We start from the raw sequence: 144,179 nt of genomic DNA, 5'->3' as shown, positions 1-144,179 counted from the left end.
GTTTTTATTGTTGGCATTATTATTATTGCTCCACTGTTTTGATGTTATTATTGTTGTTCTTAGCAAGGCAAAGACGTAAAACCTGGTAAATATAAATGGGGCTTCAGGTGATAGGGAGTTTGCTTTATTGTCAGAAACCCTGTCAGGATCTCATATCCTATTTGTGTGCCTCGGTGGGTGGCTCAGTAAGCTGAGGCTTGATTTCAGCTTGAGTCATGATCTTGGGGTTGTGAGATCAGCAGGCATCAGGCTCCTTGCTCGGTGAAGAGTCGGCTGGAGATGCTCCCTCTCCCTCTGCCCCTCCCCTGCTCTCTCTCAGAAATGAATAAATTGCTTTTTTTTAAAGCCATTATCCTACTTTTTTTTTAATCTATTTTTCCTATGATGAAATTCCAAGGTGCTACAAAGGAATATGTAGGAAAATCTATGTCCCCCAAAGGTAGTCCTTAACCCTGTGGGGGTTGTTAAGAGTTGTTAAGAGATTATCTAAAAAGACAAACTCAGGATTAAGTGATGCTCTTAGCATAATGCATTGTGCATGGTGGCCACTCAATAGAAAGTAGTTATTATCAGTTATTTTGAGGCAACTGAATGTTGGAGAGGCTCACTTAGAGTCAATCACCGTTTTTTTTTTTTAAGTTTACTTACTTCTTTTAGTAATCTCTATACCCAATGTTGGGCTCAAACTCACAACCCCAAGATCAAGAGTCGCATGCTCTACCTACTGAGTCAGCCATGTGCCCCTCCATCAGCTTTTTTTTTTTTTAAAGATTTTATTTATTTATTTGACAGAGAGAGATCACAAGTAGATGGAGAGGCAGGCAGAGAGAGAGAGAGAGAGAGAGAGAAGCAGGCCCCCCGCTGAGCAGAGAGCCCGATGCGGGACTCGATCCCAGGACCCTAAGATCATGACCTGAGCTGAAGGCAGCAGCTCAACCCACTGAGCCACCCAGGCGCCCCAATCCATCAGCTTTTATATCAAGGTTAGAAGACAGATCTCCATGTCCTCTGCTATCCACTGAAATAAACTGATTTATCAGATAGGATCTTAGTCCTTGAGGAACTCACAATGAAATATGGGAAAGAGATACTAACAAATAACGAACACATAGTATAGTAGATGAAATGGCAGAATTGTGTGCAAAGTATTGAGACAACAAAGAGACAGCAATTAATTCTGCCTAGACAAATAACAGACATTTCATACCTCCAACACAGTGACTAGACTTTGCTTGCATGGGTATCTGAAAGCTGTTGAGATTTTAGAAGTGAATTTTTATTATTATTTTTTTTAAATAGAAAAAAAAAAAGTCTGTTGAGATCCTAGTTTGTGTCAGGTCAGATCCTTTCAGGTATAGAATTTCATTCAAACCTCCCCAATAACTGTGTGAAGTTGAGAATCACTCATTTCATAGATGAGGAACAGAGGCTGGAAGAAGTTACCTAGTTAACATAAGCCACACTGCAAATGATGACCTGTCTGATTACAGTGCCTGTGCTCCATCTGTTGCACAGAACTGCAACAATAGGTTTCCAAAAGGGCAGACTGGCTAGGCCAGGGAGTTTCCTTCCTTGCCTAGTCCAGGTAAATGCAACCTATGCAACCAGGTAAATGCAACCTGTAATGTAAGATACAAACCTATCTTTGTGTTGTTTATACGCTCTAAAGAGGGAGAAATCTGAGGAAAAGAGGGGTAAGAAGGAAGAAAAGGACAATTAGCAAAGCACAAGGATTCTCAAGCAACTAGAATACTTTAAAAGGTCAGGAATCTAGGACCCAAAAGGGAGGTGAAATCAGCATATGTAGATGTAAAGACACCATAGCAATATCCTTTAATGTGTCATAATGGATATTATTGTTGCCAAGCTCTGCCAATGATGTCATGTGTTATAAAGGAAGATGAGCTTACTGAGCTTCCCAGAAAGACACTTTCTTACAGATGTGGCCAGAAATCCTTGTATATCCATTATTCCGTAGTTTCTCTGGCATATTTTATCTCCAGCCATTAAAAACTAAGCCTTCCATGAAGAAATCAAAACAGCTCAACAAGGCCACCTTCCAGGTACCAAGGCCCCTGTTTTCTTGCTTTATCCTTTTTTATGGGCTTCCCAAGAGGAAGCCTATTCGTCTTTTTATCTCTAAGATCAAATTGAGGCCCATGGTAATATGCATCTGGTGAACTGAACTGAAAGCTTCCTATTCTTTCTCTTTTGTCTCCTACCTCTACGATGGCATTGTCTCACATCCATTAGTGGCACAGTAGACATATAAGGATGGGAGAATGTGTAGAGAATATGGGCTCAGAGCCAACCCTGCTTCTGCCATTTACTCACTGCGTGATACTGAGAAAGAGAGACTAGTGAATGTTTGAGGGACTTCAAGTTTGACTGAAATGTGTATATATATAGAAAAAAAAAAAAGTGGTGAGAAAAGAGACCAGAGAGGCAGAATAGAGTCAAAGTGTTAAATTCCAGACCATAGGGTTGGGGAAGTTTTGATCAGTGAGGAACCTGTAAGGAGTAGAATAGTGGAGGAGAGAATGGAGCCCGGGAGTCTACGTAGACGACCAGGGGACTCATTTAAGTGAGAAAGAGGAAGGCCCAAGTTAAGGGCCTGATAGAGATAAAGAAGAATCAATGTTAAGGAGGTATAATAGGCAAGATTTGGTTAAATGATTAGGACTGATTAGATGTGCATAGTAAAGAACATTTTGAGTTATAATATGAGAGGGGTCCTATAAATAGGTGGCAGATATGCCGGTTTCCCATTCTCCAAGCCAGGTTGCTGGAAGCTGCCCCTCTCTTTACTTCCTGGAAGGCCCTTGGGCCATCATCCTAGAAATAGACTGAGGCTGCCCCAAATCCCTCCTGACCTCCCCAGTGGGAGAAATAGAAGAAAAAGTGCAGAGCATTTGAATGCCACCTGTAAAGGCTGCCTGAAGCAAATCCTTTGTGTTTACATTCTGTGTAGTTTTGCCTTCATGATGAGTGGATATTAGAAGAGAGGGCTAAGGAAAAGAGAACTGAATAGTAAATTGTAAATAGTAAATTGTGATCATTTCACTTTAAAAATGGTTGACAAAGGGGCGCCTGGGTGGCTCAGTGGGTTAAAGCCTCTGCTTTCGGCTCAGGTCATGATCCCAGGGGTCCTGGGATCGAGCCCCGCATCGGGCTCTCTGTTCTGCAGGGAGCCTGCTTCCTCCTCTCTCTCTCTCTGCGTGCCTCTCTGCCTACTTGTGGTCTCTGTCTGTCAAATAAATAAAATCTTTTTTAAAAAAAAGGTTGACAAATCCCTCTCTCCCTCCCTCCAAAACATTCTTAATGCTGCCATGAGAGTAATATTTCTAAATACAAATATAACCATGTCACTTCCCTGCCCAAGAACATTTAATGCTCCCCCCACACTGACTATAGTGATAGTGTCCAACAGAACTTTCTACAAATACGGAAATGTTCTATATCTGCTCTGTCCAATATGGTAGCTACTAACAGCGTGTGATGTTTGAGCACTTGAACTGAAATGAGACTAGCACAATCTAGGAACTGGATTTTAATTTAATTTTAATTTAAATTTTATTTTAAATAGCCATATGTGGCTAGTGGCTCCCTATAGTAGCCTATAGGATCAAGTCCAAACTCCTGAATAAAACCACTGAGGGGCACCTGGCTGGCTGTCAGAGGAGCATGAAACTCTTTTTTTTTTTTTTTTTTGGAGCATGAAACTCTTGATCGCAGGGTTGTGGGCTTGAGCCCCATTGGGTGTTGAGATTACTTAAAATAAATAAACACAACAACAACAACAAAAGACTAACAATGAGAAAAATCTTTAAAAAAATATACTGAGATATTTACTCTCTACTCCTACCTACCTATCCAGCTTCATTTCCCACTCTTTTCAATACAAATATTAGTCCCAGTCAAAACAAACTTCTATAATTCTTTAATCATGACATAGTCCATCATATCTTCATTTCTCCCTGCCTTTGTACCTCATTTCTTTCTGCTGAAATGACCTTTCTTTACTTACTCACCTGGAAAATCCCAACTTCTCTTTCAAGACACAAGTCAAATATTACCTTTTATATTTAGCTCCTTGCATCCACTTCACAGAAATAGTGTGGTCTCTGTGGTCCCTCCACTGTGCTTACACAGCCCCCTTTTCATGCCCTCAATACAGGGTATCATAACTATTTGCTCACTTGTATATCTTGCCCACTAGATTGTGAGCATTTTTAAAGGAGTAATTTCTTTCACTTCAAAGATGGACCACAGATATTACTGTGTTTATTGTTTTGTACTTCTCAGACGACTTACATGAACATTATGCAATTTTAACAAAGTTACATTAGGTAAGTTTTCTCACTTTATAGATAAAACCAAAGGGAAGAAGATAGGTGGCTTGCCTAAGCTTAAACAACTTGCACAGGGCAAAAAACGGTAATGTATATTTCTAGCTCTGGATGTTCCGTCTGATAGTCAACAACACTAAAGCAAATTAGAGGCTCTGAGATCCTCCTATGGCCAATCCTAAATCTCAAACTAACACCTGGTGATCTGGCATTTACACAGTACACATGAATTTCGGCCACAAGCAACTTTACAGAGAAACTAACAGTGAAGTCAGTCTTTTTCCAGATAAGAATGGAAACTAAAGGCACTCAAACCTTGTAATTTTCCCCTCCCTGCTTCAGACAGATGTTTTTCAATATTCTCTTCATTATTTTTTAAGGTTTTAAAACTTTTTAAAGTTTTTTTTTAAAGTATTTTATTTATTTATTTGACAGAGAGATCACAAGTAGGCAGAGAGGCAGGCAAAGAGAGAGGGAGGAAGCAGGCTTGCCACCGAGCAGAGAGCCCAATGCGGGGCTCGATCCCAGGACCCTGAGATCATGATCCGAGCTGAAGGCAGAGGCTTTAACCCACTGAGTCACCCAGGCACCTCAAAATTTTATTTTTTTATTTGACAGATCACAAGTAGGCAGAGAGGCAGGCAGAGAGATTGGGGAGAAGCAGGCTCTCTGCAAAGCAGAGAGCCTGATGCTGGGCTCATTCCAGGACCCTGAGCTCATGACCTTAGCCAAAAGAAGACACTTAACCAACTGATCCAACCAGGCACCCCGTAAGATTTTTTTTTTTTTTAATTTTTAAGTAGTCTCTATACACAACCCTGAGATCAAGAGTTATGTGCTCTACCTACTGAGCCAGCTAAGTGCCCCAACTTCATCTTATACATAGTCCTGAGCAGCGTATGCTTACAGGAATATTCTTTATTTTTCTTTGTATTCCAAAAAATTGGCACAGGTCATAGAACACGAGGCTCCAATAAATATAGAATGAAATAATTAATGAAAGAGTATTTAAAAGTTCTTAGAGGTAATTATGAAGTTTAGATTTCTCCAAGATCTTGCACCATCAAAAAAAGCCTGGAGGAACTTTACCTTTCTGGCTGTATTTTTACAAGTCAACCTTCTATAAAAGCTTTCAAAAAAAAAAAACAACCAAAAAACTGATCCAGTCCACAGCACAACCACATCAGAGAAAGCCTTAGGGAAGAAGTGAGAACAAAGGGAGGTCCTTTTGAAGAATATGTTTGATCTCAGATTAAACTTCCCTTAAAGTAATAATTCTATGGTATCCTGTCATAAAAAGTTTCCCAAAGGTGCCAAATAGTTCTGGTTTATCGCTAAGGTAAAAATATATGCACTAAGTTACCTTCAATTGAAAACTATTTTAGCTTCAGTAGAACTTTTCTGCTTCTATTTTATGGTATCGTTTTGGTACAAAGAAAATCATACTTACAAGAAAAAAAAGATAAAAGGCCAGAGGTGAAAGAGAGCTGGCTACCAAAAGAAAGCCAGAAAGGGATGATACTGACTCCACAGTCCATACTTTACCAGGAATTTCTGCTTGTGCAGGGTTGGGCCCAGAGAGTAGGGATTGCCTAACCCTGGAGAAAGGGAGAAAGAATGATGAAAGAGGCTGCAAGAGGGAAGCTCAAGTGGTTAGTGAGATCACAGAAGGCTGTTAGAAGGGAGGTTACAAAGAACCACTTACCAGGCAGCTAGGTGTGCAACTCAGTCAATCTTTCCATAAGCCCAGAACCTGTGTTCAGATTGCTCCACCCAGCCTCTAGCACAGGGGTATTGGGAAAGTACCTGCTCTACAAAGCTCCTCCAACACAGGGACACTGGGATACTTGGACACCTGGGAGGCTATCCTCCGCCACTCCCTTCTACAGCTTGCACCATTACTTGACATTAGAAAAACTTTTCTTATGGTGTAGGAAGAATCCTTTGTGTTGCTGCTATCCAAGACCCAGATATCAAATGTATACTGGGGGAAAAAAGACAGAAAAAACATAATTTCATAATTTCACTCTACCAAGCTACTCATAGCCTCTAATGTAATGTTCCTGCTTGGCATCTTGGGATTAGGAGACACAAGTGCAGACTTTATAAGATCATGATGTGGAGGCAGATTTTGAAATAAATTCCCCAGAAGAGAGTACTACCTTCTTGACCTACTGAAATAGGAATTTCTAACTTTCATCTTCTCCAACTAACCTCTCAATGTCTTTTTAAAAAAAGATTTTATTTATTTATTTGAGAAAGAGAGTATATATGAGTATAGGGGGTGAAGGAGTGTAGGCAGAGGGACAAGCAAAATCCCCGCTGAGCAGGAGGCTCCATATCAGGACAAGGGATCATGACCTTATGCTTAACCAACTGAGCCACCCGGTACCCCACCTCTCTATGTCTTTATTTGAATGCCTTATCATTTTTACCTCAACTTTCACAGTCTTCTACCTGAACTACTGTGCTGGCCTTCTAATCAAACCTTTAGCCTAATCCCCATTCTAGTTAATTTCCAAAAGCAGTCTTCCTGAAGCACATATTATGGGGATTATGATTTAAAAAATAAAATAAATCAAATAAAGTAAAACCTTCCTTAACTACTTATGGCTCTCTAATTTGACAACACATTGCTTACCTTGGCATTCATTGCTCTCATGATCCATCTCCAATTTGCCATTCTAACCACTTTTCTCATATACCCATTGCTCGTACTGCACTGATAACTCTGTTCAATATATTTTTTTAAGATTTTATTTATTTTATTTGACAGAGAGAGAGAGATCACAAGTAGGCAGAGAGGCAGGCAGAGACAGAGGGGGAAGCAGGCTCCCCGCTTAGCAGAGAGCCCGATACGGGGCTTGATCCCAGGACCCTGAGATCATGACCTGAGCCAAAGGCAGCGGCTTAATCCACTGAGCCACCCAGGCGCCCCTCAATATATTTTTCTATACTGCAGACTAAATGTTCATTATTTAAGATTACTTTTCTTTTTTTTTTTTTTTAAAGATTTTACTTATTTATTTGACAGAGAGAGATCACAAGTAGGCAGAAAGGCAGGCAGAGAGAGAGGGAGAAGCAGGCTCCCTGCTAAGCAGAGAGCCCAATGTGGGGCTTGATCCCAGGACCCTGAGAAGATGACCTGAGCCCGAGGTAGAGGATTAACCCACTGAGCCACCCAGGCGCCCCTAAGATTACTTTTCTATAGCAGCTATCATGAAAAGCAGAATTAGTTCTAGAGAGATTTGTTTCGAGACTTTTGATGCATTTTGCCAAACTTCATTTCAGAGGTACCAAAACCTGTTTTTGTCACATCTTCACAAGCATTGAATATTAATATATATGAAAACTAATTATAATTGAAGAAATTGTATATAGGGGCGCCTGGGTGGCTAAGTGGGTTAAGGCTCTGCCTTCAGCTCATGTCAGGATCTCAGGGTCCTGCGATTGAGCCCCACATCGGGCTCTCTGCTCAGCAGGGAGCCTGCTTCCTTCTCTCTCTCTCTGCCTGCCTCTCTGCCTACTTGTGATCTCTCTCGCTCTCTGTGTCAAATAAATAAATAAAATCTTTTAAAAAATTGTATATAAAAAAACTTTGTGAATAAAGAAAATGTGACATATATGTGTGTGTTACATATAATTATAATATTATTCAGCCATTAAAAAAGCAAATCTTATCATTTGTGGTAACAGATTGACTATTCAGTGAAATCAGAGAAAGACAAATACTACATGATCTCACTTATACAGAGATCTTTTTTTTTTTTTTAAAACAAAGAATCTTAAAAAACAAAACATCTCCCCCAAAACCTCATAAATACAGAGAACAGTTTGGTAGTTGCCAGATGCCGGGGTGGGTAGGGGAATGGAAGAAACGGGTAAAGGTGGTCAAAAGGTACAAACTTCTAGTTACAAAATAAATAAGTCCTGGGGATGTAATATATAACCCAGTAACTATAGTGAATAATACTGTTTGTATATTTGGAAGTTGCTAAGAGAGTGTATCTTAAAAGTTCTAATCATAAGGAAAAACATTTATAATTATGTGTGGTGATGGATGTTAACTAAACTTATTGTGCTGATCATTTCACAATATATACATATATACTGAATCATTGTTATATACCTGAAACTAACATAATGTTATATAGCAGTTATATCTCAATAAAAATAAATCTTTTGTGAATTAGTAGTTCATAAATTCTGTTTTCTTTTTAGTATGGTTGAACCTTTCCCCTATCTTTTGTTATCCAATTATATTTCCTTGGTGAATGACCAGTTCATGTCTGTTACCTCTTTATCCTTTGGGGTCTTAATACTTCTATTCCTGCAATCTCACCCTTTTATACACACTCCTACATTTCAGGAAGCAGCTTATGTTCAGGGAAAGAGCACCATTCTAAAGATCATGAAAAACTACTATTATGTAACATGGAGCAAGTAATTTCTTTTTTTTTTTTTTTTTAAAAGATTTCATTTATTTATTTGACAGAGATTACAAGTAGGTAGAGAGGCAGGCAGAGAGAGAGTGGGAAGCTGGCTCCCTGCTGAGCAGAGGGCCCAGGACTCTGGGATCATGACCTGAGCCAAAAGCAGAGGCCTTAATCCACTGAGCCACCCAGATGCCCCTCATTTCTATTTTAGACACCTCAAATTTGTATGCAAAACCATGTACCCAAATCTATAAAATGAGGGTGATGCAATAGAAGCTTCAAGATCAATGAAAAGTTCAAGTGAATGGGGCTACCCTCCCAAACTCCTAATTTCTGCTTTATCTAGAAGAGCTTCCTTTTACCCAGTCATATATGTATTATATACATGAAATATTTATATGAAATATAATATTCATATGAAACACACATATTTACATGAAATTGAAATATAATGTAGGGGCACCAGGTGGCTCAGTGGGTTAAAGCCTCTGCCTTCAGCTCAGGTAGTGATCCCAAGGTCCTGGGATCAAGCCCTGCACCAAGCCCTGCATCGAGCTCTCTGCTCGGCAGGAAGCCTGCTTCCCTTCCTCTCTCTGCCTGCCTCTCTGCCTACTTGTGATCTCTGTCAAGTAAATAAATAAAATCTTTAAAACATTAAAAAAAGAAATATAATGTAATAAATACACAAATTATATAAATATGTAATCTATATATGTCTAAGTTACACATATAAATTCCTAAAGCCTTTCCATCTCTAATGGCCATGGATTCCTTTATTCTGCCACTAGATAGACTGTAACCAGTTAAAGAACAATTCTGTGGTTGTTATTTCTGTTCTATAGATGAAGAAACTAAGGCACAGTCAAGTGAATAAATTATTCAAGTCTGGCTAAGAGGACCTTCCAACTCTGGATACTTCTATCTTCCCTGAAAGTTTGGATTTGTTTCTTCAGAATCCTTACCACTCCAAGATAAAATGATTCTGAGTTTCTCAAGACTATAATATTCTAGAAACTTAGGGCTGTAGAGTCTCTGAAAGCTCTAAAATCTTCTAACTCCTGTGTTACAACTCAAAAGGGAGGCTAAGGTTGTGGAAGAGCCAGCTCTTAGCTAGCTCCCCTCTACCTGCCCCATCTCTAACTGGCTATTCACTTCAAATTCCAAATGTTTAAATGACCATGGGGGAAATACGAAAATTATAGTTCATTCATTCATGGAATAGTTTATACTATGCATATAATTAAAATGACAAAGAAAAATACTTAGTATGTAACAAACAACAGATAACTTTATGCAGCATTGTCTCAATTGTGTAAAAATACACAGTGAAAATAAATAATGACAAATAGTGAGTAATCTTGATTGATTCTAGTTGGTGGAATACGTCATTTTTAAAAATTTTTTATCCCAATCTTTTATATTATGTTTTATTTTTATAATAAGGAAAAAAAATGTTTTAAGTTCAAACGTGTGAGCCCACACCTGGAGCCGTCAATTTGTCTCAGAGCTGGGATGAGGAGATGAGTCATCTTAAAAGGAGAGGGAGGGGACAGCTGGGCTTTGACTAGGGCTGCTTTTGAAGGGGAGGGACAAGCACTAGATAGGGTGAGGACAGATGAGCTCTGCTGGAGTTCAAACCGGAAGCGCTGACGATGGCAACCTACCGGGCAAAATCCAGCCGCAAAAGCCGGGAATAACGTGGCAGCCGCAAATCGCCTTCAAGGCCAGCCAGATCCAAGCCACCCCCTCCGCCCTCTAGCCAACGCCCCGGCTAGTTCCCGCCTCCTGCCACTCCCCATTGGTCCGCTGAAGCTCATTGGTTTTCCTGGGGCCCGCCCCTTTGGGGGCCTGCGAGAGGTAGCTCGCTCCCTCCCCCACTTCCGCAGGGGCAGCCATGCTGAGAGTGGCAGGCGGGGAAGGGTGGGGCCGTTGGCTCTTTATTACAGCCACCGCCGTATTCTTCCAGTGTTTCTTCGCCGCGCTGTATAGGGACGCAGTGGGAAGAGTGATTTACCACTTGGGAGCTGGGCCTTGTATGAAGTGCGGAGGTTTCTTGCACTGTCTCCAGTTCCCTGGAGGCCGGTGGACTTTTTTTCTAGAGGTGATGTCATCACAAAACCTTTCCGAGGTCCTAATGCCCGTGGTTAGATCTCAGAGCCATTGAAAATCAGAGATCCTTAGAAATAAAATGACCGTCATATTGTCCAAACTAAATAGCTCTGAGACCCTAAGAGGATGCTATTAATAATTACGATTGGCACAACAGTCATAACTGTGGGCTGTTGTGTAACTTAAATAGCCACCGTACTTGGAGATCACCTGGTCCCAGGCCCAGCTCTTTTTTTTTAATTGTGATAAAAGGTGGATAACAAAATTTTCCATTTTAACCACTTTCAGTGTACAATACATTTCATTCACAATGTTGTTCAACCTTCACCATTATTTCCAAAAATATTCATCACCCTAAATGGAAATTACCCATTAAGTGATAACTTCCCATTACCCACTCCTATTAGCGCCGACACTGTTTATTCTGTTTTCTCTTTCTTTGAGTTTGCCTATTCTTGGTATTTCACATGTCCTAAGTGGAGCTACACATTTTTGTCTTTTTCTGTTTACCTTATCTTAGCATGATGTTTTCAAGTTTCATCTATGTCATACCTTATATCGTACTCCATTCTGTTTTATGGCTGAACACATACATTGTATGGCTATACCACATTTGTTTATTCATCAATTGATGGATGCTTGGGTTGTTTCCGCCTTTTGACTGTTGCAAATGCAACTATAAACACTTGCATTCAGTTATTTGACTCTGTGCTTTTTTTTTTTTTTAAGATTTTATTTATTTATTTGACAGAGATCACAAGTAGGCAGAGAGGCAGGCAGAGAGAGGGGGAAGCAGGCTCCCTGCTGAGCAGAGAGCCTGATGCTAGTCTTGATCCCAGGACGCTGGGTTCATGACCTGAGCCAAAGGCAGAGGCTTTAACCCACTGAGCCACCCAGGCATCCCATATCTCTGTGCTTTTAATTTTTTTTGTACATATATTTAGGAGTGGAATTCCTGGATCTTATGGTAATTCCGTGTTTTAACCTTTTGAGGAACTGCTGTGCTGTTTTCCAAGGTACCTGGACTATGTTATACTACCACCAGCAATGTATGAGGGTTCTAGTCTCCACATCTTCACAAACACTTGTTACTTTCCGTTTTTTGTCTTTAGTTTTTATGGCTATCCTGGTAGGTGTAAAATGGTATCTCATTGCAAGTTTTGGGTTGCATTTATCTATGACTAATGATGTTGAGCACATTTCCTTATGCTTGTTGGCTATTTTTGTACCTTTTCTGGAGAAATTTTCATTCAAGTCCTTTGCCCATTTCTTGAACTGTTGAATTGTAGGAGTTTTTTATTTTTTAAAATTTTTAAAAATGTATTTATTATTGTTGTTATTGTTATTGAAATGTATGTAAGACTTCTTTTTTTTTTTTAAGAATTTATTTATTTATTTGATAGAGAGAGATCACAAGTAGGCAGAGAGCCAGGCAGAGAGAGAGAGAGAGGAGGAAGCAGGCTCCCCACAGAGCAGAGAGCCTGATGCGTGACTCGATCCCAGGACACTGGGATCATGACCTGAGCTGAAGGCAGTGGCTTAATCCACTGACCCACCCAGGCACCCGTATGTAAGAGTTCTTTATAAATTCTGGATATTAAACCCTTATTGGTTATATGGTTAACAAATATTTTCTCTCATTTTATGGATTGTCTTTTCACTCATTTTATAGTGTCCTTTGATGCACAATAGTTTTTAATTTTAGTCCAATCCAATTTATCTGTTTTTTTTCTTTTTTTGTCTGTGCTTTTGGTGTCATATTTAGGAAACTATTGCCAAATGCAAAGTCATATGGCCCATCTCATTTTACAGATGGCGAAATTGAAGTGTACAGGGGGAAAAGGCTGAGCACTCAAGGTCACTGTAAGTTAGTAACACCTGGGACTAAAATCTAAGTTCTTTTTTTTTTTTTAAAGATTTTTTATTTATTTGACAGACAGAGATCACAAGTAGGCAGAGAGGCAGTCAGAGAGAGAGAGAGAGAGAGGGAAGCAGGCTCCCTGCGGAGCAGAGAGCCCGATGCGGCGCTCGATCCCAGATCCCTGAGATCATGACCCGAGCCGAAGGTAGCGGCTTAAGCCACTGAGCCACCCAGGCGCCCCTAAAATCTAAGTTCTATTCACAATCAGTGATAAGAGAAAACACACACTTTTTAAAATTTTTTTTTCAAAATTATTTGACAGAGAGAGACACAGCAAGAGAAGGAACACAAGCAGGGGAGGTGGGAGAGGGAGAAGCAAGGTTTCCCGCCAAGCAGGGAGCCAATATGGGGCTTGGATCCCCAGGACCTTAGGATCAAGACCTGAGCCGAAGGCAGATGCTTAATGACTGAGCCACCCAGACACCCCAAGAAAACACACACTTCAAAAAAATCATAGAGTTTTACCTTCAATAGTAAAATAATGTAATAGAATCTTTAGAATAACTTTGCTCCCAAACAGAAAAGGCTGTGTACATAGTTCAAACTATTATGCTAGGAGACAACTCTGATTGGATAATTTAGGGGTCAGTATTAAACAAAGGAAAGTTGATGTCTTTGATAAAGACAGACAGGATCCTGGCCTACTTGAGGATATAAGATCTATAGAATGACACTTTAATTCATAGCCTGGGAAACTAGGATTTAGAAATCTAAATCTGGGGCTCCTGGGTGGCTCAGTGGGTTAAATGTCAGCCTTTGGTTCAGGTCATGAGCTCAGGGTCCTGGGATGGAGCCCCACATCAGGGTCTCTGTTCAGTTGGGAGTCTTTTTACCTCTACCTTTGCCCCCCATCCCTCTTGTGCTTGCTCTCTCTCTCTCAAATAAATAAATAAAATCTTAAAAAAAAAAAAAAAAAGGAAAGAAAGAAATCTAAATCTTTCCAGCTGAGTTACATTCTATTGAAGCCAAGAGTCAAATGTCAATTTCTCTTTAATTTTAATAGAAATTCCCCTCCAAAAGTTGGGTTTTTAAAAATATTGGCACACATATCTGAAGTTTTAAATCCTCTTATTCAACAAATATCTGTAGAGAACTTTAAGTCTTTTAGGGTCTTTATTCTTATATTATACACTGATATGTAAATACTGGAATTTCTCTTTCTCTGACATTTACATGGTATACTCTTTAGGACTTAAATAAGGCTAGTCTTTCATAATGTATCCAACTCAGGATGAATGTGGTGTATACGTAATGGCAATGCTTCCTCATCACATTCATTTCTGGACATTTAAAAAGAAATATATTTATTTAAATAATCTGTACACCTAACGTGGGACTCAAACTCATTAGGCTGAGATCAAAAGTCACATGCTCTTCTGACAGCCAGCCACCTCCCCCCATTTCTGGACATTTTTAAGGAGCATCATTTTTTCCCCTTCAGGACAATAAGGTTTGGGAGTGAGAAAACTTCATTAGAAATCATAAGGTAGGAGAGAGGAATTCTCAGACTTTGTCCTAATCAAAATAAGTGGTAATGGTGGTGGGGTCATTGATATATTATGCTGTGCTTTTAAAAAGAATATGGACGCTTTTACTTTTGGAAATTTTAAAAAAATTTCTGTCCAAAACAGAAGCTGCATTCACTCAGCATTTAATTTTTTAATTGGAGAAATTGCCAATAATATCTTCCTTTTTTAAATCTTTCCACCCCTTGAGCCAATCTTCTATCAGAATCAGCTTTAAAAATAAACAAATCTGAAGAAAAGTGGGTAGAAATATAATTTTTCTATCTGTAGAGCATAGCTCTTCTCAGGAACATGAAAAAGCATAATATTTATCTCCTTTGCTCCTTCCCAAAATTTCTGCAAATAATAATAGTATTTTACTCTATCCTCCCCATAAAATGAGACCATTATAGCACAACACATTTTCTAGTTCAATCTCCCTGATGAGCATGTGAGATCCTTTGGTTTTTAGTCTAGAACAGTCTCACTCCCAAGAAGCCCTTAGCCAATCTGTGGGGCTACGAGATCTGTTTTCTTACCAAAGGTTTGTTAAAAACAAGGTAACAGGCCCCAGTGGAGTCACTTATGCTAAGACCCATGCCACCAAATTTAAGTGTTGGCTCTCCCAGCAATTGAATCTTTTATCAGTCAATCAGACATTGCCTAATAGCAATAGTTAAGTAACTACCTGATAGAACCTTACCATTCCCTAAAGAAAAGAGATCGTGCCATAACCAATCTTCTTTTTTGTCTAGTGTAACTTCCTTGTTTCCACTCCAATAAAAGTCTTTCACTTTGTACAGCTCCTCAGAGCTATTCTCTGTCTTGGATGCTGCCTGATTCATGAATCATTGAATAAAGCCAGTAAGATCTTTAAAATTTACTCAGTGGAATTTTGTTCCTTAACAAGTTACTCATATTTAGAGGTGCCAGAATTAGTAAATAATAATAAGGATGCTTGGTTAGATTTGAATATAAAATTTTAAAGTTTCTTTTCTTTTTTTTTTTTTAAGATTTTATTTATTTATTTGACAGAGAGAAATCACAAGTAGATGGAGAGGCAGGCAGAGAGAGAGAGAGAGGGAAGCAGGCTCCCTGCTAAGTAGAGAACCCAATGCGGGACTCGATCCCAGGACCCTGAGATCATGACCCGAGCCGAAGGCAGCGGCTTAACCCACTGAGCCACCCAGGCACCCCTTGAATATAAAATTTTAAATGAAATTTAATTTAGCATCCTAAATATTTTTTATGGATTTTATTTATTTATTTGAGAGAAAGAGAGAGAGCTCACATGTGTGCATGCAAGCAGTGTGGGGGAGGGGTTCGGGTGAGAACAGAGGGAGAGAAGGAGAGGGACAAGCAGACTCCACACTGAGCATGGAGCCTTACACAAGGCTCAACCCAAGCTCAATCCCCTGACGCTGAGATCACACCAAAATCAAGAATTGGAGGCCCAGCTGATTGAGCCACCCCTGGCATGCTATATTTTGTCTGCAACCCAATCCATAATACAACAATATTTTACGTTTATTATTTCAATGTCTTGGTGTGAATACAACTAGAGTAAAATACTGGGGTAGGCTTTGCAGGTCAAATGAAGGTAAAATCTGTGTCCTCAAAAATGTATAATTATTGGCAGATACAAGGCAGGACACTGAAATTATATATAAGCAAACAAAAACTACAGTATAATAATATTTCTGCAAAGTGCTGTCAATCTGTGTGTCGCTGGTTTCCTTGAATTTTGAATATTGATCCCTTTCAGTATTTGTATTCGTAAGAGCAAGAGTACTCCCTCTGTAGTAAAGCTCAGTCTTGGAATCAGCATGGCTTTTGCCTGTTCCTTGCTACCAAAGCATAAATACCTGGTATTGAACAGGACTGTCCAATATTTTAACTGCTTGTATGGTAAAATGAAAAATTGGAGAATTAGACACTCGTGTTCTTTTTTCATTAACATTTTAAATGTGCTTCATCTTAATTTGTGATTGATATTTAATCAATAGTAGTTTGTTATACCTGAGCTTTTGGTTTTGCCTTCTGTTAGGAATTTAATGTAATTTTTTAAAAAGATTTTATTTATTTATTTGACAGAGAGAGGGAGAGAGATCACAAGTAGACAGAGAGGCAGGCAGAGAGAGGAGGAAGCCGACTCACTGCTGAGCTGAGAGCCCGATGTGGGGCTCAATCCCGGGACCCTGAGATCATGACCTGAGCTGAAGACAGAGGCTTAACCCACTGAGCCACCCAGGTGCCCCTAATGTAATTTTTTAAAAGATCTTATTTATTTATTTGACAGACAGAGATCACAAGTAGGCAGAGAGGGGGAAGCAGGCGCCCTGCTGAGCAGAGAGCCCGATGTGGGGCTCAATCCCAGGACCCTGGGATCATGACCTGAGCCAAAGGCAGAGGCTTTAACCCACTTAGCCACCCAGGCGCCCCTAAAACATCTTTTAAAAAGGTGGAGGAGGGGTGCTTCTGGCTGGCGCAGTTAGTGGAGCATGTGACTTGATCTCAGGTTTGTGAGTTTGAGCACCATGTTGAGTGTAGAGATTACTTAAAAGGAAAATTCTTTAGGGGTACCTGAGTGGCTCGGTTGAGGGTCTGCCTTTAGCTCAGTTCTTGATTCCAAGATCCTGGAATCAAGCCCCATTTCTGCCTTTCTGCTCAGTGGGAAGTCTGCTTCTTCCTCTCCCTCTGCCCACTGCTCCCCTTACTTGTGCTCTCTCTGTCAAATAAATAAAATCTTAAAAAAAAAAAAAAGTCTTTAAAAAAAAAGAAGAAAGAAATGTTGTAACCCTTTGGCAACTGATGAATTGTTTTGCAATGGGAGTAATTTCATTCTCTATGCATTTGTAAGGAAAATGGGTTAGTAGTTCAGATACTAATGTTAAGTTGTACATAAAATACTATAAAAAGGATGGTATTCTAAGGGGGAAGAGAGAAACATCTCTAAAAAATATTTTTCCACCATCTTTTCATCTCTCTCCTTCCAAATGATAGTAACTATTGAGTTTTTTCTCTATATAGGTAATGTGCAAAATGCTCTACCGGCATTACTTAATTTCATTCTTACAGATAAACCAAGATTAGAGATGTGATTAGAGATGTGATTCATTACTTTTGGAGGACAACTGGTGACCCTGTAAACAGTGACAACAGAAAGCACAACAACATACTTTTTTTTCCCCCCAGATGAAGAATTTTAAAGCACTCAGTTATAAAAGGAGACATTTGGGCTCAATATTAGGAACAACTTCCAGATATTGAGGAACTGGAGAGTGGAGAGATTGTCTTCAGTATATATACTGAAGAATCATTTGATACCTATATGTCTGGAAGCTGATAGAGATGAAAAAGCCCTACAGATACTCTCTTGGCTCAGTAATTTTGGGAAAAGGAATTTGCATATAGACCAAAGATGGGAACTTTTTCTGCTTTGTGTTTTCTTTATAGCTTCAGCCCCACCTACACGTATTGTGGATCCCTGTACTATCTTGCAATCTGTTGCAATGCCTACTTCTAAAACAAATGGTGATCATTATTTACCTGTAGTTACTTGGGTTCTTACTTAAAATGGAACATGTCTAAAACTAAACTATTGTCCTCTTTTTCTTGACCCCTGTCTGCCTCTTTAGTTGTTACCTTCTTATTTTCTTTCATTCTCTTAAAAAACTTAAAATTCCTTAAATGCATCTTCACTTCTTGCTTCTATTACTTAATCTCCCATTTCCTCCTAAATCCAAATCTGGCTTTTGTCTTCCTCATTCCATTGAAACTTCTCTGACTCAGGCCACCAATGACCCCTTTACTGAAGAATGCCTGGGTTACTCAGTTGGTTAAGCATCTGCCTTCGGCTTGGGTCATGATCTCAGGGTCTGAGGATGGAGCCCTAACAGGGAGCCTGCTTCTCCCTCTGTTTGCTGCTTCCCCTGCTTGTGCTCTCTCTCTCTTTCTGACAAATATTAAAATCTGTAAAGATAAGTAAATAAGTAAACACTTTTAATGAGATATAATTTACATATGATAAAAATCACCCGTATTAAGTGTATAGTAATTCACTGATTTTTAATGAATTTACAGAGTTGTACAATCATCACCATGACCCAGTTTTAGAAATTTCTCTTACCTGAAAAAGATCCCTATGTCCATTTGCAGCCTCTCACCTTTTGAGAGTAGATTCAAAGGGTAATTTTCGATCTACAAGGCATGTTTTTCCCCTGATGCATTTGGTACTGCTGACCACACCTTTCCTTTTGAAACTTTTCTCTTCCCTTCTTTCTGATCACCACTCTCTCCTGGTTTTCCTCCTAACTTTCTGATATTTCTTACCAGATTAGTTCCTCTAATTTTATTTTATTTTACCTTCTCTAACTTTAAATATTGCTATTCCAGAGAGTTCTGTCTTGACCTCTCGGCCTACCCTCTCCTCAGGTGATCACATCCATCCTCATGACACTAATTGCCACCTGTAAGGTGACAACTCCAAAATCTGTTTCTAGGGTGCCTGGGTGGCTCAGTGGGTTAAGCTGCTGCCTTCGGCTTGGGTCATGATCTCAGGGTCCTGGGATCAAGTCCCGCATCGGGCTCTCTGCTCAGCAGGGAGCCTGCTTCTCTCTCTCTCTCTCTCTCTCTCTCTCTCTGCCTGCCTCTCCGTCTGCTTGTGATTTCTCTCTGTCAAATAAATAAAAATAAATGAAATCTTTAAAAAAAAAAAAATCTGTTTCTAACTCAGACTTGGGTTCTGAACTCCCGACTAGTATAGTATAGTGGTGAAAGACTTATCACCAACAGTGGGTCATCTCTTCAGCTCTGGTTATAAAAAAGTGTAAATAAAAACTCACTGGGGCACCTGGGTGGTGCAGTCAGTTAAGCCCCGGATTCTTGGTTTGGGCTCAGGTTGTGATCTCAGGATCATGAGATTGAGCCCCAAGTCAGGCTCATGTTCAGCTTGGAGTCTGGTTGAGTTTCTCTCTCCCTCTCCCTCTCCCCCCTACCCCAACCCCCTTAAAATAAATGAGTAAATATTAAAAAAGAAAACTCATTAAAATAGGACATAAATCCTGTTCTTCTTGAAGGAGGAAATTATGATTTACCCATATCTAATTAAATTTCAAAGTAGTAGGTGAAATAAATATATATATGATTTTTTTTTAATATTTTATTTATTTATTTGACAGAGAGAGATCACAAGCAGGCAGAGAAGCAGGCAGAGAGAGAGGAGGAAGCAGGCTCCCTGCTGAGCAGAGAGCCCGATGCGGGCCTTGATCCCAGGACCCTGAGATCACGACCTGAGCCGAAGGCAGCGGCTTAACCCACTGAGCCACCCAGGCGCCCTATATATATGATCTTTGAAGTCTATAAACCATAATATACCCTTCTTAGCAGATCTTGTTAGAGTTTGAATGTATCTGAATCTCCGTTAGTTACTTTATTCTAATTTATTTTGTATTTATTTATTTTTTTCACAGCTGTCTCACCAGGAGATTGATGTAAACCCAAGAACAGGGACGAAATCTTTTTCCACTTTGTCCTTTCATAAAGAAAGCACAGACCTTGGTACCTAATAGGCAAAAGTGTTTGTAGAATGAATAAATGAACAAATGAATGCATCAGGCAGAGCATACTTGAATCTGAACTGATGTGTTAATGTAGTGAACACTGGTGGTGGGCTGCCAAATGTCATTTTCAATCTTTTCCTCCTTATAACAAAATTACAGTTTTATTACAATAATCCATCTCCCTCCACAAAGCCATATACTTTTGTATTTGTTATAGTAATCCCATTTCTCTTTCCAGTGACAGATTTAGGATGGGTATGTAAAGAAATTCTGGACAGAGAGGTGGAATAGGAAGTCTGCTGGGGGGGCATTCCACGGAGAGTTTTTTACTTATAAATAGAGCTACATAGAGCTATCTTCTCTCTTTGGACTTCATAGTATCTAAATGTGTCAACCTGAACTATTACAGCCATCTTATCATTACTGGGGAAGCTGGTATCTAAAGGAAAAGTCAATATGCTGAGGAAAGGAGGGTAAAGGCAGAGGAACAAGGTCCTTGCAGACACTGCTAGGTGGAAATTAACCAACTTTGAAGGTGCCATAGCTAGGAACCTCTTAATGTGATTTTCCCTATTGTTTAAGCTATTTAGTGTTGGGCTTTCTGTTTCCCCTTAAGGATTCCTACTGGATAATGTGAGTAAATGAATAACACAGCAAACAACCTCTATCTTTTTTTTCTCTCTCTCTTTCTCATCTGACTACATTGGAGTGTGGACAAAGGGCACATGTTGGCCCTGTTTTATTGGGATACAGCTGTAATGTAGATGTTCTTGCAAACCTCCTCTGGAAAGACTGTACACTAAACTTGATAATCTTAGATCTGGGCAACAAAAGAACAATTTAGGATCTTGTTTCTGCTGATGAAAATAATGAGACTTTCTAGCCTGGCTCTAATACACAATGCTGGCATTTTTAGCACAGGGGGACAGTCCTAATAGTAATTATTTTTCAGGAGACTTGAAGATAGGTATTGACATTGGTTCTTTGTAATTATTATTATATTTTTATACAATTTTCAGAACTTTTACCTTTTTCTTCTCTTCCGTTTACTCAAATTCTACTAATATGTCAAGATGCAGCTGAGATTTCATCCTTATCATAAATATAATATAACCTCTCCTCTAATCTCTTAATTGCCTTAGTACTTTATTTGGCAGTTGGTCATGCAATGCTTTGTGAGATCTCAATGTATGGTTTTAAAATGTTGTTCAAATATTTGTTAAACTTTTACTTAAGAATTTTTTTAATTTAAAAACTATTTCATTTTATTTTTACTTTAATTCCAGTATAGTTAACATTTAAGCTTTTCATATGTCTTTCCTTTTCAGCTACATTTTAAGTTCCACCGTGGCTGAATAGGTATCAAGATATCCTCACACAAGCACCTGATCTACTGGATAATAAATTGTCAATTTATTAAATTATCAAATAAAGAAATGATTATTGGGACGCTTGGATGGCTCAGCTGGTTAAGCATCTGCCTCCCACTCAGGTCATGATCCTGGAGTCCCAGGATCGAGCCCCATGTCAAGCTCTACACTCTGAGGGGAGCCTGCTTCTCCCTCTGCCCCTCTCCACTCATGCTCTCTCTCTCTCACTCTCTCAAATAAATGAATAAAATCTTCCAAAAATAAATAAACAAATGGTTATTTATGTTTTATTGTAAATTTTTAAAAAGATTTTATTTATTTATTTGACAGACAGATCACAAGTAGGCAGAGAGAGAGGGGGAAGCAGGTGCCCCGCCGAGCAGAGAGACTGATGTGGGGCTCAATCCCAGGACCCTGGGATCATGACCTGAGCCGAAGGCAGAGACTTTAACCCACTGAGCCACCCAGGCGCCCCTATTGAAAATTTTTAATTTAAAATGTTAAGAATGTGTAGAAGGAAGAGATTAAGCAAAGGAGTTAGAAATCTCATTTTCTTTGTATTTTGTTGCTGAGAGCTAAACAGATGTTTTGGATTACAAAAATATCCTTCCTTTACCTCTTAAAGCATGTAATAATTCAGTGGTAATAGGTATGGAGAATCAAATAAGATAGAATCTGTTTTAGTGTTTATATGAAGTTGACCCTCATGCTTTGTTTTCTCTCCCATCTCCTCAGCACAAAGCACATTGCCTTGTGTTTCACTTGTACATAATAAATGTTGGAACACATTAAACAAATGTGTAGAGACTTGGGAATAGCTTCTTGGGTATTTATTGTACTGTTTTTTTTTAGAGATTTTTATTTATTTATTTATTTGACAGAGAGAGAGATCACAAGTAGGCTGAGAGGCAGACAGAGAGAGGGAAGCAGGCTCCCGCTGAGCAGAGAGCCTGATGCGGAGCTCGATCCCAGGACCCCGAGATCACGACCCGAGCCGAAGGCAGTGGCTTAATCCACTGAGCCACCCAGGCGCCCCTGTACTGTTGTTTTTTTTAACAGACTTTATTTTTTAGAGCATTTTATGTTCATAGCAAAACTGAGAGGAAGATACAAAGGTTTCTTAAATATCTCCTATCAGGACACTTGCATGCTTCCCCCGTTATCAATATCCTTGACTAGAATGGCACATATGTTAGTAATGATGAACCCACATTGACCCATTATTGTCACCCAAAGGCCATAGTTTACATTTTGTGGATTTGGGCAAATGTATAATGGCATGTATCCACCATTATAATATCCTCCTGAGTAGTTTCACTGCCCTAAAAATCACCTATTCAACCCTCCCTCCTCTTAACTCTTGACAACCACTGAATCTTTTGCTGTCTCCATAATTTTGATTTTTCCAGAAATATGAGCATTTAACATAAACATCCAGTTAACACGAAAATTGAAAGCTCATTTTTGGGGCACCCAGATGGCGTAGTTGGTTGGGCGTCCAACTCTTGGTTTCAGTTCTGGTTGTGATAGCAGGGTCATGGGGTTGAGGCCCAGGTTGGGCTCTGCACTCAGCTTGGAGTCTGTTTGGGACTCTCTCTACCTGTACCTTTACCTCTACCTGTCCTCTCTCTCTCTCTCAAATAAATGAATAAATATTGAAAAAAAAAGCCACAAAAACAAAATCTTTTTCATCCCACCTTCAATCAGGATAAAAAAGAGATGCTTGGCTGGCTCAGCTAGTGGAGCATGCGATTCTTGATCTTGGGGTTGTGAGTTCAAGTCCCACACTGGATACAGAGATTACTTAAAAAATAAAAAAATTAAGAAGAAACCATACCTGTGACAATGCTTCTACGTAACATAAACTATAGGTATGTATGTTTACTTTTTTTTTTTTAAGATCGTGTTTATTTAATAGAGTGAGAGAGCATGAGCAGAGGGGAGGGGCAGAGGGAGAAGGAGAAACAGACTCCTCGTGGAGCAGGGATCCCAATGCAGGACCTGATCCCTGGGTCCTGGGGTCATGACCTGCGCTGAAGGCAGACACTCAACAGACTGAGCCACCTAGGTTCCCTAAGTTTTTTTTTAATTGAAATATAATTCACGTATCATAACATTCATGCTTTTTTAAGGTGTATAGTTCAGTGATTTGTATTGAATTCACAATGCGGTGCAACCATCACCGATATCTAAATCCAGATCATTTCATCAGCCCAAAAATGAAAGGGTAATATGTTGCCCTTTGTGTCCAGTCTCTTAGCATAATGTTTTCCAGTTTCATCCATGTTATTCCATGTATCAGCCCTTCATTCTTTTTTATGGCTAAATAATACTCAATTCATTATATTGGTATACCTGATTTTGTTTACCCATTTATCAGTTGAGAGAAATTTGAGTTGCGGCACCTGGGTGACTCAGTTGGTTAAGCGCCTGCCTTCAGTGCAGGTCATGATCTCAGGGCCCTGGGATCAAGTCCGACACTGGGATCCCTGTTCTGTGGGGAGTCTGCTTCTTCCTCCACCCCCTCCCCTGCTCATGATCTCTCTCTCTCAAATAAACAAATAAAATCTTTAAAAAAGAAGAAATTTGAGTTGTTTTTATTTTTTGGATAATAGGAATAATGCTCCTGTGAACACACAGGAGTTCCTTGTACATACAAGTTTTTGCGGACATATATTTTCAATTCTCTTAAATTATACCTAGAAGTAGACTTTATTTATTTAGGGGCACAGGGTGGCTCAGTCAGTTAAGTGTCTGTCTTCCATCCAGGTCATGATCTCAGGGTCCTGGGATTGAGCCCCACATCAGTCTCCCTGTTCAGCGGGAGCCTGCATCTCCTTCTCGCTGTGCAGCTCCCCCCCCTGCTTATGCTTTCTCACTCTCTGTCAAATTAATAAATAAAACCTTTAAAAATTTATTTATTTATTTGTTTATTTGAGAGAGAGAGAGCAAGTGAACAAGCACATGTGGAGGCGGGCTGAGGAAGTGAATCTTCAAGCAGACCCTAATGTGGGGCTTGACAAAGGGCTTGATCTCATGATCCATGAGACTATGACCCATGAGATCATGACCTGAGCAGAAAAAAGGGTTGGTAGCTTAACCAACTGAGCCACCCAGGTGCCCCCATCCACACATCTTCTTTGAAGAAATGCCTCCTCAAGTCCTTTGCCATTCAAAATTTGCCTAGGTGCCCCTCTTTTCTTTTCAATTTTTATTTTTATTTAGTAATCTCTGTACTCCACATGGGGCTCGAACTCACAACTCTGAGATCAAGAGTTGCATGCTCTTCTGAGTCAGCCAGGAAAACCCCTCTTTTATCATCTTTTATAAATTTGATTGTAGGGCTCCTGGGTGGTTCAGTGTGTTAAGCTGCTGCCTTCGGCTCAGGTCATGATCTCAGAGTTCTGGGATCGAGTCCCGCATCGGGCTTTCTGCTCAGCAGGGAGCCTGCTTCCCTTCCTCTCTCTCTGCCTGCCTCTCTGCCTACTTGTGATCTCTCTCTGTCAAATAAATAAATAAAATCTTAAAAAAAATTTGATTGTAATCATTTAATTTCCAAGAAAGGTTGTTTTTGTTTCAGTGTTCCTTTTTAAAAAATATGACCTTGTTCTTTCTTCATAATTATGCAGTTCTTTTCTCTCATCATAGACTTTCCTAATTCTTTCTTGCTGGTTTATTTGTTTTATTTTCTTTATTTCATATTGGAGGTTTTTATCAAATATGTGGGAAATCTTTAATTTTGTTCCTATTTAATAGAAGACACCAAATTAATTGGGAATTCAGTGTGAGTGGGTGGCATGTTCTGATTAGAAGGGTTCACTACAGGATGATGTGGCGAACTGGCTTCTTTTTTTTCTTTTTTTAAAAAAGATCTTATTGGGGCACCTGGGTGGCTCAGTGGGTTAAGCCTCTGCCTTTGGCTCAGGTCATGATCTCAGGGTCCTGGGATGGAGCCCCCCATGGGACTCTCTGCTTGGGGGGGAGCCTGCTTCCCCCCACTCCCTCTGCCTGCCTCTCTGCCTACTTGTGATCTCTCTGTCAAATAAATAAATAAAATATTTTAAAAGATAAATAAAATAAATAAAATATTTTAAAATAAATGAAAAGATTTTATTTATTTATTTGAGACAGTGAGAGAGAGAGCATGAGAGGGGAGAAGGTCAGAGGGAGAAGCCGACTTTCCGTTGAGCTGGGAGCCCTTTGTGGGACTCGATCCCCGGACCCCAGAATCATGAGCAGAGTGAAGTCAGGTGCCCAACCAACTGAGGCACCCAGGTGCCCTGAACTGGCTTTTTTATTGAAGTTACCGTTACATTAAAAATGTACAGGTCCTGGGAAACCTGGGTGGCTCAGTGGGTTAAAGCCTCTGCCTTTGGCTCAGGTCATGATCCCAGGGTTCTGGCATTGAGCCCCGCATCAGACTCTCTGCTCAGCAGGGAGCCTGCTTCTCCCTCTCTCTCTGCCTGCCTCTCAGCCTACTTGTGATCTCTGACTCTCAAATAAATAAAATCTTTAAAAAATTTTTACAGGTCCTTTCTCTGGGGTGTTTCAACTTACCTTGGGGCAGGGAAGGATATAAGACACTGCTAGTGGTGGGCGCCTGGGTGGCTCAGTGGGTTAAGCCGCTGCCTTCGGCTCAGGTCATGATCTCAGAGTCCTGGGATTGAGTCCCACATCGGGCTCTCTGCTCAGCGGGGAGCCTGCTTCCTCCTCTCTCTCTCTGCCTGCCTCTCTGCCTACTTGTGATCTCTCTCTGTCAAATAAATAAATAAAATCTTAAAAAAAAAAAAAAGACACTGCTAGTGTTATGTAAGGTGCTTGGGGGAGAGACCACTGGTTATCAATGCCCCTATCTTCTGACAGCACCTCCCCCTATTATTCCACTATGCCTGGTTCTTGAGCCTGGAGCCTCTTGTGTTTAATTCCTCTGTAGAGATGGAAAGGTTTATAACTACTATTTATATAGTCATTGATACAATTCCCTTGTTATGAGCCCCTTTCCTTACCTCTACCTTCTGTAGTACCCTTTACTTCACATTCCTGAGCCTTTCTGGGATCCTATTTGACTTGCTTCTTGTTACTCTCCCCTTCAGTGAACACTTTCTGGGCTCTGTTTAGTCACCACTGCTCTATCTTCATCTCCCAACTTAAAATATGACAGTTCTGGGTTTGAGTTGTCAAAGCCAGAGCCTGCATTTTTATTTTTTATTTGGAAAATTTCAGAAAAGGAAGGAAGCAGAAAAATCTTTAGTCTATCATCCTATAACTGGAAATTTGTTTAATTTTCCCAAATGGTGTGGCTTATTATCTCACAGGATAGTCTCGGTTACACACTACTGTAATGACTATCTTCTGATTTTTAAATAAAAAAGTCCTGGTCCCTTTGTGTTATTCAAAAATCTGGAGAAATTTTTACAAAAAGATTGTTTCTCCTGGCATCTTAGGCAAGTTACAATTTGGCTGTACAGTCTGTTGGCATTTCAGTGCAAACAGTATTGGTCCCACTTTTCTGTCCTAAGATGCTCTATTCTTTATATAAAGAGCAGGAGAAGCAGTTGTTCTCTTCTACTCTGAGGGTGATTATCTCTTAGCGGCAAGTGGAGTGATTCATTCTCCTGTACCTTTTGGAGGAGACTTTATTACTTGTGGGGGATACAGTGTCGGGGAGAGGAGAGCTCCAGCAATATGTTAGGTATTACACATTCCGGACTAGCATAAAAAGAAGCAACCTCTTCCCCCACTGGAATTTCAAAGCCTGAAAGGAACACCCCACATCTAAGGCTCTGAGAAATTACATTATTCATAACGAGGACCATGATTCATATGAACGGAACAAAATGGAATTATCAAAAATAGATTCTGTAGATTAATTGGTAGCAAAAATATCTTCTGACTTAGCTTATGAATTGGCTATAATCACAGGAAGGATGATTCCATTGAGGTTTTACCATCTTCTCCTCCACCTTGATTGAATAACCTTTATACTTTTCCCATGGCACATCTTTGTAGGTCAAGGTATTTGGAAAACTGGCTTTGACATGATGCCTCCCTCTTTTTTTTTTTTCTCTTTTTATCTTTTAAAAGTGATTCTTGCTTAAACATACCTTGTGTTAATTGTGTTCATTTAATTGGTCACCTTGAATTATTGAGCATTTGTCATTTTTATGCTTTCTATATTGACCCACTATTATTTTTAGCAGTGATGATTATAATAACCTGCAGAGTGGGTTAGAAGGGCTTCACATTTGATGGAACTTGAATTCCTGCCAGAGCTATTATTTGCTTCAAATATGAGCAATGTGATTCCAGTCCTTTTACCTGGGCAATTTTCTCCTTCTATTGATTTCCTGCCTCTATAAGAGTAATAAATCCTTTTTAGGGAGTAGTAAACAGAAAAGGCAGTTCCAATTTGATAACTATTACTGTATTATGTATACACACACAGTATTGAGTAACCAGCGTTCAGGGAATTGTGTGAGATGTTTTGTTTTTTTCATTATTATTTTTTATTTGAGAGAGGGAGAATGGGGGGGAGGGAGAACAAGAGAGGGGAAAGAGTCAGTGGGAGAAGCAGATTCCCTGCTGAGCAGGGAGCCTGATGCGGGACTTGATCCTGGGATTCCAGGATCATGACCCGAGCTGAAGGCAGTCCCTTAACTGACTGAGCCACCCAGGCGCCCCTGTATGAGATGTTTTAAGAGATCTAAAGATGAGAATGTCAAATGCTCTCAGCTGCGTGTAACAATGACAGAAACATATAAAGACAATATTAAGTACAAAGATGTTTATTATTTTGTTAAAAAGAAATCCAGAAGAAAGACAGTGCCAGGATTGGTACAATGGCTCAAAGATGCCTTGTAGCTTAACCATCATCAATGGCTTGGCTTTTTCTTTTATTTTCTTTTTCCTTTTATTAAAAGATTTTATTTATTTATTTGACAGAGAGAGATCACAAGTAGGCAGAGCAGCAGGCAGAGAGAGAGAGGGGGAAGCAGGCTCCCCGCTGAGCAGAGAGCCCTATGTGGGGCTCGAGCCCAGGACCCCACGACCATGATCCGAACTGAAGGCAGAGGCCTAACCCACTGAGCCACCCAGGTGCCTCAGGTTGGCTTTTTCTTAAGGATTATATGTCAATGTTCATAAGATACCTTTGCTCTAGATATCATGTCATTATATAACCATATATAATGGCAGAAGAATGGCGGTGTGCCCTCATCTACCTCTTTACATCAGGAAAGCAAATTTATCTCAGAAGTCTCTGGCACATTTTCTTCTGGTTCAGATCAAGTTAGGTGTCTTTAGCTTAGTGAAGGGAAGCTAGAAAATTATCTGTCGTTTCCAATATATATTGTGGAGATGTATGTATGTTTCATGTGTGTGTGTTGTTAGACAGGCAACCAACAGTGTCTGACACAAGGAATAAGATGGAATCTCAGTCCTCCCGAAAGAAGCTTGTTTCTCTCTGGGTGAAACAACAAGCTGTAACTATAATACAGTTTATGTGTGGTAGCTTCCTGGGAACACTCCTGGGCTTCAAATTAACAATCCCTTTTAAATTGGTTAAAGAAAACCATTCTAGATACTTTTGATTTGGAGTTGCCAAAGCTGTCCTCTCTGAATTTTTAGTCACATGTCTTTTCTGACCATCTTTTTAATAAGTGGTGTTAAGAAATGTAGTATCAAGTTTACATAATGTGATTTTAAGTGATGTACTCTTTCTCCAAAATGCTCTTGCCCTTACACCTTCACATGCCCACATCTCATTCATCCTTTGAAGGAAGCTAAAAAATAATGCCTCCCATTTATTTCATTTGTTCAGCAAGTATCTGCTGCATGCTTACAACGTCAAGCATGCTGAAACTGTTGAGGATACAAAACATGAGTTCTGACCTCATGGAACTTAGTCAGGAGGGGAATACTGACAACTAGCAGTAACAAGGGATGAGGATGAATAAGGTACAAGCAGAGGACAGGCAGAGATACGTATTTACACTATTGGTGGGGTTAGAAGCAGACAGAGAAGTCTACCTGAAGACTTTTTAAAGATGATACCTATGGATGAGTAGGAATTGGAGAGAGAAAGGGAGGCGAGAGTGTTCAAGGTAAAGAGAATCGTGTATAGAAAACCATGGAATTGAAAGTGTCCTTGATAAAGGCCTCTTTAACTCCTCCTTCCCCTAAGTAATTTCTCCATTTGATGACCCCCGTAGCACTTGATATACAATTTTTAGGTCATAAGATCTCTGAAGGCAAAACATGACTTATACAATGAGTACTGGGTAAATGTGATTGCCGCTTCAGAAGGAGAGTGAGGCTGTATCTATATCCATGAAAAATGCTAACTTAAAACATTAAAATATCTGAGGTAAGAGGTGGATTATACCATACTTCTCTTCAATATGATAGGAAAAGCATCATCTGTCTAGGTGACTACAGAGCCCAAAGCAACAGGGAGGAATTGATTCATAAAGTTCTGGAGGAAGTACAAAGTTATTATAGCTCCAGTCCTCAAATGTTACTTTAAAAGCTATTTCAGGGGGGCACCTGGGTGGCTCAGTGGGTTAAAGCCTCTGCCTTCAGCTCAGGTCATGATGCCAGGGTTCTGGAATTGAGCCCCACATCGGGCTCTCTGCTCAGCAGGGAGCCTGCTTCCCCCCCTCTCTCTGCCTGCCTCTCTGCTTACTTGTGATCTCCGTCTGTCAAATAAGTAAATAAAATCTTAAAAAAAAAAAAAGCTATTTCAGGAAATATAATGAAAACCTGGTATACATCAGAAAGAAAAAATACCCACTCACTTATGTTTACAAGAGGTTTTCTTTTTAAATGTTGTCTTGGTATGGGCTGCTCTTTGTGTGTGGCGGGGTTTTGGGTTACTGGTGGGGAGGGCCTAACCAGACCTGACAAGCTACTTTTAAAATGAAATATATTTTTTTAAGATTTTATTGATTTATTTGAGAGAGAGAGATCACAAGTAGGCAGAGAGGCAGGCAGAGAGAGAGAGGGGGAAGCAGGCTCCCCACCGAGCAGAGAGTCTGATGCGGGACTCGACCTGAGCAGAAGGCAGCGGCTCAACCCACTGAGCCACCCAGGCACCCATTAAAATCAAATCATAATGGACCCCCAAGCAGCTCAGTCTGTTAAGCAAGTGCCTTTGGCTTGGGTCATGATCCCAGGGTCCTGGGATTGATTCGCACATGGACTCCTTGCTCAGTGGGGAGGCTGCTTCTCTCTCTGCCTGTTGCTCCCCCTGCTTGTGCTCCCTCTCTCTGTCAAATAAATAAAATTATACATTAAAAAAATACATGTACACACAAATGTCTATGTCGTGACTTAGGTTTTTACCATTTCATTTCTTGTTTATTTTTTCTTTTTGTTTTTTCATTTTAGATACATGTTCCAAAATCCTTTTGCCTTTTGGTTGAGAGGAACCAAAATGAGTAAATTTTGATAGAGAAGGAGATTGGGGGATATAGCTATTGTCTTGATTGGCCAGAATAGATAGTATTTTAAGCTTTCCTGAGAAAGCTCCCTTTAATTTATTCTTCTCCTTAATTCTAGTTTAGCTATTCATCCCCAGGTTTGAGAAGGCACTTGTTTGATCCTGCCATTTCTGTAGCTAAGTAAATAATAACTCCCAGATAATGAGCAAATATATACAGATGTGTTATGCGAATGGTAAGACACTATACAAAAACGTAAGGTCTTATTTTATACTAACTTGGGAAGTTTTTTTGTTTTTTGGGTTTTTTAGAGACAGAGAAAGAGAGAGCTCAGGCTCATTAGCAGGGGGGAGGGGCAGAAGGAGAGGGAGAAAGAATCCCAAGCAGGTCCCATGCCTAGAGCAGAGCCTGAAGCTGGCTGACGTAAGATCATGAACAGAACTAAAATCAAGAGTCAGATGTCTAACTGACTGAGCCCTCTAGACACCCCAGAAGTATTTCTTTTTTTTTAAAGATTTATTTACTTGAGAGAATGAGAGTGAGAGAGAGAGAACATGAGAGGGGAGAGGGTTAGAGGGAGAAGCAGACCCCGTGCTGAATAGGGAGCCCAATGCAGGACTCAATCCTGGGACTCCAGGATCATGACCTGAGCAGAAGCCAGTTGCTTAACCAACTGAGCCACCCAGGCACCTCATCCCCAGAAATATTTTTGACAGGTTTTTTTTTTTTTTTTAAGTAATCTCTACTCCCAACATGGCCCTTGAATTCACAACTCCGAGATCAAGAGTCACATGCTCTACCAACTGAGACAGCCAGGTTGTCACCCCCTACTTTTTTTTGATACTAATTTTTTGAAGTGTCCTCCTCAAGGACAGAGATTACTTTTTTGGATGCTGTCCCATAGTATGGTGAGGTGTAGATGCCGGATTCTCTAATTTGGTGATTCTTAATCTTTTATCTTTTTAAAATATACTGTATTTTTTAAAGAAGTTTTAAATTTACAGAAAAATTGAGCAGATAGTACAGAAAGTCCCCATATAACCTCTCCTTCCCCAGTTACCTTTATTATTGTTAGTATGTATGACACCTTTGCTATAATTAATGAACCAATATTGATACACACTGTAATTACTAAAAATCCATATTCTTTTTTTTTAAGTTTTTGCCTAAAGTCTTTTCTCTTTTAGAATACCAATCAGCTTAAAACCCACGTTGAGCTGTCATCTTATATCTACATTACACTTAATTGCCACGTCTCCTTAGGTTCTTCTTGGCTGTGGCATTACCTTCATTTTTTGGGTCATAAACTGGGTTGAAAATCTGATGAAAGTTATGGATCCTCTCCACAGAAAAATGCACGTGCTTCAGATGTCTTATTGAAGGGAGGTCCACCCATAAGATATTCAGAAGCACCGGTGTAGGAGGAAAAGGTGATCTTGAAAATATCCCCTCCCCCACATTTGGGCTCAAAGTCAGGTTCTACTTTGACCTTTTTGCGTAGCTGTTTTCCTACATTGGCCTTGGTTTCACCATCTGTGAAATGAAGGGTTTGGTTTACATGATGTCTAAATCCTTTTCTAGCACTTTGGAAGGTGCGCGTCACCTACAATTGTCTACATCAGAGTAACAAAGGCTGATAACAGACCAAGGCAGGTCAGGTCAGGAAAGTAGACGCGCTTATCGATAAAGAGGTTGCAGAGGTTCAGTTCACAAAATCTAGGTTCCACTTTATGTCTTTGTGGATTTTCTAAGTCATTTCCTTCCCCTGAGCTTCAATTTCCTCATCTGCAGAAATGTGAAGGCTCTGTTTCTGGTAGTTATGAACTCCTGGGAACAACAGCGGACAATGTACCTAGGAAGATACGTGTAAGGAATTACGAGAAGAAAAAAGATGGAGTTGATGGCTTAGTGCACTGGTGAAGGGCGGGCTTAAGGAAAAGGAGACCGAGCTGAAGGCTCTGGAAAAAGGAATATAGTACACACCTTAGGGCTATCGGACCACACCCTCACAGCGCTGGGATCAATTCTACCTACGTGCCAGCCCCGCCCCCCCCATTCCCCTTAGGCTGAAACTAGCCACACTTCTCATGGCAGTCACAGTGCGACGCTTTCCACCGCTCAAGGACCGCGCGCGCTCTCGCGCCGCCACCTCACTGCCACCTCTGCCCGCCCTTAGCTTCCTCCGATTGGTTCTCGCTAAGTGACGCAAGTGGTTCTTATTCCACCCACATCACTTCCCAGGGTTCCGCCCCACCTCCTCTTTGCTTCTCCCGACTCGCGTGGCAACCTAACCTGCCCTCGTTTCTGCTGCGCCGGGGGAGCCGGGAGAGCAAGTTAAACCAGGAAGGCGCTGGCTTGTGGCGCGCACGCGCACGCACGCACGTACGCCGGCGGCCGGCGGGGCGGCACGCTCGCGCCCGGGCTCGCCGCGCGCCGCGCCAGAGGCTCGTGCACTCGGCAGGTTGGGCTGCGGCGGCGGCAGCTGTGGGAGCTGAGGCACTGCGCGTGAGAGGTCCCAGTCGCGTCTGTGGCTCCAGTTCCGCCACCCTCCGCTTCTCTCACCCCAGTCTCGGTGCCGGGTGCGGAGAAGGGAACGGCGCTAGTGTTGGGAACCTCGAGCCCACCCCTGGCTGCTTCCGACACCGCCATCCTTCCTTTCCCAGCCGCGGGCCTCGCTCGGTGCTAGGCGACTCTGCGGGGAGGCGGCGGCGACCGCTGCCAGTCTTTGGGGAGGAGTCCTGCCCTGCAGCCTTACTCCGCAGCGGGGCCCTAAAGGGTCCGAAAGAGCTCGGCTTCGGTCTTTCCTCCCTCCTATTTCGTCAACCGATTGGAGCAGCGTCAGTCCGAGAGGTCTCTGGGCTGAGGCGGCGGCAGCTCCTCCGGCTCCATCATGTCCGCGGGCGGAGACTTCGGGAATCCGCTGAGGAAATTCAAGCTGGTGTTCCTGGGGGAGCAGAGCGGTGAGTGTGCGGCTCCCCCACTCCTGGCAGCTGGCCGTGGCTTCCCCGCACCGCCCCCAGTGCGGCCCTTCTGTCGGCGAAGGCTGTCTCCCCGCCTCGCGTTCGCGCTCGGTGCTAGCCCGCAGCGCTGCCTGTGTTTGCCGACCCCTCTTAGCCACCAGTTCCTCTTCGTCTTGATCCTTCGGTCAGATTTTGATCCTTCCGTCCCCCGCTCCGATGCCTCCTTTCCCCGCAGCCCGGGCCTCTCCTGTCGATCTACGCCCCCCCCCCCCCCACCGCCCCAGGCCTCACCCGGCCCAGCCCCAGCCTGCTGTCCATCCCTTTCTTTCTCCCGTCCCAGTCGTCTCACCAACCGTAGCCCCCTTCCTTGAGCCCCACCCTTATTCTTGGCTTTTATCCCAGTTCGCCAGCTCTACGAAGGCCCACCCCGGGAAGCCCCACTCCGGGGATCCGACCCTCTTCAACCTTGGACAAGGAGGGTGGGGGGATTAGGGCGTTGTTTTCCCTAGAGACTTGGCCTTGGGAAGTGCAGATCTGGTGGGAGGTGGGAAGTGGGGGTCGTAGAAATTCTTGGATTGTTTTCAGTTGGGTGGGGAATTAGTTTGGGATATGGAGGGTGCATGTTTGAATTGGAGGCGACTTGAGGATGGAGTGGTTGGGGAATAAGAGGGGTGGTGGTGGCAGTGGCAGTGGCGATTTTTGCTTCTTGGGTTAGGCTGCGCGTTATTGGAAAACCTCATTTTCTTCTCATGACTTTGATCCCTGACAATTCTTTTGGCACTGTTGATGCTTTCCCGGTCTCTGCCAGATGCTATGTCATGATCGTTTTACTTGGAATTTTTCACATCTAACCTCTCCATTTTCTCCTTTCAACATGAAGCAGTGTCTGTTTCTCTTTATGGTGGTGCAAACAGGAATTACCGGAGAAATGTTAATTATTCCACTTCTTTTGAGTGTTTTCCAGTTTATATTTAGGATTCCTGTGAGAGGCCTGAGAATAACAAACATCTTTGTTTTGTAGGATTTCCTTTTGGGCTAGAGAGTAATGGAGTAGAGTAGAATAGATTCATCATCTACTTATCTAAATTAGATTTCAGTATGTAATACCGTTTCGTCTAAATGACCCTTTTTGCTTAATATTTCATAGTATGTGGTGAGTGGAATGATCTTACCTGATCAGGCTTCTGCTGTTGCTTACTTTGTATTATATACAAGATCCTAGTTTTGTGATGGTTTTCTCTAAAATTGTTTCTGGTGATTCCAATTTCATGCTGAATTATGAAAGTTGGCACTGGACAGTGTAGAGATTATCGTCTTCCTTTGTTTTTCTCACATATTTCATGATGGTCTTTAAAATTCAGACATTGAGAGGTTAGTCCTCCCAAGTCATCCTCAGACATTGAGTTAACAGCTAAGTACCTTAGGTTAGGCTGTAGAGAAGCCAATTTCTTTTGATTGGAAAGCAGATAACTTACAAATTCAGAGGTTTTCCTACTACCTTGAACTGTTTATAGTAATATATATGACATTAAAATAGGTTAACATTAGTTGCAAAATTGCTTCCTGTTGGAGCTGAGAAATCATTTTTTTATTTTCAGTATGTAATCTTTACCTCCTTCCTTCTTACCAAGGAAAAATATAGTTTCCTCTTTGCTTATGAATTTTCCTGAAGCAAGTATACGCTTGTTTCTTGATGTAACTTGGTAAGATCCATGAGGGTGATCCCAGTCTAGGTATTTTATAGCAATTTCAGGACAATGCCATGCATAAAATACAGTGTATTGGTCATTATTGATAAATAGGATCTAAAGTGCTTATTGTGGACTCTGGGGATGTTATTGCTGGCCTTATGTTGTGATGCAGAGCTATTTAGATTGCATGAAAAATCCATTAATCTCTGTCTTAGGAAGATTGTGAGTAGTGATCATAACTTCAGTATCTGCAGGTTTCTTTTGAATTCCTTAAGTAATTATTTTCTAATTCACATTGCAGAGTTTGGTGGCTTTTCATTTTTTACTTTATGTCTTGACAGCATCCCCCTCCACACACACATAGTTCCTGAAGTCATGTTAGATTTTTTTTAATGGACATTATTTTTTTGGAATGGTTTTAGGTTTACAGAAAAGTGAGATCGTGCCAAGGGTTCCCGCATAGCCCCACCCAGTTTCCCCAGTATTCCTCAGTATTCTTGTATATTACATTTGTTATAATGAGTGAGCCAATGTTGATATGTTATTTTTAACTGAAGTCCATAGTTTATTCAGATTTCCTTACTTTTTATCTTTTTTGTTTGTTTTAAGCATTCAGTTCAGGATACCACATTACATTTAGTTGGCTGTGTCTCTTTAGGCTCCTCTTCGGTGTTTTTTAAAGGACTGTGTTTACATGATTTTTAATTCTGTGGAACTGTGAGGTCAGTTATCTTTTAAGGCCAGGTAATGCCATTTGATAGCTTTGACAATGGAAGATTGATCTTTGTTTTCATGGGCAGTGTCTGTAGTTTCCTTATGCATTAGTAAAGATCTGTAGAACCCATGTCATCTTGATGTAACTCTTCATGAATTATTTATTTTTAGGTTTTAGAATTCCACAATTCAGCTTTCAAAAATGAATCTGTGGCAAAGCATTTACCACATTTATAAATGGTGTGTGTGTGTGTGTGTGTGTGTCTTACCCACAACAGAATGCAAGTCCCATGAAGATTAAAACTTACTTTTTGTTCATTATATTCCCCAGTGCCTAGCGTACCAGGCTCATAGTAGGTACTCAGAAATATTTGGTAAATGAGTGGTGGTTGAATCTACTAGGAACCAAAGCTGTATCAATCTTTGCTATGGTGGAATCTATGTTTTTACCTTATGCTGTTAATAGTTTAACAATAGCATTTTATACCTCCATTATTTGATTGTATGCAGGGGTACTCTAGATGCTGGAGGGGACAGGGAACCCAATAATAAACGCTCTCTCCCTTTTGCTTAAAAAAAATAGGACCAGAATTTTGCACTTTTGTGTTGAGCAAAATTAGTTTTGTTTAAAGATACTGTTAAATTATTTTCTATTAGCATAGCACCTAAAAATAAGTCAAATGACATTAAAGATGTGTTCAAGGAATTGCTTTGGGGTTTAGTAGACTTCTATTTAGCTTATTAAAAATTAAAAATTAGGGTTCTGTCTCTGTAAACAAAGATGAATTGTTTCAGCATATGAAGCTTCAGACTGAGTTAATGGCAAACACATCAGTGTTGGCAGTCTTTTTACAAACTCTTAGGGTCTCTTTATATTTCAGTAGTATATCTGATTTAATAAAGGGATGTGGAAGTACACAGTTTAAATCTGAGGTTTCCTTGAGAAATCTTTTTTGTTGCTACCTCTGGCTCCTCTTGTAAAATGCAGAGGCATTTTTAGGGTTGCCATTCATGTTTTATATTAGAAGATTACTACAAACAAATGTTACAAAATAGGGTTACAAATTAGAAAGCATAATCTCAGGTAGAAGCACATACCTGACCTCCTACTGCTTAGGTTTTCACTTTATGTTACCCTTTTTACATCAGTTCTTCTGAATTAAAATATGGTAGGTAGGGAAAATGTGTCTTACCATCAGAGACCAGGAGTACTGAACAGTTTAGATTGGTTAGATCAGTGATCTTAAACTTTTTCTTCTCAAGATCCTGTTACCTGTTATGCTTTTACAAATTGTTGAGACCCCTAAAGAACACTGTTTATATGGTTTATATAAATATTTACTGTATTGAAAGTGAACAACATTTAAAAATACTTAATTCAGTGGCGCCTGGGTGGCTCAGTCGTTAAGCCTCTGCCTTCAGCTCAGGTCATGATCCTGGGATCCCGGGATCCTGGGATCAAACCCAGCATTGGGCTCCCTGCTCAGCGGGAAGCCTGCTTCTCCCTCTCCCACTCCCCCTGCTTGTGTTCCTTCTCTCTCCCTGTGTCTTTCTGTCAAATAGATAAAATCTTTAAAAAATATATTTAATTCATTAAAAAATATTAGTTTTATTTATTTATTTTTTTGGGGAAAGATTTTATTTGGCAGAGAAAGAGCACAAGTAAGCCCAGTGGCAGGCAGTGGGAGAAAGAGAAGCAGGCTCTCTGCTGAGCAGGGACCCTGATGCAGGGCTTGATCCCAGGACCCTGGAATCATGCGCCAAAGGCATCTGCTTAACCAACTGAGCAACTCAGGCCCCCCCAAAATATTAGTTTTAAGTCCATTATATGAAAGAACCATTCTCCAAACAAAGATTTAGTGAGAGTGGCATTGCTTTACATATTTGCAAATCTTACTTTTTAAGTTTTTTCTTCTTCTTTTTTAAGATTTTATTTATTTATTTGACAGAGAGTATAAGCAAGGGGGAATAGCAGGGAGAGGGAGAAGCAGGCTCCCGCTGACCAGAGAGTCCCATGTGGGGCTCCATCCTAGGACCCCGGGCTGAAGGCAGGCAGTTAACTCACTGAGCCACCAGGTGTCCCTACAAATGTCTTTGACTTATTAGAAGACATCCGGATTCTCATAGATCCTTCTGCATTCAGTCTACTGTAATAACACATGTATAGATTCTGCGAAGCTCCACTATTTACTCATGAGAGAATGAGAATGAAAAATCAAATAACATCAAATGTAATGAAAATGATTTGACTCCCAAAGGGTAGTGGACCCCCCACTAAAGGGTCCTGGGAATCCTGGCAGTCCGTGGGCCACACTTTAAGAACTGTTGTTAGATGATATTAAGCCTTTTGTACTATGGAGCTTCATATTGCAAGTTAGGGCAATCAAGAAGAATGTTTTCCATACCTGGTTTTGGAGCCTTAAAACTAAACAGTAGAACTAGTGATTAAGAGCACATGGTCTGGGTTTTATATTTTAGCACTGGCCACTGACTTTGGACAAATTAGTTGACCTCTCTATGCTTCAGTTTCCTTATTTATAAAATAAAGGTAATAGGAACTTTTGTGTGGAGTTACTTTGAAGATTAAATTAGTTAGTAAATGTGAAGCATTTAGAAGAGTGCCTGGCACATGGGAAGTTCTCGGTAATTAGTTAAACAAATTTTATTTTTTTAAAAAGATTTTATTTATTTGACAGAGAGAGAGATCACAAGTAGGTAGAGAGGCAGGCAGAGAGAGAGTGAAGCAGGCTTCCTGCCGAGTAGAGAGCCCAGTGCGGGGCTCGATCCGAGGGCCCCGGGATCCTGACCTGAGCTGAAGGCAGAGGCTTTAACCTACTGAGCCACCCAGGTGCCCCTAATAAAATTTTTTTTAAAATATTTATTTATTTGAGAGAGAGAAAGTGAGACAGAGCATGAGTGAGGAGAAGGTCAGAGAGAAGCAGACTCCCCGTGTTGCTGAGAGCCCGATGCAGGACTCGATCCTGGATCTCCAGGATCATGACCTGAGCTGAAGGTAGTCGTCCAACCAACTGAGCCACCCAGGCGTCCCCCCTAATAAAATTTTTAAAATAAAATATTTATTCTTTTTTTTTCCCCTTAGATTTTATTTATTTGTCAGACAGAGAGAGAGTGGGAGAGAGCGGGCACAAGCAGGGGGAGCAGCAGGCAGAGGGATATGGAAGCTTTTCACTGAACAAGGAGCCTGACATGGGACTGGATTCCAGAACCCTGGGATCATGACCTAAGCTGAAAGCAGATACTTAACTGACTGAGCCACCCAGGCATCCCTGGTTTAACAAATGTTTATGTAAAATTACTGTGCTATGAAGTGATTTAGTAGAGCATAAGCTTAAAGAAATTTACATTTTATAGGGAAAGAAAGATAGAATATCTAAAACAGTATAGTGTGATAAGTACAGTTGCTTAGAAAAATAGAGTTAAAAGGTGTAAAGAAATGACCAGAGCATGGAGTTCTAGGGAAGACACTGTATAAATCATTATAAATGACTAACCGATTTTTAGCTGAAATTCTTGAATGAGAGCATTCCAGAGTTGGAGGAGACTTTGAGAAGTCACCTAATCCACTTCTTTTAGGGCTTTAAAACTGGATCACTTTTCCCCCCTCTAATTTTATGTATTTGTTTATTTAAGAGATAATATTGATTTACTTGAGAGAGAGAGCGTGCACACACTCACGCGAGTGGGCATGCAGGCACACAGAGGGAGGGGCAGACAGTGAGAGAAACTGACTCCCATCTAGGTGATTAGTCTGTCTCAGGTCTCCATCTCCTGATCCTGAGATCATGACCTCAGGTAAAATCAAGAGTTGGGTGCTCAAAGCAAAATGAACCACCCAGGCTCATTTATTTATTCTTATATAACTTTATTCTTATTATTTCTTTAAGATTTTATTTATTTGTTTGAGAGAGTGCTCACACATAGGGTACCCACGGGCCTCCATCACAGGACCCTGAGATCATGATCTGAGCTAAAGGCAAATGGTAAACCAACTGAGCCACCTTGCTGCCCTCTAACTTTATTTATTTATTTATTTATAATATTTTATTTATTTATTTGACAGAGAGAGAGAGATCACAAGTAAGCAGAGAGGCAGGCAGAGAGAGAGGAGAAGCAGGCTCCCCACTGAGCAGAGAGCCCGATGCGGGGCTTGATCCCAGGACCCTGAGACCATGGCCTGAGCTGAAGGCAGAGGCTTAACCCTCTGAGCCACCCAGGCGCCCCCTAACTTTATTTTTAATAGGTAATACAAACATAAAAAGTGTACTTAGAAAACTTACTACCACCCCGTTCTTGTGACTCCATTCTCCACTCCACCCCCTCCTCCTTTAGTAGTTACACATACTGTTTTTTGTGTATATTCTGGGATTTCTTATGCAAATGCAAGCAAATATGAATATAATTTCCTATTCTCTCTTACATAAGATGTATCAGACTCCACACCTTTTTTTGCTTAGTGTGTATCCTAGGGTTTTTTTCATATTATTAGTACATATGAAAACAGCTTTCCCATTCATTTTGTTAGTTTGTTTTTTGAATAAAATTAACCACGCAGAAGAGTTTGGACTTCATCCCAATGTGGAGCTCGATCCCATGACTCTGAGATCATGACCTGAGCTGAAATCAAGAGTTGGATGCCTAATGACTGAGCCACCCAGGCTCTCCCCTGTTCCATTTTCATAGCATTATCATCTATTCTGTTGAGGTGGGAGAAGGACCTGTTCCACTTTGTGGAACCATGGAGGGAATGTAAGAGGGTGTCAGTCTACTTTTTAAACAGACTTTGGTTTTTATCACCACCTTTATCCTTATTTCTAGATACACTTGGTGCGAGTGATTCCTGAACCATTTAGGGGGTTCTTTAGCACAAATCAGATTTTTTCTTAGCTTTCTCTATTGTCAGTTTAAAATTGGCCTTTATAGAACCTATTAGATTAATTACTGCCTTGCCATTTACTTTTTACCTTCTAACTTGGATGATTTAAGTTTTCTGAGAACCAGTACTTTTAGAAGTTTAGAATTGCTTAGGGTTTTCTGTTTCTGTTCTTTTTTCTTTTTCTTTTCAAATTTGAGTTTTTTATTATTTTTTTAAGATTTTATTTATTTATTTGACAGACTGGTAGTGAGAGAGCACAAGCAGGGGAAGAATGCGGATCTCCATTCAGGACCCTGAGATCATGACCTGAGCTAAAGGCAGATGCTTAACTGACTGAGCCACCAGGTGCCCCCCCTTCTTTTAAAAAAAAAATACATTTTATAAAATTAAAACCAATTCAGGGTGCCTGGGTGGCTCAGTGAGTTAAGCCTCTACCTTCGGCTCAGGTCATGATCTCAGGGTCCTAGGATCGATATCATCTGGCTCCTCTGCTTAGCAGGGAGCCTGTTTCCCCTCTCTTTCTGCCTGACTCTCTGTCTACTTGTGATCCCTGTCTGTCAAATGAATAAATAAAATCTTGAAAAACAAAACTAACTAATTTGTAACCATATTCATAGTAGCATTCATATTAGCCCAAAGATGGAAGCAACCCAAGTGACCATGAATGGATGAAGGGATAAATAAAATATTTTATATATATACAATGAAATATTATTCAGCCTTAAAAAGGAAGGAAATTCTGATACATGATGCGACATGCCTGGATCTTGATGACATGCTGAGTGAAATAAGCCAGTCACTAAAGGACAAATACTGCGTGTTACTTTAAATTAGCTTACAGTAAGCAGTACTGTTATCCCGTCCTGCCATTGTGACGTTGCATATACCCAGATACCCTAATAGGCTTGGCTTTTGAGATGAAGTCTAAAATCTCCTGCATGGGTTAATTTTATAGTCCTGTTTGTACTCTCCTATCTCTAGTCTTATTCCTGGCATTCATTTTTTACCCTTTATTGTTAGGCCTCCTTATGCTATGTTACAAAAAAATGTTTTTAATCATCATTAAGGTGTTACATCCTATGGGGAATGCAAGTCTTCCATTCTTAGAATCATAGAACCTTAAATATCCTTTATCCATTTAACAGATGGTCATAGTATGCCAGGCATGGAGCTAGGTCCTGGGGGACATAGTTGTTAATAAATCAGATATTATCTCTGTTTTCTTCTTGCTTAACGGTCTAGCAGTAAATTAGGTTTAAATCTTTTACATTTTTCTGTACCTTCCAACCTCTGTTCTTGAACCATTCCTCCAGCCCATCCTTTACATTATCAGAATAAACTTTATAAAAATGTAAATCAAAGTAACTTCCTTAAAAACATTGTGAATGTACTTATTTCCACTGAATTGTACATTTATAAATGGCCTATTTTATGACATGTATAGTTTATCACAGTAAAATTTTTAATTTTCAAAAAACTCAAACCTACTTTTAAAGTTTATTTATTTAGTCACTTTTAGAATAAAGTCAACTTTGAAAATAAAACAGCCAGTTATTTCAGTAAAACTGATACATAAACCAGCAAAATGAGTTTATTCAGAATAGCAGATTGGGATAGGCAAGCCATCATGAACCATAGGCAAGTCTGGAGAACAAATGAGAGAGGTGCTCTTATAGACAAGGGAAATGGGGAGAGGCTGTTACAAACAATGTCCATTGGAATAAACTGGGTGTTTGAAGCATAGTGACTTAAAAAAAAAAAAATTAACATACATGTGTTACTTCCCCCAGCGCTACAGGTCTGTGAATCATCAGGCTTACACATTTCACAGCGTTGGCTGAGTTGTGACAGTCTTTTATTGGCTGGGGTGTTGCTAGGCAAGGAGGAAATCTTCCTTCATCCTTCTAGGGTAGTAAAGTAGGCTTGTTAGGAATGCAGGGTAAGTAAATCTCTTCTTGGTGGGTCTGCAAAGGGCTACAGTGACTGGTAGGGCATGAGAGCACCCCCTTCTGGCCTCCTAACTCCATTTTAAATGAGGTTTCTGTTATTTTTTTCCCCCTTTACATTAAGATCTTTCTCTGAAAGCTAGGAGCCCAAACCTGAAGGTAACCAGCTAAATAGGTTAAAAGACCAAGGGTCATTAGGTGAAATTTCTTGTAACCAGTGGGTTTGTTTCCTTTTCTTGTGTAATTGAATTTCTACTTCTCCAGATACATTTATCCATATGCAACAGGTGGTATTTGCTATTGCACAGATGCCTCCTTGTTCAGCAAGCAGATAATCATGTCATTATCCAGAGCTACTTTAGCTAGTGATTCAGGGATCATTATTGGACTGCTGTTGCTTTGCCTGTGACTGTCCTAAAGTTAGAGATTTCTGATGATGCATTCCTTGGCTCTTATTCCAGCCCAAGGAGAAAGCTCTTTATATGCAGGCACACCTGGAGTCATATAGTCCTCCTGCAAGTTCCTTTTTAAGGTAACTGTGGAGGTTTAATGGGGTGAATCAGTGTCAGGTTTATGATTTATTGTGGATGTTGATGGGGGCAGTTAAAAGTCCCAATAAGCATTGATCTCCAGTTTGGCAGCTATCTGAACATTTTTATGCCCATGGGAAATGGCATCTACTAAAATGAAACCAGTTGGAGCACAGAGGACTCCAGCTACAGTATGGTTGTTTATAGATCCATTAGCTGGCATATCCAGATTGACCTTTTTCAAGCCAGGGATTAGAAGAATTGGGATGTCATTCTGTGAGCTACCGCCCCATGCTAACGGGGTCTTTTCTAAAAGTCTTGCAAAAAGGAGTTAGCCAGTTTGTATTTCTCTTGAATGTAGGGTAACAGATCATTGGAAAAATTGCCTACAGATAAGACCAAGGAATCTCTGACATTATGAACAGATTAGAGTTTTTGGTGATGGATCCAGCAGTCAGAAAGGTTCCCCCCTTTTGTAGTAGATTGAGGAATATGGGTAAGATCATTGTCTTTCCAAAAAAGAGAGAGAGAGAGAAATAAGAAGCAGCAGCAAGAAAAAAGTGTATAGGCCTGGTTCAGTCATTTTGGAAAAGCTGTCTCCTTCTCTGTCATGTGCTTCTACTCCTGGAAGTCTTTCAGGACACCAGTTGGTGTGCAGGTCCAGTCAGGCTTTGGTGCTTTCTTTAAAGGTGATATATGAATCCAAGAATCTGTCCTTGGAGTTTGGTGGCACAAGATGGTGCAAGGGTTGGTTAACAGTATCTGTAAGGGCCTTTCCAATGGAGTTGAGTCTTTTGGGGGATGTCTTTTCCAATAGATGAAATCTCCAGGCTGTAGATTCTGACATCTGATGAGGCTTTCGTCATCCAGGACTGAACTGTAGAAAGATTGTCCTACCGAAGTATAATTGTTCTCTATGGATTTGATGAGGTTTTTGCAAAACTGAAGTATATTCCCTTTTATCAGCTGTGGATCAAAGGAGGTAGGCTCTAGGTGCATAGGGCAGGCTGCTATAAGGAAGATTAGATTCTCATTGAACTTGAGGAAATATATATATAGTCATGAAAATCAAGAATATTTAATAAGAGCTTAGGAATTCTGGAGGGATCAAGTAGGGAAAAAAAGTTAAATGCTTCAGTCTTTGTTGGAAAGACACACTTTATAAGATTGCTCTAAGTTATACATTACTTAAACAAGAGGAGGGGATAAATCTGGAAACAACATTAAAGCACCCAGTGTTCCATTAGAGTTTTAGGCATTCTCACTCCGTGCAGTGTTATGATCTTAAAGTTTTCAAAAACCTATATTCTAGAGTATTATCAAATTTCTTTCTTGTGAATCTCTGAGAATGGACATTTTTTTGTAAACTATCAGAGTGAAACAATAATTGTAAATGATGAAAGTCTTTAAAGTGGCCACAAAGATCTGATGAGAGTTCACATACATGTACCAAAAAAAAAGATGCAATTAACAAGTAAATTTGGGGGGCGCCTGGGTGGCTCAGTGGGTTAAAGCCTCTGCCTTCGGCTCAGGTCATGATCCCAGGGTCCTGGGATCGAGCCGCGCATCGGGCTGTCTTCTCCGCAGAGAGCCTGCTTCCTCCTCTCTCTCTCTCTGCCTGCCTCTCTGCCTACTTGTGATCTCTGTCTATCAAATAAATAAATAAAATCTTTTTTTTTTAATAAATAAAATCTTAAAAAAAAAGAAAAGAAAAGAAAAGAAATACAGCCTAAAGAAGGCTCGGTGTTTTTTTCTTTTTCCTTTTACTTTTTATTTTATTTAAACTGAGTTATTTAACATATAGTGTATTATTAGTTTCAGAAGTAGAGTTCAGAATTCATCAGTTGTATATAAGACCCAGTGCTCATTACATCACGTTCCCTCCTTAATGCCCCTCACCTACTTACCACATCCCCCTAGCCCTTTCTAACAACCCTGTTTGTTTCCTGTGATCAACAACTCATGGTTTCTCTCCCTTTCTGATTTCATCTTTTTAAATTTTTCCCTCCCTTCTGTGATCCTGTTTTGTTTCTTAAATCCCACTATGAGGCAAATCATGATGATTGTCTTTTCTCTGATTGACTTATTTTGCTTAGCATATAATACCCTCCAGTTCCATCTGTGTCGTTGCAAATGGCAAGATGTCATTTTTTTGGATGGCTGGATAATACTCCATTGTATATATGTATACACCACATCTTCTTTATCTGCTCATCTGTATTTGGACATCTGGGCTCTTTCTATAGTTTGGCTATTATAGACATTGCAGCTATAAACATTGGGATGCATGTGCCCCTTCAGATCACTGTGTGTGTATTTTTGGGCTAAATACCTAGTAGTACAGTTGCTGGGTCGTAGGATAGCTCTATTTTTAACTTTTTGAGGAACATTTGTACTGTTTTCCAGAGTGGCTGTACCAGCTTGCATTCCCTCCAGCTGTGTAAGAGGGCTCCCCTTTCTCCACATCCTCACCAAATATCTGTTGTTTCCTGACTCTTTAGTTTTAGCCATTTTGACCAGGATGAAGTAGTATCTCATGTGGTTTTGATTTGTATTCCCTGATGCCATGTGATGTTGAGCATTTTTTCATGTGTCTTTTGGCCACTTGGATGTCTTTGGAGAAATGTCTGTTCATGTCTTCTGCCCATTTCTTGACTGGATTATTTGTTCTTTTGGTGTTGAGTTTGTAAGTTCTTTATAGATTTTGGATACTTTCCCTTTACCTAATAAGACTTTTCCAAATATCTTCTCCCATTCTGTCAGTTGTCTCTTTTGGATTTGTTGACTGTTTCTTCTGCTGTACAAAAGCTTTTTATCCTGATGAAGTCCCAATAGTTCATTTTTGCCTTTGTTTCCCTTGCCTTTGGAGATGTGTCTAGCAAGAATTTGCTGTGGCTTAGGTCACAGAGGTTACTGCCTGTGTTCTTTAGGATTTTGATGGATTCCTATCTTAAGTTGAGGTCTTTCATCCATTTTGAGTCTGTATTTGTGTATGGTGTAAGGAAATGGTCTAGTTTAATTTTTCTGCATGTGGCTGTCCAGTTTTCTCAACACCATTTGTTGAAGAGACTATTTTTTCCATTGGATATTCTTTACTGCTTTGTCAAAGGTTAGTTGACCATAGAGATGAGGGTCAATTTCTGGGTTCTCTATTCTGTTCCATTGATCTTTTTGTCTTTGTGCCAGTACCATACTGTCTTGATTACAGCTTTGTAATAGAGCTTGAAGTCCAGAATTGTAATGACATCAGTTTTGATTTTTTCAACATTCCTTTGGCTCTTTGGGTTCTTTCTGGTTGCGTGTAGATTTTAGGCTTATTTATTCCAGCTGTGTGAGAAAGTTGATTTTTTTTTTTTAAGATTTTATTTATTTATTTGATAGAGATCACAAGTAGGCAGAGAGGCAGGCAGAGAGAGACAGTGGAGGAAGCAGGCTCCCTGCGGAGCAGAGAACCCGACATGGGGCTCGATCCCAGGATCCTGGGATCATGACCTGAGCCGAAGGCAGAGGCTTTAACCCTAACCCACTGAGCCACCCAGGCGTCCCTAGGCTTAGTATTCTTATTTGACAATGTTTCTTATATAATATAATATATTGAATAATTTGTATAACATCTCTCTGTATAAGGAGAGAGAACAAATCTTTTGAGATACTCCAAGGACCCCTCTGGAAATTCTCAAAGTTAGTTCAAGGTCAAAAAAACTTCATGTAGAATTTAAATTTTGGGAAGTTTGTCAAGAATATTGAAAGATTTGGACATTTGGCTAAATAGGATCAGAGAAAATTATGAAACTAATTATCTACGTGGCCACAGTGAAAAAAAATATTTGAAGGACAAATATAGAAGTTTATATAGCTGCAAAAGCTTTAGTTCTTTTTGAGTAGAGAAGACTTGGTTTTTCTAAGTAATCAACAATGTGATAAAGACAAAACACAGAATCAAGATCTTGTTTCCTAGGCAGATTACATAACAGTAAAGAAACTTTGTTTACAATTTATTAGTCTAAGAAATTTTTTTTTTTAACAAAGCCATTCAGTTTTGAACCAGTATACTTCTGATATTACATTAAAAAAAAAAAAATGCATCCTAACGTAGGGCTTGAACTTGACCCTGAGATCAAGAGTTGAGTGATTAACCGACTGAACTACGCAGGTGCTCTAATTTTAAAATTTATTTTTAAACAAATGCATTTTGATCTTAGCTTGATTGTACATATGATTCCTTTCCCAAGATTTCTTTCCTGAAAACCTTCTATAACTTCCTGTGTCCATTTTAGTTTGTCCCTTATTCTTTGCCTTTCCAAAATAATCAGCTTTTCTTTAGGACAGAATCACTTTTGTTTCCTTCACCACAGTGCATTTCCGTTCCTCATACCTTCTTTTACTGAAAACGGGCATTGTATACCACTTTATACTTCTCATATACAGTTGTTTTCTTTCATCTTTATTGGTTTTTAGTAGCTTTACATATATTAATTGGAATTCCTAATTCTTAGAATCCTTAATTCTCAGTGAAAACTAAGATGTAAGCAATCTGGCAAATTTATAATACATTTTATAATTTCTAGAAATGTGCTTTCTGAGCATGGCATAAAACATGTTTACTAGTCGACCCAAATATCTTTAGTTTCTCTATAATAAGAAGCCAAAATGGATAATCTGTATTTAGTAATTATTGTTGTAGTATTTTATCATATTTAGAAAATGATCTTAGTAATATAATGAAATTTTATCATTTAATTTAACTTGGTAAAAGCCTATAAAGTTTTGAGTTACTAGGGAATGTTTAGGAAAGCTGCTGCTTTCCTAAATTATTTTACCTAAAAACTCTTAGCCCATTTTCATTTGTCTATCTGAGTAATTTTATAACCAGCAATTAGGTTTAGGTTACAGAAATTTCATGGGGCATTAGTCAAAGTCGGCCATCAAGTTTCACAACAGAGATGTCATGAACTTATTTAACTAATAAACCCAAGTGGAATAAAAGTTGCGTGTTAGTATTATATCCAATGTTGATAACTCTGAGACTTGTCTGTCTTCATTAAACCAACAAATTTGTCAAAAAAAACCCTGCAAAACCAGAAACAACAAAGAACCCCCAACAAACTTAAACTAGATTTTATTTATCAAAGATTATCCCAGATCATGTGAACTTGAAAAACATTTGGTTTAGTTTACTAAATTTTTATAAGCACTTACTTTTCTTTAAACCAGTCAAGTAGAGCTCTTTACAAATGAATTTTGGCAATACCATCCAGAGGTAGAAAAGTGTCATGTGTATATATAGATACACAGAAACATACAGATACAGAAATCTTACAGCTTTTGTTTTAAAGATCTTAGCCTTGGGGCACCTGGGTGGCACATTTGGTTGTGTCTCAACTCTTGGTTTTCACTGGGATCATGATCTCCAGGTGGGAGGATTGAGCCCTGCATAGAGCTCTGCACTCAGGACTGAGTCAGCTTGTCCTTCTCCCTCCTTCTCTGCGCTTCCTGCCCACCTCCCCATGCCCAGGCCCATGCTCAGTGCGCTCACTCACTCTCTCTCTTTCTCAAGTAAATAAATAAATGAATAAAATCTTAAAAAAAAAAAAAATCTTACCCTTCTTTTAGGTACAAAACTAAAAAGAATAGTTGGATCTAAATTGTTTTTTTCTGGCAGATGGACTGACAAAGTTAACCTGTTCAGGTAACCAAAGCATTTTTTTTTTTAATGAAAAAAAATTTGAAAGATTTAATTTATTTAATTTATTTATTTGACAGAGACACAGTGAGAAAGGGAGTAGATGCAGGGGGAGTGGGAGAGGGAGAGCAGGCTTCCCTGATGTGGGCTCACATCGAGCCTGATGTGGGCTCGATCCCAGGCCGAAGTCAGACACTTAACGATTGAGCCATCCCATGCCCCTTAATGAAACATTTTTATTTGCATGCTGTAAGGATCCTTTCAGACCTGTTTTTTAAGTCATTATGTCTTTTAGATGCTTCTGCATACCAAGGGGAGGATCTGAGAGATTTGGGATCTGCATTTTTTTTTTAAGATTTATTTATTTATTTGACACAGAGAGAGAGAGAGAGAGAGAGAGAGAGAGAGAAGAGGAAGCAGGCTCCCTAGCGAGCAGAGAGCCCGAAGTGGGACTTGATTCCAGGACCCTGGGATCATGACCTGAGCCAAAGGCAGAGGCTTTAATCCACTGAGCCACCTAGGCACCCCGGGATCTGCATTTTTAAGAGTGCCCCTTAACATGGATTTATTTAAGTCAGAGCTTCCCCCATGACCATTACAATTCCAAATTATCCAAGAGTTTACCCATTTTTCCAGAAAGGCACAAGATGCTGGTCCAAGGACCAGAAAGAATGTATCTTCTCTTTGGATATCTTTCTTTTTTTTTTTTTTTTTTTTAAGATTTTTATTTATTTGACAGAGAGGCACAGCGAGAGAGGGAACACAAACGGAGAGAGTAGAAAGGGTGAAGCAGGCTCCCCGCCAAGCAGGGAGCCTGATGCAGGGCTCCATCCCATGACCCTGGGACCATGACCAGAGTGGAAGACATAGGCTTAACGACTGGCCACCCAGGCGTCCCATTGTCTTTGGATATCTTAACTAGGAGGAACAGGAACGCTATTTCCCAACAGCTGTTCTAAAACACGGGAGGGCACCTGGGTGGCTCAGTCTTTGAGTGTCTGCCTTTGGCTATGGTCAAGATCTCAGGGTCCTGGGATCCAGCCCCGGGGGGGCTCCCTGCTCAGTGGGGAGCATGCTTCTCCCTCTCCAATTCCCCCTGCTGTGTTTCCTCTCTCACTGGCTCTCTCTGTCAAATAAATAAATAAAATCTTAAAAAACAAAAAACAAAAAACAAAAACCAACACTGGAATCACTTGTTTTCCCCCTTTTGAACAGGATGAGTTTCTTACCATGAAGCTTCAGCAAACAGAAATGAAACAAATAGAAAAGAGTAACCACTAGGGTAATCCCTTCATAAAAACAAGAAGGAAAAAACTTAAAGGCTTTTATGCCAGAGAGCTTAAATGCAAGGAGAGCAGAGCTCAGATCCAGGAGAGACCCTCAGACTTTAGGGTCATTGGGAAAGCAGTGAATTCATTGGGTTCTGTGGGTATCAGCAATTGTTTGCTCACCAGCTTTGGAATTTTTAGGGGCTTCTCTGGATCCTACTTCTGATCACTAAGTAATGTTGACTTTGAAAATAAAACAGCCAGTTATTTTATTAGCAAAACGGGTTTATTTGGAAATTTTAGAGGAATTGCAATTCAGGACAAGCTAGTCATGGTAAACCCTAGGCAAGTCTGGAGAGCAAAGGGGAGGGGAACATTCTTTTTTAGAGATAGGGAAGGAGTTTGGAAGGCCTGCTATAAACAAAAAACCTGTTGGAGTGAATTTTGAGTTGAAAGTGTAGTGGCTTTTCATTGGCTGAGTTGGACAGTCTCTTATTGGCTGGGCTATTGCTATTGCCAGGCAGGCAAAAAAATCTTACATTATCCTGCTGTGGTATTGAAGAAGGCTGCTGCTTGTTGGAAATGCCATAGAAGTCTCTTCCTGTTGGGTCTGCAAAGGCCTGCAATGAATGGCATGGTATAAGAGCTCCCCCTCCTGGCCGCCTGACTTCATTGTGAAGTTTCCTTTATTTGGTTTCAAAAAGTCTAAAATCTTTCTAAATGATTTACATGACCCATATATGGCTCTTCTCCATCTGTCCATTCTTATCTTGAATATATCTCCCACCATCTCTCTTTGTTTCAGTCAAACTGGCCTTTTTTCAGTTGTAACTTTTCTCTAATCTCTGTCTTGCTACAGACTCCCTCTTCCCCTTTGCCTGGTTAACTCCCGTGTATCCTTTAGCTTTTCACTTCAAGTCACTCTTCAAAGAAGTCTTTGCTGACTTCCTCAGAATAGGTTTCCATTCCTTATATTCGGGACCCTTAAAATTTCCATTTTACATTTGTTCTGTAAGTTCTGTAATGGTGGTAATTGTGAATTTCTTGTTCCTTACTATATTCTAAGCACATTGTAATGTTTGACATGTAGCAGAAGCTCACTTAATATATTTGAATTAGTAAATAATTTATGGTTTTTTCCCCCTACTTAGCTTCAGAAAAGCCTTAAGGTTGCTTACAGTAATAAATGCACATAAAGGAAAATGATTAAAGTTTTATTTATTTGAGAGATAGTAGAGAGGGAGAGAGGGTATTAACTCTGCGTTGAGCATGGAGCCCATTGTGGGGCTCAATGACCCTGAGATCACAACCTGAGCTGAAACCAAGAATGGTATGCTTAACCAACTGCACCCACCAGGAGCCCCAAAAGAAGATACTTAAAAGAAAAAATGAAACAAAACAAAAAACCTAACTTAGGAGGAGGAAAGTTTGACATGCTAAGTGTCTGGTATGAAGCTGGAATCAGTCAGTGGCTGAAGTTGAGGAAAATGATGACTTGGAAAAGCCATTGATTGGATTTATCAAGAGCCAACTTTAAAAAGTAGTTTCAGGACACTTGGCTGGCTTAGGAGGTGGAGCACATGACTCTTGATCTCGGGGTTGTGAGTTTAAGCCCCATGTTGGGTATAGAGATTAGTTAAAAATAGAATCTGTTAAAAAAAAAGTAACAAAATAAAAAGTTTCAGTAGGGGGCACCTGGGTGGCTCAGTGGGTTAAAGCCTCTGCCTTAGGCTCAGGTCATGATCCCAGGGTCCTGGGATCAAGCCCTGCATCAGGCTCTCTGCTCATCGGGGAGCCTGCTTCCTCTCTGCCTGCCTCTCTGCCTACTTGTGGTCTCTGTCTGTCAAATAAATAAATAAAATCTATATTTTAAAAAAAAGCTGTATTTATAAAAAAAAAGTTTCAGTAGGGTTTTGGAGAGTCCAGAAGAATTCAGAAGTAAGCATTAGGTATAAATAACATTTGAAAAGTGGATTTGTGATTTAACCAAATATGTGTCTGGGTTCTTAAAATATTACTTAACTACTTATTTTGGAAAATTTTATTTTTTAAAAAAAATTTTTTTAAAAGATTTTATTTATTTATTTAATTATTTGACAGAGAGAAATCACAAGTAGATGGAGAGGCAGGCAGAGAGAGAGGGAAGCAGGCTCCCCGCTGAGCAGAGAGCCCGATGTGGGACTCCATCCCAGGACCCTGGGATCATGATCTGAGCCGAAGGCAGTGGCTTAACCCACTGAGCCACCCAGGCACCCTTATTTTTTTATTTTATTATGTTTTACAGTAAACTGCCCAACATGGGCATGAACTCATAACCCAGAAGTCAAGACTTCCATGCTCAACCAACTGAGCCAGCCAGTTGCCCCTATTATGCAAAATTTTAAACTTAAAAAGAAATGTAGAAAATAGCATCAAGAACCCATAAACTATTACTCAGCTTCAATAATTATCAACTTGTGGCTTGTTCATTGATAGCACCTGTCTTCCTCCCCACCCCGCACACGGAAGTGGGTTGAAGTAAATCCCATATACCCTGTTGTAAATATTTTGGTATGTCTGCTAAAAGATGAGAATCTTCTTATTGGTACATTTTTGACAATAATGGATACAGTTGCCCACAGAAGCCATTATTTCAGGATTCTTCCTTCTTCTTTTGAGGGACAATATGCTCTTGCAAGCTGGGTGGGGTGGTAGGCGGAGGGAGAGAGAGAATCCCAGGCAGCACTGGGTTGGAGGGTTGGGACTCCAGCTCTTGAACCTGAAATCATGACCTGAGGCAAAATCGGGTTGCTAGCTTCACTGACTGAGCCACCCAGGCACTCTGGGATTCTTCCTTTCTTCCTTTCTTATCCTTTCCGTCCTTTCTTTTCTTCCTTTCCCTTTCCTTTTCCTTTTTTCTTTCCTTCCTTCCTTCTCTCAATTTTATTTATTTTGGGGGGTAACTAGGTGGCTCAGTTGGTTAAGCATCTGCCTTTGGCTCAGCTCATGATCCTGGAGTCCCTGGATCAAGCCCCACATGGGCTCCCTGCTCAGAGGGAGTCTGCTTCTCCTTTTTCCTCTGCTACTCTTCCTCTTCTTGTACACATCCTCTCTCTGTCTCTATCTTTCACTTACTCTCTCTCAAATAAATGAATATAATCTTAAAAAAATGTTTAGTTTTTAAGATTTATTTCTCTGACAGAGAGACATAGCAAGAGAGGGAACACAGCAGGGGGGGGTGGGAGAGGGAGAAGCAGGCTTCCTGCCGAGTAGGGAGCCCAACACAGGGCTTGGTCCCAGTACGCCAAGATTATGACCTGAGCAGAAGGCAGATACTCAACTAATCCCAGGACCCTGAGATCATGACCTGAGCCGAAGGCAGAGGCTTTAACCCACTGAGCCACCCAGGCGCCCCCTGCTTTCCTTTCTGTTAAGTGTTTTTGAGACAATATTTCAGAATCTCTAGATCCTCACTGTCCAACTGACCTTTTGCATTGATGGGACTGTTCTTTATTTGTGCCGTTTAATATGCTTGGTAGTTCAACTGAGAAACTGATTTCTAAATTTAATTTCATTTTAATTCATTTTAATGTAAGTAGCCTCTAATTATTCCTGGATCTAGATTTAACCATTCTCTTAAAAACTGAAGCCTGTCCCTTCAGAAATTTATGCATGTATACTTCAAATTATCTCTATAATTAAGGTGAATTAAATTGATTATGATAAGGAAATAGAGAATGTGATGACGCTTAGTCTTTTAGAACTCTGTCCTTGGTATTTAGCATAATGTCCTTCATATAGGTGACCATAAAATAATGAATCTGTCCAGTCATTAGGAAGCTGGAAAGTCTTTCTTCCTTTTTTGCTTATGTTTATTTTATTTTATTTTTTTCTCTTTCTTTGGTGCTCCAGGTAAGGTGGTCTTTCTTTAAGAAGGTGACAGAGCATCATCACATTGACATTGAGTAAATAGGAAAAACTAGATAACTACTAAAGTTACTACTCATTTGTAAACTCTCTCTCTTTTATCTAGTTGTTTAATATGAAATATTTCTTTCCTTTAGCCTGTGAAACTTTTTTTTTTTTTTTTTTACACTTATTTATTTGAGAGAGTCCGAGACAGAGCACAAGCAGGGGGAAAGGCAAAGGGAGAGGAAGAAGTAGGCTCCCTGCTGAATTGAGATCCCGGTTGAGATCCTGGGACTGGATCCCAGGACTTGGAGATCATGACCTGAGCTGAAGGCAGATGCTTAACCATCTGAGCCACCCAGGCGCCTGGCCTGTGAAACTTTTATACTTAATAAGATATGGGGGGAAAGTCTTAACAAAAGGTGTCGGGAGAACTGAACTGTGGTCTTTGCTCTGTCACTTTATAAATTATGTGCTTTTTAAAGAGTTTACTTTATCTTCTCTATGCCTCAGTTTCCTTATATGTAAAATGAGAAGAATCTCCCCACCCCTGTATATAGTATGGATTGCGTAGATGGTCCTTGGCAGGTTCCACCCATAAACATAATGTTGGCACTCTTATTTATTCTGCATATTTAATATTCTCAAAGCTTCCAGAAATTGAAAGTAGGTCCTTCCTACAAAAAGATTGACTACATTACTGCATTCCTTCTGAACTTTCAAAATTCTTTAGTTGAACTTACTTTTCTCTCCAAAATATTTTTTTAATTTTTAAAAATATTTATTTTTTTGACAGAGAGAGATATTAGCAAGAGAGGGAACACAACCAGGGGGAGTGGGAGAGGGAGAAGTAGGCTCCCCACTGAATAGGGAGCCCCACTTGGGACTGGATCCCAGGATCCTGGGATCAGGACCTGAGCTAAAGGCAGACGTTTAACGACTGAGCCACCAGGTACCCCCCTCTCCAAAATATTGTTCATTTGTTTTTTAAAACCTCTTGAGAGTGAAATAATTAGTCTTTTATGTAAACAACCCAAATAGTTGTTTCAACCTCAATCTGATCAATATTATGGTTTTTTTTTTTTTTTTTAAGAGAAGAGAGAGACCGTGGGGGGGGGGCAGGGCAGAGGGACCAGAGAGAAAATGTCAAGTTGGCTCCATGCCCACCACAGAGCCTGATGGAGGGGTTCAGTCTCACAACTCTGAGATCATGACGTGAGCCAAAACCAAGAGTTGGACACTTAACCAACTCAGCCACTCAGGTGCCCCTGATTGATACTTTTTAAAAACTGTTGTATTTTTCAGAATTTTTGGGTTTGTGTCCTCTAATAAATTGCTGTTGTTTAAGCCAGTCGGTTTGTGATTCTTTGTTATAGCAGCCCTAACAACCTAATACAGTGCTCAGTATCCCTTTGTGGCTGAATATTAAACTCCATATAAAATACCTCCTGACAACTGTACCTGGAAAATACGTATTTCTTTTCAAGCCACTAAATTTCTTTTTGAATAGTCAAGACTACCTTAATTTTGTGAGTAAATCCATTTTTTGTGGTTTCCTGACAATATATTTGTTTGCATGAAAAGTAGTGTCGACTGACATTTGATTACTAACTACATACCAGGCCCTGCTTTAAGTATTGTACAATCCTAATTGATTTAATCCTTAAAACCAGCCATATAAGCTCCTCGAGAAATGGTTGATTTCAGAGCTGGGGCAGGGAAAATACAGAATGAGCCTGGAGCATCTTCTAGTGCTCAAAGTAAGAAAGTGTTTCAGAAGGAATGGTGGCTTATTGAAATGGCACAGGAACCAGTGTGAAAGCACACCCAATAGAGAAAGTTGGGATAATTTGAGCAAAAAAAAAAAGATGATATTATAACCCACAGAATTAAGTATCCATGAATCCATAGTTAAATAAATAAGAAACATTTATTTTTTTTTAAAGATTTTATTTATTTATTTGACAGACAGAGATCACAAGTAAGCAGAGAGGCAGGTAGAGAGAGAGAGAGATGAGGAAGCAGGCTCCCCACCAAGCAGAGAGCCTGATGTGGGGCTCGATCCCAGGACCCTGAGACCATGACCTGAGCCGAAAGAAGAGGCTTTAACCCACTGAGCCACCCAGGTGCCCTGAAACTTTTTTTTTTTTTTTAAGATTTTATTTATTTATTTGAGAGAGACTGAGTGAGAGAGAGCATAAGAGAGGAGAAGGTCAGAGGGAGAAGCAGACTCCCCAAGGAGCTGGGACTTGATCCTGGAAGTCCGGGATCATGACCTGAGCCAAAGGCAGTCGCTCAACTAACTGAGCCACCCAGGTGCCCGAAACATTCTTCTTATAGAAGGATTCCAATTAATAAATGTAGATGGAATGATGGAAATACAGAATCACCCATAGAATACCATAGTAATAATTGCTGTATGCAAGATCTTTTTTTTTTGTAAGCTGTATACTCAACATTGTGCTTGAACTTATGACCCGGAGATAAAGAGGTGAGTGCTATACTGATTGAGCTAGCTAGGAATCCCTGGCAAGATCTGTTTTGAATGCTTAAATTAGTGGGCCAGAGTTTGAGAAGACACAGAATGTTTGTATAGTCTCGAAGTATCTCCCCTAAGATATTTATTATTTACAAGAGGAAAACAGTAACTTTATGGTAGAGAAATTATGTAGAGGTCAGTATAACCAAGTGATCGGGGTTAACATCAGGAATAAGAGTGTAACATCATGTTCCTCTAGTTATGATGCAGTGAGAAAGGCTTATCAGTTCTGTGGTAGTCTTGTCAAAGAATGCATGACCTCAATCTACTGAAAAACATTACACAAATCTAAATTGAGGGGCATATACAAAATAACTGACCAGTGTTCTTCAGAAGTGACAAGGAAAACAAGGAAAGACAGGAAATATGACAAATGAGATGAGACTAGAAAGAGATGGCAGCTAAATACAGTGTGTGTGGTCCTGGGTTGGATCTAGGAACAGAAAAAGAACATTAGTAGAAAAACTGGTGGAACTCAAATAAATTCTGTAGTTTAGTTAATAGCATTGTATCACTGTTAAATTCACAGTTTTGTTAGTTGTGCTATTTAAGAGTTCTTATTAGGGGAAGCTGAGTGAAAGGTATACTGGAATTCTCTGTACCATTTTTATAACTTTTCTGTAAGCTTAAAATTATTTCCAATAAAAAGTTAAAATAGGGGTCCCTGGGTGGCTCAGTAGGTTAAAGCCTCTGCCTTCGACTTAGGTCATGATCCCAGGGTCCTGGGATCGAGCCCCTCATTGGGCTCTCTCCTCAGCAGGGAGCTGGGTTCCTGCCTCTCTACTTGTGATCTCTGTCTGTCAAATAAATAAATAAAATCTTAAAAAAAAAAAAGTTAAAATAGTCCTATAAAATAGGTACTAGTGTTATTCCCATTTTACTTTGAGGAAATTGAGGCGCAGAGAGGTTAAGGAACTTGACCCAATTCTATAAGGTTATTAGTAAGTGGCCAGGTTGGGATTTCAACTCAACAGTTTGGTTCTAGAGCTCTGGCACTAAAGCACTAAACTTTTTTGTATATTATTACCTTTCCTTGATAATTTATTTTTAGGATTTTATTTATTTGTTTATTTATTCAAGAGAGACAGAGGCAGAGGGAGAAGCAGTCTCCTCTCAGAGCAGGAAGCCTGATGGGGAACTTGACCCTGGGGCCCTGGGACTCTGGGACCATGACCTAATCCAGAGGCAGATGCTTTACCCACTGAGCCACCCAGGCACTCTCCTTGATAAATTTTATATAGGTGAAATATATGCAGAAAATATAGAATACTTAGATGTTCCCCAAACCAAAGTGGTGAAAAACTAATCATCTCTGGAAAGTTGAGCTATATCAACTAAATTTGTTAGATAAAGTTAAGTGTTTCTCAGATATTTTGCAGTACTGGACGTTTGTAATTTATATGACATTTTTTACTTCAGATTTATTTATTTACTTTAGAGAGGGAAGCGCGTGCCCCAGCATGAAGGTCGGGAGGGGCAGAGGGAATGAATCCTCAAGCAGACTCCCCACTGAGCATAGAGCCCAGGACCCTGAGATCTTGACCTGAGCCACATTCAAGAGTTGGATGCTAGGGGTGCCTTAGTGGCTCAGTTAAGTGTCTGTCTTCAGCTCAGGTCGTGATCTTTGGGTACTGGGATCTAGCCCTGTGTTGGGCTCCCTGCTCAGCAGGGAGCCTGCTTCTCTTGCTGTTCCCAGGCTCCTGCTCTCTACCTCAAATAAATAAATAAAATCTTTCCAATTTTAGTATATGTGCTGCCAAAGCGAGCACTCAAGTAAATAAAGATCTTTAAAAAAAAAAAAAGTCGGACACTCAACCAACTGAGCCACCCAGGTGTCCCCGTATGACAATTCTAAATGCATGTAACTTACAATTGAGAGTAAGATGAGAAACATTTGTTTTTAGTAAAGTTCAGTGGTTTTGATAAAATTTGCTTTGTTAATGATTGTATTACTGAGTTCACAGAATCATTTCAAAATGCTTTCTATATGCAAGGAAAAATCACAGATTTATTTAATCATGGAATTAAAATGTGCTATTTAAATGAAAATGTGCTATTTAAAAGATCCTTTAAAGGATTTTAAAAATAATTTTATTTATTTGACAGAGATCACAAGTAGGCAGAGAGGCAGGCAGGGGGTGGGAAGCAGGCTCCCCGCTGAGCAGAGAGCCCGATGCTGGCTCTATCCCAGGACCCTGAGACCATGACCTGAGCCAAAGGCAGAGTCTTAACCCACTGAGCCACACAGGCCCTCCAATTTTTTTTTTTTTTTAAAGATTTTATATTTATGAAAGAGAGAGTGGGGCGGGGTGGGGGAGGTGTGGAGGGGAGAGCAGAGGGAGAGAGACAAGTAAACTCTGTGCTGAGCATGGAGCTTGACACAGGGCTTGATCCTAGGACCTTGAGATCTAGACCTGAGCCAAAATCAAGAGTCAGACACTTAATTGACTGAGCCACCCAGGTGCCCATGAAGAAAGTCTTTATGTTTGCAATGATACTATACAAAAAAGATAATAGCTAGCTACTTTGCAGTTCTGAGATCTGAACAAGAAGAGAAAAGCTGAAAAAGTTGTAGAAGTATTAGTATTTGTTTGCACGGGAGTTTTAGGTACAAATGTTAAAATAATGTTGAACAAAAAATAAACAGCCTCAGTATTCAGGATAAGATTGGTTAGGCTCTGATTGAAATTGTCATATAAAACTGCTTTATATAGAAAAATATAATGAATGCACTATCAGGGATTTTGAAAAGTGTTTTGGAGAAGAATATAAGCTTAGCTTAAAGAACTTCAAGAGAATATAGAAGAAATGCAAATAGAGTAGAAATGCTGTCTTAAAATTAAATGTATCTAATCTTTATGTGAAAAGGAGGCATTTTAATTTTTAGAAGTGTTATGGTCATGAGTGGATAGGAGTACATGAAAGGGTGCTAAAATATGTCTTTGGATGATGTCAAGAGGTCACCTAAGTGGATTCTACTTTTCTCTGGAATTTAGGGCTAACCTCAATATAAAAAGGATGCAACAACTCAAATGAATTCTGACCCCATGAGAAATTGAGATCCTGATCTACTATTTGGAGATTGGGTAACCCACTGAGCCACCCAGGTGCCCCCCTGTAGTCACAGTTTAAAGAGAGACTTTTAACCCATGATACAGATACTGTGTGGTAGAATCTTAAACTGTTGTTTCATCCTCCAATGAAGTGTGTTCTTCATTCTCCATAAAGGAAAACAAAAGGGGGCGCCTGGGTGGCTCAGTGGGTTAGGGCCTCTGCCTTCGGCTCAGGTCATGATCCCAGGCCTGTGATCGAGTCCCGCATCGGGCTCTCTGCTCAGCAGGGAGCCTGCTTCTCCATCTCTCTCTGCCTGCCTCTCTGCCTACTTGTGGTCTCTGTCTGTCAAATAAATAAATAAAATCTTAAAAAAAAAAAGAAAAAGAAAACAAAAGAGTTTTTTTGTTTTTGTTTTTGGGGTTGTATTATTTTGTTTCTTTTTTGTTTTTTGTTTTTTGTTTTGTCTTTTGAATAGACCAACCTATGCTTACTTGCTTTTTTTACTCAATGGCAACTTTTTCATGGACAGAAAATATTACTTTTAAAATAGGTAGATGTGTCCTATAGAAGTTTTTCCATCTCCTGAGTAATGAAGATAGGCTCCTGTATTATATTTTAGAAGTATTTTGAATTTTTTTTGCTTATTTGCTTTTTCTTTCACATTTAGGTTTATAATCAATCTGAAATTGATTTTGATGTGTACTGTGACATAGATGTCAGGTTTAAAGTTTTTCAGGATGGGTACATATTTACCCAAACATCATGTATTTAAAAAAAAAAACAGTGCTTTTCCACATTGCTTGCTGTGTCAGTTTTGTAATAATCAGCTGTATATAAATTAATTGGTCTGTTTCTGGAATATCTATTTTACCAGTTGATTTGTCTATCCTTGTACCATTACCAAATTTGCTATATATAACTCTATATAAAAATGGCTCATTTCTCAGAGAGCAAATCCTCCCTCCTTATTCTTTTAAGAGTTGTGTGGCGTGGCAATTCTAGGCCTTTTGCGAGCATGGGGAAGTTTTTTTTTAGATTTTATTTATTTATTTGACAGACAAGAGATCACAAGTGGGCAGAGAGGCAGGCAGAGAGAAAGGAAGGGAAGCAGGCTCCCTGCTGAGCAGAGAGCTTGATGCGGGGCTTGATCCCAGGACCCTGAGATCATGACCTGAGCTGAAGGCAGAGGCTTTAATCTACTGAGCCACCCAGGCACCCTATGGGGAAGTATTTTAAAATGGAACTTCAGTTTCTTTAGTAGTCATAAGTCTGTAAGATTTTTGCCCTGCTTATTTGCCTCTTGTTTTTCTAGGATTTTGAACATTTCATCTAAGATTTCAAATTTATTAGCCTAAATTATCCATATTGCTTTTATGTCTGTAGAATCTGTAATCATACTTCATTAATTTCTAATAGTCATTATCTGTATCTTTTAATAAGACTCGCTAGTGGGGCGCCTGGGTGGCTCAGTGGGTTAAAGTCTCTTCCTTTGGCTGGGGTCATGATCCCCAGGGTCCTGGGATCGAGCCCCACAGCCAGCTCTCTGCTCAGTGGGGAGCCTGCTTCCCTCTCTCTCTCTGCCTGCCTCTCTGCCTTCTTGTGATCTCTGTCAAATAAATAAAATCTTAAAAAAAAAAAAAAAGACTCGCTAGAGGTTTATAAATCTAATAATTTTTTTTCAGAGACTACTCATCAGCCTTCTCAGTCCTCTCAGTTTAGTGTTTTCTCTTTCATTTCTACTCTTTAATTCCTGTGTTATGGTTCTTTGGCTTTCCTTTGCTGTTTTTTCCAACTTCTTGAGTGATATATATGTGGCTTACTGATATTTTTTTAAGCTAATCTGCATATAAGTGTACACGTTGTATAAATTTCCCTTATGTCTTTGTTTTGTTCTGTTTCTTTGTTTTTTAAGATTTTATTTATTTATTTGACAGACAGAGATCACAAGTAGGCAGAGAGGCAGGCAGAGTGAGAGGAGGAAGCAGGCTCACTGCTGAGCAGGGAGCCCAATGCAGGGCTCGATCCCAGGACCCTGGGACCATGACCCGAGCCGAAGGCAGAGGCTTTAACCTACTGAGCCACCCAGGCGCCCCCCCCCCAATGTCTTTTTTATTCAGTACAAAATACTTCTAATTTCTTTTTTTTTTTTAATATTTTTTTTATTTATTTGACAGAGAGGGAGCGGACACAAGTAGGCAGAGAGAGGGGGGGAAGCAGGCTCCCCGCTGAGCAGAGATCCCGATGTGGAGCTTGATCCCAGGACCCTGGGATCATGACCTGAGCCGAAGGCAGAGGCTCTAACCCACAGAGCCACCCAGGCGCCCCAGTATGGTATTTTCAAGATTCGTCCTTATGACGTGTATCGTACTTTGTTCCTTTTTGTGGCTGAATAGTACTCCATTGAATGGATATACTGCATTTTGTTTCATTCATCAGATAATGGACATTTGGCATCTGCTTTTTGGTTATTATGAATATTGCATGCCATATATTATATATTTTCATTATCATTCAGTCAGATTATTTTTAAATTTCCTTTGTGATTTCTTTTTGAACACCTAGGTTATAAGTACATTACTTCATTTCCAAACACTCTGGGACTTTCTAAGTATCTTAGTTAAAATTTCTTGTTCAGTTTCACCAAGGGCAGAAAACACATATATTATATGATTTTACGCCTCTAAATTTGTTGGTCTTGTTTTATGACTTGTTTTCAATTAGGAAATACCTAAATTCTAGATTCATGTAGGGTTATCTTCACTCTTCAGTTGAAATCTTAAATTGTTACAAAGAGGACTACCTTCTGCCATGCTTTCTAAGAATTGTTTATGTTCCCTAAGCATATCCAGTCATACTAATCACTTTATATGTCTTAACCATTCCTTGATATAGAGTTATTATTATGCTTATTTTATAGATGAAACTGGGGCACCGTAAGATTAAGCTACAAATTACATAGGTGGTAAAATGTGGACTGGAAAACAGGCAAATCCATAGGGTAGAAAGATTAAAGGTTGCTAGGGATGAGGGTTTTTAGGGATTTACTGCTAATGGATGTGGGAGTTTTTTGGAGTAATGAAAATGTTTTGGAATTAGAGTAATGGTTGCATAACTTTGTGAATATACTATACAAACACTGCATTTTGCTTTTTAGAGGGGTGAATTTTCGTGAATTGAAAGGGTCTGTAGACAAAAGGACGAGACTGATACAAAGCGAAGGTCAAACAAAGCTTTATTTCCCGCCAAGCATCGAGAATCAAACCCACCGGCCCTCTCTTGCAAAGAGTCTCACAGACTAACTTTTATAGAGTAAAGGCCATGTGGTTGAGCCTAGCCACACAGAGGTGGCCAATTGAATTACATTCTACCCCATGATAGTCATCTCATTCAGCCTATGACCTTGGCTAGAATTGATGCCTTTGTCTGGTGTCCAAAAGGCGGGGCTCACACTCCTTGGCGGGTAATACGTGCGCTTTCCCTTGATTGGACATTTCCACCTGGCCTGGCTCATCCTTGGTGGGTAGGGAGGTAATACATGCACTTTCACGGATTGGACGTTTCCACCTGTCCGGACTCATCCTCGTATGTGGGCTCTGTTATCAGGGGCTGGTCAGTCATATTTCACCAGTTCTGTTTCTAAGCGCTTTTCTCCTGGGGGGAAGGGGCAGGTCCGATCTAAGTTTACTGCATAAACAACAAAATGGCTCGCTCTGGCTAAGTAGGCCCTTACATGAATTATATCTCAATTTTTAAAAAAAGGAATAACTGGGATTCCAACCCAGAAACTGCTTCTTCAAATATTGCTAATTCACTCAGTAATAGCTTTTTTTGGTTGGGACAGTTTCAATATTAGAAGTAAAATCTCATCAGAAAGACTGTAATTTAGAGTTACAGTCTTTTATGGCTCATTATTATTGGCTTATTATTTATGGCTTATTATTGCAAATGTTCTTTTCTGGTTTGTTTTTAAAGAATTCACATACCCCCATGTAGAAATGGAGCTATATATTTAAATTTATTTCATTTTAGATGCATTCTAGATAAGATTAAAAAAATAAATAAAGCTGTACAAGTAAGCCCTCTTATATAGAATAGCTCATGGTCCTTGCTAGAGACTTGTGATGCCATTTGCTTTCTTCTAGCTAGCTAACCTCAACTTCCAACCTCAGTTTTTTGTTTTTTGTTTTTTTTTAAAGATTTATTTATTTATTTATTTGACAGAGAGAAATCACAAGTAGGCAGAGAGGCAGGCAGCGAGAGAGAGAGAGAGGGAAGCAGGCTCCCTGCTGAGCAGAGAGCCCAATGCGGGACTCGATCCCAGGACTCTGAGATCATGACCCGAGCCGAAGGCAGCGGCTCAACCCACTGAGCCACCCAGGCGCCCCTCCAACCTCAGTTTTAAAGTTATTTTTTTTCTGGGAAGTTTTTCCTGACCTTCCAGCCATCTAGAAGACTCTTCCCTTCCCACCCACAACATTCTGTGCATACTTCTACTGTACTTTTTTTTTTTTTAAATAACCTCTACTCCTAATGTGGGGCTCAAACACATGACCCCCCCAAGCCTGAGAGCCTCATACTCTACCGACTGAGCCAGCCATGTGCCCCACTTCTATATTTTTTATCACACTGCAGTAATTTTTTCTGTCTCCCCCACTTAAACTGAATGGGGACTGTGTTTTTGTTTTTGTTTTTTAATCTCAGCATTTGCATCATCCCTGGTATTTATTATGTGCTCATTAAAATGAAGAAATATGAATATGATCTTATATTTGCTTTGGACTACAAATAAAAGATACAGCCCTACCATTTGGATTAGATTTCATTCCTAAATTGTTTGCCATGGCTGTCAGTAGAGTAAAATGGAATAGGAGTCCCACTGAGATTATTGTCATGCCTGTTCTTTAGAGAATTATGAGAGTATATAGTATTTTGCAGACGGTCTCATTTCAGAACTTATTTTATAAATGTTGAAATTGGGCTAGAATTTTTATTTTGTTTCTGGAGGGGGATTAAGGGGGCATTGTAAGTGATATTGTAATTTTTAGAGATTACTTACAAATACATGCATCAGAATGGGATATTATAACATTTCATTGTAGTCTGCTAATCTGAAGTAAGCTATTTAGAGAGTTATCTTTTGAGTGAATATATACCTTTTTGTATTTAGAACTTTTTTTTTAAGATTTGTTTATTTGATAGGAGTCTGGGTGGCTCTCTGAGTTAAGCAGCTATCTTCAGCTCAGGTCATGATCCCAGGGTCCTGAAATTGAGTCCATCTGGCCTCCTGTGCAGTGGGGAGTCTGCTTCCCTCTCCCTCTGCTGTTTCCCCCTGCTTGTGCTCTTTTTCTCTCTCTTTGTGAAATAAATAAATTGAAATCTTTTTTTTAAAGATTTATTTATTTGAGAGAGCAAGCATGCACGTGTGTATCCACATGTGTGCAGGGATTTTAGATTTACTTTTTTTCATTGTAGGTGATGAATATTTTTGCTTTAGCAAAATTTTAATGAATTTATAGCTTTTTTTCTAAACCTTTGCAGTTGTTAGTTTATTAGTACCATCCAGGACTCAGATGTTCAGTATTCTTCCTGAAATTACATAAACAAATGCAAATAGAAAGAATGCAAGTCTAAATTAAACAGCAAAACAGCACTCCATCACAGAAGTGTGTAAAATTACAAGAACAGTATTTTTTTTTTTTTAAGATTTTATTTATTTATTTGACAGAGAGAGATCACAGGTAGGCAGAGAGGCAGGCAGAGAGAGAGAGAGGAGGAAGCAGGCTCCCTGCTGAGCAGAGAGCCCGATGCGGGACTCGATCCCAGGACCCTGAGATCATGACCTGAGCCGAAGGCAGCGGCTTAACCCACTGAGCCACCCAGGCGCCCCTACAAGAACAGTATTTTAAAACACTGGCACTTTAAGAGAACAATAATCTCAAAAAACCACAAAATTGCCACATTTTTCCCTAAACTGCTGTGTATACAAAGATGAGTCTAATGAATGGGTTAGGGTTTTGTAAAGAAAAATCAAATTCAAATCAGGTAACTCATACTGAAATACAAAGTGTCAAGTGTCTTCTTCCCTCAGGTCTGTTTGACTTATCTAAAGGAGCAAACTATAATATAGGAAAATACACCTGATTTTAAATGCGGCATACATTTTATAAGTTGGCCCAATTAATTAAAAATACCTTTAATGAAAGTCAAGTTTCCTAAGAAACCCATATTCAGTAAATAGGAGAAAACATTTACAGCCAGCCCTTTTTTTCCCCCAGAGCCTTTGCTGGGATTGTCAACAAAAAATTTAATATGGCAGTCTTATAGTTTAAGTTCATGCTTTTGGGGATACATTCTCAGGTTGTCTTTAATGTGGGGACTGCAACTGTAACTGCCATTACATGGTAATGGGAGTTAAAGGATGTAGAGTCCTTATGTAAAGATTAGAACATACTTTTCTTTTAGTCCTTCAAGGACAGACTTTTCAAAATGTTTGATTCTCCTAATCCCATGGTGTGACTGACTAGACTCGTTACTCTACTTTATAAACATGCCTGGGCTATGTGAGATCTGGTATCAATTGATCAAGTTTTGAGTTTCAGTTCTGGGTGAAAACTGTCTCAGTTCAACTTTTATTACCCTCCTCATGAGTATGCAGGGTGCAGACAAAAGCTTTTTACGAGCTAACTATATGGAAAGATAAACACTGTAATAATCCATGTGATCCAAAATGGACAAAAGCAAAAGACTAGCGTCCCCTCAAGAAGAAAAATTTCAGACCTATGAAAAGGACAACAATACTAATAAAAAAAAATTGTATTTACTTAGAAGCATTCAGAAAGTCAACAAAACAGCTGCAACTTTTTTTTTTTTTTGCAATTACAGAATGGTATTCAATTAATAGAACAACAGTTATTTCGTAGAAGCTGCATCAGAGACAACCGAAGATGAAAAATTACCATCCCCATATATAACTAATTTGTGCTGTGCACCAACAAGAACCTGCTTTAAGATTCCATGCCAATTTACAATCCCCATACTGTACCAGGCAAGGTTAGTGGCTGTTGAAAATATCACCAGGTCAGGGCTATCTAAAGACACATTCTTTAGTGTGTTAACTATACAAAAAAAGACACTGTACAGTTTAAAAACAAATCTTATACAGCCTTACATTTCAATTTTTTTCTTTAAAAAGAATGAGTTGTCTGTAGGGGGTTTAAATGCTTTATGGACAAGAAAAAAAGCTGCGCTAGAACCAACTTACTCATCATCATCTTCGTCTTCATCTTCCTCCCCCTCATCCTCTTCATCTTCCTTATCCTCCTCTTCCTTCTTTTTCTTGCTCTTTTCAGCCTTGACAAATCCTTTTTTTTGCTGCATCAGGCTTTTCCTTTAGCTCGGTATACAGCAATATCCTTTTCATATTTTTCCTTCAGCTTAGAAGCCTTCTTTTCCTAAGACTGCTTGTCATCTGCAGCAGTGTTATTCCACATTTCTCCCAGTTTCTTTCCAACATAACCAGTGTATAGGCCAGGATGTTCTCCTTTGGTTTTGGGGCGATACTCAGAACAAAACAAGAAAAAAGCCAACAGAGGCCTCTTGGGTGCATTGAGATCCTTGAACTTCTTTTTCGTTTTCCCTTTAGAGGGAATATAAGTTTTCATTTCTCTTTCATAATGGGCCTTGTCCTCCTTTGCTATGTCTTCAAATTTTCCTTCTTTTTCGCAGACATGGTCTTCCACCTTTCTGAGCACTTCTTAGAAAAATCAGAGAAGTTGACTGAAGCATTTGGGTGCTGCTTTTTGTGCTCCTCTCGTTAAGTTTGCACAAAGAATGCATATGATGATGACATTTTGCCTCTCAGCTTTTTAGGATCTCCTTTGCCCGTGGTTAATTATTTTCCTCAGCGAGGCACAGAGTCACCCAGTGCCCGGCTGGCTCTCACTTGCCCTGGCTCTGTCTCTGTGGAGCTCAGTGTACTGCAGTGGCTGTGAGAGCAGGAGCCAGAAGCAGCCTCCTCATTATCTCCGCTCTGTGGCTATAGCTTTTTTTTTAAACAACTTGATGGCACTAAGATTTCTGTAGCAATCTGAATAGGTATCTAATACTGTGGACCTTATGAAGATACCATAATTTATATAACCATGGACCTGTTGAAAAGAAAGCTATGTCTAAATTTTACTCTTATAGTGACTAGTTTTACACCTAAATCTTTATGTACTTGTCTAGTTATTTTCTTTAGATACTTGTTCAGATTAAACTGCATGCTAGATCCAACTGCACATTGCTGTTTTTGATAAATACTACCAAGTGGAGCGGTAGGAAAGGCTGTCCCTATTCTGGTTTAGACTCCTCATGGAGTGTTTTTTGTTAGCTTTACTAATACTGGAGTTTGAAATAAAATGCCCAAAATGCTTCTTCCATTTTATTTATTTATTTTTTTAAAAAAGATTATTTATTTATTTATTTGACAGAGAGAGAGAGAGAGAGAGAGATCACAAGTAGGCAGAGAGAGAGGAAGGGAAGCAGGCTCCCTGCTGAGCAGAGAGCCCGATGCGGGACTCGATCCCAGGACCCTGAGATCATGACCTGAGCCGAAGGCAGCGGCTTAACCCACTGAGCCACCCAGGCACCTGCTTCTTCCATTTTAAATGGGAAAAAGTGACACAGTACTATTTAGGATTCATAGCCTTTGTTACCATTATAGTCAGGGCTCCCTTATTCAGAGTAGGACCCATTCAACCTAAGGAAAAGGGCTGTAGTTAAGGCTGTATGTACCAAGTATTAGGAGAGCATAGAGGATGGAGCTACAAAGACTTAGGGTATTTGGATAAAGGCTTTGCAGAAAATAGGACATTTGAGTTAGAATATGATAGAACATTCTTTGTCATGGTTTATTTATTTTAAAAAATATTTTATTTATTTATTTGATAGACAGAGATCACAAGTAGGCAGAGAGGCAGGCAGAGAGACAGGAGGAAGCAGGCTCCCCGCTGAGCAGAGAGTCCGATGCGGGGCTCGATCCCAGGACCCTGAGATCATGACTTGAACTGAAGGCAGAGGCGTGACCCGCTAAGCCACCCAGGACCCCCTTTGTCATGGTTTAATTGTGAAGTAGTGATTTTCACATTGGGGCCATGATATGTTCTGAAAACATTTAAAAATACTTTTTATTATGAATAGTTTCAAACATATATCACAATAGTTCAGATAGTATAATGAACTCCATTCAATGCTGACTTCCTAAAACTAGGCACCCAAACAACCTACTATTAAGGTAAATCTGAGTTTATTGCTTACCATGGTAAGTGAGACAATGCTTAGTAGCTATATTAGTTTCCTGGGGCTACATTAACAAATTACTACAAACTGGGTGGCTTAACAGAAAGGAATAATAGTTATTTGCAACTTTTATTTTCCTAGAGAAGAATTTCCTGAAATAGTAAAGTCAGGTTGATAACAGTAGAGTGGTAGGGTCATGTTTATGCAGATAGTAAGCCTTGTGAATGTAATTGGTTTCAGTTTTCATTCCCCAAATACTGTCATAGAACTTCAGTTATTAACAATTTGCCAGTTCTTATTTTGTTTCTGTCACCTGCTTCCTCCGTGGTACCCTGATTTAGTTAGCTACCACCTTCCTCCCTACATCATTTTTTTCCTTTTCTTCCTTTTTCTGCCATACATAATAGATGTTTATTAACCATTTATTAGCAAGAATAGAATAGTTCATACGTCTATGTAAGGTTGATAAAGTCTCTGCTTTCTGACTTTTATTGTGGTCTTACTGAACTTGAATGACAGATTTACTCAAGTGGATGTTAGTATACTTCAGAGTCAGGACACTGTTACCTAAGCTTACTGTTGGTATCAGGTAACCAGAATCTTGTGACCCATTGTTTAGGGACGAGACTGTTTAGGGATCAAGCCGTGGTATAAGTACCAGCTCTGAGGCTTGTTAGATTTTTTTTTTTTTTTTTTAAATTTAGGCATAATGTATATATAGTGAAGAATACAAATCTTTATACTTTTTTTAAAAAAAGATTTTAAGTAATCTCTACACTCAACCTGGGGCTTGAACTTACAACCCCGACATCAAGAGTCATATGTTCTACAGACTGAGCCAGTCAGGTGCCCCTGAAAGTTTTTATTTAGAGATCATGTCTATATGCTTTACCTTTGTTGATAAACTTTTTATTTTGGATTAATTTTAAATTTACAGAAAAATTGAAAACATTGTATAGTTCCATTTACCCATTAACTAGTTTATCCCTTTTTAGCATCTTGTATTACTATGGTAACTTTACCCAAACTGAGAAACTGATATTGGTATATTAATATATATACCCAAACTCTAGACATTATATGGATTTTACTAGTTTTTTCATTAATCTCCTTTCTCCAGGATGCAGTCCAGGTGCCACATTGTATTTAGTTTTCCCATTTCCTGGGTTTCCTCTGATCTGTGATAGTTCTGTCTGTTTGATTTTTTTTTTTTAAGATTTTATTTATTTACTTGACAGACAGATCACAAGTAGGCAGAGAGGCAGGCAGGAAGAGAGAGGAGGAAGCAAGCTCTCCGCAGAGCAGAGAGCCCGATGCAGGGCTCAATCCCAGGACCCTGGGATCATGACCTGAGCCGAAGGCAGAGACTTTAACCCACTGAGCCACCCAGGCGCCCCATCTGTTTGATTTTTTAACAATTCTTGAGGCCAGATTTGTTTAAGAGTATCACCCCAGCTTGGGTTTGTCTGGTTTTTTTCTCATGTTTAGACTGCAACTTTGACAATATAACAAGGTAAATAAAACCCTCATACAGGTAAACACTTTTTACTTAAAATAACATACATATAATGAAGCGTTTTACCCTTTTTAAGCTTTATTTTATTTTATTATTTTTTAATTTTTTTAAGATTTTATCTGTTTTGGGGGGTTTCCTGGGTGGCTCTGTTGGTTAAGCGGCTGCCTTCAGCTCAGGTCATGATTCCAGGGTCCTGGGATCAGGCCCTGCATCAGGCTCCCTGCTCAGCAGAGAGCCTGGTTCTTTCTCCCCCCTGTCACTCTGCTTACTTGTGCTCTCTCTCTGTCAAACAAATAAATAAAAAAAATATATATATATATATATATATATTTTTAAGATTTTCTTATGTATTTATTTGACAGAGAAATCACAAGTAGATGGAGAGGCAGGCAGAGAGAGAGAGAGGGACCCTGCTGAGCAGAGAGCCCGATGCGGGACTCGATCCCAGGACCCTGAGACCATGACCTGAGCCGAAGGCAGCAGCTTAACCCACCGAGCCACCCAGGCGCCCCAATAAAATATATATTTTTAAAGATTTTATTTATTTGTTTGACAGAGAGATACACAGCAAGAGAGGGAACAAAAGCATGGAGAGTGGGAGAGGGAGAATAGGCTCCCCAGAGCAGGGAGCCTGATGGTGGACTTGATCCCAGGACCCTCAGGTGATGACCTGAGCCAAAGGCAGAAGTTAACGACGGAATCACCTGGGCACCGTTCAATTATTTATTTTAGAGAGAGAGAATGCTTGCAGTGGGGAGGAGGAGAGGGAGGAGGAGAGGGAAAATCTCAGACTCCCCCTGAGTGGGGAGCCTAATGTGGGGATTCATCTCAAGACCATGAGATCACCACCTGAGCCAAAATCAAGAGTCAGAAGCTTAATTGAGCCACCCAGGCGCCCCTACTTTTTTTTTTTTTTTAAGATTCTCGAAGTGTATCATCCAGTAAAGGTCAGAAAAGGGACAAATCTTAAGTATATGACTTATTGAAAAGTTAACCTACTTATCATCCTTACAGCTACCACTCAGATGAAGATATAGGTCACTTCTGGCACTCAGAATTTCCCCTGGCTCTCTTTTCCAGTTAGAAACTTCAGAAATTACAACTATTTTGACCTCTGTCTCCATCAATTAATTTTTCCAGTTTTAAACTTCATATAAGTGGAATCATACAGTATATATTCTTTTGTATCTGGCCCCCTTTTACTGTGTAATGTCTGGAAATTTGTCCATGTTGTTGTCTATATGAGTAAGATTTTTTTTTGCCTGTGGCTATGCCACACTTTATCCATTCTCCTATTGATAAAATTTGGAATGCTTCTGATCGTTGGCCGTTACGAATAAAACTGTTAACGTTTTTGTGCATGGGGTATTTTTGGTTCAAGTACCCCAGTTTTTAGTTTTAGTATATATCTTCTTGAGAAATGTTTTGTCATTTGCTTTATGCCTTTAGGACTGTTTCCAGAGATTTTAAATGTTTTCTTCTTGTTTTGTTTTGTTTAAATTCTTACCAGTTTCATTGGAGAGTGGGTGTTAAGTAGCTCCTCAACAGTGTCATGGTGGAACTATTTCTGTCACATATCTCCCAATCTGGGTTTGCTTTTCACTCTTTGTCTCTAGAAATTTTAATTTTGATAAAGTTCATCTTTTAAATAGTTTTCTTTCTTACTACTTTCTGAGTCCTGTTTTAGAACTCTCTGCCTCCCCTAGCACATAAAGGTATTATCCTGTACTTTTGAAGCTTTAAGGTTTAAGCTTTTACAGTTAGGGCTGTGATCCATCTTAATTAATTTTTTATGTCCTGTGTGAAGTGTTGTAGGGGTCAGGGTTCTTTTTTATTTTCCATTCAGATATTGAGTTGTCCCTTATCTTCCTGCTGAATTTTGTTGACACAACTTTGTCATAAATAAAGTGGCCATACACGTGTGGATCTGTTTCTGGACTTTGTTTCTGCTGGCCTTTTTTTCTATATATATATATTAATACCACATTGTCTTATTTATAACTGTAGCTTTATTTTTTATTTTTTTAAGATTTTAATTATTTGAGAGAGGGAGAGCAAGAAGCAGATGCAGGGAACCTGACGCCAGGTGCAATTTTAGGACCTGGGGACTGTGACCTGAGCCGAAGGCAGATGCTCAACCAGCTGAAATACCCAGGGCCCCCTAGAACTGTAGCTTTATAGTAAATCTTGAAATCTGATAATGTAAGTTCCTTAGTTTTATTCTTTAAGATGGGCAATTCTTAGTTATTTCCTTTTTAATTTTTAATATTTATTTATTAGAGATACAGAGCACAAGTAGGGGGAGAGGGAGAAGCAGGCTCCAGCAGGGAGTCTAGTGCAGAGCTCAGTCCCAGGTCGCTGGGATCAGGGATCATGACCTGAGCCAAAGGCAGAGGCTTAACCCACTGATCCACCCAGGCACCCCTAAGTTATTTACTTTTATAGGTAAGTTTTTGAATCTGTCAGTTTATCCCAAACAAACTAATCAAAACCCTGCCTTTTTTTAAATAGTGCAGTTGCATTGAATTTAGCAATATTGAAACAACGAGTCTTCTAATCCTTGGACATGGTATGTTTCTCTATTTATTTAGGTCTTCTATAATTTCTCTCAGCAATGTTTTGCAATTTTCAGTGTAGAATTCTTACACATATTTGTTTTAGGTACCTAGCTCTCTCTCTTTCTCTCTCTTTTTTAAGATTTTATTTATTTGAGAGAGAGAGCACTAGGGGTGGTGGGGGGAAGGGGCAGAGGAGAGGGCCAAGCAGATGAGCAGGGAGCCTGAGTAGGTCTCGATCCCAGGACCCCTGGATCATGACCTTAAGCAGATGCTTAACTGAGCCACCCATGTGCCCCTGGTATCTTGTTTTTGATACTCTCATACACAGTATTTTTAAAGTTTCATTTTTCAGTTGCTACTAGTGTGTACGAAAATACAGTTGATTTTTGTATGTGACTTTGTATTCTGGGCATTGCTAAATTTACTTATTTAGAAATTTTGCAGATTCTTTTGCATCTTTGGTCATGAGTGGTATTGGCCTATAATCTTCCTTTTTTATAATCTTGCCATTTATTTTTATTTTTTATTAAAGGGTTTTTTTTTTTTTTTTTTTTTTTTTTTTTAATGTGAGAGAGAGCATTGGTGGGGAGGGATAGAGGGAGAGAGGGGATCTCTCTATCACACTTGATAAAATACTGACGCTCATACCCTTTGAGTTTCGGAAGCAGACACTAATGACATAGGAATATTTTTAAAGATTTGACTCAAAGTCATTTTAGTGAGAGAACACGTGCTCACGTAACACACACACACGTTCCCTCTAGCTGGGGGAGGGGCAGAGGGAGAGAATCTCAAGCAAACACCTGTGCCGAGTGTGGAGCCTGATGCAGGGCTAGATACCACGACCGGATCATGACCTGAGCCAAAACCAAGAGTTGAACACTTAACTGACTAGAGTCACCCAGGGGAGTCATTTATAGTAATACTATATTTTATTTTATTTTACTTTATTATTTATTTTTAAAGATTTTATTTATTTATTTGACAGATAGAGGTCACAAATAGGCAGAGGCAGACAGAGAGAAAGGGGGGGAAGCAGGCTCCCTGCTGAACAGATAGCTGAATGCAGGACTCGATCCCAGGACCCCGAGATCACGACCTGAGCCAAAGCCAGAAGCTTAACCCCCTGAGTCACCCAGGTGCCCCATAGTAATATTTTAAAGCCAATCCCAGAAATCTTAACATCCTATCAATAACTGTTACAGCGACTAGCCTATAAGAAGACAATGGAGAGAAAATAATCAGAATGCATAGTCCATAGCAGTTGTTTCATAAAACTTTTATTTCAGTTATGTAATTGTGTCTGGGTTAGGATTTTAAATGTATTTCTTTGGTATTACAGTCAGAACACCTAGGAGCCCACTCTCCCAGAAGGTTGTCTTTTAGAAGTTTTCTGGCCACATGAAACCTTTGCTCTTGTTTGTTTGTTTGTTTGTTTTGAGGCTGTTTTGTGACTCATTATTTTTCCTTACAGTTTTACTGAGGAAGCCTATTGTCTGTAGACAATAAACTGCGTCTATTTAAATTATACAGTTTGGGGGCGCCTGGGTGGCTCAGTGGGTTAAAGCCTCTCTGCCTTCAGCTCAGATCATGATCCCAGGGTCCTGGGATCGAGCCCCACATCGGGCTCTCTGGTCAGCAAGGAGCCTGCTTCCCCTCCTCTCCTGCCCTCCTCTCTGCCTACTTGTGATCTCTGTCAAATAAATAAATAAAATCTTTAAAAAAACATTATACAATTCAGTGAGTATTGACAGTGCAACCATCACAACAAAATAAAGAACATATCCATCATCCCTAAAAGATTCCTTACTTTGTCTGCTAACCCTAGGAAACCACAGATCTGCTGTTTTGTTGGCTTGTTTTAAAGGTATATGAATAATGAATAAAACATTTTTAAATAGGCTTTATTTTTTAGAATAGTTTGGTTTACAAAAAAACTGAAAAGGTAGTATAGTTCCTGTAAACAAACCTGTACCCAATTGTTCCTATTACTGACATTTTGTTAATATTGTACATTTTTCATAGTTAACAAACCAATATTGTATGTTATTAAGTAAAATCCATAATTTATTTAGATTTCCTTAGTTTTTCCCAGTGTCCTTTGTTCCAGGATTCTGTCAGATACCCTATTTTCTTAGTTTTATGTCTTCTTAGGCTCCTCTCGGCTGTGACAGTTTCTCAGATTTTTTTTTTAGAATATTTAATTTATTTATTTGACAGAGAGAGGGAGATCACAAGTAGGCAGAGCAGCAGGTGGGGGGGTGGTGAGGGGGCGGTGGGAAGCAGGCTCCCGGCTGAGCAGAGAGCCCAATGCAGGGCCTGATCCCAGGACCGTGAGACCATGACCTGAGCTGAAGGCAGAGGCTCAACGCACTGAGCCACCCAGGTGCCCTGTTTCTCAGATTTTTAATGGCTTTGACAGTTGGAGTAGTACTGGTCAAGTATTTTCTAGGATGCTTCCGCAGTGGAATTTGTCTGTTCTTTTTCTATACGTTTAGACTGGGGTTATGGGTTTTTGAAACTGATCTGTTCTATGTAAAGAAAAATATCCTAAAAAGTAGAGTAACCTTACTTCTTAAGGCTGCAGTGACTCTTTGAGTGGTTTTGAGAGTAAAAAAATAATCCTGAAACACTGTGCAGTATTTGGCATAATACAAACAATATAATGAAAAAAGAGCCCTGGACACACCTGGCTAGCTTAGTCAGTTGAGCATCTGACTCGTAGTTACAGCTAAGGTCATGCTCTCAGGGTCTTGAGATTGAATCCCGCATTGGGCATTGTACTCAGCAGGAAGCCTGCTAAAGGTTCTATCTCTTTCCCCTCTCCCTGCTTGTGTGCTCATGTGCTCGCTTGCGCTCTCTCTCTCCCTCTCAAATAAATAAAGAAAAAAGAGCCCTGGACTAAGCATAAATGCCTTTTTAAAGTATATCTTGAAAGCACTTTTTGTTTTTTGCTTGCTTCATAGAGACCCTTCATTAAAGTTTTTTGAATCCCTTAAAAAAAAAAAAAAGACATTTACCCATACCTTCTTAAGTTATTCTTAAATATTTCTTTTTTTTTTTTTTAATTTTATTTATTTATTTGAGAGAAAGAGCAAGTAGCAGAGAGAGGAGAAGCAGACTCCCTGCTGAGGCAAGGCACTTGACAGGCTCCATCCCAGGCCCCGGGGATCATGAACTGAGCTGAAGGCAGGCGCTTAACTGACTGAACCATGCAGGCAACATCTTAAATATTTCTCTAAAATAGGGGTTCCTGGGTGGTTCAGTTGGTTAAGTGTCTGCCTTTGACTCAGGTCCTGATGCCAGGGTCCTGGGATCAAGTCCCACGTCGAACTCCCGTTGAACGCCCTGCTTGGTGGAGAGCCTGCTTCTGCTCCCTCTTCAGCTCCCCCTGCTTGTGTACTCTCTGTCTGTGTCAAGTAAATACATAAAAATATTATTAAAAGAGCTTTAAAAATATATTTCTACAAAATAAACTTATTTAGGCCTTAGATCTTACGGCAGTTGTAGAGACATATTACCCAGAATTAGGATTGATTGCAGGTTCTGTTTTTACCAATGAAGAGTTTTTATAAGGGTTGGCAGTAAGGAAATAGAGCTACCTTGAGATTTCTCTGAAATCTTCCTTGCTGCCATATCACTTAGAAAATTTCACTTTTTGGGGCACCTGGGTGGCTCAATGGGTTAAGCCTCTGCCTTCGGCTCAGGTCATGGTCTCAGGGTCTTGGGATCGAGCCCCGCATCGGGCTCTCTGCTGAGTCCTGCTTCCCCCACACCTCTGCCTGCCTCTATGCCTGCTTGTGATCTCCCTCTCTCTATCAAATAAATAAATAAAATCTTAAAAAAATTTTTTTTCACTTTTTCAGGTTAATTGTGTTGCATGAATTCCATCCCAGTGCTATTTTTCTCTGTTGCTAGCAAAATTAAAGCTTTTCTTTAAACAAGAATTGGCAGAAAAGAATTAGATCTCTACTTAATTTTTGGAAAGGTTAGGGATTAAGAGGAAAGCATTTGTTACCTAAAGCATTTGTGATACTTTAATAGTGTCATTATAGTGTAGATGTGTCTTAGGATTCTTTTGCATGACTAGTCATGTCATCAGTGAAAGAAACAATATCATTTTGTGTGCCTTTTATTTCTTTTTCTTAGCATTATTGCACTGGCTAAGACCACCAGTACTCACACTGAATAGAAGTGGTGGATTGAACATCCTTGCTTTCTTCCCCCATTCCTTGGAGGAAACCACTTAGAGTTTAGCACTATGTATGATGTTAATTAACTATACATTTCTTTGTAAGTGCTCTTTATCTGATTGTTGCCATCTCCTTTCCTGGTTTGCTAGTTTGCTTTGAGTTTTCATCATGAATCTGGTGAGTTTTGTCACATACTTCATCTGAGTATATTGAGATGAACTTTAGGATTTTCTTTTTTATTCTGTTAACATTTGGATTACATTAATTGATTTTCTATGATTTATTAACCTTTTATTCCTGGGATAATCCCTACTTATGAGGTATCTTTGTATATATATATGGATTTGGGAGCACCTGGGTGATGCAGTTGGTTAAGCCTCGACTCTTGATTATGGCTCAGGTTGTGATCTCAGGGTGGCGAGATCAAGCTCTGCTGTGGGCTGTGCTATGCACAGTTTTCTTAAGACTATCTCTCCCCCCCACCCCTACCCCCACTCATGCACACAGTCTCTCTCTAAAATAAATACTCTTTTATATGTGCATTTGATTTGCTAATACTTCGTTAAGGAATTTTGAGTCTTGTGTTGATGAGAGATACTGATCCATAACTTTGATTTTTTTTGTAATGTTGTTAGGGTTATGCTCATCCCATGTCATGATTGAAAAGTGTTCTTGTTCTCTTCTTTCAAAAAAAGAGTTTATGTAAGCTCGGTCCTATTCCCTTAAATGATTTTTTTAAATTATTTTATTTATTTATTTGACAGATAGAGATCACAAGTAGGCTGAGAGGTAGGCAGAGAGGGAGAGAGGGGCAAGCAGCCTCCCTGCTGAGCAGAGAGCCTGATTCGGGGCTGGATCCCAGTACCCTGGGATCATGACCCGAGCCGGAGGCAGAGGCTTTAACCCAGTGAGCCACCCAGGCATTCCCCCTTAAATAATTAATTAGAGTTTTCTTTGTTGGGAGATTTTTATGCCCTTCCGTTTTAAACTTTTTTGTTTCTTCGTATTTAAAGTGTGTCTCTCTCAGAAAGCAAATATTTGTGTCTTCTTATCGTATCTTCTTATTTTCTTATTCTGAAAATCTTGCCTTTTAATTGGAATTTTTATTTTTTTTCTTTTTAAGGATTTTTTTTTTTTAATACAGAAAGGGTAGCACAAGCAGACAGAAGAACCAGGAGAGGGAGGAGGAGAAGCATGTTCCCTGCTAAGCAAGGAGCCAGATGTGGGGCTCAGTCTCAGGACTGTGGGATCACCATCTAAGCTGAAGGCAGTCGCTTAACCTAGCCACCCAGGCATCCCTTAATTGGAGTTTTTAAATCTACTATTCATATATTATATAAATTGATAGGGCTGGATTTGGGTTTGTCTCATTTGATTTTTGTTTTTTGTTTTTTTTTTTTTAATATTTTTATTTATTTATTTGACAGTGAGAGATCACAAGTAGGCAGAGAGAGAGGGGGAAGCAGGCTCCCTGCTGAGCAGAGAGCCCGATGTGGGGCTTGATCCCAGGACCCTGAGATCATGACCTGAGCCGAAGGCAGAGGCTTTAACCCGCTGAGCCACCCAAGCGCGCATGTCTCATTTGATTTTTATAATTATTTTACTGTTCCATTTTGATTCCTCTGTTAACTTGTTGTCTGTTCCATTTTGCGTATATTTTTAGTGATTTTGCCGGGGCTTGTGATACGTATCATCAACCTCTCACAGACTGTACTGTACTATTCACATGAACTGTAGATACCTTACAACAGTGTAACTGTATTTATGTCCCTGTCTTTTGTGTTACAGTTGTCATATATTACATTCTCTATGTTGTAAATTATAATATGTTATCATTTTTACTTTAAACATGCTTGTAAATTTTTAATTTTGTTTCTTAAGAGATTTTGTTTATTTGAGAGAGAGAGAGCGAGATGAGCCAGGATAGGGGCAGAGAGAAGAGGGAGAGGCAGACTCCCTTCTGAGTAGGGAGCCTGACTCAGGGCTTGATCCCAAGACCCTGAGATCATGACCTGAACTGAAACCAAGAGTTAGACACTTAAATGACTATGCCACCCAGGTGCCCCTGGAGCTTATAATCTTTTAGGAAGAACAACAAATAGCAAATCATTATAAGTTTGCATACTATTTTACATTAGGTTTGAGGTTAATAAGAGCAGTATATTTACCAGGACTCGATATTGAATCATATTTAAAAATGCTGAGGGGTAGCTGGCTAGCTCAGTCAGTAGAGCATGCAACTCGATCTGGCGGTTGTGAGTTCAAGCCCCACATTGGGTGTAGAGATTACGATCTTTTGAAGTAAAATGCTTAATAATTTTTAATCTTTTGAATAAAAACTTTTAACAAGCTATTTTATATTTCTTTATTATGTATTTTATATAGCCTTTTATCCACCACTATTTCCCCCTCTGTGAAATGCAGGTTGCCTTTTATCTCCTCAGATTTTTTTTTTTTTTTTAAAGATTTTTATTTATTTATTTGACAGAGAGAGATCACAAGTAGGCAGAGAGGCAGGCAGAGAGAGAGAGAGGAGGAAACAGGCTCCCTGCTGAGCAGAGAGCCCGATGCGGGACTCGATCCCAGGACCCTGAGATCATGACCTGAGCCGAAGGCAGCGGCTTAACCCACTGAGCCACCCAGGCGCCCCTCTCCTCAGATTTTTATATTTACTTTTTACAGATCCAGTCGTTGTTGAAAATAGTAGTATGGGAGGGGTGCCTGGGTGGCTCAGTGGGTTATATATAATTAATATAATAATATATAATATGATATAATTATGTATATCATACCACCCATATATAATTAGTGTTGGTATATGTTTTATGAAAATTTTTTATATATAAAAATATGTACTTAAAAGTAAAACTCTAGAACCATTCACAGGAAAGCCAGGAAAAATATACATACTACTATTTTCTTTTCTTTCTTTCTTTCTTTTTTTTTTTTTTTTAAAGATTTTATTTATCCATTTGACAGACAGAGATCACACGTAGGCAGAGAGGCAGGCAGAGAGAGGGGGAAGTAGACTCCCCACCAAGCAGAGAGCCCGGTGTGGGGCTCGATACCAGGACCCTGAGATCATGACCCGATCTGAAGGCAGAGTCCCAACCCACTGAGCTACCCAGGTGCCCCATTTTACTCTTTTTTTTTTTTTTTTTTTTTTTTAAAGATTTTATTTATTTGACAGAGATTACAAGTAGGCAGGGGAGCGGGGCGGTGGGGGGAAGCAGGCTCCCTGCCAAGTAGAGATGATGCGGGGCTCGATCTCAGGACCCTGGGATCATGACCCGAGCCGAAGGCAGAGGCTTTAACCTACTGAGCCACCCAGGCCCTGCCGCTTTTACTCTTTTATGTGAAAAAGATAGAGAGCATTTCTTTAAAAAACGAAAACTATGTGTACTATTTACTAATAAATTCATAGTTCAAATGTTGCTATGTAAAGAGGCTTTTTCTCAAGTCCAATCCTAGTTCTTTTCGTGAGGGCCCAAGTAGTATCTGCTTGGCCTTTTGTGAATTAGAGATGTCAACATAATTGATTATTTCCCTCCATCTTTTCATTTTCCTCAGCTCTTTCACTATATAAAACTCTCTTTACCTGTGCTCTTAATTTGAGTGATTGTTATCTCTTATTAAAGAAAAGCGTTTCAAGAAGCTAGGGGCTATATGTTTCTAAATTATTATTAGTAGAACCATTGCAGATATTTCCCAGTGACTTTAATTGTTCTCTGTAGAAGACTCACTTGAGAACCCAGTGTAATATGTTAACTGTGTTAACTGAGTGAATCTTTTCTCCTTTTCATTTCAGTTGGAAAGACATCCTTGATCACCAGATTCATGTATGACAGTTTTGACAACACCTATCAGGTAGGTATTTTATTTTTGCTAATTCAGTAGTTGTTTCTGTTTTGTGTTAGAAGTATTATTTAAGGTCTTTTTAAAAATCTGCTTATTTACATAAGAGCACTTTCTGTCATCTGTAAAATGCTGTATAAATACCAAGTATAGCTGATTTTGCTCATAGTCCTCAATCTTTGCACTTGATTTCTTTATTTCCTCTCCCAAAGTCCATTGAAAGATAATCACTGATTACCATCTGGGATTGAAGTAGGAGTGATTGTAGATATTCTCTTATGTGGTTCAAGCCTAGGATTTTGTGACCTTTTGATCTGTACTTAAAGTCAAGGATAAATGAATGATGTAATTAGAAATCATTAACAGAAGGAGATTTGGGATTTTCACAAAAATGTGGAAATTAAACAGTACATTCCCAAATAATCAGTGAGTCAAGGAAAAAAAAACCTCAAGAAATTTAGGAAATACTTTGAGGCAAATGGAATGAAAAAAAACAAAACAAAACAAAAAAACCACAACATACCAAAATTTATAGGATACAGCTAAAGCAGTGCTATAGGGAAAAGAAGAAATACATTAAATCAATAATTTAACCTTCTGCCTTAAGAAACTAGAAAATTAAACTAAACCTAAAACAAGCAAAAGACACATGACAAAGAATTTTATATCCAACACACAGGACTCTTAAAATCACATAATAGTAAAGAAGTACTAATTTTGACAAGTTTTGATAGATGTGTACACCTGCAGAACTATTACCACCATCAAGATTAGGGACCTTCTTATCATCCCAAAAATAATTTGTCTTAATTAAGCCTTTTACTAAAAACCATAAAGATCATAGAACAGAAATGACTGATATATATAAATATATAAATCTGACATTTTGGGAAAGTTACTTCTTAAAAAGCTAATTAGTATATACTATATATATTTTATTATCATTCTTTTTTTTTTTTTTTTAAGTTTTTTATTTATTTTTTTTTAGTTGAGAGAGAGACAGTGAAAGAGAGCATGAGAAGCGAGAAGGTCAGAGGGAGAAGCAGACTCCCCATGGAGCTGGGAGCCCGATGCGGGACTCGATCCCGGGACTCCGGGACCGTGACCTGAGCCGAAGGCACTTGCCCAACCAACCGAGCCACCCAGGCGCCCCTATTATCATTCTTTAGAATATTTCAGAAATGGTTTAACCACCTGATGACATGAAAAGAGCAGATTTAGAAATGAAAAAGAGTTCAGTCAGTAAGAATGCTTCAGTTTCTTCTGGACTCCATTAGGTCAAATATCCCAGATTTTCTAGGTCTCTGCAACTCTACAGCCTATAGGCTTCACCGAGAGGACCTTCTCTTGTGTATGGTGTCTTGATTCTGAGCAGTGCTCTGTCACTTCTCATCAGAAGAGCTACAAATGCCAGTTTCAGAGATTTAACAGAAGGATTGATGTGTTTGAGCCACATGTGGAAAATTCCTGAAAAGTATAAGCTCAGATCTTTGGGAGTAGAACTGCTACCATGAGCTAAAAAATCTGAACTAGGGTCAGAGTCTTAGGCTAAAAGACTTTTTAGCTGGAGTCTTTTTAGAGTTCTCTGGGTGTTTCTAAAGGATTTTGTTATACCCATGTTCCGAGTGAAATTAAGATTTTTCGGGCGTACCTGAAAGTACATACCTGTTCCTTCTTGCTGCTGTTCAGTCAGACATATAAAGGCTAGTAATGTTGACATAAGGGTAGTGATACTGATAGAATTTGACAGATAAGGAAAGATTGTGATTGTGGGAAAATTGTTGCTAATAAAGCTAAAGTATCATTATACTTTGGCATTCATTGGATTTGCTAATTAACAATGTGAGTTAAGTTTTTATAACAATTAGATACAGTCCTAGATGTTCTTTTAGTTTAGCTCTAACAAGAAAATTTAGATGGTATAGTACCCTAGATCCTTATTTAGGTAAATCAGCTTGATAGTATGGTTAAGTATTATCTTTGAATATGAAGAATTGACTTTTATGTGGTTAGCTGCCAACTTAGTTTTCAGGTGAAGAGTTCTTCAGTGAATCCTTTGAAGATTCTCTATTCCCACCCCCACCACACCTTGCTAGAAATTTATTATTGGGCTTTTATATGAGCCATATGTAATATATATATCAAACTTAGTTTGTGTGAAGTTTTAATTCACAAAAATGATAAATATTATGTTGTTAATAATTCATGTTCTAGGTATGATTCCTTTCCCTGAATTAATTTCATTTTAAAAAGGAGGAAACTGGTTGGCCAGAAGAGTCTTTAACTGTCCAAAATTTAGACAGTATTTCAGAGTGAAACAAAAAACTATTCTAACTAGAGAGTCTAGAATTGAGTCTCTTACAGTTGCTCTTGTTTTTCACTATTTACCTTCTTTTTCACCAGTTATAAACCCACAGATTTTCCTAACAGTTTAGAGTATATGAGCTTGAAGCATATTATGTTGCTATTTTTATAATTCAAAAATGACAGGGTATTGTTAGTTTTACATGGTTCAGCTTAATATAAATAAGCTGAAGAAAGATTCCCACAGTTAGAGTAGATTCATTCTTTTTCCTGTTTTTTGTTTTAAACTCATACTTCTATATGAGAAAAAGCATATTGCTCAGACTAACCTTTGAGATTATTTGGAATTTAGGAGATTTCTTATTCCAAAAGCTATTACAGATCAACAAACATAAATTCACCTTCATGGTAGACATTAAAGCTATCTGTGATATCTGTCATAGAAACCTCAATATTGAACGCCCAACCTACATTAACCTAAATAGGTTTTTATGTCAAGTTGTGTCCTTCATCACTGCTTTCCTCAGATTTGATGGAGCCCTGAATATTGAACTGACAGAATTCCAGATTAATGTGGTACCCTATCCCTGCATCGCTTCTCTCTGGCCACATAATGATCCTGTCATCTCTGCTGAGAAATCCTACCATGAACAGCTTTCTGTAGCAGAGATCACCACTGTATGCTTTGAACCAGCCAATCAGATGGTTAAATGTGATCCTTGCCATGATAAATACATGGATTGTTACATGTTAACACAGTGGCGACATGGTTCCCAAAGATAGCAGTGCTGCCATTGCCACCATCAAGACCCAGGTGTGTACCGTCCAGTTTATGGACTGATGCCTCACTGGTTTCAGAGTGGGCATTAATTACCAGCCTCCCACTGTGGTACTTGGTGGAGACCTGCCCTAAGTACAGTGAGCTGTGTGCATGGTAAGCAACATCAGAGACATTTCTGAGTCTTGGGCTTGCCTGGACCCCAAGTTTGACCCGACATGTGCCAAGCATGCCTTTGTTCACTGGTATGTGGGTACGGGCATGGAGGAAGGCCAGTTTTCTGAGGCCTGTGAGGATGTGGCTACCCTTCAAAAGGATTATGAGGAGGTTGGTGTGGATTTAGTTGATGGAGAGCTTGAAGAAAGAGAGGAGTACGAAAGTTAAAAATGTCACAAAGGTGGTACTTTTACAGGGAAGCCTTTTCTGTTTATATATATGTGTGTGTGTGTGTATATATATATATATTTTTTTAAGATTTTGTTTATTTATTTGACACAGAGAGAGAGAGATCACAAGTAGGCAGAGAAGCAGGCGGAGGGGAGGGGCGGGGGCAGGGAAGTAGTTTCCCCGCTGAGCAGAGAGCCCGATGCGGGACTTGAGCCCAGGACCCTCGAATCATGACCTGAGCCAAAGGCGGAGGCTTTAACCCACTGAGCCACGCAGGCACCCCTATTTATTTATTTTTTAAAATATTTTATTTTTTTGACACAGAGAGATCATAAGTAGGCAGAGAGAGGGGGAAGCAAGCAAGGCATCCTGCCGAGTAGAGAGCCTGTTGCAGGCATCAGTCCCAGGACCCTGAGATCATGACCTGAGCTGAAGGTAGAGGCTTACCCACTGAGCCACCCAGGTGCCCACTTTTTCTGTTTTATATGTTGAAAAGTTGAGCTCTGATCAGTTAATTCGTATGTAGCAATGTATACTCTTCATATACAATTACTGACCTGTGCTTTATTTTATTTTTAAAGATTTTATTTATTTGACACACAGAGATCACGAGTAGGCAGAGAGGCAGGCAGAGAGAAAGGAGGAAGCGGCTCCTTGTTGAGCAGAAGGCCCAAGGTGCGGCTCACCCCAGGACGCTGAGATCATGACCTGAGCGGAAGGCAGAGGCTTAACCCACTGAGCCACCCAAGTGCCACTGACCTGTGCTTTAAAACACAACGCTCTGTTACAGACCCAGGATGTCCATTTCTCTGATGGGTTTGAATCAAGTATTCCCAGGGGTGCCTGGGTGGCTCAGTTGGTTAAGTGTCTACCTTTGGCTCCGGTCATGACCCCAGGGTCTTGGGAAGGAGTCCTGTATCAGGCTCCTTGCTCAGTGGGAATCCTGCTTCTCCCTTTCTTTATGCTTTCGTGCTCATGCTTGTGCTCTCTCTCTCTCAATCGCTCTCTCTCTGTCAAATAAATAAATTTAAAAAAAAAACTGAATAAAGTATTTCCTGTCTTCTTAAATGGGGGGAAAAAAACCGAAACATAAATCCATTGTGATGTAAAGGTTTGGGGTTTTTTAAAAAGATTTTATTTATTTATTTGACAGAGATCACAAGTAGACAGAGAGGCAGGCAGAGAGAGAGAGAGGAAGAAGCAGTCTCCTTCCTAAGCAGAGAGCCTGATGCGGGGCTTGATCCCAGGACCCTGAGATCATGACCTAAAGGCAGAGGCTTTAACCCACTAAGCCACCCAGGTGCCCCTTTTGTGGCATAGTTTATATTTTTTTATTTTTTAAGATTTTATTTATTTATTTGAGACAGAGAGGGAGCACCAGCGAGGGGAGGGGCAAAAGAGAGGGAGTTGCAGACTCCCTGCTGAGCAGGGAAACCAACTCTTGACTCTTGACATGATGCTGATATATTTGGGCAAGCCATTGTTCAACCTTCATTTGTGTGCTCCCACAGTAAAAGTACTCAGTTTAATTCTTTTCTTTCTTTCTTTCTTTCTTTTTTTAACAAAGTAGACCTTCCCAACATAATAAATTAATCAACACTTAAAATAAGGTGAATCTGTAAATTATGTGGGAGAATTTTCTTTAACCTCTGGTTTCTTATACAATTATTGTCTTCTGCATTTCTATAAAGAAGATCAGCAAGAGGCAGCACTAATGTGTCATCCATCTTTTATGAAGATTTGAATTAGCTCCACATCAGTAACATTCAAGATGCTGAAATAGCTGATAATGTTTAGTTTTGCATCCATTCTTCCTATTTTTCCTGCTGTTGGCTTAATTCTTTTGGGTGATTAACTTTTTTGCCATAGTAGTTCTGCTTAGAATAAAATTAACTGAAAAGAAGAGCAGAAACAGGCTATGTTTTTCAGATTAATTTTTTTTTAATTCTTAAATTTTTTTTTTAAATTTTTTAAAGATCTTATTTATTTATTTGACAGAGATCACAAGTAGGCAGAGAGATGGGCAGGTGGTTGGTGGGGGGCGGGTGGTGGGAGCAGGCTCGCTGCCGAGCAGAGAACCCGATGTGGGGCTCGATCCCAGGACCCTGGAATCATGACCTGAGCTGAAAGCAGAGGCTTTAACCAACTGAGCCACCCAGGCACCCCTTCAGGTTAATTTTAATCTTTATGAGTTTGGTGTATAAATTATGTTCCAATATTAGGATAGTGCAGTGGAAGGGAGGGGATTATTATACATAAAATCTTACTTTGTACTAATTTTGAAAGCATTTATATGTGTTGGCTGTGAGATCTGACAAGGCATATTTCTGTTCGTAGCTATTAAAAATTATTTGGGGCTGTTTATAACAAGCACAAAATAACATTAGTAAGTGACTTGAGAATGGTTTTTTCCCATATAAAAGAAGTCTGTAAGTAAAGTAGTTCAGACCTTTGTGGCAGCTCCATAGTCACTGGGACTTCTGACTTTGTTTAACCAGATCTAATACATCACTTCCATATGGAGGTTGCCTCATGTTATTGAATGGTTCTTGGAGTTCTGTCCATGGTATCCCATATCCAGGCAAGAAAAAGGAAAGGAAAAAAACCCAAGAGTGCACCTCTCAACTGAGTCAGCCCCATTTATTTAAAGCTCAGAGAAGGTTGGAAAATGTAATCTTTTTAGTGGGAAAAGTATGGATTTAAATCAGTGATTGTTTTAGTAAGAAAGGGAACGATGGATATTTCTGTAGAAAATTAGCTGCCTCTGCCATCTTGACTGATTAACTGAGGTTCTGTGGGTGAGATTTGTTAAATATAGCTCTATACTATTCCTGTGCATTCCACAGGTTTGTCAGTTAGATGCTTTTGCACAGTAATACAAGTTTATGAACCCATTATCCCAGCCTATAGCAGAACGGGATATACATTTTCAGACCGAATGTTGTAAGATGGAATTCGTACCTAGGTTATGTGTATGTAAGCCCTATATATAGAAATGAAATTGAAATACATAGTCACATAGTTTAGGATAAAGGGGAAAGCTAGGTTGCTTGGTTTCTTTCTTTCGATTTTTATTTGACAGAGAACACAAGCAGTGGGGTAGCAGTAGAGGAAGAGAGGGAAGCAGGCTCCCCACTGAGCAGGGAAGTAATGTGGATCTTGATCCCAGGACCTTAGAATCATGACCTGAGCCAAAGGCAGATGTTTTACCATCTGAGCTACTCAGGCACCCCTTGCTTGCTGGCTTTTTGTTTTTTTTTTTTCCTTAAGATTTTATTTATTTGACAGAGATTACAAGTAGGCAGAGAGGCAGGCAGAGAAATGAAGAAGCAGACTCCCCACTGAGCAGAGAACCAGATTGGGGTGAGGGATGGAGGGTGGTGAGGGGGATGGAGGGTGGTGAGGAGAGGGAAGGGGGGGCGGCTTGATCCCAGGACCCGGGGATCATGACCTGAGGCAGAGGCTTTAACCCATTGAGCCACCCAGGTGCTCCCCTTGCTTGCTTTCTTTTTATTTTTATTTTTTTTCCCTTGCTTGCTTTCTTAATAAAAATCTGTATATAACTGAAATTTACAAAACACTAAAAAAAAAATTAAAGACCTAAATAAATGGAGAGACATCCTAGGGAAAGGGATTAGAAGAATTAATATTGTTAAGATGTCGATACTAACTACTGGAAGTAATCTACAGATTTAATGCAGTCCCTATCCAGATTTCACTGCCATTTGTGTAGAAATAGCCGATTCTAAATTCCAAAAGCCAAAACAATCTTGAAAAAGAAAAGTGGGTCTCTTGGGTGGCTCAGTCGGTTTCATATCTGCCTTCAGTTCAGGTCACGAACCCAGGGTCCTGGAATAGAGCCATGCATTGGGCTCCCTGTTCAGCAGTGAGCGTGCTCCTCCCACCCCTCCGCCCCTGCACATGCTTGCTCTCTCTCTGACAGATAAATAAATAAAATCTTTAAAAAAAAAAAAGGTAGAAGGACTCATACTCCTGATTTCAGAATTTATTACAAAGCTACAGTAATCAGAACGATAGACACATAGACCAGTAGAATAGAATTGGCAGTTCATAAGTAAATCCAAATACCTATTGACAACTGATTTTCTTTTTAAAAATTTTTTAAAAGATTCACCCATGCCTGGGTGGCTCAGTAGGTTAAGGCCTCTGCATTCGGCTCAGGTCATGATCCCAGGATTCTGGGATCGAGGCCCACATTGGGCTCTCTGCTCTCTGGGAGCCTGCTTCCTCCTCTCTCTCTGCCTGCCTCTCTGCCTACTTGTGATTTTTGTCTGTCAAATAAATAAATAAAATCTAAAAAAAAAAAAAAAAGATTTATTTATTGAGACTGTGTGAGCATGAGCTTGTGCACAAAGCATGGAGGGACACGGGGAGAAAGAGAAACTCAAGCAGACTCCCCATTGAGTGTGAAGTGCAATGTGGGGCTAGATCCCAGGACCCTGAGATTATGACCCAAGCCTAAATCAAGAGTTGGACATTCAACAGACTGAGCCACGCAGATGTCGTGCAAGTGATTTTCAATAAAAGCACCAGGCTCAACCTACAGAGTGGGAGGAAATACTTGAAAATTACATTCCGGAGAAGGGTTTAATATCTGGGATCTATAAAGAACGGCATATCAATAATAAAATGACAAACTTGGTTTAAAAATGCATAGGACTTGAATAGTTCTTCACAGAGGTTGTACAATCGGCCAGTTAGCACATGAAAAGATGCTTAACATTATTAGTCATTAGAGAACTGCAAATCAGAATCACAAAGAGATTCCATTTCCTACCTGCTAAAGATGAGTATTACAAAAAAAAGAAAACACCAAAAATAGAAAACATCTGGCAAGAATGTGGAAAAATTGGAACCTTCATGCATTGCTTTTGGAAATTTAAAGTGGTGGAGCTGCTGTGGAAGCCAGTGTGGCATTTTCTCACAGAGTTTAAATAGAATTATCATACGGCCTAGCAATTCCACTGTTCAGTATGTACTGAGGAACTGAATATAGGAACTCACAGCAACCAAAAGGTCGACACAACCTAAATGTCCATTAATAGATGAATGGAAAAAGAAATTGTCGGATATCCATACATTGTGATAAGTTATTGCTTATTGGGTACAGTTTTTGAAGTCATAAAAAAGCTTTAAAAATAATATTGACAGTTATACATCATCGTGGATATAATCAGTGCCATTGAATTGTACACTTAACATAATTACATTTCATTTTATTTTTAACGAATTTATTTGAGAGCGAGCGAGCGCATAAACTGGGGGAAGGAGTAGAGAGAGAGAAGCAGAGAGCTTGCAAAGCAGGGAGCCCAATGCGGGGCTCGATCCTAGGACCCTGGGATCCTGACCTGAGCACAAGTCAGCCACCTAACCAACGGAGCCACACAGTGCCCCAGAATATCATATTTTATGTGAATGTTTTACCACAATTTAAAAGTAAAATCTATCTTAAAAAATATATCAGTGTCAGTATAGGTTCATCAGCTGTAACAAATGTACCACTTTGGCTGGGGATGTTGATAATAGGGAGTGTTATGCATATGTGGGGGTAAAGGAGTATATGGGAATTCTCCGCACCTTTTAGTGTTGCTATGAACCTAAAACTACTCTCAAAAAATAGCATTTTAGGAGCACCTGGGGGGCTCAGTTGTTGGGTGTCTGCCTTCAGCTCAGGTTATGATCCTGGGGTCCAGCTTCAAGCCCTGCATCAGGCTCCCTGCTTGGTGGGAAGCCTGCTTCTCCCTCTCCCACTCCCTCTGCTTGTGTTCCCTCTCTTGGTGTGTCTCTGTCAAAATCTTAAAAATAGCATTTTTAAAAAATGGTTAAGATGGTTAATTTCATTATGTGTATTTTATTACAACTTCAATATATATATAATAAATAATATATAAACTATAATATAAAGTATATAAAAATATAAAATAATAATAAATAACAAATATATATATAAAATAATCATTATATATTGGAAAGAGCTGGACTTTTATTCCCAGCTCCACAGCAGAAGCTTTGTTCCCCTAGACAAGTTTTCTAACTTCTCTGAACCCCAGTATTGTTAGAATGATAAAAAATAGGGATGGCAGTAGCGCTTTGCAGAGATGTATGAGGATTAGTGACGATGGTGAAAAAGGCCTAAAAGAATTCTCCAGCACATGTGCTTAGTTGATGGAAACCATTATCACTGAAAATTTTGTTCATTTGTACTTGGCTATGACGTGTTCATTCATTATTTCTCCTACAATAATAATTACCCTTTGAACCCTAAACTGCCATTAAACTATTATTATTTTTTAAAATTTTATTTATTTATTTGAGAGAGCACACAGGAGTGGGGGGAGGAGTATAGGGAGAAGCAGACTCAGCAGGGAGTCCCACACAGGGCTCCATCCATTGGGATTGTGACCTGAACCAAAGGCAGACACTTAACTGACTGAGCCACCCAGGTGCCCCCAAAACTATAGTAATTTTTTTTTTAAGATTTTATTTATTTATTTGACAGACTTTGACAGACAGAGATCACAGGTAGGCAGAGAAGCAGGCAGAGAAAGAGAGGGGGAAGCAGGCTCCCCGCTGAGCATAGAGCCTGATGCTATGTGGGGCTCCATCCCAGAACCCTGGGATCATGACCCAAGCCAAAGGCAGAGGCTTTAACCCACTGAGCCACCCAGGCGCCCCAAAACAATTGTAATTTTTATTTTAGTTTTTAACTTCTTTGTTTTATTCTGTTTTACAGGCAACAATTGGTATTGACTTTTTATCAAAAACAATGTACTTGGAGGATCGAACAGTGAGTAATGCTTTCAGTGTGCAATTTTCTGCAACACTCCAGGGTACAAAATGATGATCAAAGCTATAATCGATGATTATCACTATAATAAGTTCTTAGCAAGTTGAAAAAGTTAGTTTACAGGCTTTGAGAAAAACTATTATTAACAGAGTGGTAGTACTTAGCATTTTGACCTAATCTCCAAGTGAAATCCAAAGAGGAGAGAAAGTCAAGTTGTTTGGAAAATACTGAATGCCCTAGGCCTACTAAATAAAATTTGTCATTCCGATTTGGAAAAATGATAACAAGCAGCTTTGCGATAATGAAAAGTGTATTTTCATAAAGACATTAGAGCTGCTAAAGACTTGTTGAGTGCTACTCTTGAGGCATTCAGAAGTATTTCATTTGAATATCACATAATTTGTGAATTTCAGAATTTTATTTGTTAGAATGTGATATATACTGAAGTGATAGTGAATAGATAGAGGTAATGTGTATTTATTTGTTGGATTTAGATACCTGTCTTTTGGAATGCTCCCTTTACACATAGTATAAATTCTGTACTCCAGCCCACTGTCCCTGGAACAGATTCCTATCAACTAAACAGTGACTATCTTAAATGTAATATTTTGGGACCTATGCCAAAAAAAATTATTGTATTTCTAATGCTGTTTCCTGTTAGTGTGTGAAAGTTTTTCTTTTGGATATTCTCTTTTGTGGTTTAATATACAGCATGTAATTTCTTAAATTTTCAAAGCTTAGAAATTGTTTATAATGGTAAAATAACTGAATACTTGTTTTCAGGCTTTTCTTCCTCAAATGTAGATATGATAAAGTAAGAATGCAAAGAAATTTTTTAGAGTTGCAAAAAAATACTTCTCTGTTTTCTTAGGTTATATACAATGTTCTGGGAAGAAACATTAGCACAGTAGTCAGAGACCCAATTTCAAAGTGTTCTGGATCCAATAGAAAAGAGACACATTCTAGCTTCAGAGAGGCATTCATTCCTTTACTCTGATAGCCAGGGCTGCTCATTGGCATTTACCTTCGTTTTTCCATTTTATGCTCACTATTTGAACATCAACAGTCTATTTTTTGCTATCTGGAAGGCATAAGATTCAAATAGACATTATAGGGAGTTTTTAAAAAGCTGTATTTCTGATTCTGTGAAATCTTTCACATTGCCATATTTAAGTCACGTACCTTCAGAGCAAGCAAATTTTTAATACTACTCCCTTTTGAAAAAGGAATTTTGTGTTATTTTCATTCCTCATGTCCCTGCAGCTTTTGCATGAGTCTGCTTTTTACCTTCTTCCCACCTTCCCCCTTTTAAAAACATTATTTCTTTTTTCTTTTTAGTATGAGTTTGGTTTTTTTTTTTTTTTTATTTATTTTTTCCCATCCCACAGATCAGGCTGCAGCTGTGGGATACTGCGGGTCAGGAACGTTTCCGTAGCCTCATTCCCAGTTACATCCGTGATTCTGCTGCAGCCGTAGTAGTTTACGATATCACAAGTAGGTATTTTGCAACGGGTTGACCTTTCTTATTTTTCTTGCTTGTTTGACTGATTTTGTTGTTAGGTACGATTGCAATTATGGGACACAGCAGGTCAAGAGCGGTTCAGGAGCTTGATTCCTAGCTACATTCGTGACTCCACTGTGGCAGTTGTTGTTTATGATATCACAAGTGAGTGGGGGGGAATTAATGCATTTCTAATCTTTCAACCTTTAGCCTAGCTGCATGCATGTTCTTGTCTTGTGCTTGTTTTCTATACTAGCATGTAAAAATGAGTTTTGTCATAGTAAACCTTATCATATACCAGCTAGGTCAGGAATACTTGCTTTGATGTTTGTATCAACTTTCTTTATTTCCGCTGTGCCAGATTTTTTTGGCCTGGGAATTTTCCTTTAGATCTGATTATGAATCTTCTCCCAGGCTCTCTTAGTATCCTGTTATCCCTAAGTCACACCATAATTATGGTTGGAAGAATGTCACCTTTTTCATTTAACTTTATCTCGGGTTTCTCTAAAATAAAATAATTTGCATTTAAGCCTCTTGCCAAAATTTTTCAGATCCTCCAAAGCTTTCTATTGAGGCTATTAAAAGCTTCTGCTAGCCAACTTTTCTCTGCTTTCTGCTTCCAGCCATCCTCTCTATAGAGGAAGGCAGAGAAAACGTAATAATGTGCAGTTTTCTAGTAATCATTTTTATTTGAATCATATCTGGATTCTGTGACTGACTTCATTGCTAACAAATTGCACTTTAATTTCTCTCCAACAAGAAATTTTAAATAGGAGATTAAAACAAGTAATGATCCTTTTTCTTTTTCCTGAAGACTGAGTAATGCCTTTGGCATTTTAAGTGCCTATAAATTTTCCACAGAATATGGTGACTGACAGTGAAATGCTCTCTGATTAAAATTGTCTTTGTAAATTGGTTTATTATAGATATTAGGCAATATTAAGCCATCATTCCACATAGTGGTCCATAATTTGTAGGAAAACCAGAATAATGTTACATCTTAAACTTATTTTTAAAAGAATCTTACATAAACTATTGATTTGAGCTAGTGATATTCTTACTGTACATTTTTTCATATCTGCTCAACCAGAAGTGCTATCTACTTAATTGCAATGGCAGAATTTTAAGTTTGCATTCAGAGACCTTTTTTGGAGGTGGATTAGGGGCTATATGCAATCTTTCTTTTCTTGAAGCTTTACTTTGGGTTGCTACTTGTTTAAAAATGTGTATGTTCATTATTGTGCATTGACAAGTTTTGCAGCTTTAAAATGTTTGTGCTTACTTTAACCAAAGCAAGTGAGACCTTATGTGTTTTTCTTTAAAAATTATGCACATGTGGTTAAAATATTAGTGAACTGTTCTCTGAAGCTGCTGTAAAAAATACTGAAGTATTCTACTTAGAATCTAGTGCTAGGAAAAATGGATTTGGTTACAAGTGATTCTGGTGCATTAAACTAATGAACTTAAAGTTAAAGTGATCACAAACTGAATAAGCAATGCAAACAGAGTGGTGTTGAAAGCTGTTTAAAGGCTTTATAAATTTTCTGGATGTGTTGGGATTTATTGGCTGACCTACTTTTGGAGATGCTTTCTTTGTCATGCTGGGTATGTGTAAGTAATCAAAAAAACATTGTGGCAATGTGACACCATATTATCTGCCATAGCTGTCCTTAACATTTTAAAAATTTCCCCCTACCCCCACTTACATCTGGTACGTTAAACTCATTGATCATGTTTAAAAGTTTCAAACTACTATAAAAGGAACCTTGAAGACTTTAGTCTTTATTTATTTATATCACTGACAGTTGTACTCAGATAAAATGGAGTTATATTGCTGGCACATTAAAAGTGGGTCCTAATGTGCCACCCCCTCCCCAACTTTTGGGGTTTTTTTGTTTGTTTGTTTGGTTTGGGTTTTGGTTTATCACTTGGGGAGGCTTTGCAGTAACACTAATCTACTTTGTCCACCCTCCTATACCAGATGTTAACTCATTCCAGCAAACTACAAAATGGATTGATGATGTCAGAACAGAACGAGGAAGTGATGTTATCATCATGCTAGTAGGAAATAAAACAGATCTTGCTGACAAGAGGTATAGAGTGATTTTGTGTGTGTATCAGATGTTTGATTTCTTCATTAATCAGCTTGTTATTTTTATTACTGAAGAATTGTTTTGAAAGGAAGCCTGTTTAATTCTTAAGTTTATACCCTACTTTTCTTCAGTGTGAGAACCTGAAATATAAATGTAAACATTAAACTCAGTCCTCAAAGGAAAATGAGTTTTTTTGTTTTGTGGAAGCCCATGTGTAAATAGCTTTTGTGCAAAATTGTTTATACATGGGGGGAAAAAAGATTATTTACACATGAAGCTGGTAACTGTTTTGCATTTTTTAGGCCTCATAAACATGAGCAGTGCTCTGTTAAAGAACAAAATGTTTTAAGAGCAAATCCTATCTTTAAAAATTATTCATAATGACTAAATGCACACTCTATTGGTAGTCTTATAAATATTCATTATAATTCAGTGGTGTGGTTTTCCTTTTTTAAAATTGTATGGTTGAACCAGACTGTGTAGTTGAACTGAATAGCGTGATTGTGATACCTTAGTCAAATGAGCAAAGCCATATTCAAGTCACAGGATGCAAAATTAACATTCACTGTGGAACCCATGGCTTGAATATCTGCCTTCAGCATCCTAAGTAATCTACTGGATATTTTTTCTGGTTTAAATAGTCTTGACCATTTTACTTAATAGTAGAAGCTTTTACTGTTTGCTGTTTCTTTATTCATGAGTTAGATATTGAAATTCGGGTATTGAACTTGTACTATTAATTAAAATGTTGCAAAGAAAATCCAGTATGTTCAAAGGCTTGTGGAAATGTTAAGCCCATTTTTTTCCCATGGTACGTCATTTGGAATTGGCAGTAGAATGACAGAAAAATCTTTCTTGATTTAAAAGTAAACTCAGAATATGAGCATCTTTCCTTTATGAAAATAATTATTTGGACATCAGTTGGCATTTTAAGTTTTCACTATTTTATTTATCTCCACTGTGAGAATTTGTAGATCATGTAGGTATATATTCTTCTGGTAGAGAGTCCCTGGTACTTTCATTTTTAAGTAGGGAAATTGTATATGTGAACTGTTTCCTGTTACAATAGCCAGCGTTATCTAGAAGGATGCATTAGATGGAGAGCAGAAGGAGAAGGAGAAGCAGACTCCACACTGAGCAGGGAGCCTGACATGGGGCTCCATCCCAAGACCCGAGGATCATGACCTCAGCCAAGGGCAGATGCTTACCTGACTGAGCCACCTAGACAACCTGTAACTAATATAATTCAGGGATGAAACAGTTCAACAGTATCAGAATTTAAAATATTCATTGCCTCGGGGCACCTGAGTGGCTCAGTCACACATGCTATCATATGTAGCATGATATCCTTTTTGTTAAAAAAAATAAGATGGTAGATATGTTTATATATTCTTTTGCTTAGAACAAATCTGCATAAGCATACATGGAACTTAACTCACTCTACATCTTTGGGAAGGGATTGGGATTATGGAGGACTTTACTGTTAATGATTGGTCTTCTGAAAAAATTACTTTGTAATCAGGAGAGAATGTTTTAATAAAAATGATCCAAAGTTAAATGTCTTTATCACATTGAGAATTATATTATTTTGGTAAAAACTTGGAGGAAATACCAGAGTATATCTGTTTCAGCGTTTCAGTATAAGCACCCAATTGTGTAGTATTTTCTGTCCTTTGTAGCCAGTGATTCCCAAATGTTCTAAACCTGAGAATCAGTTGGTAAATATGGCTTCTTAGACCCTCTTTTAAGATTCTGGCTGTGAATGACCATGGTCAACTTTAAACATTTTAGGGTTTTAAATCCTATCTTTAGATGCTGTAATTTAGTTAGTTCAGTGTGGGACCCTTGAATCTATATTTAATGAGTCTTCCTAGGTGATTCTGACAAAATCAAACCATAGTTGTGACCATTGCTGTAGCTAACCTTTAACCATTTTATCAAGGTGACTACTAATTCTAAAACTAGGAAGAATTTCTGTCTGGAATCATCTATGTGTAGGATAATCATTCACTTAAAATAATCATTCAGAAGTATTTATTGAGTATCATTTGTGTTTCCGAGGATGCTGCTTTAGGATAGGAAGTCTCCAAGGAACTTTTATTTCAGAGAATGAACCAGACAATAAATAAATAAATAAAAAAATAATAATAATTTAAAAAATACATAGTATTTTCTATAATGATACCTGTTAAGAGTAAAAAATAAAGCAGAAAAAAGATATTTGAAATGCCAAGTGTGAGTTTGAAATATTAGATGGGAGAGCAATAGAAAACTTCATTGAGAAGATGACTGATGTCTTTTGAGTACTAACAAAGGAAGGGAGTCACTATGCAGTTATCTAGAGGAGGAAAAGGTTCTAAGCTCATGGCCCAGAAAATCCCTGAGTTGGGAATATACTTCATTTTTTTGATGAACAGCTTGGAGCCCTATATAGGTGGTAAGAGAAGGATGTAAAGTGTAGGAGGTGATGAGTTGTTTTTTGTTTTTTGTTTTTTTTTAAAGATCTTTATAAAGGCCAGATAAAGTGGGGCAGAGTCTCTGAATGAGATCAGAGGATTTGAGTAGAAGAGTAACTTTTCACAGATCAGTGTTTGCTTGTTGAAAATACATAAGAGGGGGTGCCTGGGTGGCTCAGTGGGTTAAAGCCTCTGACTTTGGCTCAGGTCATGATCTCAGGGTCCTGGAATCGAGCCCCGCATCAGGCTCTCTGCTCGGCAGGGAGTCTGCTTCCTCCTCTCTCTGCCTACTTGTGATCTCTGTCAAATAAACAAACAAACAAACAAACAAACAAATAAAATCTTAAAAAGAAAGAAAGAAAGAAAGAAAATATGTAAGAGTAGAAGTAAGGAGGGTAATCCAGACTGTAATCCAAGCAAGAAATGATGATGACTTGGACCAGGATAGTGGCAGCTTGTGTGGTGATTAGTGGTCAAATTCAGATATATTTTGAAGATGAAATTGTCAAGATACACTCATGGAATGGATATAATACATAATGATGGACAGAATATGCAGTGAGGGAGAAGTTGAAGTCAAAATGACACTTAGATTCTTAGCCTGAGTTATTGTTATTAACTGAGATAGGGAGAGACTACATAAAGAGATGGTTTGGGATGGTATATCATGACTTCAGTTTTGGTCATTATCTTTTCTTTTATTATTACCTTTTCAAAAGATTTTATTTATTTATTTGAAAGAATGAGAGAGAGAGCATGTTAGAGGATGGCGGGGGAGGGGCAGAGGGAGACGCAGATTCCCTGCTGAGCAGGGAGCCGAATGCGGGACTGGATCCTGGGACTTCAGGATCATGACCTGAGCCAAAGGCAGCTGCCCAAGCAAGTTTTGGTCATTTTAAATTTAGAATTGCTAGGGGATGCCTGGGTGGCTCAGTTGGTTAATCGTCTCACTCCTGATTTAGGTTCAGGTCATAATCTTAGGGTTGTGAGATGGAGCCTGGTTTTGGGCCCTCAGCTGGGCATGGAGCCTGCTTAAGAGTCTCTCGCTACCCCCTCCCTCCCTCCCTTCCCCCACCCCATAAGTTCATTCATTCATTCATTCATTCAGACTTGATATTAGATATCCTAATATCTAATTAGATGTCAGGTAGGCAATTGGATATTGGAGTCTGGAGTTCAGAGTAGCCGTCCAGGCTAGATATGTAAGTTTGGAACTAATCAGCATGTAGATGGTATTTAAAGCCACAAGACTGTATGAGATCACCAAAGGAGAGATTGTAAATAGAGACAAGGTCCAAGGAGTAAATTTTAGGGCAGGTTCCTGGGATCGAGCCCAGTGTCTGGCTCCCTGCTCTGCAGGAAGCTTGCTTTTCCCTCTCCCACTCCCCCTGCTTGTGTTCCCTCTCTCGTGGTCTCTCTCTGTCAAGTAAATAGATAAACAATTAATTAACCAATTAATTAATTTTGTTGATATATTTAGGGCTAAAGATCTGCAGATTGCCAACTTATTTTCAAATGTGTGTTTTTTAAAATGTATATACACGTGTAAATACATAGAGAATTGAGGATAAAACAAGCAGATGTAGCAAAACATTAACACTTGGATTGTATAAGAGAATATCTGTGATGTTCTCTTTGCTTACAATATTCATTTTCTTCTTTCCTGACTTTTCCAGAGAGTGGAGAATTTCTAAAGTAGTATCTTCTTATATAAATAAGAAGATAGTGAATCTAGTACAGAGGTATAAGTCTGGGGAATAAGGACAGTTTCCTCCATAGTAGCAGGACTAGAGGTAGAATATAAGGATACACACATGTAGATCGGTGGATAGATGTGGTGAGAGCTTGTGGAAATTCTCCTGTATTGCTTTGGTTCTCTGTATTGTAGGAAGCAGGGTTTGTCAGCTGGTATTTTAGATCCATTTAATTAGAATATTTGCATATTTATTAAACACCTGTGTGCTGGCTAGGCACTAGGAATACCAAGAAAAATGACATAATGTTTCACTTGAAGAGTGTATTACAGTTTGAGAGACACTGCTAATTATCATGCATTACCAAAAGCCCTATAAAATGTATCAAGAGACTTTAACATACATGTCTTTTTTATTTTTTTTTAAGATTTTATTTATTTGACAGAGAGATCACCAGCAGGCAGAGAGGCAGACAGAGAGAGAGGGGGAAACAGGCTCCCTGCTCTGCAGAGAGCCTGATGTGGGGCTCGATCCCAGGACCCTGAGATCATGACCTGAGCCGCAGGCAGTGTCTTAACCCACTGAGCCACCCAGGCGCTCCAACATACATGTCTTTTGACTCACTTGTTCCACTTAGAGAAATCCACAAAATCCATCCTGAAGAAATGACCCACAGTGCACAAAATATTACGTCAAGATGTTTATAGTAGCATTTTCACAGTAGTATAAAATTTGGGAAAAAAAGAACATTTTTAACAGTTTGGGAATGGTTACGTAAATCATAGTAGCAGATTGACAAATTGGTCATGAAAAATTATTTTACCTGAAGTTTTTTTTTTTTTTTTTTTTTTAAAGATTTATTTATTTATTTGACAGAGAGAGATTACAAGTAGGCAGAGAGGCAGGCAGAGAGAGAGAGGAGGAAGCAGGCTCCCCGCCGAGCAGAGAGCCCGATGCGGGACTCGATCCCAGGACCCTGAGATCATGACCTGAGCCGAAGGCAGCGGCTTAACCCACTGAGCCACCCAGGCGCCCCTTACCTGAAGTTTTTAATCATAAGGCTAAATTATTATGATCTAATATGAACAGAAAATAGCCATATATTGTTTTTAAAAATAAAAAAATTGGGATGCCTGGGTGGCTCAGTTGGTTAAGCCAGTGCCTTGAGCTCAGGTCATGATCCTGGAGTTCTGGGATCGAGTCCTACATCAGGCTCCCAGTTCCTTGGGGAGTCTGCTTCTCCCTTCTCATGCTGTCTCTCCCTCTCTCAAATAAATAAATAAAATCTTAAAAAAAAAAAAAAATTATAGGATGAGCCCTGCCAAGTAAAAGCAAATCACTAAAAAAATTCTTTTTTAAAAAATTGTTTAGTTACAGGGGCGCCTGGGTGGCTCAGTGGGTTAAGCCGCTGCCTTCGGCTCAGGTCATGATCTCAGGGTCCTGGGATCGAGTCCCGCATCGGGCTCTCTGCTCGGCAGGGAGCCTGCTTCCTCCTCTCTCTCTCTGCCTGCCTCTCTGCCTACTTGTGATCTCTCTCTGTCAAATAAATAAATAAATAAATAATCTTTAAAAAAAAAATTGTTTAGTTACATATAACATATACACTGAAGTGCACAAATTTTAAGTGTACTGCAGCTTAATGAATCTTCAAACTAGTCTCACCTGATAACTAGCACCCCGTCAAGAAAAGTTCTTTTCAGAATCTTGTTTATCATCTTTATAATATCAGTTTTGCAAAAAGAAGAATTTATCTTTAAAATTTTTTTTACAGGCAAGTATCAATTGAGGAAGGAGAAAGGAAAGCCAAAGAGCTGAATGTTATGTTTATTGAAACAAGTGCAAAAGCAGGTTACAATGTTAAACAGGTAAGTAAGTGATCTTGGAGTATTGGGTTGAGGTTATCAAATTGAAAAACTATTATGAAATAATTGTGTGAGTATCCCTGCTATAAGATTTTCTTCTAGTTGGGAACAGCAGGTCTCGTGAACTAGCAACATATTACCCAGTGAAAAAATACAAATGTGGCATAGATTTTGGAAAAGGAGAAAAGGGTTGATAAACTTAAGATTGTGCACGGGACAACTATTTCATTATGATTGCAAGGTTGTAAACTTACCCTACCCTCACTGCATCCCTACTGGATTGTTTTAAGGTAAATGTAAAAAAAATTTTTTTTTCTATTTTTAAGGGTTTAATGATAAAAGAAAGCAAGTATTTGCTGTCAGGAGTGATATTTTGGTTGTAGTTGTGAAAGTATATTCTGGTTACTTCATCCTTAGTAACCTGCTATTGTTCTAACAGTGTTCATAAAGGAATGTTTTGGGGGAGCTGGAAAATAGGGGGGGGGCACACCTCACATTATCAAACCGTTTTCTACAATATAGAGTAGTGGTGGGGTGCCTGGGTGGCTCAGTGGTTAAAGCCTCTACCTTCGGCTCAGGTCATGATCTCAGGGTCCTGGGATCGAGTTCCACATCGGGCTCTCTGCTCAGCAAGAAGCCTGCCTCCTCCTCCTGTCTCTCTCTGCCTGCCTCTCTGCCTGCTTGTGATCTCTCTGTCAAATAAATTAAAAAAAAAAAACAAAACACAAAAGAGTAGTGGTCACAGATTTATAGGATTTTCAAACCAATAAGTAGTTTTTTCATTTCTAAGTGATCAATAGAAGGTTAAAATAAAATCGTTTAACCCCAATAAGTTGAGCTTTATGAAAAATTCATTATATTATTTTCACTTTCTTTCCCATATCTCGTTGCCTTGAAATAATATAAGTAACTTCGTACTGTCACTGATTCCCTCCCTGTAGTATATGGTTTCATGCCTCTAAATCTTTGTTTCATGCTGTTGTTCTCTTTGCTTAGAATACTCACTTTCTCCTTTCCTGAATGATACCTACTCATCCTTTCAAGTTTCAGTTTAGATGTCAGTTCTTCAAAGAAATTTTTGTTGACATTCTCTACCATACCATACCTGTAGGCTATTTTATTTACCAATAATAAATGGTACTTTTCTGTGTTTTCTCGGACCCCTGACCCTTGTGAAACCATTGTCCTGGAACTTACCACATTATGTTGGAAATATTTCTCCCATCAAAATTATATATTTCCAGGACCTACAATGTCTGTGGAATTTAGAAAATGATAAGTAAATGAACTCATTAACTCATAGGAACCACAGATAGTTAAAAAACTTGAGTAACAGAAGTGTTAGCACGATTATTATTATCCCCGTTCAAAGACAAAGCAGTGGGTGACTTCATCTAGCTTTCATCTAATAATGACATTTTGATTTGGATATGAATGAGCTAGTCTGGATTAATGTCTAAACTATGGCCCCCTACATCTGACTCTGACTAATCTCACAGGTTCAGAAGTCTCAGATCATCAGCATACAGTGGTCACTAGTGGTAGCTAGTATCTTCATGATACTTAATTGCTTCTAAGTTAAGATAACTCTTGAGATATTGAGAAAATGAGATTTGGCATTCATTTGCTATATTTTATAAACACATACAATTTTTTTAACAGCTTTATTGAAGCATAATATCCATACCACAAAATTCACTTGTTTTAAATATACAACTCAGGAGATTTTTTTAGTAGATGTAAAGCATTGCGCAACCATTACCACAATCTGATTTTAAAACTTTTTTAGCAGTGGGCACATAATTTTTTCTAAAAGCCCTGATCCATACAAATAGATAACAGCAAGCCAGTAATAATGAAGAGGGAATTCTAATTTATAAATTAGCCCTACCCTGAATTCAAAACCTATTTGCTATTTTATTATTTTTCTTTATTTAGATGATATTCTGAACATGTGATTTTGGTGAAGTTCCTGATTCTGTTGGGACTTGATTTTATTATCTTTTAAATATTAATGTGATCAAAATTATTGTTTTCAATTTTTGGAGTAGAGCTGCCTTTTTTTTTTTTTTTTTGTAGCTTCTTTCTTAACTCACAAAAACCATTACTTTCTACTTTATAGGGAGTACGATATTATATTAGAATTTTATATCAATATTGATATTTGCTTTGTCTTCTTACGTAATTTTGTTAAGACAGAAATCCTGAGGGCACCTAGATGCTTCAGTTGGTTAAGCATCTCCCTTCAGCTCAAGTTATGAAGCCAAGGTCCTGGGTTTGAGTCTCACATCAGGCTCCCTGCTCAGCAGAGAGTCTGCTTCTCCCTCTCTCTCTGCCCCTCCCCTTGCTTATGCTCTCTTTCTCTCTCAAATAAGTAAATAAAACCTTACCCCCCCCCAAAAAAAGACAAAAATTCTGGACACACAGCCTCTTCCCCCTATCAATTGAGAGAATGAAACCAAGAAAAGAATTTAAATCTTATGTTAATAAGTACATTTAAATAATAGGTTAAGGGCACCTGGGTGGCTCAGTGGGTTAAGCCACTGCCTTCGGCTCAGGTCATGATCTCGGAGTCCTGGGATCGAGTCCCGCATCGGGCTCTCTGCTCAGCAGGGAGCCTGCTTCCCTCTCTCTCTCTCTACCTGCCTCTCTGTCTACTTGTGATCTCTCTCTGTCAAATAAATAAATAAAATCTTAAAAAAAAAAATAAATAATAGGTTAAAATCTTCCCCTTTGTCAGTGATTAATCTTATGGAATATATTTCTATCATGTGGGAAAATTACTGACTGATTTTAAATATTAGCTAAGAAATACAACACATTACTTATTATGGGTTGGCTATTCCTTGAATTTGCGTTGTTTTTTTTTTTTAATTAAAACAATTTGTTTTGAATTTGTTTTTATAAAGGAGCTTAAAAACTAAGCAAGTAGGGTATCATTTAAAAAATTATTTAAGTGACTAGAAATGGAAGAAATTTTTTTTTCTTTTAGTTGCACTATAAATCACCCCAGCATTAAGGGAAAGAAACAACAAACAAAACCATTCCCTTTGATACCACTTGATATATTAGGTATATGGAAAAACTCAAATTTTCCTAAATGAAATCCAAATCAAATCTACAAAATAACCACTGTTCAGTTCCTAACTCTGGACAGCGTACACTGACAGTTCAGTGCTTATTTTGCAAATCTAATGTTTATCATACCATTGGAAACTTTGGCAGTAGGGGGGAAATTGGTGACAGAAGTTTTTCCTAAGACAGTCATTTTTGAAACTCATACATCTTACTTACTGTTGAGATGAGGAATCTGTTTTTCCTCATCCTATATCTGGTAGAAAATAGAGTACCTGATATCCAAACAAAGGTAAGAAAGGACAGAAGTTTTTAGAATGGCAGATGTCCCCAGGAAGATCTCCTAGGATTAGAGAATTGCTTAATGATTTTGTTTTTGTTTTTGTTTTTGTTTTTAAGATTTTATTTATTTATTTGAGAGAGAGAGACAGTGAGAGAAAGCATGAGAGGGGAGAAAGTCAGAGGGAAAAACAGACTCTCCAAGAAGCAGGGAGGCCGATGTGGGACTCGATCCCAGGACCCCGGGATCATGACCTGAGCTGAAGGCAGTCGCTTAACCAACTGAGCCACCCAGGCGCCCTAGGTTACTTGTGAATTGTATGCTGAATTTTAAACCAAGTCCTTAGTATGCTATGCCCTGCTGCTCAAAATCTTGATCTTAAGCCACTGTATACTACACAGTGTACTACACTTCTTAAAGTCCCCCAGGTTTACTGTGTTCCCATATTTCCATTGTGTTACTGTCCCTCTTCCAAAATACTGTTTCTTCTCTGTTATTTATAATTAAAAACTTGGTTCAGACATAATCAAGTGTAGATCAAATGCCTTTCCTAATTATTGAAGTAGCACCACTTCTTTCTTTTTTATTTTTATTTTTTTTATTTTTTTAAAGATTTTATTTATTTATTTGACAGACAGAGATCACAAGTAGGCAGAGAGGCAGGCAGAGATAGAGAGGAGGAAGCAGGCTCCCTGCTGAGCAGAGAGCCTGATGCAGGACTCCATCCCAGGACCCTGGGATCATGACCTGAGCCAAAGACAGCGGCTTAACCCACTGAGCCACCCAGGCACCCGCCTTCTTTCTTTTAATATAAAAGTTTTTTTGTCACTTTTGCCTCCTATCATACTGAACTCATTAATGTTTATTGAATGGAAGAATAATATGCTGTATTTTTTGAGCAGATACTTAGAACTGCCATGTTATGCTGTAAGAAAAAAATCTGTTTAATGAGGTTGACTCAGTCTTAAGAATTTTCCAAGACATGTGACGCCTAGATGGCTCAGTGGGTTAAGCCGCTGCCTTCAGCTCAGGTTGTGATCCCAGAGTCCTGGGATTGAGTCCCTCATCAGGCTCCTTGCTTGGTGGGGAGCCTGCTTCTCTCTCTGCCTCTGCCTGCTTGTGAGTGCTCTCTCTCTCTCTCTCTGACAAATAATAAATAAAATCTTTAAAAATTAAAAAAAAAAATTTTCCAAGACATGGAACAAGCTTAGAGAATCTAGGTTACATGAGGTATTATACTTCTGTATTTTCACTGCAATTTAGATGTGGATACTCCTGCCACTTGAGTTTCATTGAACTATTGGGGTAAACATTTACGTACAGTGAAATGTACACATCTTAAGTTTACATTTAGATGAATTTTGATAAGTGTTTATGTAGATGTAAGGACTACATCAGTGAAGATACAGAGAAATAATTTCCAAATAATTGGGTCATTTCTAGATCTCCTACTGTTACATCTTCTGATTTAATTCTGTTATGGTCATAGACTATACCATGTAACATTTTAGTCATTCATAATTTATTGAGATTTGTGTTATGGCCTAGCATATGGTCTGTCTTAGTGAGTAAGACATATAAGACATAACTGGAAAATAATGTTCTTTTATAGTTGTCAGGTATAATATTTTATCAGTATCAGTTATATCAAGACAGTTAATAGCATTGTTCATAACTTACATAGTCTTACTAATTTTTTGTCTATAGTTCTGTCAGTTACTGAGAAGGGAGGTATTAAAATTTACAACAACATTTGTATTTGCCTGTTTTGCCATTTAGTTCTGTCAGCTTTACTTCCTATTTGGAAATTCTGTTATTGAGTGCATATGTAATTAGGATTATTATTGTTTTCCTAATGCATTGTGTTTTTGTGTGTTTTGTTCTGTTTTGTTTTTAGTGTTAAGAAAAGTTCTTTTTTTTTCTAATAATACTCCTTGTCTCTAAGTCTTTTTCTGATCTTAATATACCCATACCAGTTCTCTTATTGGTTATTGTTTGCATGGTATATTTTTTTCCTTGTAAAGAAGGTCACTGTTGGATTGGCATTTAGTTGGATCTCACTGTTTTTTAAAATCCAGTCTAAATCTCTGCTAAAAAAAATAAATAAGTAAAAAATAAATAAAAATCTTTGCTTTCTATTTGGAGCATTTGGGTTTTTTTAGATTTAATGTAATTATTAATTCAGTTGGGTTCATATCTGTCATTTGCTTTTTGGTATATGCTTGTCTGTCATTTATAAAAGTTTAATCAAAATTTTTTTTAAAAAATTTTATTTGACAGACAGAGATTACAAGTAGGCAGAGAGAGAGAAAGTGAAGCAGGATCCTTGCTGAGCAGAGAGCCCAATGCAGGGCTTGATCCCAGGACCCTGAGACCATGACCTGGGCCGAAGGCAGTAGCTTAACCCACTGAGCCACCCAGGCGCCCCAGTTTAATCAAATATTTTTATATTTTATTTTAACTCCTCTTTTTAGCTAAACCTCATAGCTTTTTAGTGGTTGCTCCACAGATTAAACTAGAGTTAATATATTATTTCATCCTTTGTACCTGTGCACTTTTGCTTTGTGTTATTGTTGTCACATACTTTATATTTACATACATTGTGAATCCTCTAATAGATAGTTTAATTTTTGCTTTAAACAGCAATTAAGAGAAGGGAAAGGACAGCTTTTTCTGTTTACCCATATATTTACCATTTCCAGTGCTCTTCATTTCTTCTTACAGATAGGCATTTCTTTTTTTTTTTTTTTTTTAAGATTTTATTTATTTATTTGACAGAGAGAGATCACAAGCAGGCAGAGAGGCAGGCAGAGAGAGAGGAGGAAGCAGGCTACCTGCTGAGCAGAGAGCCCGATGTGGGACTCGATCCCAGGACCCTGAGATCGTGACCTGAGCTGAAGGCAGCGGCTTAACCCACTGAGCCACTCAGGCGCCCACAAATAGGCATTTCATCTGATTTTATTTCCCTTTAGCCTAAATAACTTTATTGTTTCTTATTGGCATCTCCTAGTGATGAATTTGCCGAGCTTTCATGTAGCCCAAAAGACCATTTGAAAAATTATTTATTTATTTATTTTTAAAGATTTTATTTATTTATTTGACAGAGATCACAAGTAGGTAGAGAGACAGGCAGAGAGAAAAGAAGGGAAGCGGGCTTCCTGCTGAGCAGAGATTCCCGACGCAGGGCTTGATCCCAGGACTCGGATCACAAACTGAGCCAAAGGCAGAGGCTTAACCCACTGAGCCACCCAGGTGCCCCTGAAGAATAATTTTTGAAGAATGTTTTTGTTACTGAATTTGGGGCTGACAGATATTTTTCTTCCAATACTGTAAAGATAACACTTCATTGTCTTCTGGCTTCCATTGTTTCTAGTGAGAACTGAGCTCTAATTTGTATGTTCTCTGTATGTAATATGTTTTCTTTATTTTATTTTTAAGATTTTATTTATGTATTTGACAGACAGAGATAACAGGTAGGCAGAGAGGTAGGCAGGGGGTGGGGGTGGGGAAGCAGGCTCCCCATTGAGCAGAGAGCCTGATGCGGGGCCTGGGATCATGACCTGAGCCGAAGGCAGAGGATTTAAGCCACTGAGCCACCCAGGTGCCCCTGTAATGTGTTATCTTAAAGTATTTTTCCTTTCTCATTTTCTTTTTCCCTCTTCTTCTGGAATTCCAATGGCACATCTTTAAATGACTTGATATTGTCCTACTAGTCCCCGAAGCTTTGCCTATTATTTTTTACCCTTTTTGTACTCTTTTTAAGATTGGATAATATTACTGATGTGTCTTCAGGTTCAGTAGCCCTTTTCTCCCATATCCAAACTGCTATTAAGTCCATCCAGTGAATTTATCATTTCAGATACTGTACTCAATCCTAGATTTTTCCTTTATTTCTTTAAGTTTCTATTTCTGTGTTGGAGTACCTCATCTCATCATTGTGGCATTGTTACCTTCAAGTTCTTGAACATATTGATAATAGTTGCTTTGTAATTGTTGTCTACTAATCCAACATCTGAGTCATCTCTGAGTCTGTTTCTATTGGCTGTTTTTCTCTTGCCACCAGGTAAATTTTCCTGTTTCTTTGTGTGTCTAGTCATTTTTGGTTGTGTGCTCAGCATTGTCTACAATACATAGAATCTCTGGTTTCTTTTATTGTTCTCTGCAAAATGCTGAGTTTTATTATGGCAGGTTGCTACATTGCTGGCTGTTCACCTTGAATTTGTGGAGTCTTGATGTTATGTTTTGTTTGGGTGGATTTGTAGGAAGCCTGAGATATTTATCAACCTTTTCTGACTTGGTGGGATTCAGACTCTAAAGTGTTTTAAAATGTATCCCTGGAGCAGACAGTAACTACAGTCTCTGCTCATTTCTTTTTTTTTTTTTTTTTAAGATTTTATTTATTTATTTGACAGAGAGAGATCACAAGTAGACAGAGAGGCAGGCAGAGAGAGAGAGAGGGAAGCAGGCTCCCTGCTGAGCAGAGAGCCCGATGTGGGCCTCGATCCCAGGACCCTGAGAGCCTCGATCCCAGGACCCTGAGATCATGACCTGAGCCGAAGGCAGTGGCTTAACCGACTGAGCCACCAAGGCACCCTCTGCTCATTTCTTCCAGCCTTCTAACTATTGCTTTCAGATGGGCTTCTTGCAGTCTCTCCTACATATGTACCATTCAAGAGTCACCTGAGATTTGCAGGAAATTTATGTGTACAATTTTAGGGTTCCTCCTCTTGGCTTCCTCCTTAGTTACTTCCTTCCTCAATTCAGCCACACTAGCAGTCCACTGACACTGCAAAACTTAAACACTCTAGTTTTCTACATGACTTCTGGCCACCTCATATTGCACAGGCTAAGAATGGCTCTTGGGAACACCTGTATAAACATAGCTCTCACCCAATGAATGTGGGTTCCCTTCTTCCCAGGGTTAAATTCTCCCTAATTTGTATCTGCTTTTTGTTGCCTTTGAAAAATTGTTTTTTTTAGTTTTCCAGAGTTAATAATTGCCATCTTCAAGAGTGTTAGTCCTATACAAGTTAGTCTGCAATTACCCAAACTGGAGGTGATATTAAACTTATGGGGGGTAGGGGTGCCTGCATGGCTCAGTTGGTTAAGAAACTGACTCTTAATTTTGGCTTAGGTCGTGATCTCAGGGTTGTGGGATTGAGCCCTATGCCTGGCTCCTTGCTCACTGGGGAGTACTAGAGATCTCTCTCCCTCTCCTTCTGCCCCACCCCTCTGTGTGCATGAGCTCTCTTTCTCTCTTTCTCACTTTCAGATAAATAAATATATCTTTAAAAAAATTAAACTTATGGGGTGCCTGGGTGGCTCAATGGGTTAAGCCGCTGCCTTCGGCTCAGGTCATGATCTCAGGGTCCTGGGATCGAGTCCCGCATCGGGCTCTCTGCTCAGCAGAGAGCCTGCTTCCTCCTCTCTCTCTCTCTCTCTCTGCCTGCCTCTCTGCCTACTTGTGGTCTCTGTCTGTCAAATAAAATAAATAAAATCTTTAAAAAAAAAATTAAACTTATGGGAGGTAAAACTTAAAATATCTGATAAATGTAAGAACTGAGGCTATTTAGCATGTACATAGTTAGGTTTTTCTGTATGTTATTTGTCATCAAAATAAGTAGATTTTTTACTTAAATTATATAGTCAGTAAGTCATACATATTAACAGAAATTACTGTGAAGAAATAATCACAGACCCCTTCTGAGATATTTGTTGTAGGTCAGTCACAATTCAGAAATGGTGCTGGTATTTAGAAATTTACCAGAAATATTTTATAGTCCAGTCACTGTCTTGAAAAACATTGGGAATCACAGTCTTACATGCCTATTAAAGTAAGCATTGTGTGTGTTTGTTCAGCCTTATGTTTGCAAAGCACAATTACTTCTGATGATTGTGCGTTGTACTCATTTTATTTGAGAAAATCATCATGTGCTTTCACTGGAAATTACATGGTAGTCTTTTTGTATAGATGTGTTTATTTGTATTAAAGGTACCATCTAGTTGTATTTTCCACATATAGAGATGTTTTCTAGCTTTCGGCTAATTTGCTAATTGGATTCCTTCTTCCTACTACCATGTACACTGGAGTATAATACACATAATAAAAGCTGAAAATGGATTTCCTCTATTATTCTGTGTACTTTTTAAACAATTCTAGGAGAAATTTCATTAATGATGCATCATTAATGTCTGACTGTGGTTCAGGTGATTGGGCCTTAATGCCTAAAATTTTGCTTAAAATAAAACAAATTTATTCCTGACCAATACTGCTAATTTTTCTTATTTAAAAATGTTCTGTGCTTCACCCCTCTGCTCTTTAACCTTGTATAAGCACTTAACTCTAAAACCCTGTTTATGTCTTTAAAAATATTGTTACAGTTTTTTTTTTTTTAAATAAAAATACTATGAGGGGGCGCCTGGGTGGCTCAGTGGATTAAAGCCTCTGCCTTCGGCTCAGGTCATGATCCCAGAGTCCTGGAATCTAGCCCCATATTGGGCTTTCTGCTCGGCAGGGAGCCTGCTTCCTCCTCTCTCTCTCTTCCTGCCTCTCTGCCTACTTGTGGTCTCTGTCTGTCAAAGAAATAAATAAAATCTTAAAAAAAAAATACTATGAGGGCTAGAACTATAATAAATAATAATACCTAGCATGATCATTTATGTTATATAGGATATTTAAGTAATGTTTTTCATTTTTCATTACATTCAATATTTCATAGAAAAATAGCTTATGCAGGCACCTTGGTGGCTCATTTGGTTAAGTATCTAACCCTTGGTCAAACCCCATGTTGGGCTCTGTACTTACCAGGGATTCTGCTTGAGGAGTCTCTCCTTCTTTTTCTACCTCTCCCACATTCTCTCTTTCTCTAAAATAAATCTTTTTTTTTTTTTTAAAGATTTTATTTATTTATTTGACAGACAGAGATCACAAGTAGGCAGAGAGGCAGGCAGAGAGAGAGAGAGGGAAGCAGGCTTCCTGAGGAGCAGAGAGCCCGATGCGGGGCTCGATCCCAGGACCCTGAGATCATGACCCGAGCCGAAGGCAGCAGCCCAAACCACTGAGCCACCCAGGTGCCCCTAAAATAAATCTTTTTTAAAAAATAGCCTGTTGCTTCTCGGCCTTTTGGCTAAGATCAAGTGCAAAAGAAAATAGTCTATGGTAAATATTTTAATCCTTATTTTTCTGCTTTTAAAAATGCAGTAATACTGCTTTCTTTTGTGAAAGTGGTATAGTGTTTAAATTGCTGAAGGAAATGGTAATGAAAAGGTAATTAGTTAAGACTTCCCTTGACTTTTCATCTGAGAATTAACACATTCATTTAGTGAAGTATTAACTATGTGGGTGTCACCTTTCTTATCATATTCTCTAATTTTACAGTACTGGCAAATGGGAAAAGAAGAGAAACACTTCTTGATCTTTAATCTAAAATTATCAGTGCTTATCAGAAGAAAAAGATTTGTTTGAAAGAAGATTAGTGATAGCTGATGATCAGTACTAACAGATCAATGAAAGCTTATATACAGTTGGGTTGTGCACACATGCATGTGCGGGTAAATTGTGTTACACCTGCTGAGAAGCATATGTACTTAAAGCATTGGTAGGAATAATGACTTTTCTATACCATTATATCCTATGTCTGCCGTAGTTCTTGGCTCATCATAGGTCTTCATCTTATACTTTTATCATGTACCTTAATTCACATGTGTCAATTAACTACAGTCTATAGACCATTATAGTTCCTTTGGAGAATTTAAAAGTTATGTAAAATATGATTCTTAATTTCTCTCTTTTTTTTTAGGATTTTATTTATTTGACAGAGATTACAAGTAGGCAGAGAGAGACAGAGAGAGAGGGGAAGGGAAGCAGGCTCCCCACTGAGCAGAGAACCCGATGAGTGGGGCTCAATCTCAGGACCCTGGGATCATGACCTGAGCCGAAGGCAGAGGCCCCACTGAGCCACCCAGGCACCCCTGATTCTTAATTTCTAAAAAGCTTATGATATAGTTGAGAAAAGTGACATTCTCATGAAAATTACTTAGCAAAGGGTAGGTAATACATGATAAATGCCCAGCCAATACTGCAGAGACCGTAAGATCCATAGAAATTATTGAAATGTAAAATCAGTGCTGTCACAAGGACGTATATTTGTTGAAGAAAAGAATAAGATTACATATAGATAGGATGATCAAGGGAGGCCCTGTCTTAGTCATATGTGATTCTTAATGAAGCAGAAGCCTCTCTTAGCGTATCATTGGCTTTTAATAAATGGATTTTCCTCTAATGATTATTTAAAACATCTTAATCCCCTAGAGTCTTTTCCTTCCTGTCTTACATACATTTCTGTAAGGATAGAACTTTGCTTTTTGTAAAGTTTTTACTTGGCTCATTTTAGGATGTCCTGTTCTTTATAATCCTATTACATATTCTGTGCTCTAGCCAGTCTGGACTACCTAAACATTCTTGAATATACCTTGTGCTTTTCTCTGACCATGCTTTGGGCATTTGATTGTCTAGCAGTGACAAATGTGGCATACATTTGGGATGGGATACAAGGGCACTGTGCATCCCAGAAATTGACTCTATAATAATGATACTTAGTCTTGGCCTCAGTGATTTTTTTTTAATTTTTTTTTAAAGATTTTATTTATTTATTTGACAGGCAGAGATCACAAGTAGGCAGAGAGGCAGGCAGAGAGAGAAGAAGGGAAGCAGACTCTCTGCCGAGCAGAGAGCCTGATGCGGGGCTCGATCCCAGGACCCTGAGATCATGATCCGAGCCAAAGGCAGAGGCTTTAACCCACTGAGCCACCCAGGCGCCCCTTGGCCCCAGTAATTTTAACACTTAGCCATCTAACCATAATGTATAGTCAACACATTTCTGATTTTAGTAGTTTCAAGGACAGGGAAAAGAATATTGAGGTTAGTGACTAACTTTGACACACCTCTAAAATGCCACTAACCCTTATAGAACCAAAACAGTAACACTTTTTCTCAAATCTTCCCTAATCCTGCCCTACCAGGCAATTCCTACAGATAAACATTTGCTCCTGTTCTATATTCCTTTCCCTGAACAGATTATGTAGAGTTCTAGTCTTTCATCTCTGATCCTCTGTTGTTTCTATTCCTTCTCATTTTTAACTCAGCAACATATATGAAGCATTCAAGTTCCAAGAACTTTTTGCATAGTATATTTTTTAGCCACGTGAAATTTTGTTTTTAGAGATTTTACTTATTTATTTGACAGAGAGAGAGAGAGAGCGCACAAGTAAGGAGAGGGAGAAGCAGGCACTCCATTGAGCAGGGAGCCCGATGTGGGGCTCAGTCCCAGGACCCTGGGATCAAAACCTGAGTCAAAGGCCTACGCTTAACAGCTGACCCACGTAGGTGCGCACCAAGTGAAATTTTTAAACTGCCTTTAAATCCCAACTGAAATGTCACCACCTAAAGAATATTTTCCAGTGTCCTAAGAAGGGCCTTCTTATATCTGTGTTCTTATATAATTTTGTATTTCTTTGGTTTATGGCACTTACCACACTGTAACATAACAAATTGTTTGCATCTGTCTCCCTTACCAGACTGTGAGCTCCCTTGAATTATAAAGCTACATTTTATTCAATTCTCTGTCCCTAGAGAACCTGAGACAATGACTCAAACAAGCAGGTATTTAGTACAAGGGAGTTACATCACACATGCATTTAACTTTCAAGAATTTTATACTGCATGCCAAAAAGAGAAATGATTGAAATAATCAGCCAGTTTCACCTGCCATTTACCCAGTGAGTATACACCTAGTGTTGGACACATAATAGGGGGTTTGAGTCTTGTTCCTTCGGTTTCTGTTGCCACATGCTATGACCGTCTTGTCAGGCTTGAGTGTAATTCTCCTTTTGAAGATATTTTTCATAAATCATACCTCAGACACAAGCCAGTCACTTCCACTGGTACTTTTTCTGTTGATGGAGGAAAGGCCATCTGTGTTGGATTTGAGAGATGGTGTGTTGGTCTCCAACATAATGCTTTCCCTATTCATGGTAATTTTGACTAGACTGACTTTTTTACTCTATACTCACTGACTTTAGAAACTGTTTATAAAAGATAGGAATGCCACTTACAGTTTTCCTAAATGAGCAATCTTCTGTCTTTACTTTGAGTTATTAAGAGTATGTTTTTATGACTCAAATGACATTTTTGCTGTTAATTTCTTAGCGGTTTGTTCATGTCTGATCTCACCAGTTGGAAAGTAAGGATCATTTCTTTATACCTCTCTGTATATGGCATACAACCTATAGTACTTACTTACAAAATAAATACACATTTTTACATGCTTTCATTATGCTAAGGTCTAAGTGAGAAATAACCCAGAAGCTCTTTTAACTTAACCATCCCAATGGTCATCCACTTTCACTTGATAACATTTGCTAAATTTTCCCTTCCAGTTACCACATTTCTTTTTTCCACAGCTCTTCCGACGTGTTGCAGCAGCTTTGCCTGGAATGGAAAGCACACAGGATAGAAGCAGAGAAGACAGTATCCTTTTTGTTTCATCAGATAATTTTATTGTTAACTAGTCTTTAGAGCTCCACTTGGTTAGCTAAGGAATATTATGCTATTGCCTTTTACAGCTGGGAATTAATGGCTTAGGAGCATAGAAACTCCAAGGTTTTCTGTGGCAAAATGATCTGTTGATTCAGGTGTACCCTTTGCAGCCTGCTGTTCACTACAGTTAATCAATAGAAGGTGTGTGTTTGTTTACGTGCTTGATTTTTAATGAACAGGAAACTTAGAATCCTAGCCCTCTGCCTTTAATTTTGAGCCCTGCTGGCTCTGGGCTTTTTTGCTACAGTATATATTTTATTTTCCTCCCTTGCTTTTTCTAACATTCAAGCTTTCTGCTTGGCATAGGCAGGAAATAATTCAGTCTGGAGTTTTATTGTGGCCTCTGTTTTCAGAAAGACCAGGACATAGTGAAGTACATCTAAAATAGTTATTTTAAAGGATTTTTAATTTTAATATTTTAATTGTTTTATATTTACCTTTAGTGTTTTTCTATATGCATTTTTTAAAAGATTTTATTTATTTATTTATTCTTCAGAGAGAGAGAGAGAACACAAGCAGACAGAGGCAGAGAGAGAAGCAGGCTTCCCACTGAGCAAGGAGCCCAATGTGGGACTCGATCCCAGGACCCTGGGATTATGACCTGAGCCGAAGGCAGCAGCTTAACCAACTGAGCCACCCAGGTGTCCCTCCATACACATTTTTATTAAGCCATAGAAGTCATAGCACTTTGTGTTCAGCTTTCCCCACTGCTAAATGTTTCTGTTTTCTAAGCCTTTATTGCTTTTTTTTTTTTTTTTTAAAGATCTTATTTGTTTATTTGACAGAGATCACAAGTAGAGAGAGGGGGAAGCAGGCTCCCGGCTGAGCAGAGAGCCCGATGCGGGGCTCGATCCTAGGACCCTGGGACTATGCCCCAAGCTGAAAGCAGAGGCTTAACCCACTGAGCCACCCAGGCGCCCTGCCTTTATTACTTTTAATAGGATAATATGTTCTACAGAGTTGAAGTCCCATCATTTATTAAATTCTCTTCCTTTGCTAGAATTCTTTGGTAGACTGTTTTCAGATTTCATTATAGATAATCCCATGAGGAGCATCATCTTTTACATGGTTTCTTGCTCCTGTAAGTTCCTTAGAACAGATTCCCATGAATAGGGCTTAACCTTATTCTGACCCTGTTGCATCTAGTAGATACAGGCAAGTTTATTTCATTTGAGCATACAGTGATCTAGCTATATAGGAAATAATGGCTGTATCTACTCTATAGCCAATAGGAATGGAAGGGGCTTGCAAGAGTTGTCAGTGTTCAGCCTGGTTAGAATTGTACTTTCCCATTTATAGTTCCTTAACTTTTGTTTCAGTGATTGACATAAAACTGGAAAAGCCTCAGGAGCAACCAGTCAGTGAAGGAGGCTGCTCCTGCTAATCCCCCGTGGCATCTTTAACTTTTCTCCAGAAGCTCACTGCTTTGGCCCCCTTACTCTTTCATTGACTGCAGTGTGAATATTGGCTTGAACCTTTTCCCTTCAGTAATAACGTATTGCAATTCATCATTGCTGCCTGTCTCGTGGAGATGATCTATTAGCTTCACAAGCACAAAAAAGTTCAGTGTCTTCATTATTTATATTTTACAAAAAGCCAAATGATTACAACATATTCCAGTGATAACTTTAAAAATTAGATACATTTTCTCAACTTTTTTTTTCCTTTTCAATGTTAATGATAATGTACTTCAAAATGATGGAAATTTCAACAGTATGTGGTTTGGTTAAGGAGCAGTTGTTCATAGCAGCACTTGCCTACCAACTTGATCTCTTTCTGCTTTTCTCACCTCTCCCTTACTGTATTCCCTGTTCTTATTCTCTATCAAAACAAATGAGGTATGACAAAGCAGCAATCAGACCAAACCCATTGGATCCTTCAAATTTAGCAATACCACTTGTTCTAGCCTTGGACCAAGATTTCCAAAAATATTATTGAGCAGTGATATAAATTACTTAGACTTTATTTGAGGTCAAAACTCAGCTATCATGAGTAGGCAGTGCTTGGATAAGACGGGTTCTGTTGCATCTTCAAAATGAGTCCTAATGAACACACTGAGTACTTAACAAGTCAAGTGAAAATAAAATGTGTTTCAAACCAAAACAGATGACCCTTTCACATGTTAGTCTCTGGGAGAGAAGGGTAACACTACTTCAGAACATGTTTTTAATACTGAATTCTTCCAGTGAACTATTTCTCCCAGGATTTTAAAAATTGTCGAGATAAAGTTATTCTCTTTGTTTAAAAAAAGGGGGGGGAGAAGAAAAGAAAACTTTTGTAAGCAATAGATTTCTCTGGGGTGTTTTTGTTTGTTTGTTTGTTTTCAAAAAATGCTATGCAGTCAAGGCGCTATAGGAATCAAATTCCTTTAAGAACCACCAGTGGAAGAATTTAAACTTGGCACCTTGATCAGAACTATAATAACCAGTAAAAACAATGATATCTAAAGTTTACCAACAAAAGAATCCTCAACAAAATAATAAATACTATACTTTGCTCAGGACATTTGAGGTCAGATTGAAAATAGAAACAGTTTTCTTATAAGCCCCTAGAGGCAGATCTGGATAAGCATACATAGAAGAGGGAAAGGAGAGAATGGAAATAAAACTCAATATTATGCAGATTTATGCCTTATTTTTTAACTTTTTTTTTTTTTTAAATGTTGGGTCTTTCAGGCTGGTTTTGCTTTTTATTAGGTCTGTATAGTTTGGTTAATTAACCAGTGATTTAGTTTTATATTTAAGCTACAGTTAATCTTTTTTCTTTGGTGATATTTATTTCTTTGCCTTTTTTTTTTTAAAACTACTTTCAATTTTTAGATGTTTCGTCCAGTCTGTTTAGAGCTTCATTACCATGGCAATATATATTTCCCTTAAAACACTGTAAAGAAATATACTAGGAGTGCACCATTTTAATCTTTACTAGTTATTGTGAGATTGCTGTGTAAGTTAATAAACACATTTGTAAATACATTGTTTGCAGGAAGAAAATTTCTGAGTTACAGCTCAGGAAAATCCTGCTGAATTTACGTTGTAAGCATTACTTAACACAGTATAAGGATGAAAAGACAACAAAATTCATACTTCTTCATCCCCTCATTGCAACAAAACCCTTAACTGGGAGAACCTTATTCCCCTCTCTTTCCTCTTCCTTCTCCAGTTCCCACTTATTGTCACCTTGTAATATTCAGAGAGCACTTGGATTATGGGTCTGAATAGAGAAATGCTTTCAGATAATCATTAGCCCACATACCAGTAACTTATACTAAAAGATGGGATGGAGTTGTAAAGTGCTTTTATATAATACAATATTATTGTTAAAGGCAAGGGTTGACTCTTTTGTTTTATTTTGACATGGCATGTCCTGAAATAAATATCAATTCAATATGGCAGATGGGTCATATTCTTTATTTGGAAGAAGTTGTGATTTCTGACATGGGAGTGATTGTCTTCCTACACTGTAGTGTATGACTCTTTTTATGTATCTTTAAAACGGTAACCAGTTATGCTGCTTTTTAATATTGGTCCTTTTATTTGGCTTGGGGTTCTTCAACTAAAGCAGTGAAGTGTGTTCATAGTCCAGATTTTTTTTAAATAAACAATTTTGCTGCCAAAAATATATAAATAAAACACAAACAAAAACAATTATTGACTTGGTTTTCTATTCCTGCCAAGATAGTAAATTAGCATGAGTTTCCTACTTCCTCCTTAGAACTGTAAAGGGAACTTGAAATCCAGAAAAGTAACAAAACAACAATAAGAAGAAACCCATGGGGTTTCAACTGTTCAGAGTGAGAGAGTCGGGCTACTACTTGAAAGACAGGGCCACTGGTAGAGGCAATAATAAAATATATTAAGAAACCTGGTTTACGTTCTGCTTTTGCCTCCTCCTAACCCACCTTGGCATAGGGACAGGGATAGCAAACTATTGCCCTCCCATGAAATCCAACCTTTTACGTGTTTTAAATTAAGTTTTATTGGAACTCAGTACAAAGGTGGAGTTGAGTAGTTGCGACAGAACTTACTGCCCCAAAAGCCAAAAATATTTACTGTCTGGCCCTTTATAGAAAAAGGGCCAACTCTTGCCTTGGCACAAATGATAGCTGTTTCCCTTACAGAAAGGGAGGCCACAGGCCAGACTACTGGTACAGATGTCCATAGAATAGGTACTGGCCAGCCAGTTTCCCCAGGTCTTGATGAATATTTCTTAGATTCTATGAGATGGCAGTCTCATACTAATCTTATCAAATCTGGCCACACCCTTCGTGTTCTCTCCAGAAATTAGTTTTCTTATTCTTTCAATACTAATAGGCTGAGAATTTTCTGAAGCCTCCCTTTTGATTAAGAATTCCACCTTTAGGAATTGTTGAATCATTACTTAGTGTTCATCATGATAAGTACACTCTGAAACTATTACTATATGTCAGTTACACTTCAAATAAAAAAAAACAAGTAGATAGAAATGCAGAGCAAACTTGTTTGAGGGGGGATAGGCAAAATAGTTGAATGGGATTAAGAAATACAAACTAGGGGCGCCTGGGTGGCTCAGTGGGTTGAGCCGCTGCCTTCGGCTCAGGTCATGATCTCGGAGTCCTGGGATCGAGTCCCGCATTGGGCTCTCTGCTCAGCGGGGAGCCTGCTTCCCTCTCTCTCTGGCTGCCTCTCCGTCTACTTGTGATTTCTCTCTGTCAAATTAATAAAATAAAATATTAAAAAAAAAAAAAGAAATACAAACTAATTGGGTTATGGACATTGGGGAGGGTATGTGCTATGGTGAGTGCTGTGAAGTGTGTAAGCCTGATGATTCACAGACTGCAACCCTGGGGCAAATAATACGTTATATGTTAATAAAAACAAAATATGTTAAAAGACAAAAAAAAAAAACAACAGATAGAAGCTCTAAGTTATAAAATAATTCATAGGGATGGAAAGTATAAGGTAGGAAATTATAGTCAATAATACTGTAACAACTTTGTATGATGATAGATGGTAACCACATTGGTGAGCATTTTGTAATGCATATGACTGTTGAATCACTGTGTTGTACACCTGAAGCATAATAGTGTATGTCAATTATTCTGCAGTTAAAAAAATCCCACCTTTAAATCATTTTTCTCTTTCATTTTACTGTAAGCATTCAGGAGAAGTCAAGCTACCCCTTCAACATTTTGCTTAGAAATTCCTTCAGCCAAATACCAATTCATAATTCACAAGTTCTACCTTCCACAAAAAACTAGGACATGAACACAATTTCAGCCAAGTTCTTGGGCACCTTATATTAAGGATAGCCTTTTCTCTGTCAGAGACCTCATCAGAATGACCTTTCCCCTCCATATTTCTACCACTACTTTGGTCACAGCTGCAAGTATTCTCCAAGATTGACACTTTTCTCTACAGCTCTTATCTTCTCCTGAGCCATCAGGAGAATTAACCTTAACAGTCCATTTACCGCAATCAATGTAGGCTTGTTTCTGGCATGTACCTCCAAACTCTTCCACATTTTTAGGTATTTGTTTTAGAAGCGGTCCCACTTCTTGGTCCCAGTTTTTTTCTCAGTCTTTTCGGGCTGCTCTAAGAAAATACCACAGATTGGGTAGCTCATAAACAGCAGGTATTTATTGCTCATACTTCTAGAGCCCAGAAATCCAATGAAATTAGGGTCCAGCATAGTCATGAGATCTCCTTTGGGTCACAGACCTTGTGGTATACTCACATGGCAGAACGGGCAAGGGATCTCTCTGGAGCCTCTCTTAAGTCACTAATATCATTTATGAGGACTCCACCCTCATGATTTAAGGACCTTCCCAAACCCCACCTAGGAATGCCATCTTCGGGTGATTAAGATTTCCATGTATGAGTTTTGAGGTAGATAAAACATTCAGACCATAACAAAACACATTTTATTTATATCTGTTTTTATCTATATCTATATATCTGTATATCTTCAATTTTACTTATATTTCTATCGATTGATTGAGTGATTGATTGATTTATATCTTCAATTTCTTTCAGTGGTGTCGTAGTTTTCAGCATACAAGTCTTTCACATAGTTGGTAGTTACGTTTATTCCTAAGTATTTTATTCCTTTTGGTGCTATTTTAATTCCCTTTTTGGATTGTTCAGTGCTAGTGTGTGAAATGCAACTGATTTTTATGTTGATTTTCTATCCTGCAACTTTGCTAAATTTGTTTTATTAGCTCTAACAATTTTTTTGTGGAATATTTAGGGTTTTAACATACAGCTGACCCTTGAACAATTAAGGTTTAGGGGCATTGACTCCTCTGCATTCAAAAATCTGCATATAAGAAACAAGTGTTGGCAAGGATGTGGAGAAAAAGGAGCCCTTGTGCATTGTTGGTGGGAATGCAAACTGGTGCAGCTACTGTGGAAGACTGCATGGAGTTTTCCTCAAAAAGTTAAAAACAGAACTACCCTATGATCCAGTAATCACACTACTGGCTAGTTACCCAAAGAATACAAAAACATTAATTCAAAGAGCTACAGGTACCCCTGTGTTTATAGCAGCATTATTCACAAGAGCCAAACTATGGAAGCAGCCTAAGTGTCCATTGATAGATAAATGGATAAAGAAGTGATATGTAGGGGCACCTGGGTGGCTCAGTGGGTTAAAGCCTCTGCCTTTGGCTGAGGTCATGATCCCAGGGTCCTGGGATCGAGCAGAGAGCCTGCTTCCCTCTCTCTCTCTGCCTATTTGTGATCTCTGTCTGTCAAATAAAATCTTTCTTTAAAAAAAGTGATATGTAAGATATATATATGTATACACATACAGTGGGATATTACTCAGCCATAAAAAGAATGAAATCTTGCCATTTCCAACAAATGGAACTAGAGAATAAAATGCTAAGTGAAATTAGTCAGAGGAAGACAAATACCATACGATTTCACTTATATGTAGAATTTAAGAAACAAACAAAAAGACAAAACAGGCTCTTAACTATAGAGAACAAACTGATGGTTACCAGAGGGGGGCGGGTGGGGTAGTGGGTGAAACAGGTGATAGGGATTAAGGAGTGCCCTTGTGGTGATGAGCAATGGGTGGTATACAAAATTTTTGAATCACTCTGTTGTACACCTGAAACCAATAGAATACTATGTTAATGAAACTGGAATTAAAACAAGTCTACATACAACTTTTGAATCCCCAAAAACTTAACTATGAATACTGTTGACCAGAAGCCATACCAATAACATAAACAACCAATTAACATATTTTGCATGTTGTTTTGTATTATATGTTGTAGTCTTAAGGTAAGCTAGAGAAAAGAAAATGTTAAAATCATAAGGAAGAGAACATACATTTACGGTACTGTACTGTATTTATTTGAAAAAAATCTCCATGTAAGTGGACCCATGCAGTTCAAACCTGTGTTGTTCAGGGTCAGATGTATGAGGGGTTTTTTTAAAGATTTTATTTATTTATTTGATAAATCACAAGTAGGCAGAGAGGCAGGCAGAAAGGGGGGGTGGGAAGCAGGCTCCCCGCTGAGCAAAGAACCCAATGCAGGGCTCGATCCCAGGACCCTGAGATCATGACCTGAGCTGAAGGCAGAGGCTTAACCTGCTGAGCCACCCAGGTGCACCAGATGTGTGAGATCTTGTCATCTGTAAACAGAGATGATTTATTCAATTCTGATTTGGATGCCTTTTATTTATTTTTCTAGCCTAATTCCTCTGGTTACAATTCCCAGTGCTATGTTGAATACAAGTGACAAAAGTGGACATTCTGTCTTCTTTCTGATCTTAAGGGAAACCTCACTTTGTTCTTTATAGTTAGGAGTCTGTTTCTGGTTTGTCTCTTTTTTTCTTTGTTTTGTTAAATTCCACATATGAGGGGCACCTGGGTGGCTCAGTTGGTTAAGCAGCTGCCTTCGGCTCAGGTCATGATCCCAGTGTCCTGGGATCGAGTCCCACATCGGGCTCCTTGCTCGGCAGGGAGCCTGCTTCTCCCTCTGTCTCTGCCTACCACTCTGTCTGCCTATGCTCGCTCTCTCTCCGTCTCTCTCTCTGACAAATAAAAATAAAATCTTAAAAAAAAAATTCCACATATGAGTGAAATCATATAGTATTTGTCTTTCTCTGACTTTTTTAAAAAGGATATTTATTTATTTATTTGAGAGCATGAGTGGGGGAGGGGCAGAAGGCGAGGGAGAGATTACCAAGCAAACTCTGCGCCAAGCATGGAGATGATGCAGGGCCTGATCCCACCACCCCAAGATCCCAACCTAAGCTGAAACCAAGAGTGAGATGCTCAACCAACTGAGCCACCCAGGCGCCCTTGTGATTGACTTATTTCACTTAACATTATACTCTCTAGATCCATCCATATTGCAAGTGGCAACATTTCATTCTTTTTTTTTATGACTGAGTAATATTCCATTGTGTATGTGTACCACATCTTTTTTAAACAATCAGTGGACACTTAGGCTGCTTCCATAGTTTGGCTGTTGTAAATAATGCTGCAATAAACATAAGGGTACCTGTATCCCTTTGAATTGGTGTTTTTGTATTCTTTGGGTAAATAGCCAGTGGTGTGATTATTGGGTCAGAGGGTAGTTCTGTTTTTAACTTTTTGAGAAAGCGCCTTACTGTTTTCCATGGTAGCTGCACCAGTTTGCATTCCCACCAGCAGTGCACGAGTGTTCCTTTTTCTCCACATCCTCACCAACACTTTTTTGTGTTTTTGATTTTAGTCATTCTGATAGGTGTGAGGTGATATCTCATTATGGTTTTGATTTGCATTTCCCTGATGATAAGTGGTGTTGAGCAGTTTTTCACATTTCTTTTGGCCATCTATGTGTCTTCTTTGGGGAAATATCTGTTCCTTTCTTCTGCCCATTTTTAACTGGATTATTTGGAGTTTTTTAGTGTTGAGTTTTATAAGTACTTTACATACTTTGGGGTTTTTTTTTTTAATATTTTATTTATTTATTTGACAGATCACAAGGAGGCAGAGAGGCAGGCAGAGAGAGAGCGAGGAGGAAGCAGGCTCCTGGCTGAGCAGAGAGCCCGATGTGGGGCTCGATCCCAGGACCCTGAGACCATGACCTGAGCTGAAGGCAGAGGCTTTAACCCACTGAGCCACCCAGGTGCCCCAGTACTTTACATATTTTGGATACTAATCCTTTATTGGATATGTCATTTCAAATGTCTTTTCCCATTCAGTAGGTTGTCTTTTGGTTTTGTTGATTGTTTCCTTTGTTGTACAGAAGCATTTTATTTTGATGTAGTCCCAATAGTTTATTTTTCTTTTGTTTCCCTTGCCTCAGGAAACCTATCTAGAAATATGTTGCAGTGGTCAATGTCAGAGAAATAACTGCCTACAGTCTCTTTTAGAATTTTTATGGTTTCGGGTCTAACATTTAGGTCCTTATCCATTTTGAGTTAAATAATTCTTTAAATGTTTGATAGAATTCACCACTGAAGCCATCTAGTTCTGGGCTTTTCCTTATTGGAAGGTTTTTTGATCACTGATTTGATCTACTTATGTCATAGATCTAGTCAAATTTTCTTTCTCGTTATGAATTGTTGGATAGTCTGTGTGGAATTTGCCAATTTTCTCTTGGTCATCCAATTTTTTTGAATATAATTATTCACTGTATTCTTATATAATTGTTTTTATTTCTGTATATTTGGTAGTGAGGTCCCCAGTTTCATTTCTGAGTTTAGTAATTTGAGTCTTTCCTCTTTTTTTCATGAGTTTTTTTTTTTTTCCTTAGCTAAAGGTTTGTCAATTTTGTTGACCTCAAAGAACCAACTTTTGGTTTCATTGTATTTCTCTATTTTATTTTCTATACTCTATTTCATTTATCTCTGTGCATCTGTATTGTTTCCTTCTACCAGTTTTTTGTTGTTGTTACATCTGTAAGTTAACTCCTACCACGACCTGAGCCAAAGGCAGACGCTTAACTGACTGAGCCATGCAGGTACCCCTTAATGTATATCTTGTCCACTTATATTTAATGTAATTATTAATGTGTTTGGATTTAGGTCTGCCATTTTGGTATTTGTTATCTATTCGCTGGATCTATTTTTTAATTCCTCTACTGACATTTTTTCTTATCCTCCTTGCATTATATTTTCAATGGTTGCTATAGGATTCCAATGTGCATCTTTTTTTATTAAGTTTTTAATTTTAATTTCAGTATCATTAACATACAGTGTTATATTAGTTTCAGTTATATAATACAGTGATTCAGCAATTCAGTACATTACTCAGTGCCCATCATGATAAGCATACTCTTTAGTCCCCATCATTTATTTCACCAATCACCCCACCTACCTCTCCTCTGATAACCATCAGTTTGTTCTCTATAGTTACGAGTCTTGTTTTCAGTTTGTCTCTTTTTTCCTTTGTTTGGTTTCTTAAATTCCACATATGAGTGAAATCCTATGGTATTTGCCTTTCTCTAACTTATTTCTCTTAGCATTATACTCTCTAGATCCATCCGTGTCATTGCAAATAGCAACATTTCCCTTTTTTATGGCTGAGTAATACTCCATTGCATATATATGCCACATCTTCTATATCCATTTGTCTACCAATGGACACCTGGGCTGCTCCCATAGTTTGGCTATTGTAAATAATGCTGCAACAAACATGGGGGTACCTGTATCCCTTTGAATTAGTGTTTTGTATTCTTTGGGTAATAGCCAGTAGTGTGATTACTGGATCATAGGGTAGTTTTGTTTAACTTTTTAAGGAAACTCCATACTGTCTTCCACTGTGGCTGCACTAATTTGCATTTGCACCAGCAGTGCATGAAGGTTACTTTTTCTCCACATTCTCACCAACACTTGTTTTTTCCAGTGTGCATCTTTGACTTACCAGAATACACTTAATATTGTAGTACTTCACATAAAATACAGAAAACTTGCCACAGTATAAACTCTATTTTCCCACCTCCCCTCCACTCTCCTTGTTTTATTTTTTGGATTCACTCCCAATTTTGCGTATACTTATGGGTAATTAATTCTCATTGAATATTCCAATTTGTGAATAGAACATATCATAGATCCAGGTGGATCTAGAATTTGAGTTTTTTTCCACTGCTTTTATACTTTTGCACTTACTATTTTTTGGTAAACATGTACACATTTCTGTTTGGTGTACCTGAGGAGTATAATCGATGGATTATAAGGTATGCATGTATTTGTCTCTACCGAATAGTTTCCAAAGCAATTGTGCCAATTTACACTCATGTGAGATTTCGATTTGCTCTACAGCAGTACTTACTGTTGTCTATCTTTTTCACCTTTAGCCATTTAGGTAGGTATGTAGTGGTACACATTTTAATTCCAAACTTCTCAAATACACTGTATTGACCAAACAAAAGAATATGTGAGCCAGATGTGGCCCATAAGCCACTTCTAGGTCAGACTGTGTTTTCTGAGAATGTCTGTCTTAATCTATGTGTGAATAATTTAATAATTATCTACTGAACAGTTGGAAGATTAAAAAATCATGCTATCATCCTGTTGGTGGAGAGATTTTGAAACAAACTGCACCTGAAGCATCCATTTGTGTTTGTCTTGCCCTGTTCAGTGGGGTGGGTGGAAAGAACCAGGGCATCATCAAGATTATGATAAATGGTAGCCCCGAGGCTATAGGGGAACAAAGAGCCCTTAACCGAGCTGTGGGAGATTCTCTTTAATAGGGACTCATCTACCATCCATCCTCACCATGCAATCTGTGACATCAGACTGACAACTTCACAGTGTTCTCAAGACCCAATGTCTTCTAAGGCCATTGCTCATGCCATTTTTCCATGTGTTCTTTCAGTGTGAAAAACTCTCCCTCCCTTCCCTGCTTGGCAAACTCCTACTCATCCTTCAAGGCTCATCCTAAGTTTCTACTTCCTGTCCCAGAGCTTTCCCATTTCCTTGGCAGAGTTGGATACCTCTCCTCAGAGCTCCCACTCTGCCATGGTCCTCACTTACCTTACCTCATTGAATCATTGGTGTTAATGCCTCCCTTTAAGTTGGCGTCTCTGGGGATATGGCTGGAGTAGACACCCTATGCTTTTGCCACTTAGTTCTTATCTGTTCATCCTACTTCTGGCAACGATGCCCCAAACTTATTTTGGCACACTACTCCACCCTTGTTCTAAGCCTTGTTGTTTTAGGCTGTCTTTTCCAGATCACCATAGCTTATGGATGACCACAGGACCCAATTTGGGCTAAGGTCCTTCAGTCCTAGGACTTTTGTTCATACTGTTGGAGGAAGAAGAGCTCTCTCTTGGCTAGACTTGACCCCAGAGCTGCTGAATGTCACTGGAAACTTTGAATGAGGCAGCCCTTTGGCTGTAAAGATGAAAACAAAGTCTGAGGGACACTGTTTGAATCCCTGCATCAAACAGTTTCTGGACTTCTCAGTTATATAACTCAGTGCTTTCCCTTTTTTGGCTTAAATCAGTTTGAGCAGGGGGTTTCTATTACTTGCAGCCTTAAAAGGCCTGATGCAAGATGGTTGTGTTTCCTTCCCTAGACACCTTTCTGTGAGACTAACTCATTGGCTCACCTCTAGAAGGATGGGAACCTACTGGAAAAGACCTCTACACCACCAGACTCTCAGCAGACAGGGCAAAACCTGGATCACCCAACAGATCAGATGGCAGAGACCCGGATACAGCCTCTCCCTTTGAGCCCTTGGGAATGGCCATGTTCAACCTACCACCTTATCTATGCGTGAGAAAAGCAAGATTCAGAAAGGCTAAGTGAGTTGCCCCCAAAATGCTCAGTTAATGTGCTGTCACCAGTTCTACTTGCCCGCAGAATCTACACATTATTCCCAGTACACCAAAGAAGGCACTAGTAGGTGCTGAGTCACTGAGATGTCCCAGGGGGAACAAGGCCCCTAGGGCGGGGCCAGGATGTGGTTTATAGATAAAAAAGCCAGAGCCAGGACTAGAGCCAATCACATCTTTATTAGTCTCTGCCGCAGGGCCATTGGAGCCCCTGTTTACAAGGGAACTTTAGCAGGCTACTCTGGCTACTGGCCAGGAATGTTAGCACTTCTATTAGTACAGAATGGGAAAAGAAATTGGAAGCAAGCCAAATGGAGAGACTGCTGGGCCACCTGACAGGAAGGCACGTGTGAGGCTTCCCAGTGGATCAGGCCCAATAGGTGAATACTGCCATCTCCCCCAGAGTGAAGGAAAAGACAAAGCCTGAGATGGTTGACAGCCACAGCTATGGAGACAGGTCCAAGTTCCTGGGGACCAGGAATGCATTTCCTGATGGAGGCACCATCCTAGGGCTGGAGGTTCCAAACAGAGCTCATCTGCCCCCCAGCAAGAAGACCCCAGGTTCAGCTCGATTGCTGCCCCAGGCAGCCTAACATAGGGAATAGATGTTTTCTGAGCACTGAAAGAACAAGGGACCCAGGAAGCTGATAGTAGAAAGGATGGGGCTAACTTCAGAGAGTGTTTTAGATTTGAGTATGTATCAATATTAGCAAAACAGGCAATATATTCATGATAGGCACAATCCTGAAACTTCCCTTCAAAGAGCTTACATCTCGCCTTTATCCAGCAAGCTCTTTAGCCTAGAGGTCCATCATGATCTGATCCCAGTCCTCACCTCAGCCTAAATGAACTCTTAAGTCCTTGGACATGCCAAGATATTTACTGCTCTGCACTCTTGCCAACAACCCTACTCCTAGCCTACCTTCGTCTGCTTTTACCTTCATGGGCCAAAGGATGGATGTCTGCCTTGTCAAGTGTTTATTTACTTCTGTTTTTCCTACAAACCCTGGAGCAGCTGGAGGAAAGAATCTGACTCCAGTGTCTCAGCACGTGGGACTTTGAAGTCACATGAGCTGTGTTTTCTATATCTTAGTATATTTGCAGGAAACCTGTCCATATATGTCTATAACAAAATTCTGGGGTGTCGGCAGGAGATACAAGGATTTTGAGCTATGTTTGTGCCTAGGATGATAGCTTCTTCCAGTATAGTGTTGGGCAGTGGGATGGATGATCCAAGTCCAGAAGCGGCCAATGGAGAAGAAGGAGCCAAAGTACGGCAGAGCTTAGAGTAGCGATGGGTGGGGTTAAGTAATAACAGGGGTTTGTTGGTCTATGCGCAGGGTCCACACTCTGAGTCCCAGGGGTCAGAACCAGCAGGGCGACCACATGAGCGAGCCGAGGGCTGCACCTGTGGCAGCCCCGGCAAGCATGCCCATGGCCAGTGGAGCTCCAGCACTGTAGCAGGGATCCTCCCGCACTACCACGTGCGTCACGCCAGGGCCTGTGGAGAGAGCCGTGAGGGCTGGGGACTTAGGAGCAGAGAGATCTTTGTCCCTCTCCTCCCCTAGACTCACACCCAACCCAGGACAAGGGGCTGAGCCCACTCTCCTACAACTCAGCTGGAGAAACTGAGGCCTTGATTTGGAAAGGACTTGTACTCTTTCCCCAGGGCTTACAAGCCTTAAATCTGCTACGGACATTCTGAGGCTGCGGGTCTAGGGTGCAACAGCGAGAAAACTCCGGGATCTTTAAGAACATCCTTGACACACTCAACGGTAGGCTTTCCCAACTGACCAGCCCTTCGGGCGGGAGGCGGTCGTTCCCACGTTTAGCCACCAGGGGTCGGGACGAGCTCAGAAACGGGTACTGCAGCACAGCCCTTGAAAAAGGGCCGGCCTTGAGAGGAAAGGTCAGATCTATGGAGTGTGGGGGCCGCTGGTCCACGCGAGATTTCGAATTTCCGGTTGGGGAGGGCCCAGTGGAGGGTCCCGCCTGAGAAAATCCGTGGTCACTACAAGAGTGGGGCTTGGCACTGGAATGGGGGAGGGGGCGGACCAGGCGGGGTACTTACCTGCATAGGGCGGTCCGTAGTAGCTGCGGATATATGTGGCTTCATGCGCGTTGGGGGGTACCACCTCATAGTAGTCCTGGTACGGGCTGTAGACACGCACCTGAGGAGCTCGACTGGGTTAACTGCCTGGGAACTCTGTCCCCGGTTTGGTCTCTTCCCCAACACACCCGGCTTAGGTCCCTCTGGACCCACAAAACCGCTTCCCCAAGTTTAGAAATGGTTCCCTAGGAACCAGCAAGCTCATGGAAAAAGGCCCTGCCTCCTCCACATGGTCCATGATCCTTGTCCTCTAAAATTTTAGCCCCTACATCCAGCTCCCAGTGATTCCATTTTCCTGCCCTGGCCTCCTAGTTAGCACTCTCATAAATAAAAATTCTCCATGGCTCCCAACTTCCATACACAATCTACTATTTGCTAGCGCTCTCCAGTGGCCCTTTTGGAGAAATCCAGTGGATTTCTCTACTCTCCTCATCATGGGGTGGGGCATCTGGCCAAGCCCCAGGCCCAGAAGTAAAAGGTTGGGGAGAAAGGAAAGGAAAGGAAGGGTAGGGATGTAAAGTAAAGTATCATCAAGCATCTATCATGTACCAGGCCCTGAGGGAGGTGTCCACATGTGTTACTTCCTCTAGTCCTTACTGCAGACACTATTATCTTCACATTACCACAGAGCTGGGGATGGGGGCTCAGAAAAGAGTGGTCATTGCTATCTCTGGGAGGGAGATATGCATGCAGTCCCTTCATTAGTATTTTATCAACCCCTCAAAGCCTAACTCAAAAGCCACCCACTCCAGGAAGCCCTCTGGTTTCAGAAAAAATCCTTTCTTCCTGAGTTCTCTATGGACTCTGCTAGTGCCTTTTCCCCCTATCTTTCCTCCTGGCCTTCCCTGCCTGCACACCAAATGTGAGCTACTTATAAGCAAGGACTCTGATTAATTTCTGTTACATGCAGGGCCTAATACATAGCAAGAACCAATAAATATATGCTGAATTAAATGGAAGGTCTGAATCCAAGCCCCTCATTTATCCCAAGGGGAGCAGATCTGGAGAGGGGGTAGGTCCCCTTCTCTCCTGGTCTTCTTAGCCCCCCCTTCCACATTATATCTCTAACTGGGTGTCACACCTGAATGGTCCAACTCCCTTTAGAAGTCTAGGTGTCTTAAATTCCAATCCCAAAGTGATGTCATCACCTTTGCATCTCCCAAACTTGTTCTTCTATAAGTGCTTTTCTCTACATGCCACCACCATGCATTCAAACCAAGACATCAGGTTGGCACACTTGTCTTCCACATCACAACAGCTACCAGGCAGGTCTCATGATTTTAACTTCTAAATATGCTCTTCTATCCATCTTTTTGGCCAATGCCAAGAGATTAGGCCATTGGTTTTGGCAACTTGGAAGTTGTGGGTAACCTTGAAAAAAACATTTTACAGTGGCATGGTTGGGATAAGAATCTAGGCTATGGAGGGCGCCTGCCTGGGTGGCTCAGTGGGTTAAGCCGCTGCCTTCAGCTCAGGTCATGATCTCAGGGTCCTGGGATTGAGTCCCGTATCGGGCTCTCTGCTCAGCAGGGAGCCTGCTTCCTCCTCTCTCTCTGCCTGCCTCTCTGCCTACTTTTGATTTCTCTCTGTCAAATAAATAAATAAAATCTTTAAAAAAAAAAAAAAGAATCTAGGCTATGGAGAGTTGAAGAATGATTGAGAGGTGGAGGATGGAATCAACATGTCATGACAACTCTTGCAAGAGTTTAGCTGTAGGGGCATCTGGGTGGCTCAGTGGGTTAAAGCCTCAGCTCAGGTCATGATCCCAGGGTCCTGGGATCCTGCCCCACATTGGGCTATCTGCTCAGCAGGCAGTCTGCTTCCCTTCCTCTCTCTCTCTGCCTGCTTCTCTGCCTACCTGTGATCTCTGTCAAATAAATAAATAAAATCTAAAAAGAAAAAAAAAGTTTTGGCTATGGGGGGCACATGGGTGGCTCAGTCGGTTAAGCATCTAACTTCAGGGAATCTGCTTGTCCCTCTCCCTCTGCCTACTGCCCACTTGTGGTCTCTCTCTCTCAAATGAATGAATTTAAAAAAAAAAGTTTGGCTATAAAGGGGAGTTCTCCAAGCACACCTGTGATTTCAAATTTCCATGTCTAACCTCTCTTTCAGACTGAACCCAAGTATCACCCTCCCTGAACCTGAGGTTCTGATCGGACCCTTAGACTCCCCTTAGACAGCACCAGTCACTCTACAGTGTCATTGTTTGTATCCCTGCGAGTGTGTATGTCTCCCATCAGACTGGGAGACACCCCCCCAACCCCATAAAGAAAGGTCTAATCATGTCTCTGAACATGATAGGTGTCTAATGGATTGAATTCATCTCAAGTGAGTCAAATAACAGCGAGTCACCCAGCTCTAAGTCCAGCCTCAAGTTAGGGACAATGACCAGTCCCAGGGAAATGCAGGAGGTTCAGACAATCAACGCTCAGTCTCAAGACTTCCCTCTCTGTGCTCTCCCCTAAAGTGATCCAATTGGGCTTTCTAATAGAGGGTGGCCAGAATCTGAGCTCCATGCCTAGAAGGGCCTACAGAGAGCCAAGCACCCAGATCCCCTCTTTTATTTGTAGAGGACTTGAGGTCTAGAGCCTGCACCTGCCAGTAGCTGCACAGTGAGCCAAGGGAGCAGTTGGGCCTTGGAGAGAGTGGAAACACCACCTCATACCCCTTGCGGCACCTGTTTCTACCCTCTGGTCTTGGGAGGCCCAGAGGAAAACTCAGGCGGGTCGCCTGGCAACAGGGCAGGGGATCCTCCGGAGACCTCATGGATAGAACCTAAGGCCTTAATCCCTGATCCTCTCCCTCCCTGAAAGCCCAGCCCCTTTTGCAAGTACAGGGTCAGTCAATCAGGGGGCCACATACAAATACAACCTTTCCCTCAGAAAAGGTCTTCTTACTTGGTTTACAGCTTTTTAAATCCCATTTTTAGGCATCCCCGCTTTAAACACGGGGACGCCTAAAACACTTATATCCTCATTCAGGCAATGGGGAGGACTCAGAATGCTAGGATAGAAGTCCTAGTCCTGCCACTGATGAATCAAGTGACCTGGTCCAGTTATATTGCCTTTCAGAGCCTCAGTTTTCACATCTGCAGATGGGAACAGTCTGGCCCACAGTGCCCATTCTAAGGCACAATGAGAATCCAGCTGAGCCATGTCTATGCAACCGGACCTGCGTGGGCCTGGCACTTCAGTTCAGTGGTTCTGCACATCGATATTACCTGAAGTTTTTTAAACCAGAGATTTCCAAGGCCCTACTCCAGACCTATGGAATTAGAGCATCTAGAGGTAGGATCTGAATGCTTGAATTTTTATTTTTTTGTAAGTCCTGAATTGATTCAAAGGCAGAGCCACATTGAGCACCACTGTGCCATGAAAGGAATTCATAGTTGGCTGTAAGAGGAGGGGCCTCCCCTGCACTCACCCCATGCCCTCCTGAACACTGGGGACAGAGAGAGGATCCACCCCCGCCACTCACTGCTTCCCAGAGATTCTGGGGTGGGGAAGGGGGACAAATATGGACTAAATTATGATATGCGGTAGTGATGCCATTACAGAGGGTTTTCTCACCTCCTTCCTCCCATTGGTCATTCACTCATTCGCTCATTTGGTGAACACTGCCTGAGGCCCACTTTTGCCCTAGCTCCATGCACCAGGAATAAGGAGAGTCAAAAAACTGTCCCGATCACTGAGCACTCATTGAGTACCTGTTGGATACCCAGCACTGTGCTAGACACCTTAGGGGCAAAGCTGATTAGACCTGGTCTTTACCTTGGAGGAAGTCCCAGGTCTCATGGGAGAATAGAGACCAAAATACAGGGACTTGTACCCAGGCCTAAGAAGACAATACTAAGGGGCGCCTGGGTGGCTCAGTGGGTTAAGCCGCTGCCTTCGGCTCAGGTCATGATCTCAGGGTCCTGGGATCGAGTCCCGCATCGGGCTCTCTGCTCAGCAGGAAGCCTGCTTCCCCCTCTCTCTCTCTGCCTGCCTCTCCATCTACTTGTAATTTCTCTCTGTCAAATAAATAAATAAATAAATAAATAAATAATAAATAAAGAAAGAAAGAAAGAAAGAAAGAAAGACAATACTAAGCATTTAGTGCAGCAGGCTGTGAGTGGAGGTCTGGGAAGTCCTCCCTGAGGAGGGGGCAGCCTTTGAAGTGGCTCCTAGAGGCTAAGCATCAGTTTGCCAGGTGAATAAGGAAACTAAGAGTTTTCTCCACAGAGAGAATGGCACATGCAAAGCCTGGGAGGAGGGAATGGGTCTGGCACAGCCGGGAACAGAAGAAACAGCAAAGCACCTGGAGCACAGGGGAGGGAGATGTGGTAGAAGAGACTCGCCCAGGCCAGATCCTGAGGGCCTTGAAAATAGGGCTATGGGTGGTATCCTGTGGGTGATAGGGAGCCATGGAATGTTTGTGAGCAGGGAAGGGAGGCAACTGGGCCCAGTTCTGGAGGCGCATCGTCATGGCCAGAATGGAGGCAGGGAGAGCTGAGCCAGCACTTACCCAGATCCGCCTCTCAACCTTACAGGGGCTCCACGAGCTGGTCACACACCTGACCTTGGGGCAAACTCGGTGGTTCCTGGGAGGGAGGTGGTTCCTGGGAGGGACGGTGGCTCCAGCTGGGGCCTGCTTAAGCCACAGAAACCCAAGAAGGGGGAGGGAGGGAGGGAGCTGTCAGAGGCCCTCTACATCTGGAGAAGCTCAGAGCTTTTAACAGGCCCTACCAGCCCCCTCTGTCAGCTGGTCATGGGGAAGAGTTGTTCTCTTCCTCTTCAGCCCATGGTAATGGAGGGAGTCTCAGAGAGGGCAGTGACTTTGCCAAAGATACACAGAAAAGGATCTGTAGAGTCTCCAGAATTAGCTCAACTTCGCCTCTTTTAGGCTGCTGAGGCTCCCAGTCTCCAGGGAAGGCAGAACAGGTCTGATCTACCTTCCCACCCACCTCCCCCCTACACTGGCCTTCCAGCCTTGCCCCTGGCTGGGTCTCTGGCCCTGTGTTCCCTGGAACAGTCTCCATCCAGAGGGGGTATAAATCTGTAGGACATGGAGGGACAAAGTGCAGGTCACTCCTCCATAAGCACAGGATGGAGAGCAGCCACGGGCAGGCATGGACAATCGGAGCCAGGCAGCCTCTGGTACAGAGACAGAAGCGCAAACACATTCTACTCGAGCAAGCCCAGGGACCAGAGGGGTGTGTGTGAAGCATGGGTAGTGAGAGGTGGAGAGAGGGTCAGAGCAGAGAGCTGTGGGAAGCAGAGTGGCGGGAAGGTGCACAGGCAGAGAAGGGACAAGGCAGCTTCATAGAGTCACAGAGCACAGACGGTCAGCCTTCACCTCCTTCCGCCTCTTTTGGGTGGGACAGATTTGCCTGCATGGGGGGGGATTTGGAGCTCAGAGCCAAGTTAGCTAACAGGGGGACCTCCACCCTGCTGAGTGCTGCCCCTGCCTCCTCAATCCCAGATTCTGATCCAACCTCCACCCAGAAGCTGGGGTCTGCTCCCTGAAGTCTGGCCACAGTCCTCCATGCTTAATACCCTTCATTGCTCCTCAGAGGTCAGCTCTCCCATTTCTTTTCCTCCATGTCTTATGGTTCAGCCAGGCCAGACTCTGGCCCCTTGCACACGTGCGCGCGCACACACACACACACACACACACGTGTGCACACCCCATTTGTCCACCTCTGCTGACTCAGCTCTTTCTGCAGATGATGCCCTTCCCTCCCCGGCTCACTGGCCGAGGTGCTGTACAGGTTCTTCCACTGACTTAAGACTGTGAGGCTATGGCTAAGTCACTTCCTCTCTGAAGGTCGCCTTCCCTATCTGTAAAATGGGACTCAAAGTACCTACTCTACCAAGGCTGTTGGGAGATTAAATGGTACAAACAATGGCAGGCACGGAGCACCATGCCCCGCCCTCAGCAGATGCAGGCCCAAGAAGGGTTCTAAACACAATCACGTCTTCCCTGCTACTTCTCCCCAGCCTTTCTCTCTAGATGAGATCAAGCGCCCCTGTGCCACAGACAGAAGGAGCAGGCACTGAATGTGGAGTCAGGCAGATGGGCCAAATTGGGGCACCCTTGAGCTGTGGGCTTTGGGTGGCTCCTCAAACCCACACCTTCATCCATCACTAAGCTCCATTGACTCTACCTCCTAAATATGTCGGATCCTTATCAGCTTAGTCCAGACCTCCAGCCAGTCACCAGAACTCTGCCCCCGCCTGGTTAGAAGTAACTAGTCTCCTGGCGTCTACTCTTAACCCTCTGCTGTCTGTTCCTACCAGCCAGACTTATCTTTTTGAAAATACAAATCTGGTCTGATCTGTTCATCTCATCCCACTGCTTAAAAGCTTTCAATGACCCCCTGGTGTTCTTGGCAGAAACCAATGTCGGAAACACGTCCCATCATGCCATGCTCTCTCCCCTGCTCTCCATCCCTAACCTCCAGCTGCCCCAGCCTTCATTCTGTTCTTAAACTTGCTAAAGTCATAACCTTTTTCAGGGCCTTTGCACATGCAGTTCCTCTGCCTGGAAAGCTGTTCCCTTCACTCCACTGCACCCCTTTCAGCCAGCTGATTTCTGTCCATCCTTCAGGTTTCATCTTTAGCTTTGTCTGAACTCCCACCAGGATCAGGCCACCAAGGTGGTCACATGGAGTGCATGCAGCACCTCCTGTCAGAGCAGTTCCCACGACTGCAACAGAATCATGAACTATGTGCCCAGTTGCTTCCCATCCGGCGGCACACTAGGCTGAGTCCAGGAAAGCAGGACCTACACCTCCCAACTTAGTTCACCTCTGACCCCTGCCCTTTGGCTCAGTGCCTGGCACATAGTAGGAGCTCAGTAAATATTTGTTGTGTGGATGAATGAAGCTCAATCTTATCATCTGCAGAGAGGGAACAAGAATCCCCACCTCACAGGACTGCAGTGAGCAGCCAGAACTGGACCTGTGTCATGCTGGGCATACAATAGCTGCTCAATAAAAGGCGGTTCCTTTCGCGCAACTGACAAGCCACCTCCTTCTTTCTCTCTTTCCTCCAAGCACCAGTTGTCTGTCTTCTGTCCTTTTCCACTCGGGACCCAGCACATCTGAGTCCACACAAACCTATTCGTTTGCATCTAGGGGAACTGAGAGCTCCTGGCAGGCGGAGACCAAGTCTGAATCACCCATGATTCCATGGCAGGAAGGGGTGGTGAGGAGAAAGGAGAGAATGGGATTGCTCACCGGGGTGGAGTTTGCCTCCAGCAGTGCCGTCTTCCACGCTCTGCAAAGCAAACCCCAAAGCATGAGGAGGGAGGTGAGAGGTCAGGCCCCAAGATATAGGCCCCTTACTTTCCTCCTCAACCAGCCTCTTGACTCTCTTGGATGGACAGAGGTGACACCCCTCCCACCCCAGGCACACGAACAGAGCTCTCGCTGGAGCTGGAGTCTCCTAATTCATTCTTAGCCCTCACCCTTCCCTTCTTCCAGTTTTCCTGTCTAGACAATAGATGGCTGGGCTTGGGTGGTCTCCTAGGGGCCTTCAGATTCTGGCACGCCTGGGCTGGGCCTCTCACTGCAGCTCACCTCCACACCCCAAATCTACCAACACAGCTCTCCAACACTCTGACCCCAGAGCCCTTGAAGGCCCAGTGGACACCAGACAATCAGGCCTTTGTTGGTTGCCATGGCACCTGGCTGGGGTGGACAAGGCGGCTCTGTGCTTTGTGTGCCCGGAGCTCAGCTTCCCCCACTGCCACACACCCAATCTCTTTCTCTCTTCTACAATGGAAAGGCCGACTGACCCTCAGCCAGAGGGTAGGAAGGGAAAGAATGTGAGGAAGCAGGCACACCCCATACTGCAGTGTGGACCTGAACCTGACATTGGGGTGTCCCCGGAACAATAGTGGGCTGCCTCAGTTAGGCGGATCTGGGTCTGTGCCTCAGATGAAGGCCACCCACCAAGGAACCTTTTCAGAAGACAGTGAGAAGGAGGACCCTTTATGGATGTCACTGAGCTAGCTGTCTTATCCTCTGTATCAGCCCAAGTGAGAGCGCATCTGTCAGGTAAATACATGACTCTCTATGATTGGGGACCACGCACCTCAGGCAAGTATGCGGGTTCCATCGCATTCTGGGTGAGGACTTTCCTGGGTACACTACCAATCACGGTGAGCCATTCAGATGCACTGTGCCCAGCCTCCACCCTGCTGACAATCTTTGTCCCCTCCCCACTTCCTACCCTTTGGGAATCAGAAAGCCCAGCAGGAGGAGGCATCTGGGTACATTCCCCAACATTCTGCCCTATCCTTTCCAGGAGGACTCACATGGCATCATCCTTGGTCTCTGCACACAAGTGGAGACGGGAGCCCTCCCGCAGGTTCACGGTCAGCAGGCCATCTCGGCTCCGGCCCTCTGGGGGCTGCACATCTAAAGGCAGACACACGCGTATGGGGATTCCACAAACCACAGGTCCCAGGTTCCCCAGTAAAATAGAAACAAGAATAGGAATTGACCTCTGGGTTCTGATTCTAGGCCATTGCCAGCCTCCTTTGTTCCCACACACTTTCTTTTGGGATTCTGCTTTACTCTTTAGAACCTTTCAGCCTTTCCTCATTGCCTATAGCCCTTGTTATAGACATCTATCAGTGACCCGATTATAATTGTGGCCTGAGTCTTGGTGGAGGAGATTTGCTGTGTGACTCTGGGCCAGTTACTGAACTTCTCTGGTCCTCCATAATCCTTTTCATCTTTATCTAGTTCCTGGCACCTGGAAGACAGGAACTGTGTCAGACTCACCTCTGTGATCCCAGTATAGGACCCAGGCCCAGCACAAGGCCGGAACTCAATAAGGAACTCATTTCTTATTTCGCACCCACACAAGCTGGCGTTGATAGAGGCCTAGAAGCATTGTCTGTGGAAGCCCTCTGCAGGGGCAAGGAGCCTGATGCAGGTGTTATCAGACAGACACAGTGGGAGGGCAGTGGCCAGAGTCACAGTGCCAGAGGGGAAAGGGCTTCTCACCATGGCACTCTTGGCCAATCTTTATATCGCGGATGTTGAACTGGATGAGCACACGGTCCTCCTCATCCTGCGCAGTCTCGTCGCGGTAGTAGCCCAGGGTCCCATCCAGCCACAGGGCGAACCAGTTCCGCTTCCAGCGGCGGAGGATGGAGCCTGTGCGATGGTCCACATTTGCTAGGCCGGCTGATAGCAGAGCCTGCAGGCGGGCAGGAACCCCCCCCTTACCCCAACCCCCACTGTTGTGACCCCCCCTTTCTTATCTATCTACCTCCTGAAATGATGGCAGGGCCTCTTTCTGCCTTGCTCCCCCAGTGTCTCTCATTGGGCCTAATACATAACAGAGACCCCATAATGTGTTCAATGGTAAATGATAACCAGATTCCTTCCTTGGGGGCTTCCAAGGCCAAGCCCCAGGTTTCTTCAAGGACAAAGACCTCTCCTTATCTGAGCCTCCATCTTATCTCTTATCTCCGACTTGTGTGACAGCCTTTTGTGTAGCTACCAGACTGGGGGTGGGGTTCACAGCTCCCCATACTGGACCCAGCACCCAGGAGGACCTGGGCTCAGTGTTTGCTGAACTGAATGAAGTGAGTATGGTCGTGGGTCGTTGGAGAGCTCCTAACCCAGGGTAGCTCTTGTTCAGATCACAATTCTGGCCAGAGGTGGGTCTGGAAGCCTGAGCCCTACCTTCAGCCATTTTATAATTGAAAATCTTAACAGAAAGGGCAAAGACATAGGGAGCTTCTTCGAGCTTTACAGATTCCAAAACACAGAGGTGTTTTCATTTTATTCTAAGCCTTGTTCTGTGGCCAGCCCTGGGCTAGGGTGCTATGGATATGCTGAGCCTCAAACCCGGCCTCTGCTCTTAAGCAGCCTACAGTCTGGAGCCAGTATGGGGAGTGGTAAGACCCACAGGTAATGGCGGTTCTATTATAGGGGGATTAATGCTATCACGAAGGTATGTATGAAGCATTGGGAACAGTGTGGGGAGCTTACACTGTTGGTGCTACAGCAGAGGCTGGAGCAGGGGTTAGAGGCAAAGTCAGAGAAGGCTCTTCACAGAAGGGGACATTTACCAAGCAGTCAGAAATAGGAAGGACATTCCAAGCAGCGGGAAGAGTATGAACAAAGCAGGAGAGGGGGGAAAGAGGGTCTTGTTTCTTGGGAGAATGGTTCACTGGGAAATTCCCAACAAGACACTTCTGCCCCCTCCTGCCCCTGGACAAGGTACAGACAGACAAGGATTTGGCCCAGGGTCACTCACTCTGTCTCCACAGCCAGCCGCCCCTCACCAGGGCCATTTCTTCAAAAGGACTTTCCAGGGTGGGGTCAGGCGGGACCTGTGAGAGGAGCCACAGGACACACAGGCCTCACCAGCAGCCCCCCGGGCAGTTCCCCAGAGAGAAGCCCCAGCCCTGTCCTCCCTGGTCCTCCCTGGGGGAGCTACCGAGGAAACCTTTAAGGGAGTGTTCGTAAACAAACAAGGGCAAGCCTGCTTGTCTCCTTCTCCTTCTCTGCTCCAGCAGGATAATGAGAGCACTGTTCTTGTGGGGTCAGCAGAGCAGCCACCCATTGTGCGGGGGTGGGAATAGGGAGCCTGGATTCCAACCTCAGCTCCATAACCTTGACCATGTCCCTTCTGTCTGGCTTCCTTTTCTAGATCTGTGAAGGCATGTCTATGAGGCAGGTAGAGGCTGGGGTGAGGAACGCTTACATTGTTGGAAACCCTAGAATTTTGAAATGCTGGCAGCACATACTACTAAAATCATGGCAATGAATGAGGGACTTTCATGATAAGAAAAGCCTCCCTCCCACTTGCACCTCACCTGAGGCATTTATGAAGTATGTAAAATGATAGTTCAAAAGCAGCTCTGATTGCCTGAGCCTTATGTGCCAGGCAGGCTTCTCAGTGTTTGCATCTATTATCTTGTTGAAGCCTCACAAAAATCCCTGTTATTACCAGAAAACAGGTATGGAGAAGTTCAATCACTCATGCAGATCTCCCTGATTAGAAAGCAGGGGCACCTGCCTTCACGCCCAGCAGGCCCAGTTTCTAACCATCACACCTGTAGGAGATTTTAAAACTCTCAATACCCAGGTCATGCTCCATAACAACGAAATCAGGTCTGGGGCTGGGAGGCGAGTCTTTAAAGATCCCAGGGGATTCTAATGTGCAGCAAAGTTCGGAAATCGCTGCACATACTATACCACTTCACTTTGTCCCCACTGTAACTCCATTAGATGGGCAGAATCTTTCCTGTTTAACAGGTGGACAAACTGGGGCGCCTGGGTGGCTCAGTGGGTTAAGCCTCTGCCTTCGGCTCAGGTCATGATCTCACAGGGTCCTGGGATCGAGTCCCGCATCGGGCTCTCTGCTCAGCGGGGAGCCTGCTTCCTCCTCTCTCTCTGCCTGCCTCTCTGCCTACTTGTGATCTCTGTCTGTCAAATAAATAAATTAAAATCTTTAAAAAAAAAAAAAAAAAAAAAAACAGGTGGACAAACTGAGGGACAGCAAATGACTTGTCCATGTATGTGAAGGAGCTTGGACTGGAATCCAGGTTCACTCTGTTTCTGAGGGCGACGTACTTGCGAGCGGGTGCCTCTACCCCTCCCCCACCTGCTCACACCTGTTGCTGCGTAGTAAGGGCTGGCACACCTGAGCAGGAAGGCCTGACTTTGTCCATGCTTCTCCTGCGGCTCCCTCCCTTTTCCAAGTCCTAACACTGGTCAGACAGAGGGTCAGGTGCAAACTCCCTCTCCAGCCTCCCCTGAATGCACCCACCTGTCCACACCTCTTGCGGATGCTGCTGCCAAAACCGCCGCTACTTGATGCCGAGGCTACCCAACCTGCTGCGCGTGCGCTTTGTGTGCCCCACAACGCCTGGGGCATTTCAATCCCCAGGCTGTGCCCTGGGCTAGGCTAGCCCTGGGCCCCGCCCTTTGGCCCCGCCCCACCTCCAAGAGGGGATGGGCGGGGAGAGATGGGCGCCCGCGAGACTTCTGGGACTTGCAGTCTGCAGGCTGTACTTGTAGTACAGCCCTAGAGCTGTACAAGGCTTCTCCTGGGCGGTAACCCTGGGCTGACCGGGAGCACAGGTGAGAAGCTGCACCTGTAATTTTATTTTGCCAAGATATCTGTGCGCTCATTTATCATGAAATACATTACCTAAAAATCATGAACTCGCTCTCTAAAAAAAGTAAGGTTGCGAGGAGGAGCCAGGCTCCTAGTTTTGCCATGTTTTCTCAATACTCATTTTGTGCCACGCCCTATACTGGGCGCCAGTTGGGGGCACAAAGGAGCATCCGACAAGGCCTTTCCTCCTTCCTTCCCCAGCTTCCAGTCTGGTGTGGGGGGAGGCTAAATGTAAACACAGGATATGATTTAACCGTGGGAGAGGAGTCTCACTTTGCCCAAGAGGTTCGGGAAGGCCTCCCGAGGAGGCTAAAAAGGGTCCTTGAGGGATGAGTAGGAGTTTCCCAGGGGACAGCTAAGAGAATCCTATGAGCACTGATCAGAAAGTTCAAAAGCATGTCCAGTACTTCAGTGTGTTCGGAAAATAGAGTGCAGGGATGGGGAGGGCATGGGGAGTGGCAAGGGATGGAGCTGTAGGGTTTGCAAGGATGTAACACGAAGCCTGGGATGATGGGCTCATGACTTGCTTGGCTCTTATGAGCTCTTACAGCTCTTTTTTTTTTTTTTTTTTAAAGATTTTATTTATTTATTTGACAGAGAGAAATCACAAGTAGTCGGAGAGGCAGGCAGAGAGAGAGGAGGAAGCAGGCTCCCCGCTGAGCAGAGAGCCCCATGCGGGACTCGATCCCAGGACCCTGAGATCATGACCTGAGCCGAAGGCAGCGGCTTAACCCACTGAGCCACCCAGGCGCCCCGAGCTCTTACAGCTCTTATAGTGGCTGGAGATTGGGGGTAGGGGTTTCAAGAGTTAGGTGGTCTGATTTGTGGGTTCAAAATATCTTTCTAGGGCATAAAATGATTGCAGGAGGACCAACTGGGAAAAGAAGACTGTTTCTGTGTCTACCACCATGGAGGGGTCTGCCCCTCCATGATCACTTCCTTGAATAGCTCAAACCCATAAGCACCCACCTAAGAGCAGACCTAGGACGTCATTCAGAGAACAGGGACTGTGGGGGGGCCTGAAGGGCTCTTGGACCCAAACCCTATTTGAGAGGGGCACCCACTCCACCCTAGGCCCTTCTTCCTGTCCCAGAGGGCTGTTCCTTACCGGGGCTGCGGGACTCATGGTTGCTGGCCAGTCAGAGTAGCATTTCCCAGAAGGCTCCTGCTGGGGGGCATTTCTCTGAGCGCCTTAAGAGATAAGGGGATCAGGAAGGTGCTACCAAGTGGGAGCCGGAAGGGGGAGGCAAAGAGGAGGCACATAGTCCCAGAGAAAATCGTCCTCTCTCTCCAGGCACTCCCCAACTTTCCCGATTTATCTCAGTCGCCGACTGTCATTCAGTTCGCTGGATAACAAATCATCCGTGATTCAGAGGTGGTCTTGGTTACGTTTGTCTAAGATTCCCAGAGTGGAGGGGCTGGGCCAGTCCTGCTCCCTGGGTCGGGGCGGGGCTAAATCTGCCTTCTCCTGCCAGGCAGGACAGTGCCATCATCCCAGCCTGGCTGCACCGCCTGGCTCTTTAAGCTTCCTTCTCGCTTCGGAGTTTCTGTAATCCTGACCTTGAATCACCCTGGCGCTTCGTCCTTTCGTACAGCGCGTGCCTTGCTGGGGGATTCGCCGTGGCCAATCCTATTAGCTGCTGAGCTCACCGTTTCTGTGCAGCCCCAGGAACCACCTCTCCTAAACCACGCTGTTTCTGACCCTGTGCCTTTCTCTGCCTGGAATGTCCCACCCCTGCCTTCGGGCTAAAATCTGAGCCTCTAGCTGCAAGGAAGGGAGGAAGGGAGGGAGTAAAGAAGGGAAGACAGAAAGACGGTAAAGAGGAGGAGGAAGAGAAGAAAGGATAGGAAGAAAGGAAGGAAAGAATGAAGGAAGGAAGAAGGGAGGAAGAGTAAAGAGGGGAAGGAGAAGGAGGAAGCGTGGAAAGATAGAAGGAGGGAAGGAAGGGAGGCAGGGAGGAGTGGAGCTAGCCTCAGGAAATCTGGGACTGGGGAATCCAGCCCTCTCCCCAACTCTCCTTGCTCCTCTCTGAAGAGCCATTTGGTGTCCTAGAAGAATGGGGGAACAGTGCAGTTTC

At 40.5% G+C, this 144,179-nt stretch overlaps 3 protein-coding genes and 2 pseudogenes across 6 annotated transcripts in view; 2 read left to right on the top strand and 3 right to left on the bottom strand.

Moving 5' to 3' along the window:
• Nucleotides 1-10,513, bottom strand: part of MRPL48 (mitochondrial ribosomal protein L48) — a 68,982-nt gene extending 58,469 nt beyond the window's left edge. Inside the window, exon 1 of the mRNA XM_059410401.1 lies at nt 10,450-10,513. The gene's annotated coding sequence lies outside the window, so the exon portion shown is untranslated. The remainder of the gene's footprint in view (nt 1-10,449) is intronic.
• A 23,053-nt stretch (nt 10,514-33,566) lies between these two features.
• Nucleotides 33,567-118,483, top strand: RAB6A (RAB6A, member RAS oncogene family). 2 transcript variants are annotated; one of them, XM_059410373.1, is made up of 8 exons: nt 33,567-33,651; nt 81,213-81,271; nt 91,483-91,536; nt 93,097-93,202; nt 95,019-95,130; nt 101,052-101,145; nt 114,959-115,025; nt 116,414-118,483. In XM_059410373.1, exons 1-8 carry the CDS (start codon nt 33,582-33,584, stop codon nt 116,476-116,478), a joined length of 627 nt encoding a protein of 208 aa, XP_059266356.1. In that variant the 5' UTR covers nt 33,567-33,581; the 3' UTR covers nt 116,479-118,483. The 2 variants fall into 2 exon arrangements, with proteins under 2 accessions (XP_059266356.1, XP_059266366.1); XM_059410383.1 differs by lacking the exon at nt 93,097-93,202 and adding an exon at nt 92,925-93,030.
• LOC132024847 (high mobility group protein B1-like) lies at nt 67,116-72,015 on the bottom strand (annotated as a pseudogene).
• LOC132024529 (tubulin alpha chain-like) lies at nt 83,864-84,725 on the top strand (annotated as a pseudogene).
• A 9,535-nt stretch (nt 118,484-128,018) lies between the features above and the next one.
• On the bottom strand, nt 128,019-141,867 carry PLEKHB1 (pleckstrin homology domain containing B1). 3 transcript variants are annotated; one of them, XM_059410342.1, is made up of 8 exons: nt 141,751-141,867; nt 140,233-140,308; nt 138,969-139,121; nt 138,272-138,374; nt 137,190-137,229; nt 134,474-134,596; nt 129,929-130,028; nt 128,019-129,358 (listed from the first exon to the last, which is right to left on the bottom strand). In XM_059410342.1, the coding sequence occupies exons 1-8, from the start codon at nt 141,856-141,858 to the stop codon at nt 129,222-129,224; spliced, it is 840 nt and encodes a 279-aa protein (XP_059266325.1). In that variant the 5' UTR covers nt 141,859-141,867; the 3' UTR covers nt 128,019-129,221. The 3 variants fall into 3 exon arrangements, with proteins under 3 accessions (XP_059266325.1, XP_059266341.1, XP_059266336.1); XM_059410358.1 differs by having other exon boundaries at nt 141,761-141,850; XM_059410353.1 differs by lacking the exon at nt 134,474-134,596 and having other exon boundaries at nt 141,751-141,860.
• Between the last annotated feature and the right edge of the window lie 2,312 nt (nt 141,868-144,179).

Source organism: Mustela nigripes, chromosome 1 (genome assembly GCF_022355385.1).
Source record: "Mustela nigripes isolate SB6536 chromosome 1, MUSNIG.SB6536, whole genome shotgun sequence".
Classification (NCBI taxonomy): Eukaryota; Metazoa; Chordata; class Mammalia; order Carnivora; family Mustelidae; genus Mustela; species Mustela nigripes.
The sequence above is the reverse complement of the archived record's forward strand: the minus strand, read 5'-3'. Positions and strand labels throughout refer to the sequence as shown.

Excerpts from the sequence above, each read along its gene's own strand:
- RAB6A (XM_059410373.1), top strand. The coding sequence starts at position 33,582 with ATGTCCGCGGGCGGAGACTTCGGGAATCCGCTGAGGAAATTCAAGCTG. Across the intron at positions 95,131-101,051 it reads ACAGATCTTGCTGACAAGAG|GCAAGTATCAATTGAGGAAG; the intron begins GTATAGAGTGAT and ends TTTTTTTTACAG. Across the intron at positions 115,026-116,413 it reads GGATAGAAGCAGAGAAGACA|TGATTGACATAAAACTGGAA; the intron begins GTATCCTTTTTG and ends CTTTTGTTTCAG.
- PLEKHB1 (XM_059410342.1), bottom strand. The coding sequence starts at position 141,858 with ATGCCCCAGGCGTTGTGGGGCACACAAAGCGCACGCGCAGCAGGTTGG. Across the intron at positions 140,309-141,750 it reads TCCGCAAGAGGTGTGGACAG|GTCCCGCCTGACCCCACCCT; the intron begins GTGGGTGCATTC and ends CTCCTCTCACAG. Across the intron at positions 134,597-137,189 it reads TGGAGGCAAACTCCACCCCG|GCCCCAGCTGGAGCCACCGT; the intron begins GTGAGCAATCCC and ends TGGCTTAAGCAG.